The sequence below is a fragment of the Nyctereutes procyonoides genome, unplaced genomic scaffold, assembly GCF_905146905.1.
Source record: "Nyctereutes procyonoides isolate TBG_1078 unplaced genomic scaffold, NYPRO_anot_genome, whole genome shotgun sequence".
In the NCBI taxonomy this organism is placed as follows: domain Eukaryota; kingdom Metazoa; phylum Chordata; class Mammalia; order Carnivora; family Canidae; genus Nyctereutes; species Nyctereutes procyonoides.
The window spans coordinates 50,502,209-50,646,387 of NW_026575135.1; the positions used below are offsets into that span (position 1 = coordinate 50,502,209).

The 144,179-nt window shown below is 46.9% G+C and overlaps 2 protein-coding genes across 6 annotated transcripts; one reads left to right on the top strand and one right to left on the bottom strand.

Moving 5' to 3' along the window:
* Positions 1-14,164: 14,164 nt before the first annotated feature.
* On the top strand, positions 14,165-17,368 carry IL9 (interleukin 9). Its single transcript, XM_055301519.1, has 3 exons — positions 14,165-14,278; positions 15,921-16,049; positions 17,261-17,368. Exons 1-3 carry the CDS (start codon positions 14,165-14,167, stop codon positions 17,366-17,368), a joined length of 351 nt encoding a protein of 116 aa, XP_055157494.1.
* An 8,594-nt stretch (positions 17,369-25,962) lies between these two features.
* SLC25A48 (solute carrier family 25 member 48) lies at positions 25,963-66,827 on the bottom strand. 5 transcript variants are annotated; one of them, XM_055302640.1, is made up of 9 exons: positions 66,659-66,787; positions 64,153-64,345; positions 62,343-62,386; positions 57,067-57,138; positions 54,731-54,989; positions 39,246-39,503; positions 36,693-36,826; positions 29,293-29,422; positions 25,963-28,341 (listed from the first exon to the last, which is right to left on the bottom strand). In XM_055302640.1, the coding sequence occupies exons 2-8, from the start codon at positions 64,184-64,186 to the stop codon at positions 29,300-29,302; spliced, it is 924 nt and encodes a 307-aa protein (XP_055158615.1). In that variant the 5' UTR covers positions 64,187-64,345; positions 66,659-66,787; the 3' UTR covers positions 25,963-28,341; positions 29,293-29,299. The 5 variants fall into 5 exon arrangements, with proteins under 5 accessions (XP_055158615.1, XP_055158614.1, XP_055158613.1 ...); XM_055302639.1 differs by lacking the exon at positions 64,153-64,345 and having other exon boundaries at positions 25,963-26,648; positions 66,659-66,827; XM_055302638.1 differs by lacking the exon at positions 64,153-64,345 and having other exon boundaries at positions 66,659-66,827.
* Positions 66,828-144,179: the final 77,352 nt, after the last annotated feature.

Below are 144,179 nucleotides of genomic sequence, written 5' to 3' on the forward strand. Positions count from 1 at the left end.
CAAACAGGATATAGAGAAATGATAGGAAAAAAAAAGTTTCAGAGTCAGAAAATAAGAGTATCATCTAAAGACTGTGTTTCTAAAAAAAAAAAAAAAAAAGACTGTGTTTCTCATGGCCTTGTAAAATTAATCCACCACTTTAAATCTTTCTTGCTCCTTCCTAGTTTTAAATTGAGTAATGGAAGGCAAAAGATTCCACAGCATCATAATCATGCAAGCTGAGAGGTATCTTTTATATCATGCTATCTTTAGCTGAAATTTAAACACTATGAAAACCAAAGGGGGAGATATTTCACTATCATCCTCACTGAATTAGCAAAATAGAATATTGTATGAATTATTTATTAAAATAAAATTTTCTTTAGGTAAGAAATGTTCAGTCTAATTTATATGGTAACCTTAGATGACTGAATCTCACGTATAAGGTGGTTTTATTGATCTTTCCATCAATAGTTTTCTATTCTATGCAGAGTAAATTATAGTAACTGTTTTTGGACTTTTGAAATGTTTGTAAAACTTAAGTATGAATTTTGTTAAGATTCTCTGATGGCACTGACATCAACGTTTGATGTCTTTTATTACTGGAAAACTTATAATGTGAGTGCATGATTTGCCATCCAGCAAACTCTTCACTGGCTTCCGGTGTTTGTTCTTCCACACTTATGTCTGTAGAGCCACAATACTGTCTCTTGGGAAAATACTCAAACCTTAGCTTTGCTGGTCAGCAATTTGCAGTCCTTTTATGAGATGCCTACAATAGCACCACATGCAATTTTCACCACCGATTCTTTAATTCAAGGGTTTATTCAACCAAGATGTGCCATTCACTGTTTGAGACTCTGAAAGCAGAGTTGTACCAGACAGAGATGGTCCCTACTTTGGGAGCTTTTTTTCTTGTGAGAGAGAGGAGAGACAAGGAACACATGAATGAACACATGAAAAAGAAGATTTAGGGGTTCATAATTACTATCAAGAAAGTAACACATGTAATACAATCGAGGGCATGGGAGGATGGCAATATGCATAGGGTCACATGGGAAAATCCTTACTGTGGAGGTGCCAGCTGAGACCTTCCAGAGGAAGGGAGCACTCAGAGGAATCAAATGTTCCCTGGAGGTCAAGACTGAAATGGGATCCTAACTGGCACTCCAATCCTGACCCTGACCCTGCCACAAACCCTCAACTCTTCCTTCGAAGGATAATGAAGACAATAAATTTTAAAAAATAATACCTTATCTAAAAGGGCCCATGGTAACAAAACTTCATAAAATTATGTCACCATTCTTAATTAAGATGACACTCTATTCAGAGAATGCTGTGCTCTTTGAGCCAAACTGAAACCCCATTGGGATGATTGAATTAATGAACAGTGGTGATTGGAGATCCCCCATTATTACTGAGAACTTTTAGAGGTACTCAACAGGATCCTTTGGTCTGCTTCTTATGAAACATCATGAGAAGTGGAGCAATGTTTCTTTCTTTTCTTTGCTTATCTTTTTTCTGAAATCAACTTGGAAAACACATTCTTTCAAACCAAAGCACATGGGTCTGTGGGTGGGGCCTCTGCTGGGAGCTCTGCCTGGTGTTCCCAGGTGCTCTGGAGACAGCACACCTGTAACCAGAGCTGGAGCCTGCTTTTCCACCAAATGGACTGTGAAATAAACCCTTGAGGTGGGCATGATGCCCACATCCTTCTGCATCTACCCACCATTGTTCTGAATTCCTGGGGCCCACCTTCCCTACCCTGACCCTCACTTTGAGTCATCACTATGGCCATAGTAGGAATTTTGTTCACTTTCTCTATTCCATTTTACCTATTAACCAAACTGGATTATCTAGATGATGGAAATAGCATTTGAGTGTAGAGTTTTAACTATTTAATGGTCGGCCTCTGAGGCAGAATAATAATGCAAAGAGAATGTGTTGAATTCCTCACTAGCTGAATGATCTTGGAGGTCTAAGTAAAATGGCAGGTTTGGGAATGGGTGGTGAGAAGCCTGGCCTCTCTAACTTGGGCTGGGTTTCTAGAACCTGTCACTAGCCATGGATGGGGAGCACAGCTTGTCATGATGGTGGGGAGAAAGACTGAATCAGGAACTAAAAAGAGAGTTATTTTGAATAATTCCATCCAAGGGAGCAGAATACAGAGGTAGAAACTGAGACAGAAGCCAATAGTTTGCATTTAGGGCCAACTCAATAGTTCACCAGGCTAGGGGCTACACAGGAAGTAGATCCACTGTAGTCCCAAAGTGCTGCTATGTAGAGTATATAGAGGCCTGTCTCCTTTGAGATGGAGACCAGAGAGTGGCTCTGTGCTGGCTGATGGCCAACTTCCAAGACAAGGAGATCTGGCTCCTGAGATAAGGTGAAATTCCACCCAAGTAGCTCTCGGCACTGCTGCCTGCACTCACTATCCCTGTCCTCAACAAACTACTCAATCTCAGCTGCTAAAGAAAAAATATACATCTAAATTTGTCATCTATTTTTGTTAAGGACAGAAAGAAATTGCCCTGGCTTACAAAGGTTCCATTGGAACCCATCACAGTTCAGATTATCTTTCTGAACAACTGTTCATATGTATCAGCAGAGCAAAATATTACCAGATAGGTAAAAATATTCAGCGGTTTAAATAGAACATTCAGAATGAATAACCCTGAGTAAAAAGACAAAAGATCTTCTCCCTCCCCTGTCTCCTCTGTATACCTTTTTAAAAATAATTCTTATTCTTTCATTGCATTGATAAAATGAGAGCAGACTATTATGGCAAGGAAGCATAACAATTCTTGAAGATAAAAAATATAATTGCAAAACTGAAAAGAAAAATAGAATCCTAGTAGCGGTATGTGCAATTAGCTTCTGTCTTGCTTTCTAATCCCATACTCCCGTAAAAGGAATCAGTATTCTTTGGAGAAATGGCTGATTCCAGGACTGGCACACAAAAGAGACAACAGGGACCTGGAACATCCTGTAATGCCAGAAAGTAATATGCTCACAAAACAAAAACAGAAAAGCCACAGTAATGGGGTCAAAGGGACACAGGAGACAAATGAAACAGCTCCCAATGGCCAAAGCTGGAACATTCTGAGCAACCAAATAAATAAACAGTAATGGATTGCAACCCAAAATGTAAAATAAATACCCACAAGTCCATACTGATATAAATAAATAATTGAATAGATAAATAAATGGGAGACAGGTATGCCACGCAGAATAATCCCAAATAATTTATGCAGATACTCAGCCCACAAGGAAGTGGAACATAACTCCCCACTCTGTATGTGTGGACTGTCTATAGGGCTTTCTTCCAAAGAGTACAGTATAGAAAGGGGAAAAGAGGAATCTACAGTGGAGAAATCTGACAAACTCTGTCTCCGCCAGATGATCAAGGTCAACATTGACAGGGATAAGTCATGTTGATGGATATTATTTTTGATATGATGTCATGAAAATGAAACTTGATTTCTGTGGTCTTCCTCCCTAACCTCAGTTTAAGCATGAGAAAAACACCAAGCAAATCCTAATGGAGGGACATTCTACAAAATGCCTAACCAGTACTCAAAACTGTCAAGGTCATCAAAAACAAATAAAGTCTGAGAAACTCATAGCTACAAGGGTCCTAGAAATGACTAAATGTAATGAGGTGTTCTGGATGGGATCTTGGAACAGAAAAAGAACATAAAGTAAGAACTAAGAAAATCTGAATAAGGCATGGGCTTTTGTTAGAAATAAAGTGTCGATATTGATTCACTAATTGTAACAAATATTTGTATATTTGTAACAAATGTAAGCAGTTAACAAGAGGGAAAACTAGATGTGGGGTATATGAAAACTCTCTATAGTACATTCACAGTTGTCTTGTAAATCTTAAACTGTTCTAATAGAAAAACTTTATTAATGGGATGCATTGATGGCTCAGCGGTGAAGCTCTGCTTTCATGATCAGGGCGTAATCCTGGAGTTCAAGGATCGAGTCCCACATCGGGCTCCCCATATGGAGCCTGTTTCTCTCTCTGCCTGTGTCTCTGCCTCCCTCTCTCTGTGTCTCTCATGGATAAATAAATAAAACCTTTTAAAAAACCAAAAAAGAAGACAGAAAGACACTGGTAAAGTATGATAGAGGGTAGTCTGTTTTTAGGGTCTGGCAGTGGGTGTCAGATTTTGAAGAAAGAGGAGCTGGATGGCTGTATCCAGGGTAGAAAAACTTCAGAAGAAGTGGAAGTTTCAGTGGAATTTTTAATTAATTTAGTCTTAGTGGAAAACGTAAAGGCCATTTTATGTGTCTTTGTAATTTGTATGTATCGCCTTTCTTCCTCATTTTTATAAAAAAAAAAAAAAAAAGGTGCGGGCAGCCCCAGTGGCTCAGTGGTTTAGTGCCGCCTTTGGCCCAGGGTGTGATCCTGAGGACCCGGGATTGAGTCCCACGTCGAGCTTCCTGCATGGAGCCTGCTTCTCCTTCTGCCTTTGTCTCTGCCTCTCTCTCTCTCTCTCTCTTCTCTCTCTCTCTCTCTCTCTCTCTGTCTCTCATTAATAAATAAATAAAATCTTAAAAAAAAAGGTGCCAAGTGGGCTTATTGCATATTTTGGAATGTATATTAAAATATTAATTGATGGAAAAAAAATCCTCAATACAGGTTTTGAACAACAGATTGGGTTCCAGTAAGAAGGAAGGCAAGTACATAAAATGCTAATTTGGAAAGATAAGAAAAACCATACACAGAACTGATAAATAAAAGCCTAATTTGAATATCCGAAGATAATAAATATACAAATTACTTACAAATTTTTTCAAAGAGAATACATGGGTAAAATGTACAATCTCACTACTCTGTTAGCATAAATCTGGGATCCTTTTCTAGGAACATGCACATAAAAAATTAAGAAGTAGAAGAGATAAAAGAGCACTAAAATGAGAAAAACCAGAAAATTCCAAAAAGTTAATGTCCAAAAGCCATCAGATCCAGATTTTCCAGACAGGTTTATCAGAACTTAATTCATTCAACAATTTTAATTCCATTTTCTGCTTAAGAGTCTGGAAAAACAGGGGTGCCTGAGGGGGCTCAGTTGGTTGTGCCTAGGAGCCTTGCTTTCTGTTTAAGGGCATGGTCTCAGGGTTGTGAGACCAAGCCCTAGGTGGGGCTCTGCGCTGAGCATGGAGCCTGCTCAGGATTTTCTCTCTCTTTCTCTCTCTCTCTCTTTCTCCCTCTCTCTGTCCCTCCCTCCATGCTCCCATGGGTGTTCTCTCTCTCTCTCTCCTGTTCTCTTTCTCAAATAAATAAATAAATAAAAACTTAAAAAAAAATCTGGAAAAATGGTCTAAGACCCCTGGCTGGTTGTTCCTATCCGTAAGCAGCGGTCCAGTCCTCAGTGGGGGTGGAGGGCCGCAGTTTTCTGCAGGCCCAGGCTGAGTAGGCACGGAGGCCGCCACTCCCTCCAGACAAGCCTGCTGGATTGGCAGGAATAGTAGTAAATTTGGTAGCTGGAGCAGTCTGTGTACCCTGAGGTTTCTCCAGATCAGATCAGCCCCTTTCAGCAGCAGCCTGCTCTTCCTTGTCAACCATCTCCTAGAAGCAGAAGTTGGGCATGACCCCGCCACCAGACCACTTGGGCAGTGGGGCTGCACAGGCACAGAACTGCCCTCGCCAGCACCCACCCCAGCACACTTGCTGAGAGAGTGCCCTCGTCGCTGCAGGAGATGGCAGTGTCCGGAAATAGCACAGGAGAGTGTTACACAGAGGGATGGTAGGCAGATTAGCTAAGAGACTTCCATGAGAGGCTGGTGGTCAGCCCTAGGGCCAGTAAGCACCAGGAGGTTCCAGGACTAAGTGGCCAGCAACAGGTGTGGCTCCAGTGGCAGCAGCAAACTTCAGCATAGCCCACCAGTCAGTATTTCTAGAGGATAGGACACCAACATAAACCAGGTTTCCTTTTTTTTTTTCTTTTTATGATAGTCACAGAGAGAGAGAGAGAGAGAGAGAGAGAGAGAGGCAGAGACATAGGCAGAGGGAGAAGCAGGCTCCATGCACCGGGAGTCTGATGTGGGATTCCAGGATCGCGCCCTGGGCCAAAGGCAGGGGCCAAACTGCTGCGCCACCCAGGGATCCCAAGCCAGGTTTCCAATGGCAACAATGGCATGAGCTGCCAGCAGAAACTTCTCCCGGGCTCTCTTCAGATTTATGACATAGATGCTTACTTTTCATTTTGCAAATGGATTGTTCCATTTGGAAGTCAAGGTTGGTGCCACCTAAGTGGGTTCCTGCTGCAAGGAATTTGAGGACTTCCTCCTCCTTCATCTGCAAGACATCAAGAGCTTCAGACGTTGTGAAAGTTTCCCTTTAAGTTATGATGGGTACTCTGAACAGTGCTGTATGGAGCCCTTTCTGGGTACCACAAAAAGGCTGGGAAATATTCCAATTGCTGTTCTTATTGCTGTGTCCTGGGCACTGTTTTATCACTGAAAAATCCTTTGCTCTCCATGGAGGAGTAGGGAACAACAACAACAAAATTATCATACTATTTATACTCTTCCAGAGTAAAGAAAAAGATGGAAAGCTTCCTGATTTACACTAGAAGAGTAGGGTAACCCTGGCCAAAACCCTAACACAAATAAGGGGAAATTAAGAATGAACTCACTTACAAATGTAGATGGTATAGGTAATGTGTTAACCATTTCCCCTTCTGAAAGAGAATTTGGCCTTACCAACAATTTTTTTTAGCCTTTGTTCCCCTGAAAACCAAAGGAAGGTAAAACATCAACTAGGCCTGATTGGCAAAATGTATCTAGACTAGCAGGAGTCAAAATGATCTAAAAATTCCTCATGGGGACACCACAGCCTTGGGCTTCTGAATACAGGGGTCTTGGAAGCTACAACTATGGAGCTCTTTCAAGGGATATTGGCAACTTTGAGGCACAAGGCTTTTAAGCCAAGATCATGCCCATTCCCTCCAAATGAGAGTGTGCTTCACATCTGAGCCATCTCATCTAGAGAGCTCAATGAATAGGTCCTGGGTGACTGTAAGGACCACTCCCACTGAGAGGAGGAACTAATGCTATTGTCTTGGCAAGTAATGTTCCATCTACTCTTCAGGGGACATACAGACAAAGTGTAACGTATAATGGTCTTATGAGTCTAAAGGCTTAGATGAGCCTGTGGTTTTTTTTGTTTTTTTTTTTTGAGTGTTTGAGTCTAAGAAGACCTCTCAGTGGGCAATAAAGATAAAAATCCTAAAGAATGGGATAGCAAATTGAATGCAGCTGCATTTTTTTAATAAAGATTTTATTTATCTATTCATGAGAGACACACAGAGAGAGAGAGGCAGAGACACGGAGAGGGAGAAGCAGGCTCCATACAGGGAGCCCGACGTGGGACTCGATCCCAGGTCTCCAGGATCACAACCTAGGCCGAAGGCAGCACTAAACCGCTGAGCCACCCGGGCTGCCCTGCATTTTTTTTTTTAATGGCGATATAGTATGACCTTACATTCCAGGAATGTAAGGATGGCTTGACATTTGGAAATCCATTAAAATTATATGAATTACTGAAAAGATAAAATTCATGACCCTGATGGAACTGAAAAGATATTTGATAAAATTCAGCTATCATTTCTAATAACTCAGTAAACTGGAAGTTCAAAACTCTTCCCTAATATAAAATCAATAACAAGCATGATATTTAAACAGAAAGCACTGAAAGCATTCCCATTAAAATGAAGAAAATGGCAGCGATGCTTGCTACTACAAAAAGAAAAGAAGGAAAGAAAGAAAAAATTAAAAAAAGAAACAAGATACTTAAAAAAAAAGAAAAAAGACACAGTAGTCTAAAGGAATTGATTATAGCATCAGGGATCAGCAAACTTGGACTGGCTGCCTATTTTTTCTTTGTTTGTTGCCTGTTTTTCTTTTAAGTAAAATTTTATTGGGACAGAGCCATACTCACTGATTTACATTATCTTTATAGCTACTTTCCTGCTACCACAAAAGAGTTCAATAGTTGCAACAGAGACCACATGGCCTACAAAGTTCCAAATATTTACTATTTGGATAAGAAAAAGTTTAAAGAGGATCATTATTTTCAAATGAAAACATCCACTAAGAAAAATCCAAAGAGAATCAGCTGAAAATGATTAGAATTAATAAGAGGTTTCAGTAGTTGGTGGGTATAAAATAAAGATATAAACGTTAATAAATCTGTTGTGTCAGATCGCATCATTTGGCCCTAATTACTCAGTCCTCACCATGGCCAGTTCTTTGCCATGTGACTAATAGTTCAGTGTGCCCTCATCATGGGCAAGGTGACCTGCTTTGCTCACTGATCAGTTCTATGGCTTGCTTTGGCAGTGAGGTGTCGGCAGAAGTAATATAAACAGAGGCTTGAGATGGAAATGAGCATTAGCCTTACTTCTGTTATTCTTCCTCCACTACCATGAGCATAATGTTTCTGGATTATCTCACTCGTCTTGTGTATGTGGGAGCTGAGATCCTCCAACCAATACAGCTGATATCTAGGGTCTATGTTCAGGCCTAAAACCATAGGTTGATAGACTGACTGCATTAAGTGAACTTAAAATCTAGTCTATATAGTTGGGTCGGTGGAAAGAAAGATTGTTATATGGCATAGCTGACAAAAGCACGGGCTCTGGGATCAGATATCCAGTTCAGGTTGCTAGGTGTGTAGTTAAGGCAACCCTCTTCACCTCCCTGAGGTTCAATTTCCTGAGCTTCAACATCTGTGAACTGGGGCTAATAAAGACTGCAGAAGGCTGAGGGACATAATATATATGAAGTGTTTAGTATATTACTTTGCATATAGTCAGTGTTCAGCAAACTCTAGTACTTTCCCCAATGTGACCCTAAAAGGAATTCTCATCCTTTCTCAATTAGATGTTTGCCAATAAGCTATCCACTGCAAGAAGGGCAGGGTGGTGGGGGGAGGATTCCCCCACAGTCTCTACGAAACACAGGGGCATGTTTCAGCTAATAATAGGTTGTGTCAGTAGGAAAATGTAAAACTTGCATTTACAGGGATGACCTGGATTATTATTCACTGACGGTGAGGAGGAGCAGAAGTGGAAAAGAGAGGAATGGAACCCAGATCTTGGAGCTCTGGAAATCGCATGGAAGCTAAGCTCGGAGCAGTAGACTGCAGGTCCATGGGACCCAGAATTTGTGTAGGAGGAATGTGACAGGAAAGGTCCAGAGCACCCACCTAGAAATCACCCCGCCTGAGCAAGAAGCCCCTATAGGGATAACAGTGCACCCAGTGGGGCCTGCCCCTTACAGTTGGTTGGGAAATAATAGCTTAGAAATAACTATTTAAGAAATTAGTGCTTTAGGATTCTCATAACTAGTTATCTCTTGGTTCTTTAGAGGAAAAGGCAGAATAGGTTTTACTTAGAAATTTAGTGTCTTTTTTTTTTTTTTTGCCTGTCATTTCATGCTGTGGCTTCCTAGAACAAACAACCTTTTTTGTTTTATTCCTAGAGAAATAATACATGACACATGGGTGTTTAATCACAAAATAAAAATGTCAAACTTTATCTTTGAAACAAAATAAATGGCTGAGTATTGTCTTTTCTCATTTATTGTAAAATATGCTATCTACACTAAATCTTGGTAAGCATCCCACTCTCCAATCTTCTTGATATTTAAAACAGGTGAGTAATTAATTTCAGAGCTCGGTGCGTTTCCTCTGTAAGAAATCATTTGCTTACTCACAATATATCCTAGAACCTAAACCTCAAAAGCTGTAGACTTTGCTAGATAAATATCTGCTGTTGTAATGGTGTTTTAAACGCCAGAGCTGCATTTAAATATTCTTAATTCTTTTCATTTTTATAACTGAGTGGCTGAAAAGATAGAAAAGAATTGTAAAGAATATAATCATCGCACAACTCTCTCACCCTGTTTCTTCCTTTACAGAGTCGCAGTTCCCACACCTGACATGCTTTCTTTGTGTAGTGACTGTGAGAACCAGAAAGGAGAAGAAATTAAAAAGTCCTCCAAAGTTCTGAAGGGACTGCCCTGCAGGAGGGTGTATTTTGTTGATTTAATATATATTAAATACATTTTTACAAAAGTACTTATTCATTCACTTAACCAGCAATTTCTGAGCACTTAGTATATAGACCATGCCCTGGGAATACAATAATAAACCAGAGTCCAACATCATATCATTCTCACGATACTCAAGCCCACCTGGAGGAATAGACACAAAACAGGATCATGCAGATTGCCATGACTACTATAGTCAGCAAGAGCCTCATGGAGGAAGTGGCATTTGAGTTGAAGCTTGAAGGATAAGAACAGAACACACATGGTAGAGCTGAGGAAGAATATTCCAGGCAGAGCTTAGCAAGAACAAAGGCCTGGAGGCTGGAAATAGAAAGCAACCAATGTGACTGTAGGGTGGGTGGTAAGAGGGAGAGCAGAATATGAGCATAGTCTGGACCAGACCAGACTACATTTCCAAATGGAAACATGGTTCACATTTGAGGAAGCATCCCAAATTGAATTCCTCTATCCTTCTATGAGGTAAGGCTGAGTAATCTACCCCAGATTCCTGTGTGGGTGACTGTTAGTGGTCCTTGGATGCTTGGAAAGTCTAGGTAATCTGCCCAAGGAGCATCGGTGTCCATTGATAGCATTTCTCTGCAACCATACTTGGAGATGGATACAAGGGTAGGTGACTCAAGATCAGCAGGTTGGGCCGGGATTTGAGGCAGAGAGAAGGGAATGTTAGTTCATCTGCTTTTCTCCAGACTTCAATATGTGGGGCTCTTCCAATAAACCACCAGGACCTACTTGAGATACCTTGAATGGTAGGTACCTAGCTTTGCCAAGAGAAGACCTTTGGCTCATGGGGCAAGGAAGCTCACTCTATAGCCAGCTGCAGAAGATGATGGGCTTCTAGCACTTCAGAGAACCTGGCAGCTGATGATTCCAGGGCTTCCTCTGCTCTCCCCTCTGTAGAGAGGTCTGAGCTGAATAACTGGAAGAACAATTGGAAAAGAGACACTCAGACCACCAACTCCTAGCTTGACATTTCCCAAGAGGGGAAGATCATAGAGGAGATCTACTGAAAATGTGGAATGTGCTGTGTGAAGTATGCCAGGGGCAGGCCTCTCTCTGTAAAGGGCCAGACCATAAATATTTTAGGCTTTTCTCTGTTTTTCTTTATTAATTATTTTTAAATCAACCCTTTAAAAGGTTAAAAAGAATTTTTGGTTTGTAGGCCTTACAGTGGATCTGGCTAAGTGGGTTATAGTGGGTTGACATCTACACTGGGCTATATTGTCCCATCAAACATCAAACTTAAGCTCTGAGTAAGAATTTCTTTCAACCTTTACAAGAATCTTCTGAGGTAGGGCTTACATGACAACCCCAATCCTATCCCCATCCTTATCTTACAGTTAGGAGGCCAAGCAACTTGCCCAAGTCCATATAGGCAGAAAGTGATAGAAGATTGGAACCTAGCTGGTCTGACTTCAAGGTCACTGGTGTTAACCACTACACTCTCCTATCCCCCACTGGTAACTGAACATATGGCTTTGCACAAGCCCACTTTTTCTGGGTACAGCCTCCATCCATCTGTACACCAAGAGGGACAGCGTAGTGTTTTCCTTAGTGTGAGTGGTACACTTGAGGCTATGGGAAATAATTTCCACACCTCACACGCACGGCATTAAATAGTATTGTTCTCCACAAAGAGCAGGTGATTGCTTTTTCAAGTCTCTTTTAGGTCTTCCAATTATATTAGAGAGAAAGGTTCATTTTGATGCTGGCACATCTTTGAAGTTTCTCTAGCATGTGCCAATTTCCATTTTTAGAAGAGATTTCCATTTTTACGGAGCTTCAAGATGCAGGGTCCTCAGGAGGCAGTGATAACTAGAATTTAGTACCGTCATTGTATCCTCATTGTTACCTTCTATTTTTGCTCTCATTATTTTATTTTTCTTGCCTTTCATGATTATCTCTATTTATGTAAAATGTTAGTGTTGCTATTGCTGCAATTCTCTTGTCCATTCCTGCATAGTTACAAGATGGCCTCAGAAGCTCTTGCCATCACACCCACCCTCAAATTGCAATAAGAGGGTAAGGGCAGATCTCAGTTACTTTTGCCTCCTGTTACCAGAAAAGAAAATGAATTCTACAGGTATTGCATTGATCAGAACACATTGTGCGGCGACCTGTGGCAGTGCAGCAGAGAGAATGACGAAGTGGGTGTTTGGCTGGGTACATCACCGCCCTGAACTAACCAGGGTTCTATCAGCAAGAAAAGGGCATCACTACCAGACTCTGTAATAAAAGTCTTGCCATCAGCTGGCAGGCCTCTGTGACTTCTCCTTAGTACGTGCTGAGGACAGGTATGGAACTACAGAAAGATTTTGGGAAGTTGGCAGAAAGCCAATTTCATCTTATTTTGCTTGCTACCAAGATACCTCTCTTTCCCACAGTCTGCCACAACTCTGAAGGAACGACACACAACGAGAATGGCAATATTAGCAACGCGCTCCTACGGCACGGTGAGAAAATCTTGAGTTTGTCCCACTGGTTAGTATGGCTCAAAGTGATAAACAACAGAATCCCCACTTTTCCAATCTCTAGTATGTAGACGATAAATTTTCTTAAGCACACACACCTCAGATACATGCCCCAGAAACCAGATTGGAAACCTTACAAAATCAGAGTTTTCCTTCTATTTCAAAAACCGCTTTCCACATTAATGTTTTGATTCGACAAGCATTTAGCAAAAGCTCACTGTTCCTCAGGCACCTGCCCATGTGCTGAGGATATAAAGGGGGGACTGGCCCATAGGGGGTGTATATCCTGGTGGGAGAGGCAAACAAAAAACACAAAGGGAAGGACAGCAGATTATGAGCTGAACCTGGGAGCCAGACTTCTGGGCTTTAAAATGAATTTTGTTGCTTCCTGGCTGTGTGGCCTTAGGCAAATTACTTGCATCTCTGTGCCTCAGCTTCCCCATCTATAACATAATGAGGGTCAATCAGAGTACCTGTCTCATAGGACTATAGTGAGACAATTTTCTGGCTCATCAAATGGCCAGGAAGCTAAGATACAGACAGTGTCTTAAAAATAAAAAATGGGTTCAGGTCATGATCTCAGGGTCCTGAGACTGAGCCCCACTTCAGGCTCCAGCAGGGAATCTGCTGGAGATTCTCTTACCCTCTGCTCTTCTCCTGCTCTCTCTAGGGCATGTTACCACTCTCTCAAATAAATAAATAAATAAATAAATAAATAAATAAATAAATAAATAAATAAATCCTTAAAAATAAAATATAAAAAATGAGGATGACATATTAGTATCTGGCTGTATGTACTGCATGGCTTAATTCCCAGCAAGTGCTTAAAATGGTGAGTGGTACGCAGTAAGCGCTCAATAAATGTTAGCTGCTACCCTATTTCAAGCCCTGAGTTTTGGCTGGATGCTGTGCAGTGCTACATAATTTCCCTAAAGACACTAAGGAATCCTCCAGGCCAATTTTAATGGACACTGTTGCCACATTCTTTCTCCTTCAGACACCTGTTTAAAGAAATATTTGCACAAAGATGCATTTGTATGGGGTGGAGAATCTGGCCCCAGGCATGAAAAACACTGCTAAGATTTGGGAATGAAATATAGTAGGATGAAGGTTGCAATGCTTCACGGAGCTCAAACCCTGAAGTGTGCAAAAAGCCAGAGAGTGCAGCTCCCTGGCATGATATTTCTTTCTTCCGCCCCCTCCTGGCCCATTCATTAGAATACCTGTGATTGGCTATTTTATCAGCATTTCCAATAAAGTAAAAAGGGGGAAAATACAGATCTGAGCTTTCATGGAAAGTATTCTAACTCTCACAACTAGAATATCTGCCTTAAAAAAATATGGTTTTAAGATCTTTAACTTTTCCTTCGGTCCCTCAGTACCCAACTGTTTGAAAAGCATCTTTTCTGGGGAATGACATTTCCTAGCACAATGTAACATATTAGTCTGTGCCGAGTGACTCAGTTTGATGTATATGTATTTTTTTTATGTCAAGTGACCCAAACTTACGTGGAACAAGTGGGCACCTGGTATCAGTTTGATGTCAGGGTTTTTCCAGGTTTGCAAGGGACCTTTAAATACGGTGTGAATTCAAGTCATCTGCAAGCCAACTTTCAGCTCCTGTCAAGATGCTCCTGTCCACAGTCCTTGCCTCTGTTCTGCTCCTCTGCTCTGTGGCCAGCCAGGAGTGTTTTAGCTTTATGGGGATCAGTGATGTCAGGTACCTCATTGACAAAGTGCAGGTAAGCTGCAGAGTCGGGCACCAGATGGGAAGGCAGCTAATGGAAATTTAGGTGAACTCACTTAAGGATGAAAAACTCACCACCCATGATGGGTTCTTGTCTTTCTACGTCCTTTAGAAACATCCCCCTTCAAGCTGCAGTTGCAGCACCAATGTGAGTAAATGCTCTTTTGAGAACTTTCCAAACTTATTTTCATGTTTGCATCTGGCATCTTTACTATGGAATTCTTCTTTTGCAGGTGACCGACTGTTTGTGTCTGCCCATTTCTTCTGTAAGTAGAACAAAACAATATACTCTTGACATCATATTCCTTCAAAGTTTTCAAGTAAAAATAAATAGCTCCATTTGGCAATTTTAAGTAAGAAAATGTACCTTGATTGAATTTTTACCCCTCAATATGTCCTTATAATATCAGGCTCTTGAAATTCTATCCTCTATACCTCGCTTTATGCCTTCAGAAGTTTGCACACTATTCAATGTTTTATTTTTTTATTTTTTATTTTTTTAACAATCTGATTTTTTTTTATTTTTTATTTTTTATTTTTATTAATTTTTATTTATTTATGATAGTCACAGAGAGAGAGAGGCAGAGACACAGGCAGAGGGAGAAGCAGGCTCCATGCACTGGGAGCCCGACGTGGGATTCGATCCCGGGTCCCCAGGATCACGCCCTGGGCCAAAGGCAGGCGCCAAACCGCTGCGCCACCCAGGGATCCCTATTCAATGTTTTAAAAAGAATCACGGATGCCTTTCTGGATTAGTGGCCATGTGCACAATTAAATCAAACTGGAGCTGAGAATATAAGAATGTAGCGTGTATTGTATTGCTTACTGATTTCCTAAAATTCTAGGATTGCAAAATGAGTAAGTAAAATTAATGCTTTTTTCCTCTTGCATAAACTATCCCTGTGCTATACCTTTTCCCTTCTTCCCTCCCTTCCAATCTGGTTTTTTTTTTTTTTTTTTTTTTTTTAGTTGATTTAGGGTGGCTGTTGCACAGTTTGAATGCTCGGAGGTTAGGGTGTCTCAGGTAGAAGGAAAGTGCAAAGGGCTTCCAGAGGGTCATTCCTCACATAGGCAAAGAGGAAGTATGGAAGAAATTCTCTGGTTTCCTACCCTAGCAGGGGTCAGATATATCACACCCCATCGGGGCACATCCACTAGATGAGACAAGTGTGAGGCACCTGCCGAGGAAGAACCAAGCATCCTGTAGCCCAGGCCAGCCCTTCAGTTTATGGTCTATGATTTTAGCTACTGCTGAGACAGTGGCTCTATCCAATTGGCACATCCCATCAGACTGGTGGGAATTCCTTTCTCTCTACTTTGGAACTTACTTTTACAAGACATGGAACAGAACATTAGGTGTAAAGGAGACTAGAATTAGTTGTTTTCCAGCATCCACAGGCTTTGTGTTCCTTGGATGGAGCATACTGGAAATCTCCAAGGAGTGTCACTGCTGAAAAATGTCCTTGCCTTGAAATGCTGAAGGTCATTTCCTAGACCAACAAGGGACTTGTCTAAAAATAATACCAGTTTAGGCTACATTGGTTAAATGAAAATAGTGCCTGAAAGTGTTCTCTTTGTAATTCTTCTCAAAGTGGCCCTCAGAGTGTTTCTTTCAATAAATTCTTTTTATTTACCAGGACAACTGCACCACACCATGCTTCCAAGAGGGTCTGTCCCAGTTGATCAACTCCACAGTGGGAGCAAAATACCTTCTGATTTTCAATCGAGTAAAAAGAACAGTCCAAGGCCTAAAGAACAAGTGCAAGGTGAATTTGTTTTTATCTGTGATATGCTCTACTTAGTTATTTTTATGTGAAGGTCAATGACAACTCTATCTAAATGAAGAAGGATGATAAAGTTGGAACTGGTAGTTCAAGGTCAATAAGAGTTCCCTAAGAAATTTACTCAGAATGACAAAAAGTGAGATCCACCCCGCTAGCCCATTATTCCCTCTAGTTTTAAAAAATACTCATACCCATGTTGCCATTTACTTCTTTCCACTTTATTGAATAATGAAAGAATCTGTCCTGATTGTAATAAGAAGTTTCAATCTAGAGGATCAGAGCTGTGCCTCAAAAGTTATTAAGTTATGCTAGAAATTCAATTCACTAACAGGGTGTTTGTTGTGGCCTATAAAAAGATTTTTTTTTTTGATTGGCTAAGAAGGTGCAAACACTCAGATACAGAGGGAGGCTTGCCATTTGCCTTAAGCACCTACTGGCAAGTTCTCTTCTTCCGCATATGCCCTTGTCCCTGGAGGGAAAGGGGAGGATGACTCTTTGAGAATTAGCATCTCCACGTGTGTCCACAGAAGGCAGAGAGCTCTTCACTCAGCTACTTAACTGAGCTACTTACCATCAACAGCATGTAGTCTAAATGCTTAATATTTACTGTTTCATCACAATAACATTCCTTTTTTTTTTACAATAACATTTCAATAACAAGTGTTTCAATGATCATTTGTCACCCTCACTTTATTAGAGGAGGAAAGCAATGCTCAGTGAGGTTAACCCATTTGCCCAAAGCTAGATACTAATAAGTGGCAGAGTTGAGATTGGAACTCTGGTCCATCTGACCCCAATGACTCTCTTAGCCAAAGTGCTACTCAATGACCTTGGAAGGATGACCAAACAGGATAATAAAACATTGGGACTCAAAGAATCCTGAGAAAAGTTCTCTTCTAGTGAAGAGATTTAGGACCATTTGATAGGTATCTGTGTGTATGTGTGTGTGTGCGTGTGTGTGTCTCACCCCTGAGATGGTAGCACAAAGTCCGCCACCTACACTGGCTATACAACATGCTAGCCCTGGACGTCTCCATGCATTTGCTCTGTCTCAAGCCCCTGCTGTCTGTACAACCTACCCCACCCCACCTTGCCCCACTGCACCCCCACTCCACCTCTCGCAGGGCTGCAAGTAGGGTGGTTCCTGGTCCCTACTATTTAATCACTGTCTTTGTTAACTCTTCTCCCCACAGTATTTCTCCTGTGAACAGCCATGTAACCAAACCACAACAGGCAACACGCTGATGTTTCTGAGGAGTCTCCAGGAAATTTTCCAGAAAAAAAAGGGAGTCACAGTATGAAGATGAATTATTTATGCTATTTATTGAATTAAAAAGCCTCTTCTTTAAGTTGGAGCAGTTAAAAAATCAGGTGAAACCATGCTAAATCAAAATCAGTGGTAATAAAAAAAAATCAGTGGTAATAATTTGTTTAAAATAATGTATTTTGTAATAAATATAGATGAAGAAAAAGAACACAATTTGGTCTCTTGGTGCTTATTCGCTCCTTGCTGCTCAGAAAAAAAGAAAGTTACAAACTCTTGGGGGGACTGAATGGATCATAGACTCCTATAATAACAAGATTCCTTATTCAGAACAGACTGGAAGTGCTGCTAGTCATGGCTAGGGACGTAGAGGGCACAGTTAGGAAGGGTGTGTGGACAGAGCCACAGGATTGCTGTCAGGGAGGCTCAGGGCATGCCTGATGCACCCTATGTGTGGGTGCTGGGGGCACTACTGAGGAGTTCAGGGTCCTGAGAAACCACCTGTGCACCTGAAATGGGAGAAGGCAGTGTGGTAAGCCTAGGAGGTGGGAGCCCACCCAGGAATGTAGGCGCCTGCACATAGAAGACAGCAGAGTACCTGAAGCTGAGCCAGGGCAAGACCAATGGAGCAGACCCTCTGAGTTAGAGCACAAAGCAGAGCAACCTTAGGATCAGTAGTCACCTATTTGCACCAGAGACCATCAGCTAGTATCCCCCACATGCTGGACAGGTTGCCCAGCTGGGGTTCAGAGCCTGATGGGGGCTATACTGAAGGGATCCTTGAACTAGCTAGTCAGCCTGGCAGAGCGTGGCTGTCTCTGATGGTAAATTAAATGTCACCTTGACCAGGCCACAGGGTGCCCAGATATTTAACCAAACATTGCTTCTGGGTGTGTCAGTGAGGGTGTTTCTGGATGAGATTAGCATTTGAATTGGTAGGCTGAGAAGCTGTGCCCCTTGTGCGTGGGCCTCATGCAAATCCAATGAAGGCCTCATGCAAATCCAATGAAAAGGCGAGGAAGAACTGGCTCTGTCTGACAGCTTGAGCTGGGACATTCTTCTACACGTGGACTGGAACTTACACCATCAGCTCCCAGGCTCTCATGCCTTTGGACTGGTATGATTGCCACACCAGCTGCTTCCTGGGCCTCAACATTGCAGACAGCAGTTTATGGGATTTCCCAGCCTCCTTAAATCACATGAGCGAATTCCTTATTACCTATCTGTATGTCTATCTATCCAGCCTATTGGTTCTATTTCTCTGGAGAACTCTGATTAATAAACTAACCATCTTACCTTAATACTTAACCTGCCACTTACCCCAGGACTCAGATTCTGTCTTCTATTCTGCAATGCTTATACCTTCCAAGATACTCTAGAATTTCTTACTTGACCATGTTTACTGTCTGTCTCTTCACTCAAATGCTAGCTCCCTGAAGGCAGAGAGCTTTGTTAACTCACTGGTGTATACCAGATGCCCATCCTGAGCCTGTCCTACTCCTATACCAGAGTAGGCACTCCATAAATACTAATGGAATAAAAGACATTGAAGATGCAAAAACAGAGTATGAACTGGTCTGTAGGTCAGGAATGTGCTCACCTAGAGAAGAGATGGCTCCCAGAACCACTACATGTGCTCAGAAAGGTGAGGTCCCAGGCACCTGGGTGGCTCAGTGTTTGTCTGCCTTTGGCTCAGGGTATGATCCCGGGGTCTCCCTCTGTCTATGTCTCTGCCTCTCTCTCTCTCTCTCTCTCTCATGAATAAATAAATAAAATCTTTATTTAAAAAAAGGCGAGGTCCCTTCACAGAGCTCCAGGCTGGCCCCAAGTGTGGGGTTCACCTGACCTGGCCACTTGGGGGGACCGCCTGCCAGTAACTTCCTGCATGGCCTGCCACTCTGTGTGATGGGCAGGGTGAAGGCAGGGTTAAGGTGAGGGTCTTGGGGTTGGGATGGTCTGACAATCACAATCACCCTTGCTCCTACTACTTGAAGGGTTAGAGGCTTGGGAAGAGCTTACAGGAATCTACCATGGGGAGTATTTTTCCAGGTACTGTCAAAATTAGGATGACTTTCCCTCTCTATTGAGCTAGACCATCCTTGGGTATTTTTGATACCCAATACCACAGAAAGTTCGGAGCATCAAGAGTTCTTCAGTGAGCTTTGCTCAGCTTTTTTTTTTTTTTTTTTTTTTATGATAGTCACAGAGAGAGAGAGAGAGAGAGGCAGAGACACAGGCAGAGGGAGAAGCAGGCTCCATGCACCAGGAGCCCGATGTGGGATTCGATCCCGGGTCTCCAGGATCGCGCCCCGGGCCAAAGGCAGGCGCCAAACCGCTGCGCCACCCAGGGATCCCTCAGCTTTTTTTTTTTTTTTTATCAGTTACAATGTCAAGCAATATGAGAAGTGACTTGTATTTTATTGTATTTTTTAAAAAGATTTATTTATTTATTTGAGAGAGAGAGAGAGAGAGAGAGCATGGCAGGGGGCAAGGACAGAGGAAGAGGGAGAGGGACTCTCAGGCAGACTCCATGCTGGGAATGGAGCCAGACACAGAGCCTGATATGGAGCCCGGCACAGAGCTCGATCTCACAACCCTGAGATCACAACCTGAGCCAAAACCAAGAGCTGAACGCTTAACCAACTGCAACACCCACACAGCCCAGAGGTGACCAGCATTTTAAGCAGTCCTCAGCCAAAGGTAAGATTCTCTGATACTCTAAGTAGCCCTGGTCCTCTGGAGTTGTACAGACCCTTTAGTGAGGGGGTGGGCACAAATTCAGTGCTGCACCTGCAGCCAAGCCCCTTCTGCCTGGGGGAGAGGGAGAAGGAATTTTAGCGAGCTGCACCGAGGTCAGAGGAGCCTGGGCTATCTTCTGGAGTGTAGAAATTTTGAGTCCATGGGGAAGCCAATCATCATTGTTTTAGTCTTAGCTTGCATGGAAAGGAACAAATTTCTCAATGATTTATTTACAGTGACATGTATATGAAAGGGCAAAAGTCAGATTTTCTGTCAAGAGGCTTTCAGAAGGGGACCAATGGCCTAGCCTTTGTCCTCTCTCAATGCCAAAGGCCATAAGCATTTTGTAGTGAACATAGACCTTAAGACAAATAGACAGTCATCACAGCCTGTTGCCCCACTTGCTTCCCAAGAGAAGTGAGAAGCATCATGGAGCAGAGGTGGGGGCGGGGGGGGGCCTGGGGCATAGGCTCTGACAAGGAGTTCTGAGCATCTCCCGTAAGAGTGGATACAAGACATCGTGTTCCACTATTACTGTTTATAGTAGTTTATCCCAGCGTCTCCCACATGACTTCTTCCCCAAGACCAGAAATTCCGAGCACTAACTGTCTTTAGCACTGTCCTGAAGACAGTGACTGTCCTGCCTAGCTCTCTAACTGGTCTGAGGATCCCAGGGCACAAAGCACTGAGGAAAAAGCTCTATCTGGCCAGTACATACATTATAATGTATTCAAATTAAGCATGTGATTACTAAGCACTTACTCTGTATATACTTAGCATGCACTATCTCATTTAATCCCATAATAACCACAAGAGTTAAGGATTATTATTTCTGTTTTGTAAGTAAGGAAATTGAGGCTCTAAATGATTAAAGACCTTCCCAAAGTCCTACAAGCTGGTGAGACCTAGAGCAGGACCCTTGCTCATCCCAAATCTATCGTTCTCTCCACTCTATTCTTTTCCTATTTCATGTATATCAGGGTGTGTTGCTTCGGACTACAGTCTGAGGGTAAAGCAGATTCATAATTATATGGGTCCATACTCCCTTAGTCCAAAACTTGAGGACCAGATAGCTTTCAGAATTGAAACTATTTGGCCTTCTAAAAAGGGAACACATTGCTCATTCGCCATATGTTACATAATACCCAGAGCAGGGTGTGAGACAGGATTCTGTAATTAAGTATATTAATATTCTCCAAAAAAAATAATACATGAGCAGTCACACAAAGTAGTCAGGTTTTGCAGCCAAATGAGTCTCAGCAAATCTTGGGCTTTCAGAACCTTTGGACTTCAGAATTGTGTAATTCCCTAGCTCTGGCCCCACTTAACAGAAGTAGGGCACTCTCTCCCAAGGGCTTATCTGGGGCCAGCTGGCCTCTCAGGGAGGGACACAGGCTTCTGTAGCATCCTGGGTCTTGGCCACAGCCCCTTCTCTCGTCTCCTCCCCTTGGGTTTTCTGAATGGCACCAGATATGTTCCCCAGTGTGGTTCACCACCCACAGCACTGGGAGCTGCCACCTCAGCAGTACTCACTCCATGTGGGGATCACAGCGAGGACAGATGCTAGTTGTTGGTGATGATTTCAGAACACAGCTTGGGGCCACCGTCGGCTGCCAGAGAAGATGGGGTGAGAGATGAGCTGCGATCCACTGTCATAGATGAGTCAACAGTGTGGCCTGGTGGTTTCCCTCAGTTGTTCTGCAAAAAGTCACATAACCCACAGGATATACCCCTGCAGGCAAGCTCAGCCCAGAGTTCTCAGGGCCTGTGATGAGGTGCACTGTAATTACTCTCCTACCCATGTCAGAAGAGTTGAGATTTATCTAAAAAGTAGCTTGGAGAAAGGAGAATGAATGAACATGCATTGAGTGTTCACTGTGTACCAAGCAATCTGCTTGTCCAGTTGGATCTTTCCAAGAACCTCATGAGGTAGATATGTAAATTTGTTAATCCCAGTGCATAGATGGGGCAACTGAGGCCCAGAGAAGTTAGTATAACTTGCCCCAAGCACACTGCTCTAAGTGAAGCCAAGGTTCCAACTCAGGTAACTGGCCCTAGAGCCATATCTTACACCTAACCAACAGGAGCGTGGAAGCTCTCAACACAGCCTCTGCCTTGTCCAGACTGCCCAGTCCCAGGCAGAGTTGTCTCCAGAAGATTCCAGTCCAGGGCACAGTGACACTGACCAAAGCCAAGCCCAGAGGTTACTGGCTGTAATCAGTCCCCACTGGTCTATCTGCCCATCCATCCAATTTGAAGCAGGTAGATATTGCAAAGGTTCAACTCTGACATTCCTTTCCTAGCCTGCTCCCCTCACCTACTCTAGACCAAGACCTCTCTTCCTCTGCAAAGGGAGCCCTCAACAGAAATGTAAAGAACAGCCACCCACTTAAAGTGTACAGGTCAGTGGTTTTCAGTGTCAGTCACTATGGAGCCATGCAGATCATCACTACCATCTAAATTCCAGAACACCTTCTTTACCTCCAAAAGAAATCCTGTGCTCATTAGCAGCCATTCCCTATTCTCCTTAATCAACTAATAATCTACTTTCTTCTCTATAAATTTGCCTTTTCTGGATTTTTCCTATAAATGGAATCATACAATATGTGTTTTTCTGTAACTGGCTTCTTTGACTTAGTACGATGCTTTCATTCATGTTGTAGCATACAGCCATACTTTGTCTCCTTATTGCTAAATAATATTCTGTTGTGTGGATATATTGCATTTTGTTTATCCATCTGTTGATAGACATTTGGGTTGATTCCACTTTTCAGCCATAATGAATAATGCTGCTACAAACATTCATGTGAAGGTTTTTGTGAGACATATGCTGTCATTTCTCTTGAGTATATACCTAGGAGTAGAGCCGCCAGGTCATAGGTATTCATTTTTTTTTAGAGAAAGAGAGAAAGGGGAGAAGGAGAGAGAGAATCTTAAGCAGGTTCCTTGCCCAGGGAAGAGCCCGAGGCGGGGCTCCATATTACCACTCTGAGATCATGACCTGAGCCAAAATCAAGAGATGCTTAACTGAGCCACCCAGATGCCCCTAGGTCATATGGTAACTCTATTTAATTTTTGAGGAACTGCCAAACTGTTTTTTTTTTAAAGATTTATTTATTTATTTATTCAGAGAGAGAGAGAGAGAGAGTCAGAGAGTCAGAGACACAGGCAGAGGAAGAAACAGGCTCCATGCAGAAAGCCCGACATGGGACTCGATCCCACGTCTCCAGGATCACAGCCCAGGCTGCAGGTGGCGCTAAACCGCTGCACCACCAGGGCTGCCCTGCCAAACTGTTTTCTAAAGGGGCTGCACCAGTTTCCATTCCCATCATTTCTCCACATTCTTATCAGTAATTGATGTTTTCAGTCTTTTCAATTATAGCCATCCCAGCGGGTTTCTGGCAGTATCTCATTGTGGCTTTGTGTTTCCCTAATAACTACTGATGCATCTCTTCATGTGCTCATTGGTCACTTGCATATCTTCTTTGGAGAAATGTCTGTTCAAATGCTTTGCCCATTTTTTTTTAATTGGGCTACTTGTCTTTTTATTGTTAAACTGCAAGAGTTCTTTTTTTTTTTGAAGAGTTCTTTATATATTCTCGATAGGAGTCCCTTATCTGATATAAGATTCGCAAATATTTTCTCAGTTTGCAGGTTGTCATTTTATCGATGGGATCCGTTTGCAGCATGAAAGTTTTTAATTGTAATCCCAATTGTCTATATTTTGTCACAGGTGTTTTTTTTTTTGTTGTTGTTTTTGTTTTGTCAGCTGCACTTTTGGTATTCTAAGAAACCGCTGTCCAATACAAGTTCATGCAGATTTACTCCTATATTGCCTTCTGTGTATTTTATAGCTTTACTTCTTACATCTCACTCCATGACCCATCTTGAGTTAATTTTCATATACTGTGTGTAATAAGATCCTGACTTTTGGTATGTGGATGTATAGTTGTACCAATACTACTTGTTAGAAAGACTATTCTTTCTGCTTTGAATTGTCTTGGCACCATTGACAAAATCAATTGACCATAAATGTAAGGGTTTATTTCTGGACTCTCACTTGTATCCCATTGATCTATATATCAGATCTAATGCCAGCATGACACTGTCTTGATTAACATAGCCTTGTAGTAGGGAAGTGTGGGTCTTCCAATTTTATTCTTTATCAAGATCATTTCAGCAGTTCTGAGTCCTTTGCATTTCCATATGAATTTTAGGATTAGCTTGTCAATTTCTGCACCCACTCCCAAGAAAAAGCCAGCTAGGATTTTGAAAGGAGTTGCATTAAATCTATACATCCATTTGGGAAATATTGCCACCTTACTTAACAATATTTGAACACTATTTAGTCTTGTGACCCATGACATAGAATACTTTTCCATTTATTTAGATATTTAAAAGTCTCTTTCAACAAACCTTTGTAGTTTTCAGCATATCAGTTTAGCACATCTCCTGTTAAGATATGCCTACTTTTCAAATGGTATTGTAAATGGAATTGCCTTCTTACTTTCATTTTTTGGAATGTTCATTGCTAGGGTATAGAAATGTAGTTGATTTCTGTTGCTGATCTTGTATCCTGAAATCTTGCTGAACGTGCTAGTTGGTTCTAATATTTTTTCAATGCATTCTTTAGGATTTTCTGTGTATAAGATCATATCACCTGCACATGAAGCAGTTCCATTTTTCTTTCCAATTTGGATGCATTTTATTTCATTTCATTGCCTAAGGGCCCTGGCTAGCACCTCCATACAATGTGCAATGAAAGTGGTGAGAGCAGCCCTTCTTGTCTTGTTTGTTCCTAACCTTAGTGGGAAAGCATCTAGCCTTTCACCACTGAATGTGATGTTGGCTGTGGACTTTTCACAGATGCCCTATGCAAAGGATGTGCATTGGAGGTCCATTTGGAGGTCCAAAAGCCTGGAGGCCAGGCACCTGTAGTTCTTGGGGTTTCACCTGTAGAGATAGGTCCAAGGAACACTACTGCAAGCACCCTGCATTGCAAACAATTCAGACTCAGAGAGAGGAAGGGAGGTCAAAATAAGAAACTAGAAAAATCACATAAGTGATGCTCTCCTTGCGTTCCCCAACTCCTGTGTTTTTTTTTAACTTTATAGTTTATGAAACCATGTTTGCATTTGATTCTTACCAAAACCCTAGTAGGTAAATAATGGAGACCCACTGTTAAATCCTCCATTTTACAGATAAGAAAACTGAGGCCCAGAGGGGACAAAAGTTTCCCAAGGTCACAAAAGTAGCTGATGATAGTCCAGACCTGGAACACAAGGTGGAATTCTCTCTAGTCTGAGGTTCTTTCCACTACAGAGAAGTAAAGGACAACAACGAGGTAGACAGTGAGATCTAGAAAACAGGAAGAGAAGAGTCCTGAGGCTCAGATGCTCTACCACTGAGGACCCTGGTCATAAGGTACCAGAAGCTGATATCTGTGGATGGTTTTGTTGATCTCTGCTGCCACCAAGTGGTGATTCTGGAGTTTATCAGCCAAGAGAGCCTTTGGGTGACTTGTTTTTGTGGTGCAGCAGGAGAGAAAAAAAAAATCGAGGGAGACACTTTCAAAAGGCAAAGGAAAGGAATCTAAGGAGATTTTCCCCACTGGGATCTAAAATACAAATGGCAATTAATGTGCATGCCAGTTCTGCTGGCTGGTGGTGGCTGCCCAGGGCCCAATGCTGAAGATTCTGAAGTAGCATTTAGCTCATCAGGAAAAGACTCTATGACTCATCTGGGGCACCAGTGCAGGCACAGAAGTGAGAGTGGCGTTGTGGACACATGCCATGGGGCAGCAGAAGAGCAGTAGCCTTTCCACGTGGTGATTTTAGTGAGGGAGAAAATTTAGAATAATGAAACCATTTTGGAAACCAGACTGTGGGCAAAGTATTTTATTGTGTTTTGTTCTCCCCGTGAAGACAAAGCTGCAAGAATGTCGGGCCCAGCACGCTCAGCGCCACCACCTCCCAAGTGCCTTTTTGGCATGTGCTGCTGCTCAGGCAGGGAGGCTCTCCCAAGGCTTGCCTCTACAGGTGGCTGACCTCGGCACAGCCTGTAGCAAAATGAGGCTGTGGTCAGGGCACAACATATCCGGCCAGGTGACACTGGCCCTTGGGAAAAAGGATGAAAAATAAGGCTTTCATCTAACCGGGATTATCAGTCAGCAAGACCCAAGGGTCAACAAATCATTGAGAAAATCATTTCTGTGAAGCAACAGTTGGCAGAGTATCACCCCTGAGAACAGATGTGAAGGGCCATGAGGTTGTCCGTGGCAATTCGTAAATGTCCAACAAAGGTATTATAGGAAGAATGCATCTTCATTCCTTGAAAATGGATTTTCCAGGAACTGAAAGCAGATCAATGAGGTCTGGAGCAAGAACGTCACAGCAAGAAGCAGACCTGCATTATTCCAACAAGTTTCTGGGACAGTGGATCCTGGCCTGTGGGTAGGGATGGCTCTGCTGGATTCATGGGCTTCCAACAGGCTGAAGAACTGACTGCTGACCAGGGTTGGGACCCCACTTCTACCAACAAGGGGCATATTTCTCGTGGTGTCTGAGTCGGGTATCTCCCTGTGAACAGATAAAACTATCCACATTCCAAACAACCACCTCATGTGACATTCACTGTTTCACATGGCCCTTGGGTCATTCACAGGTGTGGCTTTGTGGGAGAAATAACTGAGAGGATGAATGAAAAGTAAGCATTATTCCTTCATGGGAGCTGGTGGGAGATAAAAGAGAACTCTGCCTCTGCTAGATGGAAGGAGGCTGCACAAGCCAAGGGTTGGACTCTGCTCCCCACAGACACTGGACACAATTCCATGCCATCCCACCACCTATACTCAGGGACTCAAGATAGTTACCCTCCTGCCCCTTCTCAGGGACTGTCGGGCTCTGCAGTTCTCCAATACCCACCATGTCTCACTCCACCCCCAGCCTAGACTAGGAGGAAGGCACTGGTTTCCATGTCTTCAAAGACTGGATGCTACTGCTTCCTAGAGCATGACCTGCCCATGAATTCAGAGCTACTTGGTAAATTCAAATCCAGGACTTGATAAAGAGCCTCGGAAGTTGTAACTCTTTAGGTGAAACTTGTTCAAGATGAGGCCCAGAAAAGTCACTGGGAACCTTCCCCTTCCACTGGAGGGCCACAGCCTCCTCTCCTACTCCAGCAGAGGCAAAGCCAGCACCCATGTGTGCCTCTTGTACCGTGAGAGTATTTTCAGAAAGAAGAGCTTCCAAATGGGGTGGTCACTGCTCTGAAAGGCCAAATCCAGGACGATCAGAATTTGGCTTGTTAGAAACTTCTTCCTTCCTCCTGAAGTAGCCATCACCAGGGTGGTGACAAGTGACCAAGTGTTAGCAAGCATCCAGCTGCTCTGGGTTTGGCAAGGTCTTGGCACTAAAGCCACCTTGCTGCTGAATATTTAATCACATAAGAAAAAATGGTCTGACCTATTAAACGATAAGAACAAGTTAAAAAAATTGCATAAAATAGGTATTTTTTTGTTCTTTCTGCTTATTCATATTTTCTGTCTTTTTCTATAATAAAGAGGCACTGATTTTATTATAGGATTTTTTGGAAAGCCACTTTCATCTGTTCACGGTGGGAAGTGGCCAATATCTGAGCACAGCTTTAAGAACAAGATCATTCCTCTGTCTGGCCCCGGACAAAACCCAAAGACAGTAGCGCTTCACTCAAGATGTTTAAGTATGCAAAATGTGTTACTACTCTTTTCCTTTTATGAGAGAGGGCAAAAAGCCAGGAGAGCCGTGAATGTGGGTGCTTTAGTAAAAAGCTCAAGCATTTGATTTACGTTCTAGGGCTTGTCCTGGGCTCAGTCTTGTGGGTTTGATCCATCATGCCCTTCCCCTGGATCTAGGGCCAGGCCCCATCAACACATGCTAGTAGGCGTCTGCTGCCCCAGGGGAGGCAGCAAGAGGTTTGCTAGACCTTTTTGATGAAGGCCATCCTTCTGGAGAGAATTCGCAGTCACCAAGGCTGAAGCAAAATGGTTTCCTGTTGACTAGAAAAATCAGTGACTCATCCCATTTTGTCTTCTCAGCTCTCCAGGTTCCCAGTTTGGAGCTAGAGAAGGAGAAACTGAGGAAAAGAAGAGAAGGAGCTGAAGGGATATTGGAAATTGATTGTCCATCTTCTCAATGATGTTTCTGAGTGGCCACCTCTGTCAGGCTCTGTGTGAGGCACCAGCAATAGAGAAGTGAAGAAAAAGTTGCAGCTGTCCCAGGGCTTTCATGCTGGCTGGGGAGTGGAAAAAGTCATCAGGCAGTTATGATGCAAGGGGATGTGGTAGGGGCTGAGCAGGGGCTGTGGGAAGAACCTACAGCAAGCACAACTCATCTTGGCTGAGGTATAAGGGCAGGCTTCCTGGAGGAAGAGACTTCTAGACTAAAGCCTGGATGACAAAGAAGAGTTGGTGAAGCCAAGGACAAGGGAATGGGGGCAGTGATAAGAGAGTGTCAGGTGGGCACAGCATATGTAAAGATCCAGAGGCAAGAGTAAGAATGTTATTTTCAGGATGCTGGTGATGACAGGGTTGATGACTAAAGCTTTACCTAAAGGGCAATGGGGAGCCACTGAGGGCATCTGACTAAGGGAGTCACTTGCTCAGATTTCTTTTCTTAGATCCCTTGGGCCACAGTGATCTTTTGCAATGAGAGAGAGAGAGAGAGAGAGAGAGAGAGAGAGAGAGAGGAAAGGGTGTGGGAGGTGGGAATGAGGGCAAAGGCTGTCCTCCCGGGCTTTGGGAGCCCATTGTGGGCTCTCGGACTCATGCTCTGAGTTCAGTAGGGAGGTGGGGAGATGGTGCCCTGTAACAGAGGGTGGGTGGTCTGGTTTAAGTCCTCACTTCTGGGCCTGGGCCATTGAATTTGTACAGTACAGTGAAATACACCTCTACTCCTTTCCAAGGGCTTTTGAACCTGCTGGATGGGAAAACAAATCAGTGAGCTCAGTACAAACAGGCAAATTCTGTGTCGATCTCAGTTACTAAGCACCTAGCTCACCTCTAGTCACATGTGGGGACTTCAGAAGGGCTTTCTGGCGATAAGAAGGGTGGCCACTGAAGCCCCATAACACAGATTAGATAGGAAACGAATGACAGGGACGTTTCAGAAAGTCACAATGAATTCATTGCAAAGAAGAGTGCCAAGCTCCAGGAGGTACAGCTGGCTAGGAAGGAAGCACACTGACCTGGTGCTCAGGCGTTGGTCACCGTGTGGTCCCCGCGGATTGCCTGCAGTGAGAGCTCATACCCAAGGAACATGGCAGCGCTCATGGGGAAGCCACGCACAGCGTTCACCGTGATGCCTCTGAAAAATACCTTTGGCAGGAGGCAGCGTTATCTCAGAGGACTGACCCAGACCCTCTACAGAGCCACCCAGTGAGGTGCAGAGAAAGGGCTGGGGATGTTGCCCACTTGTCCTAGCTTGGACTCCACAGAGCCCAAAGGACCCTTGCAAGCCCAAACCACCCAGGATGCCCGAGTCATGCCCCTGCCACGCCCCTGCCACAACCCACACCACCTGTGCTTGGGCTTTTCCTCCCAGGCCTGGTACATAAACACTAAATACTGTGGGCAAACTGTTGATTGTGAACACCCATATACACTTTCTTAACTGCTACTCTTTCTTATGTATATACTTAACACACACATGTACACACACACACACACACACACACGCATGCACAAAATCCTCTGAAACCTGAAAGTCCGAGCTCTCCACTCCACTCACTTCGCAATGGAAGACAGAGCAGCCAAACATGACCAACCATTTTGACAGGTGCTTCTCAGGATGTCCCCCAAGTGGCAGAGTGGGAAAGAACGCAGGCCATACTTTAATGATGGTAGACAGGACGTTGAGACACAGCTTTGCCATTGAATTGCTGTGTTACTTGGGAAGTGGCAAAGTCTCTAGAACTCAACTTACCAACTATGAAATGGGGGTAACAATACTACTGACCTGACAGGCTGTTGAATAAACGAGATGATGCCTTCAAAAGCTCTTGCACCGTGCTCGCCATGCAGCCAGCACTCATGAACTGCCGGCTATCCCATCACCCTCGTTATTATCAGTAACCATCTTTACACAGAGTGGGACTCAACCTTAGGTCATCAGCATGAGTGCTCAGTAGTAGTGTCTTGTATTGATGAACTGCTTAACTCAGCCATTTGTACAAGAACCCTGTATTTGTCTTCTATCCCTTGCATCCCTAGGGCCTATGATAAGATGCTTCACTTCCTCTGGATCTTGCTGCCCAGTGCTGCATAGAAATCAATCAATGTAATGTGGTTCCAGTCCTTGCTGTTTAAAACCAACTAGGGGGAGATAAGTCCCATTTGGGAATAACTACAATACAATCTAGAATGTGATGAGAACAGATAAGGACTTTGATGAGGGGTGACATGGGGAGGTAAGGAGGACTTGTCCTAAATGTCTTTTCTGGGAAGAGACAACTTCCCAGAAACTGAAGGAAACTCTACCCAAGCACAAATGACCCAAGAACTGTCAGGAATGGATATAAACCCATTTATCTGACTCCTGTATATTTACTAAGTGTAATAAAGAGAACTGGTACTTTTAAGGAAGTAGAAATCCAGCCCTTCTACATTTCCTCAGTTTTCTCGGTTGTCGGGCACTGTGGTGTCAGGGTAGGTACAGGCCACTGTCGTGGGCCAGGATGTCAGGATGTCTTCTTTTGGGAGAGGCATCTGTACCTTGGCACTTCTGCAAGATGGCAGTCTGTAAGATGTAGCTTGGTTGCGAAGGGGAGAGAATGGCCTCTGTGGATTTGGGGGAAGCCTTGACCCTCTCCGGGAATGGAACTGATGGTCAAAGATCCCCAGAGGTGAGCAAGTGGCTCAGCAAGCCCTGGAGTGATTCAGAGATGGGGCACACAGGACACTTGGAACATCAGGGCTACTCTCTCATGTCTAACCTTTCTGGAATTGCCCAGGCTCACCCAGAGTGACTGAATAACAGCAGGGAAGTGGCTCCAGCTCTGAAAGGAAAATTCTATGCTGGGTGCCCATGGACACTCCCCTGTGAGTCTGGGCCTGGCTCTGCTCTGAGGCCGAGCCAGCAGGGCCCAGCTTGGAGTGTGGACCTCCTCCCCCACAGCGCTGGGCCCTGCAGGAACCATGAAACACTTCAGACATACAGACATGAACTCCTTCCAGCAGCCATGGCCTGCTCTGCTGTGAAGCCTGAAGATGGCAAAGTACAGACCTGCTGGCCTTTACCCTGAGCTTTCAGAACACAAAACCACCAGACCTAGTCTCTCCTCCTGAAGCCTCAATGGCTCTCCACTGCCCATGGAAGTCTACACACTTCCCTGGCCTGCCAAGATTCTTATACTCAGGCCCTGCACTTTCTCTGGGCAGCCTCTTACATCTGACATTCTGGGCAGGTTTACAGCTTGTCACTCCTCCAAGGAGCCTGCTTTCTCCTACCACTGGGTCTCTTCTGCTCTGTCTGCCAGGATGTTCCCCAGGCCTGGCTGTACCCTCGAGCAGTCTTCCCATGGTCACCTCAAGCTGAACTGTGGCCCGTTGTCTTCTGTGCACTCCATGGCTCTGCCATCTTAGCACTTCTCACACTGTCTCTAAGCACCCTTCATTTGTCTGTGTACCCATTAATAATCTCAGTCAGGGTAGTGACAGCAGGGCTGTGTGTAGTTTACCTTGGAACCTCCAGCATCTACACTTCTGAACCCCCAGCATCTAATGCTTTTCTTGGCCCAGAGGGCCCTTTATAAATCTTACTAAATGAATCAGTAGATGGATGAATGGATGGATGGAAGGAACAAATTCCTTGTGAAAAGGGAACAGTCTCTGAGCTGAAAGAATCCTGTGGGTGGTAGTGGTAGTGGGGGATTCCTAGAGGGGAGGGAGGGCTCCAGTCCCTAGATGGCAGAACCAAAAGGCAACCAACCTTGCTGTCTCAGGAAACTGCTCTTCCTACAAATGTTCCTTTCCACCTCCCCTTAGAATCATCCAATCTCGATCCACTGTCACAAACTGCCTCACAACATCCACCTCTGCGCACCTAAAGGATACCAAGTCGCTCCTCCAGCCTCCTGATCTCAGATGGTAACTCTTTAAGTTGCAAGATGGCCCAAGTGACCCATGACAAATGTCACAGCAGGCAGAGAATGGACTCACAGCAGGCAGAGAAGGGACTTCTTTTTTGACTTGGGAATGCCCCCAAAGTCCTAGACTTCTAATTCCTTTTATCAAAAAGGCTGCATGGATGCCTGGGTGGCTCAGTCGGTTAAGTGTTTGCTCAGGTCATGATCCTGGAGTCTGGGGATCAAGCCCTGCATCAGGCTTCTTGCTCTGTTTCTCCTTCTGCTCCTTCCCACTGCTTTTGTTCTCTCTCTCTCTCTCTCTCTCTCAAATAAATAAGATTTTTTTTAAAAGGCTGCTTTCACAGTAATCATTAAGTGAGTTACAAAGATCTGTCAAACTTGGGTACTATTACCATTATTCTACTTCTTCGCAATTCTTTATTCTCACTGAGTTCTTCTTCCATAGTGAAGTGGGGACAGGTTGGCTTACCCTGCTTCAGTAAGCCACAGTAAAAATTGCAGGAATGGATGCTCCATCGAGCCAGCACCACAGCCAGCTGTGACTGGAGCCATCCATTAGTCCCCAAGAATAAACTACTTCTCCTGCTGCTGGGAAGGACTATGAGACAAGCCATCTGTCCAGGGCTATATGGGATGTTTTCTTCATGTTACTACTTATGTTTACATGCAAACACATATACAAACATACCTAAATCTACCTACCGACATACATGCTTACATAGGCTGTGAATATTTTTGGAATATTAAGAAACTCCTAACAGTGACTGCTTTTGAGAGAAGACTGAAGATCAAGGAGGGACAATTAGACAGTATATCTTCTAACACCTTTTGAAACTTTCTATGTTCATATATTATCTATTTTCAAAACCAACTAATAAAAAATTAAAAAAATGATTTTCAGTTAATGAGGGGCTAATCAAGTTGAATACTGCTACCTCTATTTAAAACCTGTCTCTGGGATGCCTGGGTGGTTCAGTGGTTAAGCATCTGCCTTCTGCTCAGGGCATGATCCTGGGTCTGGGGATCAAGTCCCACATCGGGCTCCCTGCATGGAGCCTACTTCTCCCTCTCCCTGTGTCTCTACATCTCTCTCTCTCTCTGTCTCTCATGAATAAATAAATAAAATAGTTAAAAATAAATAAATAAATAAATAAAACTGTCTCTGAATATGAATTATGGATCAATGCTACTGAGATTAAGAAATCAATCATCTGACCTCAGCTGCCTTCTAGGACTTTGTTTTTAACAGAGCACAGTAATTTTTGGATGAAATAATAGCAGCAATGTACTTATCCTCTATAGACTTTATGGAACTGGGATACAATATTTTGAAACACTAATTTGAATAATATGATACATTAGTATTTTAATTAATAGTAGACAAAAACATCTCAAATAAAACAGTACCCTGTTTGAATCTCTCTGATGTGTCCCTCTGTACTTGTTGGTTGAATCACAAACTGTGCTTCTGCTAAAATAATACAAAAGATAAGTGAAGTGAGGATTCTAGGAAGGTGGCAGAACAAGAAATGCCAGCAATCTGCTTCCTTACCTAGATAAGAGTTGCATTGGTAGAAACTGTCTGATGTAACTATTTTGGAAATCAGGGGTTTATTGAATGCTTACAACTTCCAGGAGAAGGTTTGGACAGTAAATCTGGTTAATTTCAGTCCATTTTAGCTCTTAGCAAGGGAAGAGCTGCCCATCCTCCACCCCCAGGCCTGTGGCAGACAGCTGTACACACGTGCTGGGAGCAACCTGCACACACAGCTTCTGGAAACCAGAGTGGGCAATAAGGACCCTGTCTTCCAAATATTGGACATCTTCTTTTTGATCAGTGATTGGGATTTCTGATCACAGAGGTACAAAGAGGAAGGTGACCACTGCTGTTTCCTCTCCTCTCACTGATGCAAGTCCTTCCTCCTGTGGCTGGTGCCCCATTCCCCCTTCATTTCTCTTTTTTTCCCCTTTTGGGGGCTAGATGTTAAAGACTAGGACATTCAAAAGCTACTGCATGTATGGGGAAAATTGGAAAGTAACTGTGCATGCCCCGAGAAAGGCTCAGAGAGGAACTGAAAAGACCTTAAGTTTACAGTTCCAGCTGGTCTTCAGCAGACAGACAGGCTAAAACGATAAAAAAGTGAAACAATAAATAAAAACAATAATAAAAGACAGTAGACACTGGGACAGGAAGAGAGAAATCTGATTTCCAGAGTTACCACATAATTAAATTCAAAAGTCTAGTTTTTAATAAAAACATAACCAGGCATAAAAAGAAACAAGAAAGTATGTCCATTCAAAGAAAAAATAAATCAAGAGAAACTGTACCTGAAAAAGACCTGGTAGCAGATCTACCTAAAAAAGACTCTAGAATTATCTGAATGATGCTTGAAGAACTAAAGGAAGATATGGAGAAAGTCAAGAAAATGATACATGAGCAAAATGAAAACATCACTATGAAGTAGAAAACACAAAAAGAAACCAAATAAAAATTCTGCAGCCAAAAATCACAACAACTGGAATGAAAATTTTACCACAAAGATTCAAAGGTATATTTGAGCAGGTAGAAAAAAGAATCAGCAAACTTAAAAATAAGACAATGGAAACCACTGTGTTTAAGGAAAAGAAAGAAAAAAGATTGAAAAGAGCCTAGAGATCTGTGGAAAAATATTAAGTAAATTAATATATGCATTGTGGGAGTCCCAGAAGGAGAAGAGAGATAGCAGCGGAGAAATAATGACTAATAACTTCCTAAATTTGGTGAAAGACATGACTATAAGCATCAACAAAACTTAATGAACTCCAACTAAAATAAACTCAAAGAGACCCACATCAAAACATATTATAATCAAACTTGTGAAAGTAGCAAGATAGAAAGAACACACTACAAAGAACCCTCAGTAAGTTTAACAATAGATTACTTATCAGAAACTTTAGAGACCAGAAGGTAATAGGCCAACATATTCAAAGTACTAAAAGAAGAAAAAAAAAGTCAATCAAGAATCCTGTATCCAGGAAAACTATCCTTCAAGAGTGATCGAGAAATCAAGACATTCCCAGATAAACGAAAGCTGAGGGAGTTCGTTACCACTAGACTTACCCTGCAAGGAATGTTCAAAGGAGTCCTGGAGGGTGAAATGAAATGGCACTAGAAAGTAACTTGAATCTGTATGAAGAAATAAAGATCTCAAAAAAAGGAAATACATGAAGAGCATGACAACAGCATCATGGCAGTACAAAATGTCCCTATCTTGTCTTCACCTCAACAACAAGAGTTGGGCATCCATCCACAACACAGGTACCTCTGTGGGAGTTGTGGGATCCAGCACCATCTGCCAGGGACTCAAGAGTCCTGTCCGCCTGTGTATCAGGTACTAGGCCAAAAGACCTCAGTACTGGCAGTGGAAGCTGCAGCAGCCTATGAACAGGCTCTGGTGCCTCTCAGCTGCAGTCTGGGATTGCCTGGTGAACAAGGATTGACCAGTCACTTACAGACAAGAGAGCCTTTGTGGAAGTCCAGGTTTCCAAAGAAGTCCCAGCATTCCATTGAGGCAAAAAAGAAAGAAAATTAGTCTGGATGCACTGGTGTGGGTAATTAGCAAAGATTGGAGGGCTGGGGATGAGGCAGCCATGTGAGGAAAGGTCCAGTGTTCAGTGGTAACGTTAACACTAGTAAAACTACTAATACTAATACTAAAGCCAATGACAACTGGCTCTAATTTAAATATACTGTGTTATGCATGAAATCAAGCACTTTTTATATGGCTAATTTAATTTCACTAACAAATATCCCTGTTGTTCATGGTAGGGATGATTATCCTTGGAGAGACTGAAGCCCAGAGTTGAAATAACTTGCTTGGATTTCCCCCAGCTCATGAGTAACCAGGCTGGCTTTAACTCAAGTCTGCTGACTCAAAGGAGAAAGCCAAGAAAACTAGTGGCCAAATGGAAGCAGAGCATGCATAACTGTTTCTCTGGAGAGTATCAGGGGTATCACAGGAGGCAACATAGACAGGGATGAATTTCTTTATAATCTCGGATGCCAAACTTGGAATTTGGTTGTCATCCTAGGACAGTTTAGAGATAGGAAGGGGCTTGGATTTTGATGAGCCCTTTGGATGCAGGGAGGAGGAAACAGAAGGGAAACAAGGCCAGGCTGGAGGATGCCTCATACAAGACCAGAGATGATGGGGTGTGAACTCAAGTGGAGTCAGACAGTAGAAGATAGACCGGGGGACTGAATGTTGATATGACTGCCATGCATGGCTGTGTGACCTCAGGGAAGTTACCCATCCTCTCTGAGCCTATCTCTTCCACCAGCCTGGGGCATGGATTAGATGAGATCTAATAGGATCTAAGGATCTAAGTAGTGCTGTATATGGTGACCGCTGGTACTTTGGTTTCTTGACTTCCCCCTCTGTAATCTCATATCCCCCCAAATGACTGGCCAGCCCACCTTCCAGGGACTGACACTGACCCCGCATGACTGCTGAGGGGCTTACTTTAAGACCTTCCTTCTGGTAACTCTGGGAGATACAATCCAGGACACCTTTGTATTTGTTTAAATAAACGCCATCAGCTTGGAGTCGACTTTTCACAACATCCATAGGAGTTGCTGTCCCCCAAGAAATTGCACCTGTAAAGAGACAATCAGGTATCAGGGACTGGCTGGTTGGGGTCTGGAGGGGACATGGTTCCCTGCCTATTTCTACCATTGACAGGTTAACAAGCTGCTGGGGAAGTGGCAAGAGCTCAGTCAAGACCTGTGAAGGCCATCCCTGAAGGCCATTCCCTCACCACTCGCTCTGGGCTTTACAGAAGTCTCCTCCTCTAGGCCTTGGGTTTGCCATCTGTAAAGTGGGGTAATAGTACCTATCTTCATGAGGTTACTGTTAGGACAAATAAATGGATGCACGTGAAAGCATTCAGCACAGTGCCAGAACCACAGCCAGTCCCTTATAAGTAGATGCCTTTATTAGCAGCTTTTATTGACGAAACAGGAACATACCCCACCAATACTTTGCAGTGCCTTTCTGAGGCACCACAGGTGAGAACACAGAGTGAAGCCTGAGGTGGAAAGCTTGCAGTTCCCCCAGAGACAGAACCTACTCTGAATACAGAGAAGCTAAGGCAAACACTTGCAGGTAGGCTGCTTGCCAACAAAGAGCCAGGATAGGGACTAAAAGAGTAGGGGCAGGTCTTTACAAATCTTGTAACTTTTCCAGATATCTGAAATAGATGCCTTGGGACAATATAACACTGGGTCATCCTCATTGGAGAAGCTCAGGTGCCCTAGTTTGAGCATTTCTGTGACTTTAAGGGACTCTAGGAAAACAGTGCCAGGTTACTGTATAAACACTGAAACTGGCACATTCTAGACAGGAAGAGAAAAACACACGGATGCCAAAGTCCAAGGCATCTGGTTTACAAGGTTTAATAATTGCTGCCCAGGGACTCCCAAAAGAGACCTTAGCCTGCCTTGGACCCTCTGACCATCCTAGCCTCCAGCCCCTCGGCTTCCTGCCCATGGTCCTCTGGGAACCCTATCCCAATCTCTTGCCTCCTGCCAGGATAATGGGGCTGCTTCCCCTGGAGTCTGTCCAGGGACTGCCCTGGCATACTCCCCTGTTCCTCAGCCCACGGGCAAGGCTATTACAAAATGAGGTCTGCCTACCAGGCCACTCATACCTGCTTTCACCAGAAGTGAGAATGGATGGGGCCTTGTCTGTCATCTCTTACTGAGCACTTAGAGGGAGCTGGCACAGGCCTCAGACACACGGGGGCAGAGGGCAGGGCAGACACAGGTGTTTGGTGGCTAAGACATAAGCTTCATTATGTGTTTGCTGAGCCTAGAGCACAGGTAAGGAGGAGGAGGGAGGAGGGGAGGAGGAGGAGGAGGAGGAGGAGGAGGAGGAGGAGGAGGAAAGGAGGAAGTGGGGGGAAGAATGACAATTTGCTTCTCTCCAGAAGATCTTGCCCATCAGCATCACACGTGCCATGTTATCAGCCTTCTTGAAAAGCAACCCTCTCTTGCCTTCCCTACCCTGCCCTGGCTATAGCTGCACACCTCTCTTCCCCAACACAGCACAGTCAAACCCCTCAGAAGTGTCATGTATACTTGGACTGTCTGATTTCTTTAATCCCATTATCTCTAGATCCCATTTCAATTGGGTGTCCACACTCTTCTCTTGACCAAAATTGGTCTTGTTATGGTCTCTGATGACCTACATATTGCTAAATCCAGGAGTAGGAATAGCAAGTTCAAAGACCTCGTGGTGCGGAGAAGCCAGGCATGGTCAGGTTGCAGCAAGGAGACTGATGTGGCTGGAGCAGAGTGAGCCAAAGTGTAGGAGTAGAAAAGGAATGCAGAAGGTTGATAGGCAGCTGGATCAGAAGGGGACTGAAAATCACTGCAAGAACACTGATTTTGACCCTAGATGAAGTGGAGGTGTTGTGTGATTTCTGAGTAGTGAGGCTAAGTAACCAACTCATGGTCACCCAGTGAATAAGTGTGGATTTGAACTGGGATCTTGCTGACTGCTAAGTCCCTGCTATACTGTCTTCACTAGCTGTGTGTCCTGAGGTTGGTCACTTAATGTCTCTGAGCCTTGGCTTTCTCATCTGAAAAATGGGGAGACTGATTCCTCCCTTATGGAGTTAATTAAATTCTCACATTAGAAAGGTTTGCTGTGTCAACATTCAAAACAGGTGAACCCCAATAACAGATTTCCTTTTCAAAGCTCAGCAATACCTGACACAGAATAAATGGTCAGAATACATCTTCTAACTGAAAGTTCAAAAATCTGGCATAGGGACCTGCCATTCCCACAGGTCCAGAGGGAAGGAGAGGCAAAAAGAGGGAGACCATTTCCCATCCCCAGCCTTTTTCTCTGTCTGGCTAGGTCTGGCACATAGAGGGTGCTGAACAAAGAACTGTTGGATGAGTAACTAGATTAATTGTGCAGTTCCCTGGGCTGAGAATGGCATGATAGGTTCCCCAGGCATCTCACTACAGGGATCAGCATGGGGACGGGGATCAGTATGGTTGCCCTTACCTGCCATGCCACCGGCCAGCCACACGGCACAGGGGTTGGGGCCTGTGCAGGCCTCAGGTGTGATCCAGTCATTCAGGAACACATAGGGAATGAAGTAGAGGCAGTAGCCTGGGACATCCCTCAGCAGCATGGCACCAACACCCCGGTACATCCCTGCCAGGCCCTCGGTCCGCACGATGGTTGCGATGCAATGCACAGGCCCCTGGTAGATGGGCTGCTTCCCAAGAGCCACTGCCTGGGGTTTCAAAGCAAGGTTGGCTGCAAAGACAGGGAGGAGAAGATGGCAAGTGACCCAGGAGGCAAATGACTGACCAATCTCCAGCCCTGGAGCCAGCCCAGCCCATTGACAATTTCCACTTATGCGGCCTGTTTTTCCCAAAGTTTTTACTAACACTTATGACCTTAGCAGGTCAAACCAAGATTCTGAAGTCCCAACAGAAAGCCGAGGTATGCAGCTTGATATGCAGCCAGACTGGAGATAATACGTGCTGAGTGATAAGGCACCAGTTGCCTGGATGGTTTCTGGTCAACCATCACTATGTGTTTGTAAGCAGCAGTGACTGCAGAATGCCCAAGATCAATATGAACAAGCTGTACCAAGCTCTTTCCTGAAGCAGAGGTTGCAAAATCCAATATACTGTGTATGGGGGGTGGGTGGGTGTGGGTGTGTGTGCGTGAGGGAGGCTTGTGTGTACTTGTGCACAGTGTGGTAAAAAAGCATATGCGATCTGGACCCAGATTGCTCTGGTTCCAAATTCTTTTTTTTTTTTTTTTTTTAAATTTTTTATTTATTTATGATAGTCACACAGAGAGGGAGAGAGAGGCAGAGACACAGGCAGAGGGAGAAGCAGGCTCCATGCACCGGGAGCCCGACGTGGGACTCGATCCCGGGTCTCCAGGATCGCGCCCTGGGCCAAAGGCAGGCACCAAACCGCTGCGCCACCCAGGGATCCCCTGGTTCCAAATTCTAAACCCACTACTTAAAAACTTTTCAACCTTGGTAGGCCACCTTTTTTTGGCCCTTAGTTGCCTATCTTTAAAAAAGAGAACAGGCCACTATTTATTGTATACAAAGTCGCTAAGAAAGTAGATCTTAAAAGTTCTACACATACACACACACACACACACACACACACATGAATAGTAACTGTAGGATATGATGAATGTGTTAACTAAACTTACCTTGGTAACCACTTCATAATACACTTGCATATTAAATAATTGAGCTGTATACCTTGAACTTACACAATGTTACATGTCAGTTATATCTTAATAAAGCTGAAAAAAATTTTAAAGGAAAAGAAGAGAACAGGTGAGTATACATAAGGTAATACCTATAAAGTATTCAGCAGGGTACTAGGAACACTGTTGGGATAGAATAAGTTATCAACAGATTATTACTGAGATGGAGGTAATTGGCATGAATTGGAAGCAGCCTGTCTACCAGGGGCCTGTGCATTGCATTGCAACCATCGTGCGGACCGAGGGCCTGGCAGGGATGTACCAGGGTGTTGGTGCCATGCTGCTGAGGGATACATGGTACATGGGCTGGAGGGCCAGACATGCTGTCACTCCAGGCTTGACCAGGCCACACCCTGAAGCAGCTGTAGGACAGCCCTGATGCCACTGGCCCAAGTCCGGGGGCATGGGGCTGCTGTCTCCCTGTCTACCTCCAGGGTCTCTGCTGGCAGATCATGGAATATGACGTCCTGTAGCTTCTTCTAGGTGTGTGTGTAGCCAGCATGAAGTGGATCTGTCTCTTCTTTTTAATCCTTCCACCTGGCTCCCCTGGCTCCTTCTCTGACGCTCATCTCCGCCATCTATGGACCCTTTAGCTCAGCTCTGACTCATGGCCAGAGAGGCCTCCTGGTCCTAGAGCAGATAAAGTAGACTCTTATTCTCAAAATTCTGTTCCTGAAGAACTAACATGGAACGAACAGAAAAGAAACAGAATGAAGCTTGCCTGTGACACACACCTATTTGCTGCCTGGGTTTAGTTCCCTGTATGTGGCATCTCAATTTAGTTTTGAACATGCTGACAAAGAGGCAGTAACTTTCACTATTGAACAGTTGAATTTCCAAGTTCCCCAAACAGTTCCATCTTTATCAGATGAAAGGTGAGGAGAAAATCTTCAGCTTCATGAATCTGTAGTCCAAACTGAAGATTTGAAGTCAACAGCAACCTGTCCTTTCACTCATTCCAGAAGGAGGTAAGATAAAGGGAGAGCTTTTTATTTGCCTGGGAAGTGTGTTTGAACCAATGAGTCCTATATTTTCTTTTTGTGTGTAGGGAAGAGACTAATCACTGCAACGTGCGTTCAGCCAACTACAGTGTGGGCAGGAGACTAAGTCCCATTCGTTTTCACAGCAGACCCCCCAGGAAGGGAGCAAGAGTGGTGGCCACTCCTGGGGGAAAAGCACCCTCTGAGTTTAGAGCAGGATCAGACACTGTGGTCTTTGAAAGCCTACCGAGAGACCACGGCACACCCCTTCCTTTCCCAAATCCACAAGGATGCTGCCTGGATCATTCTGGGAAATTCTGGGATGAGATCAAATAGATACAGTTGTCCTACCATATAAACTACCTGGGTCATGCTCATGTCCAAGCAACTGTGACCTGACCCAGGAGTCAAGGTTTCCCTGAATCAATTATAGGTATGATGTGGCTCTCAGAAGTTACTGATTGAAGGAGGGTGTCCTGATAATGTTTTGCTTGTGTAGAGGTATAGATGTTGAAAAAAAATACTTGCCCAACCTCCAACATGCCTTGTCAACAAAAAAACCTGTAATTTTTCCCCCCTTTTCTTCTCAGGATAAGCAATAAGGAAACACTCTCATGTTGCCCCAGGTTTGTAACATGAGCAATCTTGTTTTTATTGCCTGAGAATTGTCTATTTATGGCTATTAACCCAATGTAATTGTCATGGAGACTGCCATAACCTGGAATATGGATATGAATCTGAACTGGTAGCCAGTGCCTTCTGGACACAACTCAATGCTGCAAAGCCTCTAGAACTCCTTCTAGCTCCTTCATCCCCAGTGTTAAAGCATGCACACACACGTGCACTTATTTGGATATAATCTCAAATTTGCAAAAAAGGGCAAAATAACAATCATACAAAGAACACTCTTATATATCCTTTACCCAGATTCACCTATTGACATTTTACCTCATTTTACCTTATTTGTTTTGTGGCTTGTGTACACTCTTTCTCTTGCCCCTCCCTTCTTACTGAACAGATGCCCCTGCCCCAATCCATAAACTTTGCCTGGGCTGTGTTCATCACCTGACCTGGAATCAAGGGTTGTATGCATCAGCTAAGGATATGATGTGACTTTTCAGGAGTCACTGATAGAAGCGTGTCTGATAAAAATCTTCCTTGTTTGGAGGTGCCAAAGTTGGAAAAACATCTGACAAACTTTGAACCAACCATGTCAACAAGACCCAAACTTGTACTTTTTTTTAATCCCTTTTCTCAAGGTAAGCAATAAGGAAATTTTTCTGTATACATATGCATACATACATGATACTTTCTCTGAACCATTTCAGGGTTAGATACTAAATGGCCCTTTACCCCTAAATGCTACAATATGTGTTTCCTAAGAATAGGGATACTGCCTTACATGCAACAGTAGTTATCAGTTTCATAATCTATATTGACAATACCTTTACCTAATGTACTGTCTATACTCAAATTATCGCTTGATCTCATACTGACCCTGCATGGCATCCCTCCCCTCCCTAGTGTAGGATTTTAGTCTAATCAGGCAGTGAATTTAGTTATGATTCTTAACCTTTAATTTTATTCTTAGTAAGCTCTACACCCAACATGGGGTTCAAACTAAGGACCCCCCCAAGATCAAGAGTTGCACACTCCACCGACTGAGCTAGCCAGGTGCCCCTAGCTTTCTTTAATCTGGAGCATTTCTACAGCTTTTCTTTGTTTTTAATGATACTGACATGTTTTTAGTATGTTGCCTCCCTTCTTATGAATAGAAACTTCCTCATTTGGGATTTGTTTGCTGTTTTCTTGTTACCACATTGAGATGATGCATTCTTGGCTGGATTTCCTCTCCTCCCATTAGAGGACTAATGACTCTTAGGAGCCACTGGTTTTCTCCTTCTCTGGCCTTCTATCTTTGTTTTTATTAGTTTCCTTTTTAATTTAGATATAATTTACATTCAATAAGAGGTGTAGCTCGTAGGTGTACAGTTGATGAGTTTTGACAACTGCAGGCACCTGCGGCACCACACCCTACTGAGAAAATGACGTCTTATGCTTGAAACAACCTGTATTTGGTCACAGCCCACTAAGACCCAGTGAAGATTCAAAGCCTACCTACTCTCTCCTGCTTGCTTTTCAAGGTCTAAGAGCTCTGTGACATCAATGATGTGTTACTCAACAAGAAGCAAATCTTTCAACTAGTCGATAGTTGTTATGGGCCTATCTGTAGTAGCAATAGTGACATGGACGATTCATACGGGACCACAATGCAGAAAACAGCAGCAACTCTTATCAGTTGCTCCACGAGAGGCTGAGGCTGGGCTTGGAGAGGCGTGGCTTGGGAGGCGTGGCCCGGGGGTGGCACTGGTTAGGGGGCGTGGCCCGGGGGTGGCACTGGTTAGGGGGCGTGGCCCGAGAGGAGGGCTTAGGGCTTGGGAGACCCGACCCAGGGATGTGTGGCATGAGGGGAGGCATGGCTTAGGAGGCGGAGTTTGGGAGACAGGGCCTGGGAAGGCGTGGCTTGGCCGCTCCTCTTAGTAAAGCGCTGAATCAGAGTTCTTGGTAACTCTAGCTGTTTAAAACAAACTTTGTTGACCTTTAAAAATGGATTTGGGAGGTTGCCGGCAAGCAGCTCTTGGAAATAGGCACAACTGAAATCCGTGGATCAGCTTGTTTGTGGACGAGGAAGGGGGTGAGGTGCTAGGTGAGTACTCTGCTCACACTGAACCACCAGCTTTTTGCCTGTTGTTCTTGAACCTTCAGGGCTTGGCTTGGAGGCATATGCATGCATGTGAAGGGATTCACATAGGGCATATTTTTTCTGGGACAAAATATATTTAGTTTCTCTAATTAGAATTTTTTGTTCTACAATGGGGATAAAATCATGAATCAAATTTTGATCATTTTTTTCTGTACTCTAAATGAAGACTCTATTACCTTTTACTATGATATGTATGGATTAAAAACCTGCAATGCTCAGGATGCCTGTGGTTTTGTTTTCCCAAATTCACTTAGGATCAATTCAAACCCCCTATCCAGGCAAGATGCCAAAAGTCCATGAAATTGGCCCCTACCCAGCTCCTAATCTTCATCCAGGAGCAGAAGAGAGCCTATACAAGTTTAAAAATTCCCTCTCCTCCAAGCTCCCTCACCTCATCCCTAGCATCATTCCTTAGACTACATGGTGTAGATGATGTCTGACGTCACTGCTCTGCACCAGTGCAAGGTGTCTTGCTTACTGACCCTTGCCTGGGCCAGGAGGTCCCTCTGAAGGCAGGTGCTTCTGCAGGGAGTAGGGGTTTCCAGGTTTGGCCAGTCCTAACAGGTACCCATGCAGCCACCTCTTGGGGGTTCTCCCACTTTAGAGGGGCTGAGCCAGCCCAGATGCACAACCTAGATTTGTCTCTCAGAAGCCAGGAAGGGAAAGAGCCACAAGACTTCTGTGTGTGCAATCAGTGGTGGGATAAAAACACTATATTATTTCTCAACAGGTCACTTTCTACAGAAAATTTATAATAACTAAGCCATCCACAGATGAAGTCCTGCTGGTCCCCAGTCAGTGATGTGCAGGGTTACATTTTCTGTGCTCAAATACTTCTAGGCCAGTGGACTCTCAAATGGAAATTGGGAACATGGACTTATTTCAAGGGACCCACAAATTGGTAAGTATTATAGATTCACAGGACTCCTAAAATATCTCACATACATGTGTGATCATTTTTCTCATATGTGTAGGTGCTATTGTGGGGAAACACAAAATCTACTTAAACACAAAAATTTACTTAAATATAATAATTATCCATAGTAACTTCTTACTGTATGTGGTTTCTTAATCCACAGACACTTAATGAACAGTGCTATGCTATGGGTTGGACCCCATTTAATATACTTAAAAAGTATTCTTAGGAAAAGATGGGACACCCTCCCCCCACACACATACTAGCCCATGCCAGAGGCTCTACCCCCTATTTTAAGGTCTGTTCTGGATGCTGCTACTTCTGAGCATGTTGTTTTAGCCCATGCGATGAGTTTCCTGATGACATGAAAAGCACACTGTGGCTTTTCCCAGAGCACTAGGACCCTGTGCCTGACATCCTGTCCCATATATGCCTCAACATCCATTCAATAAACACTTGAGCATCTAACCAGGCAGCTCTCAGGACCCTCCCAAAGTTTCCCTCCCATGCCTGGCATTCACCCAAGCCTGGGCCTATCTGATCCTTGTGGCCACAGGCTGCAGATACTAAAAGCAACTCCTACATCATGGTCTCAGCTACCATGCTCTTCCAAAATGCCATGGAAGCATGTGGTGATGTGGATATGCATCCTCCAGCGACAGGCTGGGTAGAACTTCTGTGATTTGGGTTTAAGCAGGCTGGTCAAACAGCTCGGTCCATTTCCTCAGAATATTACCAACTGGGATGCTCTTGCCCAGTTCCTGTTTCCAAAGAGTCCAGTAGTTTCCTTATGATATCAAGACTCTGAGAATAGGCAGATGGTTTAGCAGAAAGAGCCCTGGATTAGAAGCAGTTGGGATTTTCTTTGCTACTCGATTGCTATTTACTGTAGGACCTGGTGCAAGAGACTTAACCACAATGGCCCTCAGTTTCCTCCACCACCTACAAAAGGAGAAGAATAAACAGCCTGCCCATCTCTTTTGGCTTTTGTGAAAATTGAGCAAGAATGTTGGCAAATGCACTTTACTTGAGGCAAACTGTCATTCCTGTTTTTATTACCCCTATCCTGATATGACTCCAGATTCCAGAAGTGCTAGAACTGCCAAACTCAGGCAGCTGTGGTCTGCAGCCAAACCTACTGTGGGAGACTGGGGATGCTCATGCAGGGCCAAAACTACCACTACTACTAGCATGGAGTCCTGAAATCAGAACAATACGTGATCTCATCAATTGATTTGAAGACCAAATGGATGTGTTACCCAAGCACGTAACCTCACACCAGTGTGTTGCATTGTATGCACTGTCATTCATCTCTGGTAGCTATGTGGGACCATGGTTTGTAGATGATTCAGCCAAACCATCCAGAATTCAACAATTCCTCTTGGACTACGTGGCTAAATGCCTGGCCTCTTCATAAATTTCCTCCCTTCACTTTTGGGCTGCAGTTGCTCCAGCCCTCACTTCCTATTGGCAGCCCACAGTCTACTGGAGAAGAAGGCTCAGGCTATATGGTCCAGGCTTGTCTTCAGTCCCTTTTCATGCTCCAAGGGTTCCTGTCCTCCCACATAGGCTCTCTTCTTTAGGAAATAAATGGAGCAACATTCAGGGAGCTTAGCTTCAGTAATTCTTGTCCTGCAATGGGAATGTCTTGAAAACTCTACTGTTATCAGAAGGCTGCTCCTCCCCAAGGCCAACCTGCCTGGAGAAGAGTGTTTTTCTTGGAAGCCACACATCTTTATGGTGTGGCCAAAGAGACGAAATGACGTAGTCAGGGCCTGCAAGGCACAGTTGGAGACCTTCCCAACCAGATATTTCTGAAAATTCAGAAAAATCAGAGAAATGGTTTCACCACAGTTTGTCACCATGTAGCTCCTTGGGCTCAGATAGGCTTGTGTTCTGGTGTGTGGTTTTGATCTCATCCACCCAGGTCCACCCCTCAGGCAGCCATCTCTGATATGACCATTCCAGCCCTATTTATCTCACCTAGGCATGCTCAGAAATTAGGACCTTCTCCTCCTCAAGTACTGGCCACGCTCCACCCCATTCATTCTGTTAGGGTCATTTTAAACACGGTAGAGCCAGGCCTTATGATGAGGACTCCCTCAACCTCCTTCCTCTTGCCCTCAAAATTCTCTTTGAATTATCTATTTTGTTCTCCTCTCCCACCTGCAAATGAAAGGCTTTTTCCTTCCTCACCCCTAGGTCTCTGTCCCTAGCGTCCGCCCACCCCCCACCCAAATTCAGCAAGTCTCCCCTCTTGATTCCTTTTGGCCTATTCTGGTAATAGGAGTTTCTCAGGACTGTGTCTCCAGAGGCAGTGGAGGTGGATGGCCCCGGGGCCATACCCTGTCTGCAGTATGTTACACCTGAGGGAGCACAGACACAGCACACAACCTGAACCTCAGTGTCCCTATCTGTTAGGATAAAGAATGATGGTACCTCTTTTACACAGTTGCTGTGATGATTCAATTGTAGGTGTGTGTTAGCACAGCACACATGGTATGGGCTCAGTAACTGCTGAACATAGATACCAGTGTTGCTGGGGCTCCTCCCTGAGTTCTTCTACTGAATCTTTCCCTTCATCTCCAGCCTCTTCCTTTCAGGAGTTCACCTTGGCAACTGCATCAAATTCATGGCCTCAGCTGTCACTTCTCTGTCAGAGCCCTGACTCTTCCTTTCACCTGCTGTACCTCACGCACGAAGCCAGCCAAACTCAGCATGCTCTCACTCAAGCCTGCCCTCCTGCCAGTCTCCAAAACAGCAGCAAGTGACAGGAAGCATGTATGGATCAGCTGCCCCCCACCAAGGGCTGCCTCATGTACTTCCCATGCCACTTCATTCCCTGGGGTGGGTGGGGGTGGCTCCTCCCTCACAGTCACCCAACTGTGACGTCCTGGGTCATTTTAGACACTTCCCTCTCTCCTGCTTAGCCCACTGATTCTCCATCACAGATGCATCCAATCTGCCACTTCCCTCCATTACCAAAGCCCAAGGCCCTGGGCTCCCTGCTTCTGTCTCTTCTCTGGTCTGTGGTATCAGCTCCCAAATCAACCCACCCACTTTACTTTCCCCATCCCTTCAACCTTTCCTGAAGGCTGGATCCACCTTCCTGCCACACAGCTCTGCTCAGGTCTTCTGGTATCCAGGATACCTCACAGCCTGCAGAATGACATCTTAGCCTACCCTCAGCTAAGAAATCCAAGCTCTTCACAACTCACCCTGTGCCATCTCCCCCCCACATTGTAGTCTGCTTTAACCAAATAGTTCACTCTGAGGTTCCAGAGCCTTCCACAGGCCCTTCTCATTCTGCTCTACACATCTGATTCCTCACCAGACTGTGTGCTCCCTGAAGGCAGGGGCTGGGTATCTGCTACCTCTGATTTATCTACTCTGCTTGGCTCAGAGAAAGAGCTCAGGAAATGCTGGCAGATGAAGGAGCCAGAGAGTGAGTTCTAAGAAGTGTCACGCTTAGCCTTCTACCTCCAGCTAGGCCTGGTTAAATTATAGGATGGTCAGCACAGAGTTAATGCTGAGTCCCCCTCCAGTCCCCAAACTCTGCCCTCCTAGGGCATTAAGGCTTTTGTGATTTGCACATTAATTAGGCTCTTAATGAAAACATAGACCTCAAAACTCCCAGACTGGAGAGAAATGAGTGTCACTGGCCATTGGACCTCCCTCCAGGATGTGACTTGGCCCTGGCAGCAGAGGGACTGCTGGCCTCCGGAATCACAGCCCTGAAATCCAGTTCAGGCCCAGCAGGGCACCTAGGGAGGCTCATGCCCACACAAAGGGTAATGATGACTTCCAGAGGGAGGGTTTCTTCACCGGTGCCTTACAGTCCAGGTCACAGCCAGCTGAACTCAGGCCAGCCTCTCCCTGCCTGCCAAGTGGCAGGGGCAGCAGGAGAAAACCTCCATGAAGTTGCAACAGTTTTCATGAGGGCTAACTGCTGTTTAGTATGCAACCACAGTCAGTGCCAAATGGAGCTTCCCTCTCAACTTCAGCAACTTCTGAATTTGGTAAAACCCTTCTGTATAACAATTTCATAATATGTGCCAAGATTCTTAAGAATGGCCAGACCTTTTGACTCATTCATGAATCAAAGAGCCCACATATTTAGAGAAATAACCCTACACGAAAGCAACTCCATACAGACAGATTTCCTGACCACATCACCATGCTTAAAAGAGGACAAACCATCAACATCATAAACATCCATCACCAGGAAGATGGTGACATAAGTGTAATAGTACACCTACATTTATTTCAGGTGTTTGGTGTGCCAGGCATGGTGCTGAGTTCTTCACGTTCAATCCATCATCCCATTACATCCCAGTTATGAAGTAGCCACTATAGCTGTGTCCAGTGACATTAGTGGAGATATCTAGAGCTCCCAGGTTCTAGGGAAGGGAGGACTAGAAGTGGGTGGTCTCACTCCAGGAACTGAATTTTTGCCACACTGTATCATCGTTCTCCATACGTGTGTCCACATAAGCACAGTGATGGAATATTGCACATCTATTTTAAATATTAGTCCTCCATTGTAAATAATTTTAAATGCCATTTTCATTACATGGAAAATGTTGTCAAATTGAGTTAAAAACAGGATATGAAACTGTATGAGTATAACCTCTTAACATATTTAATCCATATATTGAGAAAAGGAAACACATTAATGTATTAACAGTGACTGTATCTGGGGGGATGAGCATTTTCTCCCTCCACATTTAATGTCCCCCCTTGTGTACATTTTCAACACAAGGTCACCACTAACAGATAATCAGGATGAGCCCATTGGCTTTCTAATTGCAAGCCTTCAGGTAAGCTGACCTCTAACCCCGATGTGACCTCCATGCTACCTTCACAAGTCCCAAAGGTGGGATGCCAGAGGCCTCCAGCACCTGGGTTCAGAATACAGATACAGTTCCTCACGGCCCATTGTCTCCAACCGAGAAGTGGTCAAGCATTTCTGGGGTAAAGCTACAAACCATAGACAATCTGACAAGCCTGGCCTGAGGCTGCCTGGAAATGCCCATCTCAGCACGGTCACCATGCAGAGCAGGCCTGACTCAGGGCCCAGACTGCAAGCTTGCAGCCAGCACTAGCTCCACACTATCCCAGGCCACGTCAACGCATTGGACTTCATGATACTGTGTTTGCAGCAGGTTTTGTTTTTAATGAAATTGCCTGACAATTTCCAATCTAAGCCATGTGGCCACCATGACCTGGGATGAAGTTGTAGCCACCCACTTTGGACACAATGCGGGCTTGGCTTATAACAGTCCCCACTACTCCCTACTATCTCCCTGGCACTGGAGCTGACACGTGCTGCAGCTTGCTCATTTTGTAATAGCAGAGTGATAGGGAAAGTGAAACATGTTCTGTGTACATGTTTCGATCAAGAGGAAAAAGGAAACATGGGTTAGGAGAGCTATGGGTGTCAAGAAAAACAGAACAGGGTACATTTTCCAGGTACCTCTGCTCACTTATGCTACCTCCATGGTTCAAGTGAGTCTCTGAGCTCTCCATGTCGGGCCTAGAGGGTCTCTGAGGAACAAGTAAACTGCATCCTTCCTCCCTTCCTAGAGAGATTCCTGGCAGAAAGTACTGCCTGGTGACGCACTCCCTGCCTGCCCCTGCTCCAGTCCCAGGGGTGATCCTGCCCAGCTTCCCCAAGAAGCTTGCCTAGAAGGTGAAGGCACAATGGGCCAGGCAGAGAGGGGCTGCCCAAAGCCACAGAATCCAGACCCATTCTTGGGAATCTGTGAGCTGTGTCTGTTACTTGAACAATGTCAGTTTGGAGATGTGCCCTCCAGCCCACTTACCCCCTCAATTTTGAAGCTGGATTTGTGAGGAATGTGTGTGCAAAGGTCCAGGTGTTAATCAAAGCTGCCCTAGTCTCAGTTTCTATAAAATCCCAGGGCAGGAAACAGAAGCAGCATCAGTGGGCCCTAGTCAGAATGCCTGAGGTTTCATCTCAGCTCCACCTCCCACTAGGGAGTGACCCCAGGCCGGGCAGGAAGCTACCGATGCCTGGGGATCCCCTTTGTTAATGTCTAGGAATTGGGTTTCTGGAAAGATTAAACACCTGCAGAGCTCTCATCATAGTGCTTGGCACAGGATAAGGGCTCAGTAAATACTAGCTGTCCTGGCCCCGCTGCTGTGACCTGGCTTAGCCGGGATCAGAGGCTGGAGGACATCCTCCGATCTTGGGTTCTACCCTCCCTGTACTTGCTCAGGTGAACTGTCTTTGTTTTGTCCTGCTAGCTAAGCCCCTGGGGCCCAGATGCTAGTGACTTAGAACTCTGCAGGGTTAAGAAATCTTGGCCTGCAGGAACCTTCCCTGGCTTCTTAAGAACCTTTCCTGAGTTCACAAAAGACCACTCTCCCGGCACACGGAAAAGGATGTAATAAACATGTTCATTTTCCACTGCTGCTGCAAGGGATTGACTCAACAGAACAAGTTTCCTTCTGGCACTATAGTGAGCTGACAAGCTAAAGCCACGGACACTGTCCTACACATACAGGAGCAGGGCCAGGACACCACCTGCCTCAGACATTTTTTAGAGCTTCCTGTGGTGGAAAGGCCAGGGAAAGCCTATGGGTCTCCATGTTCTCAGCGCTCAGAGAACTTATCCAGGAGACAAGGCCCCAGAAGAGTCTGCACGTCCCAGGTGGGCAGTTCTGGAGAACCCTTGCCTGGGAGAGCAACAGCTCAGGCTGTCACGGCCCTGGATAGCAGGCATGGGTAACCCTCAGACTGCCCTGACCAGGTACACAGCCCTGATCTCCAGCTACTCCTCCATCCTCCTACTTCCTGCCCCCATGCCCTTCCTGACTCCCAGCCTGTCCTGTTCCCTCCCCCCTACCCCACCACAGGTGGAGTGGCCCAATTCCTGTCTGCTGGACAGAGCCTGAGAGGAGGGGTATGATGGAGACTTCTGTTCACCACTGAGTCCTAGCACCTAGCTCTGTGCCTGGCATACAGCAGGCACATACACAACATGTTGGGTAAATGAACAGGGCCAGCAGCCATATGGACCTTAGGGTGTGGTAGTGGGTGTTAAGTGAATGACGCACACAGGATGTCTGGCATACGGTGAGTTGCTTGGCAGCTTTTGCAGCTGCTGATGGCAGCTGCTCAGGTCCCTAAAACTGGCTGTTGCAGCATACCCAGCTTTGGGATCCTTCTTGGGTCTGCCCATTCCTTGACCACCTCCTATCCTTCCTCCAAACTTCTAGCCTGACCTCAGGATCCCTTAGAGCTCAGGCCTTAGCCCACCAAGTTAGTTACCATTCTAGCACCCTATGTAGGGAAGGCAGGGGTGGAGGACAGGATAGAGGATGGAATCAATTAATTTGCCTCCAAACATCCCGAGCTTTTCTAAGAAAGGCATTTCTCCAGAAACACCTCCTCTGGTGTCCAGGCTGGCTGTGTCTCACCTCCCCAAAAATATAAATGCATGCTTAGCCCTTTGCCTCCTCCTCTAGGGTCAAAGTACCCAGGCTGTAAAGGAGGCAGGTCTAAAGGAGACTCATCACTGCTAATTCTTTCACGATCTGGACCCAAAGAGTTTTAAGACTTACGGAGAGATTTCCTCTGCACCTGAAATGGACACAGGCTTTTCTGAGGGAGGGATAGAGCCAAAGGCCAGGCTGGGGCCCATGCTTCCTGGTTCTCCATCTGCTCATGATGCCCTTCATTCCTCAACAGATTTGCTTTTGCCTCTGTGACAGGACCAGACCAGCAAGCTTCAGATATTTCTGTGAGGTGCAACCCTATGATTAAACTAAACTGCACCAAAACATGGCTCAGTATGTCAAGTAGATGGAGGTGGACTCACCTCACCCTGTGTACCTCTGAGTGGCCCCAATGAGGGTATGCAGTAACCCTCAGGATGAGCCAACATGCTGAAAGTAACTATGGGCCTTGGGGCACTGAGTGTCCCCCAGGGATGACCCAACTATTAAGGGCAGCCAGTTCCCAACCTCTCCATGGACCCCAGTGGGGATGTCACAATCATGCTCAGGGGATGTACAGTCTTGTCCTGGATGCCTCTTGGGCTGGGCAAGAGGTGCAGGCTGAATCAAGGCACCTGGGCTGGGAGCAAGAGAGTTGCTGGACTGGAGTGGTTCTGAGTACACTATTGGGACTTCAGCTGAGCAACACAGCTGAGCCCAGCCTCTGTGGGCATAGATGTCACATGTAGACCATTCAGAAGGCTGCCAGGGAGTGGGGTCTTATCCATAACAGCTGTCACCCCAGATCAGATAGCTGAGGTGTCAGTAAGGACCACAGATCCAGCCCTTCCATTATGCAGAGAGGGAACGGTGGCCCAGGCAGGGGCAGTATCTCACCTGAGGAGACAGATTGAAACCAGAGCCAAGAACCAAACCTGGAGATACTGAAATCTGTTGGGGCACCTGGGTGGCTCAGTGGTTGAGCATCTGCCTTCAGTTTATGGCATGATCCTGGGGTCTGGGGGTGAGTCCCACATTGGGCTCCCCACAGGGAGACTGCCTGTGTCTCCTTCTGCTTGTGTCTCTGCCTCTCTCTCTGTGTCCCTCATGAATAAATAAATAAAATCTTTTTTAAAAAAAGAAAAGAAAGAAAAAATCTAAGACCCCTGGCTCATCTTTCCTCAGCAGAGCTGGCACTTTCTACTCTGCACAGCACATGCTTTCCATTCTTTCCATCCTCCTTTGTCAAAAGCACAGGAAAGACCTAGAAGCTCCTTTTTCAGAAGGGAGGAAGTAACAGACCTGGCATGTGGTACAGGAGAGCTGTGTCACTTACCAAGAAATGAAGCTCAAACCAGAATGTCAAGGAGGGGAAGAAGAGCGACCCTTCACCCCCTGCAGCTGGCAGTCCAGAGCTGAGGCTCCTGGCTCCACACCCTGGTGTTAGGGACAGGTGTGGCTTTGAAACCTGTGAGCCCTCAGGACCCCCTGCCTGATTTAGTGTTCTGGGCTGCTCTTCTAAAACCCTTTACAGTTTTTTTTTAAGGTTTTATTTATTTATTCATGAGAGACAGAGACAGAGAGAGAGGCAGAGACACAGGCAGAGGGAGAAGCGGGCTCCATGCAGGGAACCCGACGTGGGACGTGGGACTCGATCCTGGGTCTCCAGGATCATACCCTGGGCCGAAGGTGGCTCCTAACTGCTGAGCCACCTGGGCTGCCCCCCTTTACAATTTTTGAACAAGGAATTCCCCATTTTCCTTCTGCACTGGACACTGCAAACAATGCAGCTGGTCCTCACCTACCCATCATTAAATGCGTGGCCCTATGTGAGCGTCTTCACCTCTGGGAGCCTCAGCCTCCTCTGTAAGATGGAAATGCTAATAGCGCCTGCCTTCCAGAATTGTTATGAAGACCAAAAAACATGCCCAAAGCTCTAAGCAGGTTCCTGGCACAGAATAAACGATAGCTACTACTACAAATAAAAATAACAATTGCAGACTCTTATGTGACAACACAGACACTGCTCAATGAAAAAGACGTGAGCAACCACATCCCAGGTCTGGCAAAGCAGAAAAGGGGCAGAGGTGCCCAGATGCCAGGCCCCCTGCTCTACTCTTACCTTCCCGAAATGGCTGTGTTTGCATCTGCAGCCGGATCTTGATGAGGTCCACGGGCGCTCCCAGCCCGACAGAGACCACACCAGCCACCATGCTGGCCAGGAGAAGGTCAGACAGGGTACGGGACCCGCTGGCCTCGGGCTCCCTGCAGTGGTGCTGGCTGAGGAACCTCTGCGTGTTACTGAAGACCCCAAACACCACCGAGTTGTAGACAGCGATGCTGGCGAGGGGAAAGGACATGCCCTTGAAGAAGCCAAACACCTGGGGGAAAACCAGGGGGCAGGGACATGAGGGCCTGGGCTGTCTGCAGGCCAGGTGCCAAGCCCCCCCCCACCATGCTGCCCTTGGCAAAGAGCCTGCCCTCTTAGAGCCCACAGGCTGGTGAGGAGACACCACAGGAAAGATCAATCATGTGAGTGACAAGAATAAAAAAGGATGATGTGATGGAGCGACCAGGTGGCAGAGGGGTTGCTCTCCGTTCGTGGGCAGAGCATCCTAGCCAGGTGGGGGTGGAGGGGGGTGGGTATCCACTTCTGTAAGCACTTTTGTTTTCTGGGTCAGGGTGCCCTAGGCCTGGAACCCATATTTGCCACCAGAATGGCAGTGTTCTTAGGTTGGAAAGACACATACCCTCCTCATGTGCCACTCAACCAAAAGCATTCTCTAAGGCACTTGCCAGGCCCTGGGGGACAACTGTCAGGAAGAAATACTCACTGCCCTCACTGAGTGCACACTCTGGGGACAGGGACAGCCAAATGGACAGGTTATTAAAACTCAATGCACTAAGTGTGTAGTGGGGGTCTAAGGGGAGAGGAGCCCCCAGAGAGACAGCACTGGGAGGCTTCTGCACACATGTAGTGACCACAGGAGCAGGTGCTGGAGGCTGGGAAAGAGGGTCCTTTCTACACTGCACTCTTGGGGGATATCACAGACTCTTCTCTGGAATATTCCACAGGCCCTTGGAGGAGTCAGGGCAGCACATATTTTGAGCCCCGTGCCAAAAGTGAAAAAGTACCAGGAAGCTGTATAAAATCCAAGCCACACACAAACCTGCTAATCCTGACCTGGGTGTGTGCACCCTATTTTCCAGAAGCAGGATCTCTCTCTCTCTCTCTCTCTCTCTCTCTCTCTCTCTCTCTCTCACACACACACACACACACACACACACACACACACACACATCCCACCTCAGGTTCTTCTTCCAAAACAAGCTCCCTCAGATAAAGTGTGACATCACTTAGCCCTGAGGTGCCGTGTCTCCAAGGAACGGCCACAGTCCCCACAAAATCCCTTGGAGTTCAGACAGTGGCTGGCAGGTCCCGAGGGGAGTGTGTGCCAGAAAGGAGATTTAACGGCCACTTCTCAGGGAACTGGAGAACCCCGAACAGCTAGAGCTAGGTTGGCAGTCCACTGCAAAGCAGCTCATAGAGAGAGTTCAAGCAACACTCAACACAAAACACACCCGTGAGGAAAAAGTCTGGGTGTGGGAATGAGGCTCCAGAGCCCAATGGCACTTCCTAGGACGGACCCCACAGAGATAGTGGTCAACAATGGGGCCATGTTTCCAAGGCCTCAAGGCTTAGGGCTGCTGTGGGGCCATACCTGACGATATCTTTAAACGGTCAAGTCATTTCATCGTTAATTAGAAAATGTGTTTTAAATGCCCCCAAAGAAGTGTCTCAGAGGGCTGCCTGGGTGGATCAGCAGTTGAGCCTCTGCCTTCAGCTCAAGGCATGACCCCAGGGCCTGGGATCCCACGTCGGGCTCCCTGCATGGAGCCTGCTTCTCCCTCTGCCTGTGTCTCTGCCTCTCTCTCTCTCTGTCTCTCAGGAATAAACAAACAAAATCTTGAGGGAAAAAAAAAAGTGTCTTAGCCTTCTGAAAGCACATGCTAATGCTCAAGACAGGCACCTGGTATATCTTCCACAAAATACCAGTCAGGTTTTCCTCTTTGAAAAGGAAAAGCCTCACGTCCCCTGGTCTCAAGCAACCTGAGGTAAAGCGGGCTCAGGGCACCTGGAATCACAAGTGCCTGGCTCCCGCCACACCTGGAAGAAGGGAAGCCTGTGAGCACAGTTTACCCGCCTCTCATGGGCTGTGAAAACTGACAGGCCACCTCATTTCTGCAGGCATTTTCCACTCTGTGATTCTAAATTCCTCAGAATCTCTCCAGAGAGGTTATGCAGAATCAAGAACGAATGCCCCCCCCACCCCCCGCCGCCACCTGATGGCTGGTGTCAGGGCTAGGGCCGTGGTGCCTGGGCCCGGGCAGCTTCAGGCTTTTGGTGGGGGTCCCTGAGGGGTACTGCTCCTGCCCCTGCCCCAGGGGAGCACTTACACTCTCCCTCCTGTACACGGTGCGGATGCAGCTGAGGGTGTTCCCATAGTTGACGCCGGCCTGCAGGCGAGTCTGCGGAGACAGGCAAGGGTGTGAGGGCCCAGGCCCAGAGGATTCACATCCCCACCACCCCAGAGGTGCTAGGGTTAGGAGCACTGAGGCCCAGCGAGGGGGAGGGTGGGTTTCTGTCCTCTGCTGCCAGGCCAGTGCTCTGTCCTCTGCCCACAGAGCGCCTTCCACATCCCATTCAGGCATCACTGAATGCAGAAGTCCTCTTGGTCTGAGAGAAGAACAAAAGTCCATTTGTTGTTCAAGAGTGATGCTTGTTTGGGGACACGTGATCCCTGCCTCTTTTTTTTTTTAAGATTTTATTTATTTATTCATGAGAGAGAGAGAGAGAGAGAGAGAGAAGGCACAGACACAGGCAGAGGGAGAAGCAGGCTCTGTGCAGGGAGCCCGACATGGGACTCGATCCCGGGTCCCCAGGATCAGGCCCCGGACCCAAGGCGGCACTAAACTGCTGAGCCACCCGGGCTGCCCCGTGATCCCTGCCTCTTGAGGACAAAAACGAATCTGTGGCTCTGCCTCATCTGCTGCCCATCACTCTGCCATCCTAAGTATTCCCCGAGTGACCTGCCCCTTGTGGGTCCAGAGCCCCTTCATCTCTCACCTATATGATGGGCTGGTTTGCCCACTGGCCTCCTGCTGCCCTCTCAGTTCAGGCCTGTGTCTATACAACAGTAACACCGCCTTTTCTGACAACAGCGAATTGCATCACTGCTATTTACAGCTCACTGATGGCTTCTCATCAGACTTGAAGTGAACCTCACACTCTCTACCAGTGTCAAAGAGGCCTGGGTAGATCCCAAGCCTGCCTCCCACCCCTGCACATTCTTTCATCTTTGCCCTTGCCTTCTGGGCCCAACCACGTGGCATATTCCCAAGTCCTTGGCATCACTTTCCCCCTCCCTCAGCCTGCCTGAACTTTCCACTGGCTCTTCCTTCCCCCAGAAGGCTCTTCCTCCAGCTCCTGCTTATCTTTGGGGTCTGAGCTTAAGAGATGCAATGATGTCATCTGTCTGTTTACTTAGGATTTATTTGGGGTTCCTTACTAAGGCAGAACCATCTCGTATGTCCCTCTTGTCCCCAAGCTGAGCACAGTCCTGACATGTGTCCCCTTTGCACTGGCTAAATGAGGGGCTGGAGAGGAAGACAGAGTGTCCTCTAATGGAGGCTGGCTCTGGTGACCAGGGGCAACAGTGGGAAGCCACAGAGGGTCTGAGCAAGCCCATAAAAGTGCCAGTGGAATCCTTGAGCCTGGTAAGAAGGAGCCCTGAGAACCATAGGAGTGATCCGGACCCTATCCCCCAGAACCCAGGGCCTTATGAAGACTAAGGCCCAGTGTGCAGACCAACACTTCACACGAACAGTCTGTGCTTAGTACGTAGACAAGCAGTAAAGACTCTGGCAGCACATCATAAACGTGACAGTCTCTGAGGTGAAAATCACAGGCGATGTTTTTCTGCACTGAAATGTGCTTCATATCCAACTTTCCTACGATAGACAGGGGTTACTTTCATTCTTTTTACTCACATAATATAAAAATAATTTTAAGGACACAACTAATATGGGAATATATCTTCTTAACAAAAAAAAAAAAAAATTCAACATTCTCCCTCCTTGATCCCCCTCCCTGAGCTAACAAGCCTGGCTAATCTCATGACTAAGAGATTGATAGGCACTCATCTCAACAGGGTCAGAAACCCAGATGGCCATGGGAAATCTGCGGCACTCTCACAGGCATGATGCGTAAATGGTATCGTATGTTTTATAAGTGATACTTTAATAATCAAAGACATGTAATGGTTGACTCATCAACCAGTGTGATTAAATGACTGTTTTCCCAACAGCTACTGTTCCACTCTCAGGAGATTCAGCAGTAGGGGAAATAAACTTCCATGCCTCATGGAACTTAGAACCAAGTGGGGATGGAAACAAGAGTCAGCAAAAGGTCACTTCCAAGCAAATATACATGTCTGATGATGACAAGCACCATGGGGGAAACAGACCTGGGGTCAGAAGTGAAGGCTGGTTGAAAGAAAATGCAGTATTTAACTGGTAGAGGCAAAGACACGGAGGAAGGGGCAGTGAGAGGAGAAGCAGCCTTTCATGGTCAAGCAGACCCATAGAGCTCTACCTCAGGGTAGGGTATGCTTAACCAGGGCAAGAATGTAGGCAAGGGGAGGTGGGCACAGACCTCCCTCTCTTCCCCCAGCTAAGGCTGGTGTGGAGGCGAATCTCTGTGGCCCCCGGTACCTACGGGACTGCCTCTGGGGACTGAATCCACAGTCTGAGTCCCCAAGAAGAATCAAGTTCCTCTGAAAAACTCGAGCGCCTGAGTCACTCAAGCAAACCATACATGAGGAAGTCAATCCCAGATCACAGAATAGAGCAATGATCTCCCAGTCATGCTGGGGACTTGGGGAGGCTGTCATGGAGACCAGCAGCACAGCATATGCCTCTAGGGCTTCCGTTATAATAGGGGCTGGAATTTTGTGTGTGACAACTGTGTACCTGGGGGAGATACTGGGGCTCTTACAGAACTTATCTCACAGAATCCCACAAACACTACGTGGCATGGATCCTGTCCCCATTTCACAGATGGAGAAAGCTGCATTCCTGTCTTAGTGTCCCATCACTATGTAACAAATCACGACAAATTTAGCAGCTTACCACAATCACAATGCATATCTATTCTCTTAGGGTTCACTAGCTGGTCTAAAGGCAGCTGAGTCCTGATCAGGAAACCCTGGTCACACTGCATTGGTGCCAAAAGCCAGGGGAGAATCTGTATCCCAGCTTCACAGCCACCAAGTAGCCAGAGGCTGGCTCTCTCACCAGTGATGACAAAGCAGGGAAGGAGTCTCTGACCTGGGTTAGCAGCCCAGGTCCTTTTAGGTCAGCTCTTCTGAAGGCAAGCCCTAGGACCTTGGACAAGTCACAACTCACTCATGACATAGGAGCATGCATGCTCATCAGGATAGGAAGGGCTCACTCATTACTCTAGCCTCAGGGCCACAGGGTTAGGATCTTCACAACAGTTCCATGAGGGGTGCTCTTTGCCCATTTTTCAGATGAGGAAAGCAAGGCTGGGGGAGGTTAGGTGCTGGTCCCTGGTCACAGGAGAGTAGGTGAGGAGTCAGAGACTGAGGTCCAGATTATTCAGACTCTAAAGCTCTTGCCTGGACCTTTCTCAGACAGGGACTCCAAAGAAAATGTCATCCAGAAGGAAGGAAGGAACGAGCGTGTTCTGGGGAGTAACAAGGGCCCTGGGCCACAACCCTGGCATCAGCAGGCTGGCCCCCTGAGTAATCAGCAGGCTGGCCCCCTGAGTAAGAAGGTTCTCAGGCTACGTAGAGACCGGATCTGATATATCAGGAAGGGTTCCCTCAGAGGTTCAAGTGACAGACTAGAGAGAAGGAAGACCACCCCAGCCTTTTAACATGGCCAGACTTGCCTGTGTGGAGAGGGGGAGACTCCAACAAGCTTCACCAGCCCCTGAGCAAGCTGCAGGTAAGGGACGGATGCTCTACCAGGGGGACACCGAGGTTACCTGTGCCAGGAATGCAGCTGGAAGGCCCACAGGAGCAGGGATTGGATTTGCTTTGTCTACTACTGATGCCCCCCATACTGCCTGCACGCAGAGGGCATCCAGTATGCATTTGATGTCGGAGCAAAAGGCAGGGCCCATATGGGGGACACAAAGAGCGAGGAAGTATCTCCCACTATTTAAGACAAATAGGCTAAATCTCCATCAAGAAGAAAGCAGGCAGGGCAGCCTGGGTGGCTCAGCGGTTTAGTACCACCTTTGGCCCAGGGCATGATCCTGGAGACCTGGGATCAAGTCCCACGTAGGGCTCCCTGCATGCAGCCTGCTTCTCCCTCTGCTGTGTCTCCACCTCTCTCTCTCTCTCTCTCTCTCTCTGATGAATAAATAAAATCTTAAAAAAAAAAGAAAAAGAAGAAGGAAGAAGAAGAAGAAAGAAGAAGAAGAAAGCAGACCTGGCTGTGACCCAGCAGGGACCCACTGTCATACAGGGAAGACACCAGCAGGGAAAAGTGATTGTAGCAGCCATCTGGGAAGAGCCTGAGTGGTTTCTCTCAGAGCACAATCCAGGCAAAGCTTGAGATATGAATGTGCAAGTCAGGGGTGAGACAGCACTCTTTGTGACCATGCTCTCAGGGCCTGTCTATAGCTCTATAGTCCTGCTCACCACTAGGGACAGGTAGTAGGGATGGGGGTGGAGTCAAAGAACATCCCTTTGTAGAGCACCTCATTCCCTGACTCCTGGATGCTTTACCTCCTAGGATGACCTCAGGCAAGCCCTTTCCCCTTTCTGAGCATTTCTCCATCTAAAGAACAAGAAGGTCTGGATGATCCCAACACCCGATGGCCCTGTTGAATCCTCAAACCTTATACACTTCCTTGAGTTACAATGGCTTCCCATCCCCAGCCCAGGTCCACAGTCCTTTTTTTTTTTTTTTAAATATTTTATTTATTCACGACAGAGAGAAAGGCAGAGGGAGAAAGACACAGGCAGAGGGAGGAGCAGGCTCCATGCAGGGACCCCAACATGGAACTCGATTCTGGGTCTCTAGGATCATGCCCTGGGCTGAAAGTGGCTCTAAACTGCTGAGCTACCCGGCTGCCCCAGGTCCACAGTCCTAATCTGACAGCGAAGGTCTCCCAAGATTGAGCAATGACCACCTTTCCTGGATTCTGATCTATAGCAGCTTTCAGAAGTCTGATGCATCACCAAACCAGCCACGCTGGCTTTCCCCAAGCATTGGCCCCCCACACAGTGTCCCCATCTCACTGCTTAGCTCTTGCTACTGAGCCAGGAACATCTTTTCTAATCACCTGAAACCCAACCTTAAATCTTGGACTCAGATGCCACTTTGCACCTGAAGCCCCTCCTGGATCCTTAGTTCCACAGAGACCAATAGGGTTACTTACCCTCTCCTTGCCCCCCCCCCACAGCCCACAAGCACCTGGGGGCAGAAATGGGGCTTCACAAAAACACAATCACTGCCAAGTCATGAGAGGAGAGTGATGATTCCAAACCAGGCCTCTTGGCACCCCACCCCTGGCTTGGCATATAGAATCTGCCCTGGGCTGGAGACTGTCTTGGGAAAAGAAAGAGCAGACACATTCCTGGAGGCAGACTCACTCCAGGCCACTTTCCAAGAAGTAATGACAAACACGGCTGCAGTACCTTGACTGTGTCTAGAGGGTGGCCGATGATGACACTGGCTGCACCTGTGAATCAAAGAAGAGGACCTGGTCACTCAGCCCCTGAACTCTTCACCAGGTACCCAGCTCACTCATGCCATCAATACCCAGCTGCCGGGGGGACCCTTGTAATGTCATAGGCACCAGCCCAGGTGCTGAGGAAGGCAGAGACCATGAAGTAAAATCTGGGCTCTGCTTCAAGGAACCAGCACCCCAAAAAAGGCAGTGAAGGTGCTGGGGCAACTGGGTATCCACATGCCCATGAGTGAAGTCAGAGCCCTACTTTATGCCATATACAAAAATGAACTCAAAACAGACCAAAGACCTTAAAACCCAGAGGGAAATCTTCCTGACGTTAGATTGGCAAGAGATTCTTCAATACGATGCCAAAAGCACAAGTCACAAAAGAAAAAATAAATTGTGTGTCATACAAATTAAACACTTATGTGCAGCAAAGGACACTATCGAGAAAATGAAAATAATCTAAGAATCGGGAGAAATATCTGCAAATCATATATGTATAAGGGTCTAGGATCCAGAATTTATTAAAAAAATACTTAAAACTAAAAAGATTTTTTTTCAAGTAAGCTCCATGCCCGACACAGGGCTTGAACTCCCAACTCTGAGATCAAGACCTGATATCAAGAGTCAGATGTTCCACCAATTGAGCCACCCAGATGCCCTACCCCCCAATTTTTTTTAATGAGCAAAGGACTTGAAGAGACATTTCTTCAAAGAAAATAAACACATGGTCACTGTGTATAGTGGTTGTTAGGGCTTAGGGGGAGGGGAAATGGAAGTGATTGCCTGATGGATCCAGGGGCTTTTTTGGGCACAAGGAAAATTTGTAAGTAGACAGAGGAGACAGTTGCACAACAGTGTGAATGCATCAAATGCCACTGAATTGGATGCTTGAAAATGGTTATTTCTAGGTTATGTGATTTTTGCCTCCCAAAAAAGGGGGTGTGTGTGAAGAGAAAACCCAGAAACTTTTCAGTTACCTATAGGTAACTTCACTTTTTCTATACTTGACTTTTAGCATCTGTAGGTAGAAGTAATATTAACATCTACCTCACAGTTGCATTGTAAGAATGAAATGAGGTCATGAATGTCAAGCACGAGCAGAGTCCTAGCTCTTCTAGGCTCTTCAAAGAGAGATGCTGTCACTATCAAGTTTTAGTGTGTGTGTGTGTGTGTGTGTGTGTGTTTTAAAGAGGGCCTCTCTGAAACGGTGAGAAATATTCTGGACTTTTCTTCTCACAGAAAAATGTCCAGCCATACACATAGTCTCAAGGCCTAAACAGCATCGATGGGAAGCAAGGCTGCCCTGAGGCCATGTAGATGAAGAGGTCCTTGTTGCAGAAGTTGTCGACTCTGCAGTTGAAACCAATCCTCTATGACAAATTCCCTACAACGCTGATGAAGAAGGAAGAGTCCTTGCTAGCTGGGGTGATTTAACCAGATAAGGCAGTCCTGGAATATGTGACACGTAGAGATGTAGAGGAACCAGTGAAGCCCAGAACAGACAATTGTTTGGTTTAGAACCTCCAGACCCCTCTCAGATCCTCCTTCCCACAGAAGTAGGCAGAGGGAAGGTTGAGTATTCAATCTACTGGAACCCATCCCAGCATAAGAAGAAAGGACTTCTGGTCCTCAGACTCTAGATGCTTCTCCCTAGTGAGTGAGAAGCCCAGGGAAGCAGCCCTGGAGCTCACCTTGGATGTGTATCTCCTTGGTCACTCATTAACCCACCCATCTGAAAGCAGGGAATGCAAGATAAGAAATGGGCCAACCTGGGGCACCTGGGTGGTTCAATCGGTTAAGCATCTGCCTTCAGTTCAGGTCATGATCCCAGGGTCCTGGGATCCAGCACCACAACAGGCTCCCTGCTCATTGGGGAGTCTGCTTCTCCCTCTGTCCCTCTGCCCAGCTCATGTTTTCTCTCTGGCTCTTTCTCGCTCTCTGTCTGAAATAAATAAATAAAACCTTAAAAAGAAAAGAAATGGTACAATCAGGTCAGTGGTTTCCAGACCTGAAGATCTAACAGATCAGTGAAACTTCAAACAAAATGTAAAGGATGTCATGGTAAAATTTTATCATGCAAGTTCATTAAGAGAGAAAACACCTAGAGATTAGTACAGGGGTTAAGATGGCCCTGGTACCAGACTGTCCAGGTTGGGATCCCAGGGCTCATGCTACATGCATGGCCTTGGGCAAGTCAGTGAATGTCTCTGTGTACCCATTTCCTCATCTGTTACATGAGGATGTAATAATTATAGCTACCTCATTGGGGCTATAAAGAAATATACATCAACAGACATGAGACCACATAGTGTGTGATACAATTTATATAAAATGCCAAGGAAAGGCTAATTTATAGAACCAGAAAGTAGATTCATGGATTGCCCAGAGGGAGAGGGAGGGAAAGGAGTTTAACCGTAAATAAGCGTGAATAAAGTGTGCTACTGGGGAAGAAAATGTGCTAAATTGAATTTATGGTAATGGCTGCACCACTGGTAAATTTGCTTGAAAATCACTGAATTCTATACTTGAAATGGGTGTGTCTTATGCAAATTAACCTCAGTGAAGTTGTTATAAAAATACTTGTGGCGGGATGCCTGGTTGGCTCAGTGGTTGAGTGTCTGGCTTTCGCTCAAGTTTTGACCCCCGGGGTCCTGGGATGGAGTCCTGCATTGGGCTCCCCGCAGGGAGTCTGCTTCTCCCTCTGCCTATGTCTCTGCCTCTCTGTCTCTCATGAATAAATAAATAAAATCTTAAAAAAAAAATACATGTGGCACTTCAACACCACCTGCTGCCGACTTAAGTATTCAGTGATGACATGTATCCTCACTTTATGGAAGCAAGAAAACCGCCAAGCTAAAAACAACAAAATGTTACCATCAACAAAGTAAGGACAATGGCAGAATAAAAGACCTACTGAAGTTGGTCTGGCTACATAAGGGGACAGCCTGAAATAGGGAAGGCTCTACTGAGGCTTGTCAGAATGGCTGAGGGTTGTCCAAAGAGGGCCTGAATAAGGCCAGTGGGCTTCTGGGTACAGCACCCCCCCACCCCACTACAGTAGAGTTAGGAGAGGAAAGTCTCAATGCAACTCAAGAAAGCCTGCACAAAAGAACTGCTTATGGTGGAAAGGACAACCTCTGTTCTTGACAGCAAGAAGCATGGGCCCTGCAGCCACCTGTTAGGAGACAGGGGAGCAGGCACCAGAAAGGGATCCTGGGATGCTATCTGATCTGTTGCTCTTTTTGTTTCATTTTCATTTTCCTACAAATCTTCTGGTCTTCTCCATTTCCAGAACTGGTGTGTTTGTGAGGTACAAACACACTAATTATAGCCTCTGTCTCAGCATCTCAGGTTTTCAGTTTTGTTTTTGACTTTGGGCAGGGGCTGCTGCATTTGCCAACATCCCTTTTCTGATGATTCTCTTACACAGGGCAAAAGAAAGAGTATTTTACAATAAGTGACAGTCCTCCCCAGACCTGGCCAGGAGCAGACAACGATGGAGAAGGAAGCCTGCTGTGAAGAGAAGATCAAAGAAGCATGGAAATGGATGCGACTCTTGCCCAAGCCAACCCATTCCCAGGGCCCAGCAGACAGCGGCTCCAGGAGCGGCTCCAAGGAGAAGCAGGTCCAAGAGTGACAGGAGGAGAAACCTAACAGTCGATAAAGGCCGAAAACATGATGGGTTCCTCCGATCTGGCAATGCGCTCCGCATGCCCTGCACCCCCCAGTCTGGGCGCCACCACCACCACCACCACCCCGCCAGGGCCAGCCTGATCGCGAAGCCGGGCTCCCCATCCCGCGCACGGGGCAGTCAGTCGCACCCTCACCCACAAGTTCTTGCAGCCCTGTCCCCAAACTCTGGCGCACACCGGGTGGCCGGAGGGTGTGTGCGCGCCTGGGCGCTCCATTGGCTGTTGGCTTCCACGGCCGGTTTAATAGTTACCGGAGCCACTTCGGAGGGTCCTCTCTGGGAGGCAAAGCCGCAGGTCAGGGGAGAATGTGCGAGGCTGGGGGGGCTCGGCCCCAGCAGCAGCCGCGGGGGCGGCGGGGCGGCGGGGTGGGAGCTCCGCACCCCTGCACCTCCACCCCGCGCGCGCCGTGTGCGCCGTGTGGGCCGTGTGCGCGCGCGGGGTGGAGGTGCAGGGCTGCGGAGCTCCCACCGCCCAGCACGGTCTGTGCGCCCGGTCGGGTCTCCCTTTCTCTCCCTGGCCCCGGGCGTCCACCGCAAGCACACGCACCTCCGCGGGGCTCCCTCCCATCCCGGGCTGGGCTCACCTCCGATCCAGCCCGCCGCGAAGTCTTCCAGCTGGAAGCTGCCCATGGCCGAGCCGCGCCGGTGCCAGTCAAAGTCCGCGGCGCATGGCCCGCCGGCCCGCGTGTCGGGGGAGGAGGTGGAGGAGGTCGGTCCCGCCGCAGCCCAGTCCCCCGAGTCGGAGCCGCCCGCACCGCCGGGGAGCCGCCGCGCTCACCTCTCGGAGCGCCCGCGGCTGCGGCTAGCACGCCCCCAGCGGCCCTTAAAGGCGCCGCCGCCGGCCGCTCGCGGACGCCTGGGCCCCCGCGCGCGCGCCGCCTTCCCTCCGCCCGCCCTTGGCCCGCGCCAGCGCCCGCGCCCGCGCCCGCGCCCACGCCCGGCCGCTTCACACCCTCCACACCTCGGGCCCGAAGATGCCCGCCCTGCATCGTTCACATTTCCTCTGAGACACTGGCGATTGATGTCAGGGGCAGTTTCGCAAAATGCGTCACAGGAGGCAGAAAGGGAGGCTGAGAACCCCTGGCCGGGGAAGAATTTGGCTTCCAACCCCACCATCTCTCCGTGGGTTTACATAAAGCAGCACCGAGGGTCTTCCAACCGGATGAGCAGCTACAATCAGCTCAGCCGCGAGTCCTTAGTTCTCTGAAAGCCCTTAGAGATGGTTTCACTCTAAAATACCCAGGACACACAGTTTTGCAGGACCTCTGTAGAGGTTAGGGACTCTCTCTCTCTGGGCCACATGCTCCACACCTCTCTGGCTAGCCCCGGGCTGCAGAACCTCCTCTATTCAAGAATAACTGACACATTGAGGGGAAAGCACGTAGCCCAAGGGGAGGCTCCAAGAGAACTCTAAATAAATACGAGCTATGAGGATGTCTTCAGGCCAGAGTCTATGCCCAGGGCTTTGTGCACAGTCCCGCTTCCTTCTCACAGCACCTGTGCGCAGGCATATCAGCCCCTGAGGGTCAGTTTTAGGAGTCCATGTGGCCAGGCGACAGTACCCAGGGATTCCATCAAACACTAATCCAGGTGTTGCTGTGAAGGTATTTTTATAGATACAGTTAACATCTAAAACCAGCTGACTTAAAGTATGGGAGTTTATCCTTGATAATCTGAGTGAGTCCCACCTAATCAATGGAAAGGCCTTAAGAGCAAAATGGAGAGACACCTGCCTGGCTCAGTGGGAAGAGCATGTGACTCTTCATCTAGGGTGGGGAGTTCCAGACCCATGTTGAGTGTAGAGATTAAAGATAAAGGAAAATAAAAATAAAAGAGCAAAATGGAGGCTTCCCTGAGGAAGCCTAGACTCCACAACTACCTAATACGTGTATGTCCCCTACTGATTGTTTCTCCGGTGGAACCCTGTGTCCACCTGACACAACCCTGACATCACTGATTCCAATCACCTGTGGGTTTCTCTTTGGTCTCCCAGCCCGGGGAGGTGATGCTTACCACCATTCCAGCCATGTCCCACTCAGCACCCACGCAAGCACCTGGGGATTCAGGTTCATGTCTACTTTTCAGGTACAGCTCTCCAGGGGCCCAGCTCAAGTCCAGGCTCAGCCTACACTCTCCACTCTGGGCCACCCAGGAAGGCAGAGGGATAGTCCTCTCTGGCCCTCAAATATGCTCTCTGTAGGTTCTGTAGCCAGGATCCAGCTGGAGGTCCATGCTCACTGGAGGACGTGGCCTGGCTGTGTGAGGTGCTTTCAGTACAATGGAGTTCTCTGACCTCCTTCCAAGAAGGAGGGTGATTTGATGCTAATTTCCAGCAGGAAACCAGCCTTGGCACCCAAAATGGTGACGGTATCATCCAAAATAAGGGGCCTCTGCTGGGCCTGCTCTTTTCCTACTGGCACATCCATGTCATATTATCTAGGCCATAATGCAGCAACCACCCAGGCCTCCTTTTTCCAAAGCAAGACAAAGTCTGACCACTGAGTCTTGATCCTAAGGGCCAAGAAACTTGCTGAGGAGTCAGGGCTCACCATCAGCACGGACCCCCAAACTATGCCCTACATACCAGGCCTGGGATATGTGCTGGGACAGTTCGAAGACATAAAAGCTCTCCTAAGAGCAGGGCTTTTGTGAGTTCATCACTGAGCAAGTCAACAGGTAGAAAGGCCCACCGTCTTGGAGGACCACCTCACGGGTGCCAGGCTACATGGTCATTCCTCAGTCCTGTGTCAGCACTAATTAGAAGGTCCTGAGTTGTCAGGCAGTGGCCCTGGCCGCCCTGGGACAGACTCCTGAGCTCTGAAGGCTACTGCTTAAACTGCTAATGAGCACAGCAGAATGGAAGGAGTGGGCTCCTCTCCAGAATAAACCCCTGTGCTCCACTCCCAACTGTGTGCCACAAGTCTGCCTACGAGGCACAGCACCCAACAGGCAGAGGGAGGACTCAGGTCTAGTGGCAGTCAAGGGCCAGGCCTGGAGGACTAGGCTGGGGGACCCGGCAGGATGCTCATTCTGGGGAGGGGGCTGGCCTGTGGCTTAGCCCTGGCTTCCCTGCTCTGGGGTGTTTATAATGCTGCCATGCACCTTTGTATTCTAGCCTGGGGAGAGGGCGAGTACTGAAACTGAGGCACAGACAGATGAGCTCCATGAGTGGCTAGGGCCAGAAAAATCCCCATTCCCTTCCTCCCTCTTCCTGAGAGGTACCCTCCCAGAGCATTTCCTGCTGCCGAATGTGGGATATGTGTATAGGAATGTGCTAACATCTGACAATTAGGGGCCCACTTCCCATCTCTCATTTGCCTTTTCAGATGACGACATTCCTGGGCACCTAGTTTGTGCCAGTCTCCATTCTTGGGAGCTGTCACAGAGGGGGCAGTTTGAGTTGCCCACAAGGAAGCAACTGTGAGAGCACTGGGGAGGGGGTTGTGTGCCCAGCAGCCATCAGAGAAGACCCTCAGGCCCCCAATCTCTTGACTGCACTGAGTCTCTCCAGCCTCAGGGCTCCACCTCCTCCATGCTCTCAGCCAAGCCCTCCCTCCCCACCTGCTGCCTGAGCAGCACAGTCTTGGGCCAGGTGTTCCCACCTGATGGCCTGTGGCTGAGGCCCTGCCTCCTGCTCTTCTGCCTTCTGGAAGCCCCCTCCCACTCAGTCTTTCTCCCCTCCTCCACTGGACTGCTCACCCTCCTTGGTGCTTCCTCCCTATGGGCCCTCGTTGCCACCCTGTCCCAATCACACCCACATCTCTCCACTCACAAGCCCCACATCTCATCTCCCACTCAGACCTCACTTCTGAACCCAGACGTCTTTCTTTACTCAACATCTCCACTCGGGTGGCCCCACGTCATCTCTAATGTGACACGTCCCTTGATGACCTCTTTGACTCGCAAAGTATTCCTCTTTGCATGTCCCCCCACAGCCAGTCACCCAAGCCAGACCCTGGATTCCTCTCTCTGCCCCAGGCCTCATCTCATCAGCCAAGTCCTCAGGGTCTCTCCCCTCCATGGCCCTGATATCCACCCTTTCTAACATCCCCCTAGGTGGCTGAGCCCAGGCCTATACCACCACCTGCCTGGATCATGGTGACAGAGGCTCTCTGCCCTGCTCCCTGTCTAGCCTCCAGCTGCTGCCACAGTGAACTTCCAAAAGCTTGCATATGCCCTGGCCCTCCTCTGTTGAGGGAACTCCAATGATTTCCCATGGCCTTATGCATAATTCCAACTCCCCAGCTTGGCACTCAAGGGTCTGTGGGCTAAGGTCCAATTGCCTTTCTACTTCTGACTTCCTACCACCTCCCTTCAGGCTGGAGCCCCAACTGGGCAGTGTGTCCTCCAAGCCCCACCTGCTTTCCACGTGCAACTTTGCATGTGTGTTCCTTTACTGCAAATGCACTCTCCCCTGCTTCTCTGATTAACCCCTATACCTGACTCCTCTGAGACTCAGCTGCCACTTTCTCCTGACCTGCCTTCCATGAAGCACTCACCACCCCACTCCACATTGGATCTGCTGTCTCTCAAGTGTGTTTCCAGAATATCTCAGGCATATCCATATCACAGCTGCCAACCCTCCAAAGTTTAAGGGGCCTTATTTTCCTCTAAACCTGCAGTGTCTGGCACAGGCCTGGTGGACAGTCATTGCTCAGCATGCCTCAAATGGGGAAGGCTGTGGAGCAGAAGTCTGAAGGGCCTGCTGACTGCCGGCAGCCAAAGAGGGGGTCCAGATACAAGGTAGAGCAGAAGAGGCCCTGGGCCTTTCTTGGCAGATCACAGAAGCCTGGCTCCTTTCAGGATCTCAAAGCCACCAGACATTTTTATACTTCAAGACCTTTGCACTAACCACTCCTGCTCATAGCTCCCTCCTCTTGCCTCTGGAGGAAGCTTCTACTTCCTTTAGACCTAAGGTGAAACATACTCTTCATAGAGGCCTTCCCAGACCCCTGGGCCAAGGTCAAGCCCTTTTTGCCTCTCTTGAAGCATCCCTATTTCTCATTCCATCCCTTACCATGTTGGTCAGTCCTTGTGCAATGCCCTGGAGGCCTGGGAGCATAGGGCTCTTGTGACTCATACGCCACTGCTGCATCCTAAGCCTCAGCCACGGAGTAGGTGAGCAGGAAATCCTGATTGTTGAAAGCAAATGCATGACGTGGGAGCACACATGCATGCTGTCTTTTTCCTTGAGCATTTGTACCTGCTGCGTCCATCCTGTACTGGCCACAGACAGCAGGAGCTCTCTGGTTCCTTCCCTGTCTCTGATGGAGAGGAAAGAGCATAGAGTGATTTCCAAGGTGCTGTTCAAGCTTCTCATTTGGGGCACCATTCCCTCCTTTACTGACAGTTCTTTGAGAAAGTCTATTCAGAGTATGTTCAGGCTGTATTTGGTCCAGCGTCGATTCGATTTTGACTCCAAGTCAAGAAATAGAGGTGCAAGGCTGTGAAGGGGGACAAAGCAGCCACTGGGAGGCTGGGAAGCCTGGTCTCTGCTTCTGGTGCTTCTGCTGCCTCATTGGGTCCTGTGGGTGAGTACAGGCCTCAGTTTTCCCTTCTGTCTTTTGGAGAGTGCAGAATGACTTTTGTCTTAGGCAGTATCCAAAAAGTATGAAATTCGGGCCACAGCATCATCTATGGGTGTCTTGTCAGGATGTGCCACCAGAGAGCGCTGCTGCCCAGCATTTGGGACTCCCAGGAGAGAAAAACCAGCTAGGCAGCCCAGCGTTTCCGCCCAGATTCCTCTGCCCTGGGCTGGCGGAGCTTACACTTGGACAGTGAAAGAGGCACGGACCCGGGGGGCTCAGAGGAGTCTGAAGGTGCCAGGGAAGGCTTCTGAGTGGATCAAGGAGGACTCACCTGAGGCTTTCCGGAGCTCACTCTACTTGAAGGGAGAATGCCCCAGTAAAGAGCGATCAAGATCTCAAATGTACCGAGGTCTCTCTCTCTTTTTTAAACCAGGGCTCCAAGCCCTGGCCCAATAATCTATGTTTCACCTATACCATCTCATTGTACTCTGTGAAGAAATTTCCCATTTTATTAGATGAGATGAATAAGGCTCAGGGAGGTTAAGCGATTTCCCCAAAGTCAGTGGATGGAGGATTACACATCTGCTATATGACTCCAGGGCCCAGCTCTTAACCAAGGTGCTGCCTCTTGGCCAATATTCAGAAAGTGGGGGTGACTTTCTCCAAAGTCCCTGTGCCCCTATCCCTGCCCTGGGCCACCTGCATAAATGTCCTAACTTCTGTCCTTCCTTTTCTCTACCATCAATAAGAAGGTATAAACATTTGCCAATGACACTCAGTATTCTTAGGGCTTCTGGAGCAGATGCCCCGGGATGCCCTCTGTCTTTCCTCCCTGATAGACCCCCATGGCCGAGCTGGTTCTGAGCACATCTGAGAGCTAGGAAAGCCTGTCCCTCCTTGGTCTTTTCTTCTCAACTGATAGACATCAGTGGGCCGGTGATGAGGACACATGGAGGCCACGCAGGTCAGGGGACCACACAGATTGATGGGTTTCTGTAGGAAGATAGGGGCATGGAAGGAGGGGCAGAAGGATCCAGTATAGTGCAGTTGAGATCACATCCCAAAGTCCCTGCCGAGCACCTATTGTGGACCAACCTGCCAGGGATGCAGAGGGCTTGAGATGCTGGCAGCAAGAAGAAGTCTGCCCGGCCCTGCCATGTGGTGGGTCTTCCTTATCATGCGTTCTTCAAACATCAGCTCAGGGCCCTAGTGGGAGGCCAGGAAACCCCATACTCCGGATTACCTGAAAGAAAGGACAGAAGAAAGTTTTGAGGGCAAACTCAGAAGCCTCAGAAAGGAGATTACGTTTGGGCTGGTCTTAAAGAGAGCATGGGTTCTGATCCATGAAGGCAGTTGAGAAGGGCAGGTGGGCAGAAGGGAAGAGCCTGAACAAAGCCAGCCAGGGAAGGCAGGAGATGCTAAAGACGCTCTCTGCTATGGGAGGGGAGGCTGCATGTGTGGGGTCTGATGGCAGAGGACCTTGGCCAGCAAAGTGACTGTCAGTGGACCTCAGGCTTCTTGCTGTTCCCATGAGTGGACTGAAGACCTGTCTTGCAGCCATCTGCATCTCACCTCAACAAACCTCCCTGTCCCACGCTGAGGTGGGCGTAGGCTCCTTGTAAACAAGCTTTGGGGCTCAGCAAGGATCTGCTCCCCTTGTCTCAGGAAAGTTGAGGCCTGTGCTGGTCAAAGCCACTCAGAAGGGCTATGGTCTCCCCACACCTGCCTGGGCAGTTGACCACCACCCCCAGCACATGCACACCCAAATGCCCTCTGCATGAGGGTGGTGGCCAGGACTGGAGACTTGGGGCCGGGGGACAGGCAGGCAGGAGTTCAAGCCATCAGTACCTTCCATGCCCAGGGACAGCATAGGTCTTCCCACTTGCTGTATGTCACTTTAAGACACAGGGTGTGATAAAACCCCCAGCTCTGAACCCACCCATATTCCACTCTTCTCTGCTTCAGGATCCCTGTGAATGTGGCAAAGAGCAAACTTCCCGTTGTTAAGAGAGGAGAGATTTTTAAAGGACTCCAAAGACATCTCAATTTGGTAAGAAGGAAATGGATTAGATTATGGATTAGACTTTCTCAAAAATGGATTAGATTTTCTCAAATGGATTATATGGATTAGATTTTCTCAAAAATAGAGATTTGCTAAGTGACAAAAGCTGTGGCAAGGGGAGATGGCTCAGGAGAGCCAGCCTTAAATGAGGGTCAAGCCCACTTGGGACAGGGCCAGAGGGGAAGCCACCCACTGCCCCAAGCCTGCACAGTTCTGCTGCAGCTGGGTCTGCTGTGACATCAGCCGGCTGCCTCTACCACAGAGTAACTGCCTGCCACAGCCACACCTTCTCCCTCCTGCGTGCCAGCCTTGGTGAGCAAGCTCTCAGCCCCTGGATCACCAGAACTCTGTACCTTGTATCATAGCATTAGGGTAGCCAGTCCAAGAGGTAGGCAGCCTCTTGGACTGCCAGTCCAAGAGGACTCCCAGTACTTACCATTCATGCCCTTGTGAGGTCCCTTTCCATGCTGAGTGACTGCTAATCTCTGTGACCAACAGAGTACGGCAGGTGATAATGTGGGGCTCTTGAAGCTAAGCTGTAGTAGACATTGCAGCTCTGTCTCGGTTTCTGGGATCATGTGCTCTGAAGGAAGCCAGTCACCATGCTTGGAGGCCAGGCCTCAGCCCTGTGGTGAGGCCCACAAGGTGAAGGACAGAAGCTCTTCCCCAAACCACCAGCCTTGGGAGTGTGCAAGCAGAGCCTTCAGCCCCCATCAAGCCCTTGGATGACTGCGGCCCTGGCCAATACTCTGACTGCAACTTCACAAGAAACCCCAAGCCAGAACCACCCAGCCAAGTTGCTGCCAGGTTCCCGACCCTTACAACAGAGAGAAAATAAATGTAGGTTGTTATTTTAGGTCACTAAGCTCTGAGATAACTTATTACACAGATTTAGAGATCTGATAAAAGTAGCATAAGCATAATTTTAATGTTTATTATGATCTAAGCATGACGGTCAAGAGCATGCGGTCTAGATGGGAATATATTCAGAGTCTGGTTCGACTGCTCTCTGGCTCTGTCTTCACTTGGCCATTTAATCAACTGTGCCTAGACGTTCTTATCTGTGAAATGGGAGTGCCAGTTGTACCTAAATGAAGTCATTCTCAACTCAAAGCCAGTGTGTGTACTCAGCCCTGTGGCTGGCACAGGGTAAACAACAGAAATTAGCTCTTACCACCGCCACGGCCCCTGTATCCTGACCTGTGTTTGTGCATGTCTGTCAGCACAGAACAACTCCTAGCTGATGCCAGCTGGACCAATGAGTAGCAAGCACACTGCTCTTCCAGATAAGCCCATTCCCTTACCCAGGACCTCTTTGGCCCCACACTTCTTGCAAACTGCTCACTCCAGAAAACTCTGTCTTGAAAATCTGGAGGTTCTCTTTGGTGTGCGAGCCAGTCAGGTTTGTCCAGCTCCCTCAGGAGGGCTGGCAGGTGGCCACAGGGCTCCCAGCCCTGCTGATGCTTGGGAGGCCCCCTCACATGGGAAGAGGGAGCCACATGGCCCACCCAGGGATACCAGCTGGCCAGACCCAGGCCTATTGAGCATAACAGGGGAAAGACCAACCCATCATCCCCTCCAAATATAAGATCAAGGAGTCTTCCAGCAAGGATACCTAAATTTCTTCACCATACTGTTAACCCAGCCCACACAGAAGTCATACGAGTACCTCAGAAATACAAAAAAAAAAAAAAAAAAGTGCATTTTTAAAAAGAAATTCTTGAACACAACCGAAGCAAGGCCAACTGATTTCTCTCAAGCGTCCTCTCAACTTTGCCATCCTCAGGAAGACTGCAGCTGAGGGTGTCCTCCTGGGTGAACAAACAGGATCCAGCCATTAGGCATTGTCTGGGTCAGAGGGGAGGAGACATGAACCCAAGGTCACGGGGAAGAGTGGTTATGAACATTGGTACCAAGAGACTGGGGCAGAAGCCACGGTTCACAGCCCCAGGAGTGGGTGGGGTGGGTGAGCATGTGCTGTTATCATGACCATGGGCGTTAGCCTCAGGGCCATCCACCATGGGTCAGGCAGAAGCACCAGGAAATGTTATCCCCAGAGGTCAGGAAGGCAGGTCTTCCTGTAGATGTGTGTTAGGTTTCTTTCCTCTGTCTGCCTCTCCAAAGCTCAGTGAGCTGGAGAAGGAAAGGGAGCAAGGAGGAAAGGCAAGGTGGGGCAGCCCCTGGGGGGCTTGATGGGTGGCAGCAGGCTCTTTCCTTGCAGTGTGAAGACTCATGGAGGAGCGGTTTTATATACTTAGGCCCCAAGGACAGACAGACCTGGGTATGAATCCCAGCTCCACTGTTTGCAGGCTGCGTGAGCCCAGGCAAGCAATTTACCTCTCAGCCTGTTTCTTCATCTGGAGAATGGAGCTGACACAAGTATCTATCCCTAAGGATTACAAAGATGGCCCAACACCTAGCAAATGCTCAATAAATGGAAGCTGCCCATATTTCTCCAAAGAACCCCATTAGTGCATCAATTCCAACCCTCGTAGTGAAGTTATTTATTTATTTATTTATTTATTTATTTATTTATTTATTTAGTCAGTCTCTGGTCTGTATCCCTTGGTTGTTGGGTGACCATGCTCCCTCCCTCTGACCTTGGGACATGCTGTAGCAGAACCAGGACCTTAGGGAGGCCTGAGGGCTGGGCCAGGAAGACATCCCCTTTCTGGAGCTGTTCTGGGGCTGCTGCTTGCCATTTGTCATCTGGCAGTTTTTCTAGCTAGGAGGGCCAGGAGAGCACCCGGGGCTGCAGGGTCACTTCCCGAGGCTGCATGGGGGCACAGGCTGAGCATCTCCCCTCTACTCCCCCAGGGTGTGAGGCTGCACACTGTCAGGGCACAGGGCCCCCTTGTTTGGGGCCCCCACCCAAGGAGACTTAGAGGAGGTTGGAAGGGTCTGCCAGTGTTTGGGCTCCTCCTGACACCTGTGTGGGTCACAGGTACTGACACACAGGATCCCAGGCCAGTTCAGGGAGCCTCACCCCCAGCCACCTTCACCTCTTGCTCGTAAGTAAGTACTAGGCTCCATTCTTCGGTGGCTCTTGCTGCTCACAGCAGCTCCTGCTCCCTCACACTATGGCTGCACCAGGCCTGGGCAGCTCCCCTGTGGGTCCCCTGCTCCCCGATGGAGAGGTGGGAGGCCCAGGGCTGGTGTGTAGCTCCTCCTCTGGGGTTCTGTAGTAAGGCACGAATCCCGAGGCACAAAGGGCTTGGCTCCTGAAGGCAGCATCACTGGAGAGGGGGACAGTCGGGCTGCTGTCACGGGAGCACCCTGCCGAGAGCAGCAGGATGGGGCAGCAGGGTGGTGAATGTAAGGACCCGGGGACAACATCTGGGCTTGCCAGGACAGCCTGTGTGGGAAGGAGACAAGATGGTCAGCCAGGCTCACAGGCTCAGTTGGAAATCCAGAACTAGCCCTGTGTCTGCAACTCCAGGACGGTGGGGGCAGCAGGCAGGCCACATGCCTATGCAGACTGGGGAGCAGTAAACAGTGTTGTTCACCCCTCTGCACCTCCCAGCAGGAAGGAGTGCATCTGGGACTGGAACCCACTCATCCTGCCTGCTCCATCTTTGCAGTCATGACATGGCACCAGCTTTGTGACGTGACAGGGCACAGGCTAGGGGTCAGATCCCAGGCGTGCACTTGCTAGCGACATCTCTGGCCAGTCATTTAACATCTCTGAGGCTCATTTTTCTCATCCATAAAATGGGAATAACACTTACTGGGACAAGTGAGGTGATGCACATGGAGTATCTGTCTGGGTGCCTAGCGAGACATGAGGACTAAGCAGATGTTTCTATCTGGGAACAGAGGCTAAGCCTGGCATGTGACCACAGTACTGGACATCACCCTCACAGTGGTTCTAAGAGCAGCTCTACCGTTGCCTCTCTTCTGCAGGAAATTGCAGCTCAAGGGCCTTGAACACATTCCCCAGGCCACCCCCACCAAGTACGGGGACTAAGCGGGCTGGTCTGCCTACAGCCTCTGTACCCACTGTTCCAGGAGCCCCCATGGACCTCCGTAGGGGTCCTGCCTGGCTTACTGGGTGGGGACCTGAGGCGGAGGCCTGCAGGGGGTCCAGGGGCCCCAGGGCTGCTCTCCTACTTACGAGAGCACCTGCAGCTGCCTGTCAACCTGCAGAAACAGCCAACCAGTGCCTCCTTCGTGAGGCGTGGGTCTTGTGAGCCCTGAAAGGATCCACCAGGAAGGCCCAGGCAGGGGAAACTCTCCTCCTTGGAGCGGTAGTGAGGGAAGAACCCACTGGGTGGTTCCAGGTCCTCAGGCGTGTTCTGGTCTCCACCTCGGTCCCTGCACACCTGGGGCCGTGAGGCCGGTTCCTCCACAGCCAGGAGCTTCCCATAGGTGCGGAAGAAGGGCAGATACTCCCAGGCCACCAGGGACCCATGGGAGAGGCCAAGGATACTGAGAGGCCTGCTGTTGCTTGAGTGGCTGGCCTGTAGGTGCTGGGGCCAGGGCTCTGAGCCATCGTCCTCCAGGTGGCTCTGGGAGACTGATACCCTGGGCTCAGACTCACTGCTCTTCTGGGATGACTGGGAAGAGAAAGGTGTTCCACCAGTCATGGTGGCCCAGCTCCCCAATCCTGAGCCTCCTCTCCATTCCTGCCAATACTGGAAGCCAGAGGGATCCTTCCTTCCAAAGCCTAAATCTGAGTGCAAGTCTCCTTCATTAGAATCCAGCAGAGGCTTACCCAGAGCCCTGGAGGACCTGGCCCTGCCACCACCTGCACCCTGCCTACCTGCTCACTCCATTCTGTACACACCTGTCTCCTTGTCCTTCCTCGGTCATGCCAAGCTTGGCCCAGCTGTAGAGCCTATGCCCAGGTCTGCCTTCCTCCTCTCAGTTCAGAGGAGCCTTTCCAACCCTCGCCTCCCTCCACCTCTCATACCTCCCACACTGGAATGTTCTTGCTCTGTGGCCAGCCTGTTCTGGGGTATGGTGGTCTTGTCTGTCTGGTGCTTCTGGCTCATTGCAGGCCTGTAATTGATACTTTTCCAATGAATGACTGGGCTAATCTGCTGACTCTCAGGTCATCTCACGTTCCTTTCATTGTCCTGTCCAGCCACACAGACCTCTTGGTCCTTCTCACTTGCCAAGCAGCCTCCTGCCACAGGGCCTTTGCACATGCTAATACTCTTGCCTAGAATTTCTTCCTTTGCCTTTTCCCTGGTTGACAACTTCGACCCTGGGCTCCAGGCCACATCCTGTACTCCCCTGGTTTAGCTGCATCACTCTGTTGCTGACTCCCACTACCCCAATGCCCCTCATCCAGAGTACCCCCTCCTCTGCTATGAAACATTCATTGTCATGGTTACTTGATTAATGTCTCTCATCTCACTAGTTACAAATTCCACTGAGGCAAGGCCCATCTGTCTTCTGTATTCTCAGAGCTTGGAACAGCCCTGGTATATGGCAGGTACCAAACAGAGGAATAAAGGAATAGAAGGTGGGAGGGAAAGGAGGAGGAAGAGAATATTAAACCGGGCTTGGCTAGAAACAAAGTCCTTGCCAGACTCCATGTTGACAGGAAGGGGAAGATATGTCTTACAGGGCAGTTGGACAGGGGAGTGAGGAATTCCTTCCCAGGCCCAGAGGGGACTGAGATGCCCAGGACACCTGTCAGCATCCTCCACCTTTGACTGTCAGGGTCAGACCCAGAGCCCATGGGTACATGTGAGGCCTAAGGGTACTCTGTGGACTCTCAGTCCTACAGGAAGGGCCTATGGTCTGGCTCTGGCTTTCTTGATCCTTGCTGGGGCCTCTGGGCCTTAAGGTTCCCTCCCCAACCCCATGCCATGTGGTCATGTATGTGACCTAGTTCCTCGTGTGCAGCTTAACCACCGTTGTCCCCACTGCAAGTCCTAACCCTGGTAAGAGCCCAGGGTCCCACAGACCGAGAGTTCCTGAAGAGCAGGGACCAGGGCCCCTCTCCGAGTCCTGGTGCCCAGCTCAGGGCCACCTGTGCTAAGTTTCTGCCACTACCCAGACACCCCACAGGACCTCTGCAGCCCTCTCTTTTGGGCAGTCTACAGGAGCCTGGTTCCAGCTTTGCTGGGCACAGGAAACAAGACAGGCTAGATGTGGTGCCAGGGTGTGAGGCTGACTGTGCCCTACTCCAAAGCCTCTTTTCACCATGACCTATGTGGTATTGTGGTCTGAACTGTGCACCCCATAAGATAAGTACCCATGGTCCCTGTGAATGCAACCTTATTTAGAAATTGACTCTTTGCAGATACAATCAAGTTGAGATAGAGGCCATACTGGATTCGGGTGGCCCTAAATCTAATGACTGCTGTCCTTACGAGGGAAATTTGGACACAGACACAGGGGGAGCATCATATGACACTGGGAGCAGAGACTGAAGTGGCGTTGCCACAAGCCAAGAGAGGCCAAGGATCGCAGGAGCCACCAGAAACGAGAGGCAGGGAACACATTGTCCTTGACTCCCCAAGAAGGAACCTGCCTTCAGAACAGTGCAAGAATACATTTGTGTTATATTAAGCCACCTAGTTTGTGGTGATTCATTCCCTGCTCCAGGACACTAAGACATACAGGTGGGTCAGATGGCAGGTTGTGCAGGTGAAGGGATTGGCCACAACAACAAAGGTTCTCCTGGCACTTCCTCGTGAGCAGCTTATGCAGAGAAGCCCATCACTATGACTGCGGTGTCCCTGCAGAGGCTGGGTTCCCCAAGGCCTTACCCTTCCTGCCATCCAGTGGTGCTGGCTCAGCAGCTCACCTGAGTCTTCCCCGCCTGGGTCCTGGCTCCACCTCACCTGTGGGTCCTGGGCTGACGGAGGCCAGTCATGCACCCACCTGCTCTCCAGAGAGGCTAGGCAAAGTGGCACAAGCCCAAGGCCACTTAGACTACGCCCTCATCACTTCCTCCAGCACCCATTCTGGAGCCAGCAGGAGCCCCCAGCTGTGACGTGATCAAGGCTAATCTTCAAACTCTGGCTGAAAAGACAAAGCTGCCTTTGGCAGGTCCCTTCCTCCTGGCCCGCTTTTCACCCTGGCAAGTCCCCCTCTACCTGTCAGAGAAGATTCTACTGTGAAGTCACAAGGCCTGGTGCCAGGCAAGAAAGCCAGATGGAGATGGTTACCATGGAGACTCCTGCCCAAGCGCCCAACACCTGTGATCATCACCTGCCTCTAATTCGGCTTAATCCAGATCTCCCCAGAGACTTGGGGGAGACAAAGAGGAGGCAAACATCTTCCGGAATCAGATCGGCTCTCCGTGACAAGGCCAGTGAGCTGGCTCAGGGACTTGTGCCCAGAGACTCAGAGAGGGTCCCAGCACCTCCCATGGAAGGTGAGGAGGGGCCCCAAGGATCCATGCTGTTGCCCAGGGCTGCCTGGCCCCCTGTTTACCTGGGTGCCTCAGTCCCCTTGGGTCTCTGCTCTCGACACTTGATTTCGGCCCCCTCTCCTCTGTAAGTCTTCCCCAGGGAGCAAGAGGTGAGAGGGTGGAAGACTTGCTTAGGCTGAATGCCCGCTTTCCCCCACAGAGCCATCATCCTCGGCTTCTGTCCAAGGCCCGACGCTCCTGCTCAGAGGGAAGAGACTAGCATTTGTTGTCAGCTACCAAGCTGGGTGTTCCCCACATGCAGTGCCCCCTCCAGCCCTAAGTCATGAACAGTTACCACTGTTGTGCCATGTTACAGGCTGGGGAGTCAAGTCTCAGTGCCGGGATGGCCTTTTGCCCTAGGGCAAGAATAGGAGAGCCTTGACACACCAATACACCACCGAGGGCTCGTATGGCCAGGACCTCAGGCACCCCAGTGCTGGATTCCAAGCACAGTGGGACCCAGCCACATTCCCTGGGCCCAAGTGACACCAACCTCATCCCCACCCTGGGCCATTAAAGCTTGCTTTTCTTGTTTTATAGACTTAACTCTTAAATCCACATGGAATTTCTGTAAGTGGTAATAGAGGAGGCTCTAATTCTATTTTATATTTTCAGTTATGTATGTTGATCCAACATCATTTATGAATAATTTATTTCTTCACCCACCTAATTTGAAATACCAGAGTAACCACTTTCGAAATTCTTAACTATTATAAACTCAAGTTAGTTTCTCAGATTTATTTATTGTTCTGTCCCTCTCTGTCTCTCTTGGTACCAACACCATATTGTCTTGAGCTCTTTAGTTTTATAATTCTAATTCATTAAACAGTCAATTATTTATTTATTGTAAAGAGAGAGAGAAAGCAAGCAAGCAGGGGGGGAGAGGGACTCTCAAGGTCAGAGCCCGACACAGGGTTCAATCCCATGACCCCAAGACCACAACCCAAGCAGAAACCAAGAGTTGGACACTTGGCACCTCAGGCCACTGAGGCGCCCCTATTATACATTCATATTTTCAAAAATCAGCTTTATTGAGGTCTAGTTTACAGACATCATGTGTATCATTCACAACTTAAAAATCCATGTAACCCCAAAATTAAGATACAGAAATGTCTCTCTTCATGTAGTCTCTCATTCAGGCCTCCCAGCCTCAAGCAACAAGTTATCTATCTGCATTTGGATACCATAGATCCATTTTGCCCATTCTAGAATAAATGGAATCACAATCTGTGGTTTTGTGTGTGGCTTCTTTGATTCAACATTTTGGTTTTAAGATTCATCCATGTGGTGGAATTTGTTTGTGCCTTTCTACTGATGAGCACGATACCACTGTATGGTATAACATGACTGGTTTACCCACTCATCGGTGTACAGACAGTCCAGTTGTTTCCATCATCAATAAAGATGCTATGAATATTGATGTCGAAGACTTTGCATAGGCATAGTTTTTGTTTCTCTTTGGTAGATACCTACAATTTGAAGAGCATGATTGTACAGTATGTTTATGTTTAAGAAACTGACAAACTGATTCCAAAGCAAGGTTGCATCACTTTACATTCCCAGAAGCAAAGTGTGAAAGACCTAGTTGCTTCTCATTCTTGCCATCACTTTAAATTTTTGCCATTCTAGAAGGTGTGTACTGGCATATCATTATGGTTGTGATTTGCATCAATGACTAATGATGTTGAGCATCTTTTCCTGTGCATATTGTCAATTTATACACCTTTGTTAGGTTTTGGAATCTTTTGCCCATTTTAACAACTTTATCGTTATAATTAAAGTACAACAAACCACATATTTTCAAAGTATGCTGTTTGTCCAGTTTTCACATATGTACATATTCAAGAAACGATCACCACAATAAGGAAAACAAGCATTTCCATCAGCCACCAAAATTTCCTCATACAATTTTGTAATCTCTTTATTTCATTTCAGGCATCCACTGATCTGTTCTCTGTCACTATAAATTATTCTTTTCTACAATTTTACATAGATTCATACACTATATACTTTGTCTTCTTTTATGCAGCATGATACTTGTGAAATTCCTCTATGTTTTTTGCATGTACCAGTAGTTTATTCCTTTTTAAAAATTTTTTATTTATTTATTCATGAGAGACACAGAGAGAAGCAGACTCCCTGTGGGGAGCCTGATGTGGGACTCGATCCCAGGATCCTGGGATCATGACCTGAACCAAAGGCAAATGCTCAACCACTGAGCCACCCAGGCATCCCAGTTTGTTCCTTTCTTATGACTAAGTGCTGTTTTATTGTATAGATGGACCACAATCATTATTCCACTATATGTAGTGTGTCATTTTTTTCTAGCTATTTTTATCTTTCATTTTCAGCCATTTATAGTGTGTCTAGGCATGAGTTCCAATGATGTATCTAATCCTTTTGAGGGTTTGTAGAACCTCTAGAATATGTCAATTTATGTCTTTCACCAAATCGTGGAAGACTTTCTTAAAATATTTTTTTTTCTCGGCTGGTTTTTCCTCACCTTCTGGAACTCCAGTGACACCTCTGAGGGGCTTCCTAGCCCCTGTTTCTGGGTTTCCACCCTGAGGGACATGAGCTCACATGGGGGCTAGTCAGACATTATTTGGATGAGGTAGGGGCTGGGCACGGGAACCCAGCTGCAACGGCAGTGGGGGTTCTTGGAGATTCTCTTGAACTGGGAGTTCTTTCTGCCCTGTCTTGCTCTCCTTCCTGTAGCTCTTGCCCCTTCCCAATGTTTGTGACCCTGGGCAACCATCTGCCCCTCTCCAAGCTACAGCTCCCCACCTGAGGTCACATGGCGCTGTGGGTCGGGGATCCTTGGGCTCTCCCCTCCCTGGAGTGGCTCCAGGACCTCCCATGTAGGATCAGATCTTGATCTTCCTTCCCTTCCTGACCTGCCTGTGCCTAGTCCCCCCAGGATTGCCCCCTTCCTGCTCCATGTCATCTCCATGATACCTTCTCTACAGAATTAAAAAAAAATAACAAATTTTTTAAAATTTAAATATCTTTTCCCATAGATTCCTGGGGCTCTGTTCATTTTTTCTAATTTTCTTCTCTGTTATTCACAGTGTGCCATTTCCATTGATCTATCTTGAAGTTTAGAGGATTTTTTTCCCCTCTCATCATCACCAAGCTGTTTTTGAAATCAGTAAACTTTTAAATTTCCGATTTTGTATTTTTCAGTCTTAACATTTCCATCTGGTTCATTTTTATAGGTCTTCTGTCTCTGCTGAGAACTTCTACCCCTTTATTCATTCCAAATGTGTTTTTCTTGACCTAATAGAACGTAGTTATACTAGCTTCTTTGAAGTCTTTGATAATTCCAATGCATGGGCCACCTTGGGGTTGGCATTGTCTTTTCCCTGGAGAACTGGCCGTATTTTCCTGGTTCTTTATACACTGGGTAATTTTGATTTGTCCCAGACATTGTGAATGTTATATTGTGTAGACTTTGGGTCCTGTACAAAATCCTCTGGAGAAGTCTATGCATTTGTTTTAGCATGCAATCAACTGGGTTAGGTTCAAACTACATGTTCCGTCTTGCCTTCTTTTTTTTTTTTTTTTATGATAGTCACAGAGAGAGAGAGAGAGAGAGGCAGAGACACAGGCAGAGGGAGAAGCAGGCTCCATGCACCGGGAGCCCGACACGGGACTCGATCCCGGGTCTCCAGGATCGCGCCCTGGGCCAAAGGCAGGCGCCAAACCGCTGTGCCACCCAGGGATCCCTCCGTCTTGCCTTCTATATGTAGCAATTCAAATCTAAGTTCAGTTCTCTAAGCCTATGCTGTATTGGTTTGGCTCTGTCCCTGAGTATACATTATTTAGTGATTAGGCTAAAAAGAGGCGTGCACATGGTTTGCAGCTCAGTTTGGTTTTCAAAGCTTTGCTATGCTGGTTTGGGTCTGTCCCACTTATGCATAGTTCAGAGGTGAGGCTGAGATTTGTGTGCACTGCCATCGCAGAATAAAGGGACTACTCTCCTGGCTCTCTCTCCTGGATTCCTCTGACACTCTCCGCCCAAGCCCCTTATTCTGCTACTGTTGCATGGCTGCTATACAAGGGGAGCCCACCCTCTGGGCAAAGCAGAGAGACTGCAAGAAACAGAGACAATGAAAATGAACCTGGGAAATTCTCTTCCTACAGTGGATCACTTGTCTAAGTGTGGCATCTCCACAATCTGTTTTTGTTTACTTTTTAGAGTTCTCCGGTAGTTGGCTTTTTATTTGGCTCAAAGTTTTTAGTTTTAATCAGAGGGAGGAGTTGACTGAGTTTATGCTACCATCCTAGGACTGGAACCTCCTTTCCCCATTTTTAATAAGGTTTTTTTTGTCTTCTTACTGTTATGTTGTATGAGCTCTTTAAATCTACTGGATGCAACTCCTTTGTCAGAAATATGTATTGTGAATGTTTTCTACTGAGCTGTGCCTTGACTTGGCATCTTCTTAGCAATGTCTTTCTAGGAAATTTTTTTCATTTTGAGGAAATCCCATTTGTTTTTTTTTTTTTCATTTGTGCTTTTGGTAGCCTAAGAAACATGTGCCTACCCTAAAATTGTGATGATTTCTTTGTGTTTTCTTGTAGATATTCTATAGCTTTAACTTTTATACTAAGCTTCCTAGGATTCTTTTGGAGTTGTGATATGATTTGAGGTGGGGATCAGGGTCTATTTTTTCATTTGGATATCCACTATGTTAATAGGTTCAAAAGACTTTTCCTCATTCTCATTGAAATATCTTGGTACTGTGGTCAAAAATTAGTACAATATGGTGGCGCCTGTGTGGCCTAGTTGGTTATGCCTCCAGCTCATGGTTTTGGCTCAGGTCATGATCTTAGGATTATGAGATCAAGCCTAAGCACAGAGTCTGCTTGAGATTGGGCTCTACTAAGCACAGAGTCTGCTTGAGATTCTCTCTCCCTCTCCTTCTGCCCCTTCTCCCACTTGGATCTCTCCCCACTCTTTCTCTTAAATAAATAAATAAATCTTTAAAAGAAATCAGTACTATATACATGGGCCCATATATCCCAGACTCTCTGCTATGTCCCATCGACTGATACTGCACTGCTTTGATTGCGATCATCAGAGTTTCTCAATCTTGGCACTATTGACATTTTAAGCCAGATTACTCTTTGTTGTGGGAGCCGTCTTGCTCACTATAGGATCTTCAATAGCATCCCTGGCCTCTACTCACTAGATGCCAGTAGCACCCTCCCCCAAATTGTAACCAAAAATGTCACCAGACATTGCCAAATGTCCCTGGAGTTTAATCACTCTCAGCTGAGAACCACTACTGCAAATTTACTGTATGCCTTGAAATCAGCTAGGGTAGTTGGCCAGTTTTTTTTTTTCAAAATATACTTTAACATTTAAGAAATACAAATATTTTTTAAAACCTATGTCTACATTTTCATAGAAATGTATACTAAATCTATCTCTAAATTTCAAGGTTTTTTGCATTTCTTTTTTAGTTAGTAAAATCTATCCTTTTGAGTATACAGATCTATGAATTTTAACCAATGCATCCCATCAAGTAACCATCACTTTAGTCAAGATAGAAAACAGTTCAATTATCTCCCCATATTTCCCCTTGCCCCTTGGTATACTGGTAAGCCAGATCTCAAAAACATCAGGACTAAACCTTGATTGTTTGCTAATTTCCCTGGTATAAATACTCCTGCCCTGGCATCACTAAATGTGCAACTGGGAAGAGATGTGCAGACTGGGCTCTCGTGAGCTGTTACAAGCTGCCTCTAGGGTACTACATATGGTACCCTTTGGTTGAAAACCCTCCTCACCCTCACTGAAACACCAATCTGTTTTCTGTCCCTATGGTTTTGCCTTTCCCCAAAACTTTTATAAATAGAGTCATATGCAAGTTCTAGTTACTCATCCTCCTTGAACAGATCTCTGCTTTCCTGACTCCCAGAGACTATGGGGCTCTGCATGAGTGTCCTTTCCCTGCTGGATTCTAAATTCTGCAGAAAGCTGAGGGAGGATTTTAGGGCTCACATTACTTGTTTCCCTTCTCTCCTAAGTCACTGTCCTGCACTTCCTGTTTTCCACTGTCTTAAAATAGTGGTTTCCTATTTTATCCAGTTTTCTAGTCGTTCACGGCAAGAGAACAAATCTAGTACCAGCTATATTAACATGACTAGAAGCAGAGGTCTCTATAACCAGTTTTTAATAGTCACATTTATTTCAGTGGTTATGCTGGGAACCATGCTAATCAGCTGTCATTGATTATGTCCTCTTAATAATCCCACTAGGGAGGTACCACTATTACCTTTATGTAAAGATAAGGAAATGAGGTTTAAAGAGGGTAATAAAAGGCCAGTAGTAAACAGCAGAGCTGGATTTCAAATGTAGGCAGCTTGGCTCGGAGTCCAAAGTATTTGATCACTTTGCCATTGAAAATTATTTTAGGTGATATACGTAAACAGTTTTTATTTTTATTTTTTATTTATTTTATTTATTTTATTTATTTATGATAGTCACACAGAGAGAGAGTGAGAGAGAGGCAGAGACATAGGCAGAGAGAGAAGCAGGCTCCATGCACCGGGAGCCCGACGTGAGACTCAACCCCCGGTCTCCAGGACCGCACCCCTGGGCCAAAGGCAGGCGCCAAACCACTGCGCCACCCAGGGATCCCCGTAAACAGTTTTTAACAGTGAATATATATAATTTACTGTATATTATTTAGAAAAAAAATGTAATTGTCACATTAAAGCCATGATTTTTCAGATCTTTCTGTCCAAGACAAGAGTTAAGTAGTTTTCTCCCATCTCCAATAAAATGCTGAATCTCTACTTACATATAGGATGAGAACACACAGGTGATGTGAGAACACCTGAGCTCCAGGCCACATCCACGACACTTCACCCCTTCCAGGTTGGCCCCTGGGTCCATGTGCATCTGTAGATGAGGATGACTGTAACTCATATGACATCAAAGCGCATCACGATGAGCTTTCTTCATTTCACAACTTGTGCTGGACTTAGCTCTTCCCCTTAAATATAGTTAAAGGCAGCCCCTCAGGCCTTTTTGTGGGATTGATGTTCCTCTTCACTGCAAGAAGTTCCCAGTGACTTTTAGAAAGCCATCTCCTCATGGCTGCTGTGCAAGACCAGGGTTCCAGGGTTTCTATAGCAAGCCCTGAGTTATCCTAGCTAATAGACAGCCCTGGAGAAAATTTATTTCTACTTTGCTATACAAGTGCTTAGTCAAACTGTAGTTCAAGCTTTTGGCTCAACAGAGCCTCTCCCACTGCGGGCTCATCCCCCAGGGGCCTACTGTGGTCTCACTGTATCCTCCCTAAATCCTCACATGTATGGACCAGTAAATATGATGGGGCCTAGAGATGGGGACTGACTTGTCCAGAGTCACAGAATATGGAACCAGGACTAGGCACCAGGCAGCTGTGCCAAGGAAGCACTTGAAACAAATTCTCACGCGTAACCCTCACAATCCCTGGGGGCAAGGATTTGAATCCCCATCCTGGAGATGCAGCACTCAAGGCCAGTGTGGGTAAGGGTCTTGTCCCAGGTCCCTCTGGCCCTCAAGCCTGTGCTTTTAGCCCCTGCTCTATAGGGAGTACGCTCACTGCCTAGATGGTCCAACCGTATGCCTCATAGTTCATCTGTGTCTTTCATAGGGACCTATCCATCCTGGCAGGAGCAAAGACCACACTGGCAGGATGTCTGAAATTTTGACTATTCCAGACTTGCAGGGCCATGTACCCCCTGCAATGAGCACAGGTGGAACCCAGAGAAAGCAGAGATTTGAGAAGGTGTAGGTGGTCAGAAGAGGCTACCTGCAGGAGGCACAAGGGCCCAGACTACAGGCAAAGTGACTCTACCCCACCAGGGAACGTATGTGAGGGACGAATGCCCTTGCAAAAGCAGCCACGGACACAAAGCATGGACAAGGCCCAGGGTGCAGAGGCCACGTGGGGACCCCACGTTGAGTGAGAAGTCAGACTCAAATGTGGAGCTCACCCACTCTGCAGATTGTTTTAACTATAAACATAGTTTTCTTTGTCGGAAAAAAAAAATATCTACTCCATGTGTGCCTTGGGTGGTCAAAATGGCCCTTTGTGTTTTCCTCCTACTGCCACGATGACACATTTACCACCTGGAGCCTGCTCCCAGGATCTGCTGCTCTGTTGGGAGAAACAGATGCCTTTGGTCATGAGTCACCCACATGGAGTCCATCAGGAAGCCGAAACCTGCCTCCCACCCCAATAACTCTCCCATCTCCCCCAAGCTCCTGGTGTCCTTTACCTTCCCTGCCTCTGGATTTTCTCATCTTCTTTTGTTTCCCAGGGAAAAGTTCAGTAAAGTTGATATTCTACACCATCTGAGGCAGAAGCATGCCAAGTCCCCTATGGCATTTTAAGGATGTAAAAATCATGCAGTACCTTTTATACCATTTATTCATTCCCAAAAGGATTGATGATGGGTGTGTTTAATTTTCCCTTTCTGCCACGTGAGCTCACCCCCTCTCTTCTGATTCAGATAAGAAGTTTACGGTGTCAGAAGGACAAACTTTCACTAACAAGGACTGTCTGTTTTCCAACACTGGCAAACCAAAGATGCATTTTTATAAATAGCAGTCTCAGGAATAGTAGCCCTTAGGGTTTTGTAGCTCTTGCCTGAGTGCCCTGCTCTCTCTGAACCTCACCTCCCTACCCGCTCTGGTCCTGACATCTCTTGCCTCTCAGAGAGCATCATCTGAAATCCCCTGCTCAGGACCTCTATGTCACCCACTTGCTATTCCTTCTTCAGGATCTACATCTGAGCCTGTCCCCCAGTCATGCTCATTCTGACCCTTAAAACTCTGATCCTGGACATCTGCAGATTCTTCCAGCTGGCCCCTACCATCAGATACACCCCCCACCAACCCAACCTGCTGCTAGATATCTCCTCCTAAAATTCAGATATTATCCTATCACTTCCTTGCTCAAAAACCTTTGGTAGCTCCCTCTTGCTTAGGAAAGCAAATCCAAACTGTAGGATCTGGTATCCCAGGTGTTTTACAATCTAGTTGCCTCTCTACTACGCAAAGCAAGTTTCCCCTTGCGCACCTTGCCCTAACAGACCTGGTACATCCCCACACTGTGCTTTCACACTGGAATGCCACTCCCACCTGAGCAAGCCTGACGCCTTCCTCTAAGATGCAGCCAAGGTTGGCCACAGGTGCTCTGTGACACAATACCCCAGACCAGGGGACTTAAGGACACTGATATTTTTCTTCTCACAATTCTGGAGGTTGGAAGTCTGAGATGAAGGTGCCAGCAGGGCTGGTTTCTTTGGAGGCCTCTCTTGCTGGCCTGCAGATAGATGATGGCCTTCTCCCCGTCTGCACATCGTCTTCCCTCTGTGTATGTGTATATGTGTGTCCTCAACTCCTTCTCTTAGAAGCACACTGGTTATATTAGAATAGAATAAGTGACCTCATTTTATCTTGATTACCTCGTTAAAGAAAACTGATCTCCAAATAGGGTTAATATTTGGAGGTGCTGGTGGTTAGGGCTCCAACACATGAATTTTAGGGGACATGATTTAGCCCATAAAATTATGAGTTGGACTTTAGATATTCTAGATCCTCTTCATCCTCAGACTTAGTCTCTTGCTTCCTCTCAGCCAAGGGTTAGAGGAGTTTTCACTTTGCTTTGCTTGATGTGTGTGTTTGAGATGTGGGGTGCTCAGACCTCTGCTGCCCGCATCCCTCAGGTGAGGTTACAGACAGAAGGGCCATGATCTCCCGGGGGCAGGAACCAGGCCTCTTTCTTCACCAACACCCAGGGCTACTCTGGTGCTATGCCAGTACCCAGAAGGGAGTTTGCCTCATGTCCTCTTTTAGGTGCATCCAGACACAGGCTTTTATATGCCAGCTCTGCCACTTAGCAGTGTCACTTTGGAGAGAATAACCCAATTCCTCAGCTGTAAAATTGGGACAATTACAACCTAAGCTTCCTATGAGAATTCATTAGAGAGTAAAGTTAAGAATAGTGCCTGACATACAGTAACCTCTTCCCAAACAGCAGTGATCATTATCACCACCTCTCCTGTGAGTCCCCAAAGCTCTTGCCCAAACCTCCCAGTTTACAAGATGCAGCTAGGGACATTAAGAATGACTTACCTGATGTGGTTGCCAGTACTCTGGGGATGTGGGGCAGGAAACTCTAAAAGGTTAAACATATGTATATCTTAAAACATTCAATTATATATAACAATATGTATGTCTCACATTACCCTTTGTACTTTTTTTCTATGTCTTGTTTTAAAATACTATAAATCCAATCAGCTACTACAGAGGCATTTTATGACTTTAGCACAAACTTTAGATAAAATGTACTCACAATTACTTAAAATGAGATGAGAAACATCATCTACTCTATAGTTCTCTCAAGACTCTTAACATTTAACTTTTAGAAGGGAAAAGAGGCACTTTCCCAGTCATCCACAAGGGGGAAGGCTGATTCCATTTCTTCTGAAAAGTACCATCAGGTCATCATTAAAGATCACTTAAAACTGGTTATTTCTGGGGCATGTGTGTGTGTGTGTGTGTGTGTGTGTGAGAGAGAGAGAGAGAGAGAGAGAGAGAGAGAGAGAGAGAGAGACAATTTCCCTCAAAGAAACAAAATTTCCCCATGCAAGGAAGATGCCATTTTTTTTTTAAACTGACAACTTACAGATGGCCATTGGTTTAAAAACATATTTCAAAGTCATTTACACACACAATCTCCCTGCAGTCAATCATGGAGGATTCAAACAAATACTACATCCAGAATGTAAGAACGCTGTGGTTATTCTACCAGAAAGTCAAGCAAATTATTTAAATTCACAGGGATGGAAAAAAAAATCATCTTTTTTCAACATCAAACAGAAAACATTCTCTCTTTGAACATGTAAATCCCTTAAATGTATTCAAGAATTTGAATAATCATCCAGGAAGACTATCCTATTACTCTTTGAAGCCCTTAAAGAATTTTTCTCGAAATAGTAACATGCTACTCAGGGTGGGGGAGAGAGGCTTTTAAATGACAAAGGGGGTGGAAGGGCCCCATGAGTCCCCATGCATCTTTTCCCAGAAAGGAAGAACAGCCTAGAGAATCACTAGGCAAACATAAGGGTGTGGGGGAAATCTTCTAAGAGTAAGGCACAGGAGCTGCTTCCCATCTGTTTTACATCTGGGGTTAGAAATAGGACTTGGAGCTCTCAACTACAGGGAGAGCCTCAAAGACAGTTAAGAACAGAGAGCTGAGTAGAACTTGGATCCCACATTTGCAAAAGCCATCCACCAGAGTTTGATCTAGGTATGGGCATGGGCATTCCAAGCCAAAGTGATAGGCAAGCCAGAGGTAGAAAGTGCGATGCCCAATCCTTTTTTGAGCTAATAACCACACACAAGCTTCAGTTCAAAGAACTGTAACTCCATCTGCAAAGAGAAAAATGAAGAATTAAGATGATACCAGCTATTTGACTCACAGAAGTTTTTTCTAAGGAAATAATTGAAGATATTTACAGAGATGTGGCTTTAAGATAGTTATCATTGTGGTGTTTCTAAAAATAAAAAGTAAACAAAAAAATATTTTGAGGAAAACCCCTAAATATCCAACAATGAGAGATTGCTCAGATAAATGATGCTGTATCCACACAAGTAAATATTATGAAACAATTAAAAATGATAACATAGTGTGGGACCCAGGAAATTTAACAAAAATCCCCTACCCCTGGATAAGCAGAGCAGGACCAACTCCATTTTGTGCTACACCAGCCACCTCCTGTATGACCCCCACATGACCTGCTTATTGCTTAAGGCGCTGCCCCACCCTAGTCAAGCTGCTGGGCACATCCTAATCGGAAATCGGCTCATAACAATGTAACTCTGCCTTGTGCCGGCCAAAACTGCACGCCAATTCTGACCAAAGTAATAGGCCAGTTCAAATGGATACTATAGGGTAAAATGTAATTCAATTGGCCACCTGCATGTGGACCAACATGACTGTGCAACTATCTGCATATCCCATGGGCCACTGGCCCCTATAAAGCTGCTACACCTCTTAGTCTCGGGGTCCAAGTCCCTGCTCCGCTGTGTCGGGTATACTTGGACCCAAGCTCGAGCTTGTAATAAACCCTTGTGTGTTTGCATCAGTGTCGGCTCCTTGGTGGTTTCTCAGATTCGCAATTTTGGGCACAATAGAAATGCATTTGTTCCCATGGAAAGAGTCAATATACTAAGTAAAAGACAGCTGGTTATGAAACTGTCTATACAAGATATATATATTTTGTGGTAGATGTGCAGATGTTCTCAGTTCTCTTAATTATTTCACCCTATTAAAAATACTGTACAAAATACACACTAACTATGGAAAAATTACATAAAAAAAGACAGAACCCCAAATTCCTATCAAAATCCCCGCAAGATATTGTGTAGATATAGGTAAGATTATCCTGAAATATATATATATGGAAAGACAAAGGAACTAGAATAGCTAGGATAATTTTTGAAAAAGAATAGAAGGGAAAGAATCATTCTACCTGATTTCAAGATTTACTATGTATCTAGAGCAATCAAGACGGTGTAGTATCAGTGGAGATGTATCCAGATATCCAGAAAAAGACCCACACAAATATGCCTGATTTGACAAAAGTTTAACAGCAGGGGTGTCTGGGTGGCTCAGTCAGTTAAGCATCCAACTCCTGATTTCAGCTCAGATCATGATCTCAGGGTCGTGGGATCATGCCTCATGTCAGGCTCCATGCTGGGCCTGGAGCATGCTTAGGATTCTTTCTCTCTCTCCCTCTGCTCCTTCCCCCCATCCCCCCCCCCAAAAAAAAAGATCCTCAACCTAAGTCCCATGCCTTATATGAAAATTAACTCAGAATGGATAACTATACTATAAAACTACACTATAAATAGTAATACTATAAAACTTTTAGAAAAAAAAATAGGAGGAACTCTTCAGGGCCAGAAAAGATTTCTCAGATTTAAGATCTAAAGCATAATTCACAAAAGGAAAAACCGATAAATTGGGCTTCATTAAAAATAAAAACTTTTACTCTGAAAAAGACCCTACAAGAGAATGAAACACAAATGGTAGTTTCAAACTACATATAGGACAAAAGACTAGTATCTGGACCACATAACTTAAAAAACCAAATAGTAAAAAAAGCAGAGTCCAACTAGCACACAGACAAAAGACAAAAGCCATTTCACCAAACAGGATCTACAGGTGACCAATAAGCACATGAAAAGATGTTATTAGCCATCACAGAAATGTAACTTAAATCACAATGAGATATCCTATACATCCATCAGAATAGCGAAAACAAAAATTAGTGACACCACCAAATGCTGAGGAATATACATAGAAACCGGATCACTTACACACTGCTGGTGACAATGTCAAATAGGACATTCACTTCTGAAAACTGTTGCCTCAAAAATGAAACCTGCAACTACCACAGAAGCCAGCAGTGGCACTCCTGTGCATTTATCCCAGAGAAATGGAGGCTTATACCTACACCCAAATCCACACAGGAGTGTACAGCAGTTACATTCAGAGCAGCCCCAAACTGGAAACAATAGGGATGTCCTTCGGTGGGTGAAAAGTTAGACAGTGGTATATCCGTACCTCAGAACACTACTCAACAGGAAAAAGAAAAGAATCACCAATGCAACAATCTGGACAACGCTCCAGGGAATTATTATGCCGAGTGTAAAAACTCAATCACCAAAGGTGATATTTTATGATTATATTCTGTAATTCCATGGTTCCTTCACTAGTCCATTCTCAAAATGACAAAATTATAGAAATGAAGAACAGGTTCCTGGTTGCGGGTGGTTAAGGAGGGGTAGAGGCAAGAGGGAATGAGCATAACTAAAAAGGGAAAACATGGGGAATTCCCTGGAAATGTCAATATCCTGGTTGTGATCTTGTACTACAGTTTTGCAAAATGTTACCGCTGGAAGAAGCTGGGTAAAGAGTATGCAGCATCCCTCTGCGTTATTTCTTACAATTGTGTGAATCTACAATGATCTCCAAATTAAAAGTTCCATTAGAATAAAAAGGGCAGAGATGAGACAGTCCCCAGAAAATGGGCAGACATGGGCCTGTGTGCTGTGCTACTCAGGGCTGCATCGAAGGCCTTGCATCCAGCAGGGAGCCCAGATCACTCAGCATCCAAGTGACACCAGGGTGGCAAGAGTGGGCCATGGGGGGAGGGTCCCCAACAGCCTGCCAGACTCCTCTGAGCCCCTCAGGGCACAGCCTCCTGCTGTCCTGTTGGCAGCCCTCAGGGGAAGGGAAGGGAAGGAACCAGCATGGCAGGGGCTCTCCCTAGTCAGCTCTGGGCCACTGGGCAGAGCCAGCCCGGCACCAATGTCCAGGCAGGGCCAGATCCCAGCAGCACACCTCAGTGCAAAGTACATCTGGATCAACCTGGCCCATGGGCAGGATGAAACAGTGACACTGCCTCTTCCCAGGTGGGATCAGGAGTCCATCAGCAAGCAGCAAATGAGGAGGCGTGGCTTGTTCAGGGCTGTCCTTCCTAGAGCTAATGGCCTGTTTAACTCAGAATCCATAACAAGAGCAGCTTTCTCCAATTAAATAACCACAGGCAGGGGGTTTTGTTATTTATTTATTTATTTTTATTTTTTATTTTTTGCAAACCCTAGCACTATGCCTAGTAACAAAAAGTAAACATAGCATGATTTATTGCTTTAGGAGGTCCAAGACATGCCATGTTAATTGCCTCTAATGAGGATATAGTTATCAGACGTCAACAAACCATCTGATTGAGCTTACTGAGTGATTGGAGGGAGCATAGCCTTTAGAAGAGCTACTGTTTACATGAGAACACCAGCCACACAGGGCTCCCTGTAGCATGGAAACACAGGCGTTGATGAGGGAAAAACAGTAATGACTTACAGAGACAAAGAGTACAGTCCAAGTGGATGTTCTGTATTGAGGAAGGCCAACAATCCCAGTGGGCTGGCTCTCTCTTTGCTCTAAACAGCAGCAACGCTAAACCTATAAATAAAACTCTTCCCATTAGTCTTCTGTTCCTGCAACTCACTCAACTGCCTACCTCAGGGCACCTGCACTTGCTGTTTCCCCTGCCTGAGTGCTCTGCCCCCAGATCTGGGAAGATTCCCGGGTATCTGCTGGGTCTCAACACACATCTCTCCTCCTGGGAAGGGCCTTCGCTGACAGCTCCCTCCACATTGGCTTCCTGCCCCCACTTCCAGCCACAATCCCTACCCCTCTCCCCACTTGCGTCCTTCATGGCACTTACCTCCAGGAACTGTCCTGTTTACTAGAGTATTATCCTCACCAAAGCGATAGCCCCACAGAGATCGGAAGCTCATCCATCTTCTTCCCATTACCTGATGCAGAAAGTTCCAATAAATACCCATCAAAAAAAAAAAAATCAGTAAAACTACCCCCATTCCTGTAGCAGCTTTAATCCTTGGTCACTTCTGCTCAGGAGAGGTTGTAGCCACAATAAAGGCCCCGTTTTTTTTTTTTTTGGGGGGGGGGGGTTGCTGCCCATGGGAGGCTCAAAAGAGTAAAGAGCCTCTACCTTTTTAGAAATCCCTTTGGTAGGAGCTTCTGTGGTAAGTCTGATAAGTTGAATTGGCAGACTGAGGTCGGGCTCAGGACCCCCAAGCTGTATTTCTTAGATTTCTAAGTCTACTCTGTTTGCCCTCCATCTCTGCCCACCACGCTGGGCTTGCTCACTGTCTCCTCTCTGGTCTTCCCTCCTGCCCTATGCTATCTTTGTGACAGCACCAGCATTTTCTAAGAAGACCTGAGTAATTCTAAAGCCTCTCCTTTAGCTTCAGGTGCGGTCTGTTGAAATTACTTCTAAGTCAGAAGCACAGGGCTCTGCTCACAAGTCAGAAGACCCAGATGCTAGCCTGCCTGTGCCAGTCACTCTCCTGGGGAGAGACCCATCCCATCCCTGGAGTCTCTGGAAAGGACACATGACCTTGCAGCTGCCACCTTGGCCAGGCATGCTCCATCCTGCCCAGGATTCTTGTGGGGTTGGGGGAGGCCTCCTTTCTCCCATGGAGAGAAAGAGCCATTGTGGTAAATGTTTTGGACTGAATATTTGCAACTCCTGTGCTGCTCCTCCCAGCTCCCATGCTGAAACCTAATCCCTAAGGTGATGGTAATAGGAAGTGGAGCTTTTGGGAGGTGACTAGATCAAATGAGTAGAGCCCTCATGAACGGGGATTAGTATCATAAAAGAGACCCCAGGGAGCTCCCTTGCCCCTTCTACCTTGAGAGGATACAGCAAAGCAGATCCTGACCAGACACCAACTCTGCCAATACCTTGACCACGGACTTCCCAACCTTAAGAAGTGTGAGCAATAAATTTCTGTCATTTGTAAGCCACTCAGTCTGTGGTATTTTGTTAAAGCAGCCTGTTGGGACTAAGGCAGTAAACCTCCTTAGGCCCAGCGGCCATCCCAGAGACTTTAGATCAAACTTTGCCAAAGGTCCTTCCATGAGGAGTTAGAGGGTATAAAGATCTTCCCCACCTGGAGGCAGGCAACCCTTGAGAGCTATTAGAGTTCCAACAGCTACTCAGCATCCCAGGCCTCAGTTTCCCTATGTGTAACTGAGGATGACAACAGCAGCACCACCCCATGGGACTGAATAAAGCCATGATACAAGACTACAGTGCCTGGCACAGGGTAAGCACTCAATAAATGGCAGTCCTGAGTAAGATGGTGAGGATGATGATGATGATGGAGAAATCAAAGGAGATTAATCCACACTGAAGAAAAGCAGCAGTAGGAATGATCTCTGGTTTGTACTGTTGAGAGACAAAAATATGTGTGCAAGGAGTCTGGGCCCGAGTCTCCTTCAAAAACTAAGGCATTTATTTACACATGAAGCATGGAGAAGAGCTCCCATCCTGGGATAGTCGTGTGATGCCCCAAGAAAGCCTTTTTTTCTGCCAGATACTTCTAGAGTTAGTAACACTGAGAGGTTGCACAAGTGACCTCCATGCTTATTTCCCAGCTAATGTGATGTGATGGTCATTCAGGGGAATGGTCAGTAAATTCCAGAAGCCACAAATGAGCCATTAAAACTGATACCTATAACAACTGCGTGGCAATGGGAAGCAAGAGTTAGGAAATAAGGGGAAAGACAAAATACAGAATTGTGTTGCAATAACAGCTGCCTAGAAGCATGTCTGCTCACAGGCAGGCTAGAGAAGCAACGATCAACAAGAGTTGATTTGCCTGAGTCACAGGATCGGGAGTGATTAAAGCAACATTTCTGCTCTGGTGGTTACAATACGGTCTCTGACATTTTTTGAGTAAAAGGAGTGAGGGCGGATCTCACGGAGTGTATGTACGCGGGGTTCCCTGGCACTGATGCCTCCTTCATTCATTCTCCCTCTCTGGTACTATTTGCTACCCCATTTGCTACCGTTCAAAATGGCTCCAGCCAACATGACCTGTTGAAGTGGGATTTTTGCAGACTTACAGTAGCTCAAAAAATAGCAAATTAACAAGCCGAAGAGAAAAACATTGTCAGGCTTTGTTACTAAGGTTTGCAGCACAGAGTTCATAGAGTTTAAGGGCAAGGGAAGCAAGAGATGAAAACGTGTTTGCAAGTAGCCTTGTGAATGAAAGAAAGCCCCGAGGCCTCAGGTAAAGCTCACTGGGCCCAGCTACTTCATGAGCCAGAGGACATCTAGCCAGGTAAGCCTCCCTGAAGAGCAGATGCTGTGGAGTGAGCAAAGCGGCCTCTTGGGGACCTGTGCTCTGGCTCTCAGGCGCAGCCAAGGTGAAGACATGTAGTACCTGTAAATAATCGCTCCTATTGGAGATAATAGCAGTGGCCCCCACCGTTGTCCTGATGATCACGGGGTCTTAGAGGATGATGTCCTGGAATGGGAGCCTTGCTCTCCCATCTTCCCATCTGGAGCCCAGCCAGGCTGCCCCTCAGCTCAGCTGGGATGGGGTAAGGCTCTCCCTTCCTTTGGCCTCTCCCAGGCAGAGTCCATCAACAGTAATGCTGCATCTCTCCAGGTGAGGAAACTGAGTCTTCAAAGACACAAATAACTTACTCAAACTCAAAGCCACGCATCCCTGTAAGTGACTGGGTGTGATTGAAACCTACATCCTGTTCCTCTTTGCCATAACAAAAAAACATGGAGGGGCAGCCAAGGGCCTGCAAAGAGGAAGGAAAGAGAAGTCGTAGGCAAAACTCCCTCTGCACTCACACATCCACCCCAGGTTCACACAACCACCCAGAAGGTACCAGCTACGGCTAACGGCATGAGAAGCTTGGGGACAGAAGCACAGAACTTCTGGTGGATGGACCAGCAGACAGATCCAGATAGCCAGACCCAGTGCTGGTTTCATGAAGGGCAAATAGGAAGGAGCAATGTTAAGAAAGGTAGAAGAGAACATCGAAATCCTGATCTCTGGCTGTTCAATCAACAGTTTGCACACAGACTCAGAAGAAGATATTTGACTATAAACTTTGCTCTGCCCTGGGCTTCTGAAATTGTTGACCACAAAGGCAAAACAACAAGGCACCATTTCCCATGAGCATAGGGTCCAGAGCCTTGGGGACCGAACCCCCTCTCAGCTTACAGAAGCCCCACATACCTGGGCTGAATGGCCTCTCTGCTGCTCACTCTGGTTTTCAGCAGCATGTTGTCACCACAGCACATCTAATAATAATTGAAGAGCAATTCCAGGGCATCACAACCGCATCTCCCTTGGGCTGCATCCAGGTTAATGTTCCCAGAGCTTTGGTGTCATCCCTGTCAGTGAGCAAGGCTGTCAGCGGCCTGCGGAGGACACATCGTTCTTGTTGGCATCCTTCTCTCCCTCTCTCTGGCCCACACCGTTAGGAATCTCCCCCTCCTGCAGGAACTATCCCCCGACTGCCTCCCTCTCACCTCCTACACTTGGTTTCTGGAGAGCAGAGATTTGCTCAGACCATCTATCTGGGGCCTTGCAATCAGCTTCAGCTGTGGAATCTTTTCGATGAGCAACTTTAGGTGGCCCCCAACGTGCAATCACATGGACGTGGAACGATATTGGTTAAAATGGGGATGCTGGTGCAGAGCCCCCTAGCCTGGTTCCACTCTGCTCCCAGCTCCTCAGAACACCCCTTCCTATGAGCAGCATCTTCATGTGCGTATGTCAAGAATGCCAGGATAATGCAGCGGGTCAGTGCCAGGGGGAGGGCCAGAACCCAGGCTTTGTGACACCAGCCAGAGGCTTCCACCACATCCACCTGCCAAAATAGTCTCCCTTCCCTATACCACCCTGCTTCACTCTCCATTTGGTTAGTGTGAGTCCAGCAGCTTCTAGGCTTGGAATGTTTTCCTCTTTTTTCGATCCTGGCATCTCTCTGCCATGAATTGTGGGAGACAATCAGGTGACCAGGATCTTCCAGGATTGTGTGGGGGCTAGGCTGAGCATGCTCTTTGAGGCTTCTGGAACTGTCTTGGGGCATCAAACCTTTCTGAGGAACCCACTGTCATTTAGTCCCAGCAACAGCAAATATTGGGCTCACATGGACCACTGATTCCCATGAAGAGCCACTTTACTTTTCCATCAATGTATTCTTAGCCACAGAAGGCTCCCGGGTCATAGGAGGGGTTGTGCAGTTTACACAAGGATGCAGAAGTGGGTGTCGGGGGGGGTTGACTTGCTGCCAGCTTTGGGTGTCTCTGGACATGTCACTCTCTTTAGGATCCAAGCACCCATCTCTCAAGGAGATCATATCCCCACCTTCCTTGCCTCTTAGAGGTACACACTGGTGTGTGAAAGGCCCTGTGTGACACGTGAACAGATGGCAGTGATCTTGTGTGGAGCTCAGCAGGGGAGTCAGCACTGAGTTGAGTGTGAACATGGCAGCTGTGGGATCTCGGGCAAGTACCCTCCTCTCAGTGGGCCTGGCATGTAGTAGGAGACCAGAAGCCCATGTCGAGGCCAGGGGTAGCTGTGTAAGCTCTGCATGTGGCCTTCATCACTCAACCCATATCCTCCTTTCACGAAGGGCCAGACCCAGTCAACACTTCCAGGCCAACAGAAACTTTCAGGCTCACTTTCAAAGCCTGGTAGCCCAGCCCTGGGAACAGAACGAGGAACAAGCCATGTAGATCCTTTCCCTGGGCCCAGGCAGCCGACCACTTCAGCCCACTGGGACCCAAGAAATGAGGCCTGTCTGTAAGGCCCTGGGGATAGGTCTGCATCATGTGACCCAACTCCAGGTCAGGGAGGGTCAGGGCCGGGGGGAAGTGCCCCCATCCCATATGAAGGAGCTCAGCTGCTAAAATGAGAACCCACAGCGCCCCTTCTCAGCCCTCCTCAGTGAGAGAGGTGATGCCCCCAGCCTTGGGCCAGGCCCAGCAGTGGAAGCCACTGACTGTGCTCTCCCTCTTTCGTCCCCAGCCCTGCTCCCCACCCCTTGCACACCCCTGCCACATTCCTGAGCAGGTCCAGGCATTCCCCTCACAGAAGCTTCTTCATGTTCTCCCATCCATCTTCATGCAGCAGCCTGAGCAGCTTCCTTTCCAACCCCTGCTGCTGCTTTGAAGGGGCATCCCTGGGGGGAACGTGGGGAGCATCCTTTCCTGTCCCCCACTGCCTCTCCCCATCCTTCCCCTTGGGGCTCCACAGGGAGGGAGAGCAGCCAGGTCTGCATTCCTCCTGCCTTTCCTGCATGCCTGCTCGGCACCCCGTGCCCCCAGCCCACCCCCTAGGACACTGGGATATGCCTATACTTGCTGCCTCTGCTACACAGTGGGCTCATTTATCTGTCTTTTAAGTCAGTTTGACTGAAACTGATGAAGAGACAATGGGTCCCAAGAAAATCTCAAAGGGCGTAATAAATCCCAGACCTATAAAGTGAAAACACAGTCTCTTTAATTTGTTTACATTTCTATTTTCAAAGTTAGCTATTTTTAAATTTTTTAAGTTAGCTATTTTTTAGATGAGCTAACTTAAAAAATTACAATTATCTCAAAATATAACATTGTTAGATTCACATGTGGTTTTAAGCATTATAGAGAGGTCCTGTGTGCCCTTTGCCCAGCTTCTTCCCTCAAAGGTAACACTCTGTGAAACAATAGTACGATATCAGGACACTGACAGTGATGTAATTTGCTGAGCCTCTTCAGACATCCCTCATTTTACTTGAACTCAGCTGTGAATTTAGTTCAATGCAGTTTTATCACATGTGAGGATTTATGTGTCCACTACCACAATCAAGATAAATGTTCCAAAGCCACCAGATCTCTCTTGACGCCCCACCCCCTTTTTAAAGATTTTATTTACTTATTTGACAGAGAGAGAAGAACACAAGCAGGGGGAGGGGCAGACTCCCCACCACTGAGCAGGGAGCCCGACATGGTGCTCCATCCCAGGACTCCAGATCATGACCTGAGCTGAAGGCAGACACTGAATTGAATGAGCCACTCTGGCGCCCCTCTTGATACACTTTTGTAACCACACTCACTTCCCTTCAGCCCCACATCTCTGGCAACTCTTCTCCATTTCTGACACTTCATTATTTCAAAATGTTACCTAAATAGAATCGTACAGCATGTAACCTTTTGGGATTGGCTTTTTTCAAGTGGCATAATTATCTGGAGATTCATTCAAGTCATATGTCTATCAATAGTCTGTTCCTTTCTTGCTAAATACTATTCCAAGGCTACCCCGAGAAGGAGGCAGATAGTGAGTTCCCTAGTACAAGGATGACATCCAAGCAGAAGCTTGCTAGCTATTCCTCAGGGATGCGGCATAAAGCGAGCTTTCTCAATGAGAGTGATATACACCTAACAGGACAAAACTTGGTTCTTGGGAAGCTGTTATGGTGGCTGTGGCCTGCCAAACGGCTATAGGACATAAACAGATATATGGTACTTCTGTGGTACTGAAATTTCATGGTTGGAAAATGTCTAAATAGGCGGAGAGACTATAGTATTGAGGGAATTCTTTGCTGGCAGGAGCTTGGGCTAAATGGTCTCAAAGGCCTCTCAAAGGCTAGGTCTACCTAGCCCACAGCTTTCGACAACCCAAATCTCATGTTTGTAATTTAAGGTTTCAGATCCACAAACTGTCCCTTATTAACTTTTTACATAGGATCGGGAACTGCCTTTCTATCACAGTATCAGGAAAGACTCATCAGACAAGGACAGGATTCCTCTCACAGATGCCTGGAAGCTCTTGAAGAAGAAATAAAACCAATCATCTACCATGAAAGAAGCTTACTATGCACATACTCTTGAGGAAGTGGCAGACTCGCGCATAAATGAAAACCAATGGATCAGGGATGCCTGGGTGGCTCAATGGTTGAGCATCTGCCTTTGGCTCAGGGCGTGATCCCCAAGTCCCTGGATCTAGTCCCACATCGGGCTCCTTGCATGGAGCCTACTTCTCTCTCTTCCTGTGTCTCTGCCTCTCTATGTCTCTCATGAATAAATAAATAAAATATTAAAAAAAAAGAAAGAAAACCAATGGATCAGAGAATAGTCCTTCTGAGGAGTTTTATCTCCCCTCTGTGGCAGCACAGGAGATTCTGGGGGACCTTAGGTCAGAAATAGGCTCATCTCCTCAAACCCACTATCTATACACTGGCCCATATAAAGGTGCTCATGAAAAATCCAAATGTCTCTGCCAATATACCATCCATGCACATGGTAGAAAGGTGACAGGTCTGAGCAGCTCTCATCCAGTTTTCTCAGTGATGCAGTCAGTCCTGCTTCTCTCCCTGATGAAGGTCCTGATGAATGTCCTGGAGCTAGGGACTGGGTAAGATTGAGGCTCACTTTTCCCTGTAGGTAAGCATTCTCTTCCAAGGTGGAAACCTACCACCAGGTGACATGGGGGCCAAGCTACATGCACCAAAAAACCTTGGAAGCGACTCTTGGAAACCATGTGTCAGGGTAACTGCCATAGTTATCAGTGCTAGGAATCAAAGAGTCGAACTCAACAAGAATCACTTGCTCCAAGTAAAAGGTCACAGATACAAAGCAGGAGCCTCATGGCCCAGGGAAACAGGACTACACCATAGCAAGGGCACAAGAACCTGAATTTAGTCCCAGAAAGCCATGAATGCCCTGGTCAAGCTGGATCTTCCAGCTTTGCAATCTAAGGCTGAAGCTTTAATGAGACACAGCTTCCTAATTACAGGTACAAGTGGTTCCCAGAGAGAAGAGGCTGTTAGCCAACTTGAAAGTTTTCTTTCAGGAGGCATTAGCACAGAATGGATGGATTAGTAATTTAAGAAATTTGTTTTTTCCTACAAGTGCACTTCTATGCCAAGGCTCCTAGGTCCAAACCTTTCATCTACTCCCTGGGGCTTTGGAGAGAGTCCTGAGAGGTGAAGTCACCTCTGGCCAGTCTCAGCCTCCCAACACCCACCTGGGCAGCAGCCCACCCAGCAGCTACAGCATCCATAACAGCCCATGAAGAGACAATGGCTTAGGCCATGCTGGGGTGACAAAAAAGTGTTTTAAAAGGCTATTGGAGTCAATGGAGCCGCCGCAAGGCACATCTGCCACCTCTCTGGGTTCTCAGGAAGAGCTGTGATACCCCAGCTGGAATAGGGGCAACGTAGGTCAAACTTTGGGAATTTGAACACAACCCTGACCCTCTTCTTCTCTGCCATGATGACTCACAGGCTTCACACAGAAAAGTGCCCATTCTGGACAGGAAACCTCAACCTAGAAGAGGAGCCACTGTAAACACTGGAGCAGTGGCCACATTCTAGCGGCTGCTGTTTCTTTCAGATGTGGCCCATCTGCTCAGCCCTCACCTCCTATCTGCCCTGCACTGACACATGCAGCCTCCAGGCCTCCTATCTCTTGCCTCTCCAACTGGGCCCCTCCTGGGATGCCACCTCTTACCTTCCTGAACCATGCATCAGATTTCAACTCCTCTTCAGTGACTCCCTTTGTCCACAAGGTGAAGCTCAGACTCCTTAGCCTGCCCCTCATTGTCACAGCTCCCCACCACACCAGGCCTGAGCCCAGGGCACTGTGTGGTTTACATATCACCTTTGCACAGATCTACCCACTGCACTGTGCAGGGTCCATCATTCAAGCCGCCTGTCTTCCCCTAGCACATGAAACCCAAGAGGCAGTTAAAAGGGTTCTTGCCATCAACAGTGTGTGACATGGAGCAACCACATGGTCATTTGGTGTTCCTTTTGTTTCATCCATACAATGGGAATAATCATATTGCCTAGCCTCGGGTGAGGAGCAAAGGATTGAATGCTGGTCTAGAAACATGCCTGGTGTGGGAAATGCACATAGCACCAGCCATCACTAGTGGTATCACCTCTGCCCAATGTGTTTTTTTGTAGCCAGGGCACCTAAACCAAACCGTGCAGGGGATGCCCAACCCCACTGGGCTTGGCCTCCACTGCAGGCTGGAGATAGTGGGCAGACTTCCAGTCTGCTGACAAGCTGATCAACTGCAACAAAGCACGAAGTGATGGGCCTGCCAACTGAAAATGGCAGAGAGAGACATTTGCCCCTCTGGCTCCTTCTTGGCCCAGGAAGCTTTTTGCAAAGCTCAGGATAGAGCCTGGATGAATGTGTGGAACAGCAAAGGCCTCATCTGCTTCTGTCCTTTCCAGTGGTCTGCTTGGTACATTCCTATGGTCCGGGCTTCCACACTCAGATCCCCCTGTTCCCCTGATTACTTACCCTGCCTCTGGTCTCATCACAGGTCCAGTGAGCATTTCTGTGAATAAGCACCTCTCTGCCCTTGGGTAGATGGCCAGAATCCAGCACCCCTGGGGAAGAGGCTCCCAAGTAAATGGCTCCAAGTTAACAAGTTTCACAATGGGAAACTATTCTCAATAAGCTTCCTCAGCACTCCTGCCCTTCCCTTCCTCCCATCTCCACTCAGTCCTGGGGGGGTGGGCTGTGGTGAGCAGCAGGTGTTCCCAACCCCCGGAACAGCTCCCTGCAGAGTTTCCTACCACCAGCCACAGGGGTGCCAAAGGGGGACGCCCCCATGGCCAGAGGCCTATGATAGTGTGCCAGGATGGAGACTTGGGTGGGCCATGCAGGGTGCCTCCACCCAGAGCAGGTCATTCCACACAGAGCTTTGTTTTAGAACTTGTGAGCTACCTCCATAACCACAATAGGGGGACCACACAAATCTCCTGCAACGAAGCATGAAAAACAGCCTGCGGTCACCCGGAGATGAGAGGTCGATGCAATTTCAGTTCTGACACTTAGGAAATAACTGGAACAAGTTTCAACCTATTTGAACCTTAGTTGCCTCACGTGCAAAATGGAAATAATGTCTGCTGTCCTGTCTCCTTCAGGGGCCTCTATGTTTATTCATTTGTTCAGCTAATTAAACTGCAGCCAAATGCCAGGCATGAGCAGGGGCTGTCAGAGGAAGCCTGCTGGTCCTGGGGGCCTCTAGAACCCAGTCTAGCTGCTCTGATAACCATACAAGGCCGTAAATGTGAAAAACAGTTTGGTGAAAGCGTGAAATGCCAAACGACTAGCATCATTAACATGGAATGTGTTGCATTAAATGTAATTATCTGCTGAAAAATGCTTATTACGTTAGTGCTCTTCAGACTTTAATGTGTACTAGAAGCACTTGGGTTTTTTTGTTTGTCAAAATGTTGACTCTGATTCAGTAGTCTGGGATGGGCCTGAGACTCTGCATTTTCATAAGCTCTTAAGCTACTGGGCTGTGGACCACATTGTAAAGATCAAGGTGTTAGGTTAATGTTGAGTGGTTATAATTCATTAAGCATAAGATATAACTTGGCTTATCAGATCAGCTAATTGTATGATTTGGCAGGAGGGGAACATCAGATGGATAAGTTTTGATAGGAGTGCCTGACACTGAGCAAGTTCTACAATGCAGGGGCTTCCTGAGTGGAGGCCACTGAGAATGCTCTATGCATCCATAGGGCAGAGGGAGATGCAGGGACAGTGAGGGTGGTGAGGTCTGAAGGAAAAGACCAGTGAGCACACTTCATAGGCTCTTCAGGGGTGTCCAGAATGCTCTGCAGAATGACAGGGGGCCCCAGGTGTAAGAGGTTTGGGCACAGGTCTTGGGCAACTTCTTCTGGGGCATCTTCTTCTCCCTACAAGTGTTCAAGGGGATGAGCCTGGTCTTTTGGTGGGTCTCAGTTAAGACTGGATTCTGGGGACTACCTGACTTAAGCTACAAAATATCTTCAGTGCAAAGTATTATTAGCTCATGGAGTCTGCGCCAGGAAATGCTGTCAGACCTCAGGAGGAGCCGGATGAGGACTGGCCTCTTGTTCAGATTCTCTCTCGTGTCTTTATTCCTCTCTGTGTTCCTCAAGGTGTCTACTGTAGGGCTGCACAAAGGGCCCAAGGAAGCCAACAGAAAGAGAAGGGGGAATAAGTACTGGGGTCATAAATTTGACCTTGCAAGTGAGTCACCCACTCAGACACATATGCTTTACAATAAGAATGGAGTTGGGGCACCTGGAAAATTCTATTCTCCACTTGATGAACTCTTTCCTCCAAAAATAAAGCCCATAAACTTGTTCATCAGCTGGAATATTCCCTCTGAAGAGAGTACCTCGTCTGGCAGTTGACTTAAGCAGTTATTTGCAGCCTATAATTTTCACAAAAACAGTAGGGTGTGCCTGGCGGGAGATGTTTTCTACAATCCCATGGAAAGAAAACAATGAGAAAACTTTGGAACAAAGGATGCTTCTGATTCCATCCGAAAATCATCGACAATTCAGGGGCCAGGCCAACAAAGACGTGGAAAGTTTTGGAGCCTACTTGCAAGGAGTCAGAAGTGCTGTGTTTAATGGGGGTGATGGGGAACGGCCTGCAGGATCCCTGGTGGGATGAGGTGGCAGGGGATGCTAGAGACAGGGGCACCAGGAGGGGATGACAAAGCTTGAGGCCCACAGAGGTGGCAGCCATGGAAGCTGGTAAGAGGGATCCAGGTAGGAATCTGCACACAGAGAACCAACAGGGCTGAGCAGTGAATAAAGAGTACAGGAGGGGGGCCTGAGAGACAGTGGCAGTCTTGAGGTACTAACTCCAAGCAACCAAAGAATACAGTCCAGGCAATGAGGGGAGGGCACAAAGAACAGACAGACCTGAACATGCTAGGAAGAGTTTTGTGCAATCCATAGCAAAGTGGAAGTACTTTGCCTGTTTTTCGTGTCCAGGCAGCTCCTCTATGCTCCTGGTCCCACAGGAAGGGAGAGAATGAAGCAAATCTAGTGGACTGGTGAGAGAAAGGAAATGGTGGGGACTCTGCTTCTTAGGGACACTCCTTGAGGCCTTAGCACTCAAGTTTTCCTTCCTTCCTCCAAAACAGCATGAAAACAGCAGCTCACAGAGCCTTCCTGAGAACCAATCACATAGTCTGTCCACGCCCACACATGAAGCCAAAAGTCACTGGAGAGGCAGGGTCCTGGGGAGAGAGGGCTGCAATCCTCCCACAGACTGGCAACACAGTATCCACACAGAGCTGAGGATTGTCAAGGGTAGGCAAGCCTCATCTCTACCACCTTGGTTCTCCCTGGAGGGAAGGGTAGGAGGGGACACAGGACAATGAAAAGACCTTGACATGACATAGAGCTGTCATTGGATCTGCAATGCAGAACTTGTGCCCTGTGCCTTTCAAGTTGAGATTCATAGTTGACTCTCGTCTGTCTGGAGCTTCTCACTGCTGCTCCGTGTCTGAAATGACAGCAGTGACACTGGAGCTCTCCTGTGTCTCAGAGTCACTGCTCTGGACTAGACCTGATCACCTCTTTGAGTGGTCCCCAGGCTTCTCAAAGTGTTTGCTTAATAGGACTGTATTAGTCAGGGTTGGCTAATGCTAGGTGCTATAACAGCTTAAAACTCAATGGCTTAACGCAAAGAAGGTTCATTTCTCACCCACAGAAAGTGCACAGTGGTCTCCTGGTCAGCCAACAATCCTCCAGCAGGAACATAAGCATTCAGGCTCCTTCCATTGTGTGGTTCCACCATCTCTGAGCCTGTCATACTTTATGACCAAGCCTCTTAGTGGCATGTAGCCACTTACATTTTAAATCAAAGCATTCCAAAGATTCCTCCAAACTTGGCCAAAAAAAAAAAAATCCATCTAACTTCTTTCTCATGCTGGAATTATAGGAAAGAACTTAATATTTCTTAATTACTAAGAATAATAACTCTGGATGAAGAACAGTATCAGAAACATCATGCGGCCCTATCCTGGGCATACGATGTGTGTTATGTCTGTGTCTCACCACATTGTGTGACTTAGCCATAAATATGCCCACTTGACAGAGGAGCAAACTGCGCACCAGGGAAGCCAAGCTAACTTGTGTCAAGGTCACACAATTGTCATAAAGCAGTCCTAGGATATGATTCCAGTCTGGCCCCCAGACCCGTACTCATTCCTCAGCATAAGCCTGCCCTTCTCAGTGATCCACACAAGATAAAAGCAGAACCAGCAAGGAGACAATAGTGACTTCAGATGCCTCACACCCTTTCATGCAGTCCATGGCAAATGGTAAATATTCGCCTGTTGGAGCCATCTCTGCACTTTGATAATTTCTTCTCTAGATTCCCAATGCTGGTAATTTGAGGCTAGGATTCCCATTTCCTGCATTAGCTAGGAGTATGCATGGATAGCAAAACTGTGCAAAACCCAGCTGCCCCTTGCAGCAGAAGGTAGCAATTACATTGGACTCTGCCCACAGCCCTCTGCATTTATCAGCTCCAGCTGAGGCAAACACATACTCCGGATCTCACAGCAAACTAGGACTTTCTGCTGGTGCGCTGGAGCTGGCTCATAGCAGCACAGCCTGGCCAGTTGTGCACATCTCTCCTGAGCTCCATGCTCATTGTCATCACCTTAGAAGATTTCAGTTGGCCATGTGGGAGTATTTACACCACAGAAATTGGTAAATGCCTCAAATCAGGACTTTTTTAAAAAGCAGAGATCCAGCTGAGACTGTTGTTGGAAACAATGTGTGTTGAGGGAAGGAGCAGATGTGCAGATGAGGAACGGTGGGAAATAGCAATAATAGTAGCAGCCAGCACAAACCAGGCACTTACAATGTGCCTGGCACTGGGCCGCGCTCCAGAGATTCTCGTTTACATAACCCACAGGAAACATATTAAGTATGTGTTATCATCACCTTTGCTTAAACCACCCTTTGACCACCTCGCTATATCTCTCAGCATAGTGGTGCCTCTGAAATATGGTCCGGGGCCCCCTGCTTCAGAAGCACCCTGGCTGGTTCATTAAAATGCAGATTCCAGGGCACTGTTCCTTCTGTGCTAAATCATGATTTTGGGGGAGGGGAGCCAGGACTCTGGATTTGTATCAAGCTCTCTGGCAATTCCTCTCTCACTAAAAGTTGTAAACAAGGACTTAGGGGTTAAAAATTGAACTCCACCTGGGGTCTTCTCATACGTCCCACAAAATTTACTGGGAAATCTGCCCAGAGAGTTGGTGTAGGACTCGGGTGGGGTTTGAGGCACTGGCTCCAGAGCCCATGGCTGGGGAATCCAGACTCTGATTCCATCCCCTTCCCCAGAAGCCAGTGAGTTCCCCAGCTCAGCAGGCTCAGTGGGTCCCAGGGGCTGGGGCACTTGGAGCACATGGTGGGGACATTTCTTTTACTGTCATGAAGAGCTGTTGGTTGAGATCTCAATTTTATAACAATTTTCAGTATGTGGAGCAAAATCTGTTTTGCATTATTTTCTTCTCAAAATAGACTTTCCCATATTTTATAATAATAAAATCACCTTGGCAGGACAGTCATGCAACCTAAATGAAAACACTCTCCAACGAAATGGCACTTGACCAACTTGAAACAACGCCAATGTCATATTTAAATGGGAAGGGAAGGGGGTTGGTGCACGGGCTCACCTGGCCACAGCTGTTACCAGGGCCAGCCCAGTTCTCAGCAAGTCTTGCCTACCCCACCCCACTGGCCTTCAGAGCCTGCAGGTGCGCTCTCTCTCTCTCTCTCTCTCTCTCTCTCTCAGAAGTGCTTTTCCACCAGAAGTCATTAGGAATGATTCCAGAGGCACTTGGGCTCTCCCCGGCTGCAGCTCAAGTCTGGATCAGCTCACAGCAAACATCCCTTCTGTTGACTGTAGCCACTCTCTATAGGGCACCAATCTGGAAGAACAAAAGTGGCAGTACCACAGGCTCTAAACCAGCTGTGGCCACACTGTCCTGGGACGGCATGGCCATCTCAGCCTGGCTAAGGCAGGGCCTGACACCCACCATTACAGTGCAGAATCTAGATGAAAGCATCCTCAGGACTAAGCAAATCTCAGTCACTGACACCTCTATGGGACTAGATTTAGCAGATCTCTGCTGAGAGCTAATTCTGACCAGGGAGAGATAGCAGGAGGACTCAGGATTCCTGGGTGAGGGAGACAAGGAAAACACTTGCCAGGAAGTATTTCTAAGCTCTCTACACAAAAGGAGAACCCATGGATTTGCCTCAGAATAACCCTTGTGGCGGGGGGGGGGGGGGGGGGGTGCATGCATAGAATACATGCAACAAGATGGGCCAGGGGTTGATTGCTGTTGCAGCTGGGTGATGTGTGATGGGTATGGATTATACTCTTCTCTTGATTTTTTCAGATGTTTGGAGGTTCTGTAATAAAAAATAAAAACAGGGATCCTTGGATATAATCTATACTCCTTTGTATAGCTCCTGCTGCCTAGGAGGCTAGAGGGTTCGTGTCCCATTGGCACAGAGCCAACAGGAAAAGGATGTCACAGCTGCAGAGTCCCAACTCCCAGGGCCCATCTTCTTTCCTCATTTTCAGCTCAAGGCAAAGAGGCCTCAACTGACTGCATCCATCTACCGTCACTCAATGTATTTGTCATCCTCTTACCAGGAAGCCTGTTCCATGCCAGTCACCAGCACCCAGCAATCAACACAACGGACATAGACATGGTGCCTGCCTTCATGAGCTCACACACTACCTGGGGGAGACAGACAATAAATGTGAAAAACACCTGAGGCCATTTCAGACTGATATGAGCTTTCAGACAAGAAACCAGGATGTTAGGAAAGAGAGGCTGCTTTAGCTATGGGGGTTAGGGAGGCCTCTCTGAAAAGATGACACTGAAGTAGAGTGAAGGGAAGCAGTGAACCATGAGGGCTTCTCAAGAAATTACTCCAGCAGTGGGAACAGCAAGTGCAAAGACCCTGAGGCAGGGCATGCTTGGGAGTATTTGAAAAACCATAAGGAGACCACAATGGCTAAAGTGCAGCAAGCAGGAGAGAAGGGCAGGCACTGCAGTTAAGGGATGGGTCAGATGGACGGGGGATACTACATAAGTCCTCGAAGGCCTTGTGGGAGAAATAGAGTAATGTCACCAACACTCTGGTTTGCAGTGAGAAGAGACAGAGGGAGCCAGGGGGTTGACCAGGGGATCAGATCATAGGCTGTAGCTGCTTCAGAATCCATCACACTTACTACTTCTCCCATGAAACCTCTCCTGATCTTTGAAACCAAAAGAGGCTGCTGCCCTTGCCCACCCCCTGCACTATAATGTCCCCTCAGCTCCTTCATGACACTTGTCATGCCTGCCTGTCCTATACGGGGAGGTGAGACATGGTCACACATCAGCAGCTTTAGGGAAGGGACTGAGCCCCTTACAGATTTCATCCTCCTAGGAGCTCCTCCTCCTCCAAGTCTCATTGTAATGGCACCTTCTGGATGTTCAGTGCCCTCCTCTAGTGCTCCTGCTCCCTCCAGCACTTGCTTCTCCTGGAGCACTGGTCTTGTACCCTGAGATAGTCTGTGCACTTGTCCAACTCCTTCCAAATCAGAAGCCTCTCCAAGAGAAGAGCAATGCACTGATAATGGCTGATCAATCCTGCATATTTGTTATGTGCCTGGCCTTATGCTAAGTGCATCTTATGTTCCCACTAATCCTTTGAGGTGGGTAATATTGTTAACCAGACTCACAGGTGGGCAAACTGAGGCTAGGAGAACATGAGTGCCTCGTTCAACCTCACACACTAGTGTGTAGCAGAGCCATGGTGGTTTGTCTGAGGACAGAGGTCGTGCTCTTGGTCTACTGCAGTTCCCAATTCCCAAGCCCAGGAGGTCTGTGACACACACCACTCTCCTGAATGCCCAGCAGAGGGCCAGGCCCTGCCCTGGGGAAGCAGCCAGCAGAAAGGCCCTATTTACTCAGGTGCCAGGTGTACTGGGTGAGGGGTGGGGGGGGTTCTGGCTTCAGAGGCAGAGCACCTTCTCACAGACACGAGGAACTTTTTGAAAATAAAGGGCTGGACTGGTGGCCAGATGGGCAGCCAGGAAGTAAAGGCTGAGTTCAAAGAAAGTGGTTACAGGCTGAGTGACTCCTGAGAACAAAGGTGGGATGCAGTGGCCACACACACCCGTCTGTGCTCCAGACAGGCCAGCTGCCCCTTGGTGCAGCTGGGACCTGAGACTTGGCTGAGGGGCCAGCTTACCTCAGGAGCTGCTGCCATCCCAGTGCCCTGGGAAGGCCTAGCCCCATCTCCTGGGGATGAAGACTCAGCCCTTCTACTGTAGGCAAGCAGCAGGAGGATGCACTCAGAGGAGCCAAGTAGGTTACTCAAACTCACACAGTGTGTAGGCACCAGAGCCCACATACAAACTAGAAGGATGACCCCAGCATGCCTTTACATCTAGGCAGTTTTGCTGTGTCCTGTTTTAAGCACTAATAATAATAATGTGAGTACATGGCCTAGCTTGGGCTGGGATCTGCTGGGTACACAGCCCATGCTTTGTCATTGTTGCCATCATCATCATCACCATCATCATCATCATCATCGTTCTATCTTCAAAGCTAACAGATGTGGAATATGTACCGTGTGCTGACTGCCTTGCATATATTACCTGATTCCTCACAATGACTCACAAGATAAACATTAACATTCCCACTTTATGGATGAAGAAACCAAAGCTCTCAGAAGCTACAGAACACGGCCAAGGCCTCTGTGAGTAGATGGTAGAGCCAGCCTGAGAAGTGAGCAACAGCAGCAATGTGGTGGCCCTCAGAAAGGCAGTGACTCACCCTGCCTCCTGCTCTCCGCTGTTGGGGGCTGCTGCTCTCTGAGTCAAATCCAGAAAATGCAGGTCCTAACCTGAATATGGGGGCTCTGCATGGGGGGGGGGGGTTCTGATCACAGACCTGCAGGGAGGACTGTGGCCTTATCAACAGGAAGGGATTCCAGAGCCTGGCTGGGGCAGTCAGAGCCCACAAGACACTGGCTAGTCCCTCCCAGACCCAGGTCAAGTTCCCTCAGACAAGAGTGTTCCTGTCGCACCCTCCCCCACCAACTCCTCTTCAGCCACCCTAGCCATGCCCACCCACATCAAAGCCTACGCTCAGTCATCCTCCTAGGCCCCAACACCTGAGTGTCAGTCAGGAACAGTACTGGGTTTGCATCATCAACCCAAACCTCACACTGCAGTCTGCCTGACACCAGGGAACAACCTAGGTATGTGGAAGTTTCCAGAAAACTCAGTTACGATCATAGCTTTGGCATCGTACAGTACTTATTTGAATCCTGAGTCTGCCATTTATTAGCCACATCTCTGTCCCTCAGTTTCCTTATCTATAAAATGAGACTAATAGTAATACCTGCCCAAAAGGGTTCATTAAGGGATTACATGACATAACATACATAAAGCTCTTCATATACCTCCCAGAACTTAGTAAATAAACAGAGAAATGAAAAGTAGCTAATTTTATCCAACCTGACCCTTATATGTGTCCCTTAAAGTAAATGGCCAAATAGTACTGACCTGAAAGCCAGAAGTCCTGAGTCTCAAGTTAGCCAAATAACTACACATCTCTGGGTCTGTTTTCTCTTTTTAAAATGAAGATATTGGGATCCCTGGGTGGCGCAGCGGTTTAGTGCCTGCCTTTGGCCCAGGGCGCGATCCTGGAGACCCGGGATCAAATCCCACGTCGGGCTCCCGGTGCATGGAGCCTGCTTCTTCCTCTGCCTGTGTCTCTGCCTCTCTCTCTCTCTGTGTGTGTGACTATCATAAATAAATAAAAATTTAAAAAAAAATAAATAAAATGAAGATATTGCCCACATCCTACTCAATATTTGACAAAAGAATCTGTGTTGCTCCTGCATAAGGATCTTTGGAAAGCCTGAAGCCTGAAGGAAGATGAGTTAGAAGTTGCCTGTCCTCAGGATGCCTGGGTAGCTCAGTCAGTTAGGTGTCTGCCTTCCACTCAGGTCATAATCCTGGGGTCCTGGGATTGAGCCCCACATTGAGCCCCTCTTCTCCCTCTCCCTCTGCTGCTCCCCTGCTTGTACTTGCTCTCTGCCAAATAAATAAATAAATAAATAAAATCTTAAAAAAAAAAAAAGAAGTTGGGATCCCTGGGTGGCGCAGCAGTTTGGCACCTGCCTTTGGCCCAGGGCACGATCCTGGAGACCTGGGATCAAATCCCACGTTGGGCTCCCGGTGCATGGAGCCTGCTTCTCCCTCTGCCTGTGTCTCTGCCTCTCTCTCTCTCTCTCTCTCTCTCTCTGACTATCATAAATAAATAAAAATTAAAAAAAAAAAAGAAGTTGTCTGTCCTCTAAATAGCTAACTCAGAACCAGCCAGCTCTAATTAAGGGCAGGCTTGAAGCTGGGGCTCTGATGTCACTGTGAAGCTGAGTGGGTTAAGGAAACAACATTTTTCTCCCACCTGATTTGCCACCAACATACACATTCAGAGGATGAGTTCTGCAGCAATCCCCTGCCCCCCCACCGCAGCGATCCCTGCCCCCACCCACCCACCCACTGCTGGACCACTGTCTCTTCAGCAGAGGCTGCTCTCCCTCCTGAACCTCCCCAGCCCAAAGCCATAAACAAGCCCACCACTGGGACCACTGCCTTCTTCAGGACTTTGAGCCATGTCCTTTTGGACAGGACAACTGTAACATTAACTGAACGCTACAAACTGATACAGGTATTTGCCACATTTCAGGATGGGAATCTTCCCAGGAGCGTGAGCCTGCCGTAACTGCCAAAATGCTGAGTCTGGCATTCCATGCTGATCACCAGATAGGCGCTCTCGGACACTGGTGATGGTGCAGCCATTTCCTGCCTAGTTTAGAGAGGTGGCACATGGAGAAAGGATGCTCATAGCCTTGGCAGTGGGGATTGAGGAGGCACACAGGGAAAAGCAGAGACGGTCATTCAGCTAGGTTCTGGGCACCCACTTGGGCCAGACAGTGGGCCAGGTGCTGGGGACACAGTGGTGAATGTGACCATTCTGTCCACATAGAGCCCTACGGTCTGGCAGAGACAGAAACTGAGTGTGTCATAGTGTGGTGTCAGTGCCTCAAAGCAGGACATCCAAGGTGCTTAGGAAGAGTGAAGCAAGGGGACACAGCTGGCCGGAAAGTCAGGGATGGCTTTCTGGAGGAAGAGACTTTTCTTCTGAGAAGTTAGCCAGGCAGGGATGGGTGGTGTGAAAGACTGTGGGCAGCAGAATGTCAGGTACATTACCTGACCCTGCTTTAAAAATGCTCACCTTGTTAAAACACAGTGGGCCTGGGGGTGGAAACAGCTTCTCACAGAGTAAGCAAGTGTGTGGCTCATCTGTCCCCCAGCCTTGGTATCTGCAGCTGCAGAGGGTGAGAAACTGCTGCTCCTCACCATTTGGGAACCACAGGGGAGGGGGTGGCTGGGCTGCCTTGTGTGGTTATCTCTGAAACATTCTTGGCTCAGAGGCAAAGGCATGCCAAAGCATCCCTGAGTAGTGATTGAAGTTTCTAGGTTTGCCTTTGGGGAAATTCTTCTGCAAAAGCTCATGTATGGTTCCCACAGAGCTGCTCCAGATTTCAGACTTGGTGTCTTATCACACTTCAGAAGAAACAGCACAAGCCTACACATCTGCCTCTGCTATTTTTTGCCTATGGGTCCCTGTCTGATATAAAATATTGCCATCTTGCTTACTGCTGTGAATGGCATTTTCATAGCCCTTTCTACAATAATTAATTTCTTTTTTTTAAATAAATTAATTTTTATTGGTGTTCAATTTACCAACATACAGAATAACACCCAGTGCTCATCCCGTCAAGTGTCCCCCTCAGTGCCCGTCACCCACTCATCCCCACCCCCCGCCCTCCTCCCCTTCCACCACCCCTAGTTCGTTTCCCAGAGTTAGGAGTCTTTATGTTCTGTGTCCCTTTCTGATATTTCCCACACATTTCTTCTCCCTTCCCTTATATTCCCTTTCACTATTATTCATATTCCCCAAATGAATGAGAACATACACTGTTTCTTGATGTCTTTTTTCTCTCCCCAGTGCTGATGAGAGGAGGATGGAAATCCTCAGGTAGTTCACCCAAGAAGGCGATTTCCTGAAAAGGGCCATGCATGTGGCTGTTTCCAGTCCTGGGTTATCCAGCGAGGATGCCTGTTTGGTGATTAACAGCATTTCTCCAAGTGTGCTCCTTGGAGCCTTGGCTTCACACCATGCCAAAAGGTGTTTTATGAGAAAGGGGTCCCGAGGTCATTTGTTTGGGAAATACTTGATTAAGAAATGTTGAATACATTTCCTGGGTTTGGGACTTCTCAGAACCTTTCATATGTGAATGGGCACTGGAAATTTCCAGAAGGAGAATACAGCACCCAGAGTGGCCCAGACTCTCCCCATTGCAAGAGTAAGATAGTAAGTATCTTGTTTTCCTAGGGCTGCATAATTGGGTGGCTTAAGACAAAAAAAGTTTGTTTTCTCTCAGTTCAGGAGGCTAGAAGTTCAAAATCAAGGTATTGGCAGGGCCACACTCCCTCCAAAGATTCTAGGGGAAGAATCCTTTCTTGTGTCTTCCTAGCTACTGGTGGTTGCCAGCAACCCTTGGCATTCCTTGGGTTATAGACAAATCACTCCAATCTCTGTCTCCATCATCACATGGTGTTCTCTCCCTGCATGTCTCTGTGTCTTCACGTGCCTTTTTATGAAGATTTAGTCATGGGATTTAGGGCCCAAGCTACCCAGTTTGACTCATCTTACCTTGGTTGCCTCTACAAAGACCCTATTTCCAAATAAGATCACATTCACAGCTACCATGGGTTAGGATTGGGGCATATCTCTTGGGGGATACTGACCCACTATAGATGGGCTAGAGAGAAAAAAAATTTAAAGCCACAGGCTCTGAAGCCAGATCTAGCATTAAATTCCAACCAGCAATCGAAGCAAGTCAGTAATTGTGGCACCTCCAGACTCATTCTTCTCATCTAATCATCTCATAGGCCTGTTGTGAAGATCAAAGAGATAAATACATAAAGCATGGAGCCCAGTGCCCAGTACACAATGGAGCTATAAGCAGCAAAGTAACAGGGTCAGATGAGTTTTTTGAAAGAAACCAAACCCCCTGGTTTCTGGGTGGGAGGATGAGTTGGCAATACCCAACTTCTGTCTTGATCTCGTTAGGCCTTTTCCTCGGTGCATCTGAGGAAACACTCCCTATAGCCTATCTGGCCACAGTAAAATATAGTGTGAAGGATGCCCAGATCTGAACCATATGAGGCTCTGCTCAGGGAACATGGGCTCAGGGCTGCCTATCTGTCCCACTGTCTGTCAACTTAGACATCATCATGAGACATGGGTCAAGCCATCAAAAGTTTTGGAATCTGTTTCCTCCTCTAAATGTGAGAATAACAGTCTCTTGCAGGTATCTCTTATAGGGTGACATGAGGATTGAATGGCAAAATGCATAGTAAAGAGCTTTGTAATATGCAAGTGAGTGCTCAAGATGTATGTATGTGTGGTGGTGGTGGTGATAGGGACCAATGCCCCTCAAAATACTGCTCCTAGCAGGTCATCCAATGCCCCTATCAGACAGTCTGGCTTACTCTGATCCTAAGGCAGGTAAGAACAGGGCAAAGGCAATTATTAGGAAGAAGTCTTCTAAGATACGAAGGTATTGAATCTCAGCCAAAGCTATCCTCAGCCATGCCACTGAGGTCTTTGATTGCCAGGAACCAGAGATGTACAGGGAAAGCAAAATGATGCAGAGCCTAGGCTGAGTGGGCCAGGGCAGGCAACAAGGGTCTGTTACTTGTATCTTAATGAGATGCCCAGTGGCCCAAACTCAGAGGTAGGTGGGCATGACTCTGCATACTGCAGCTGGGGTTGGGGCTAGGGCTGGGGGCTGGGAATATGGAGCCCTGAGGGTCTCTAAGAGACTCTGTTCAGATGATAGGGAGGATGCCCATCACTAGATCTGCAGGTGGGACAGGGCCCAGAAGAGCTGCATCTTATGATTCAAATGCAGGAAAGCAAACTCCTTAAGGCCCTGTGATTTATGGGGGGCCATGATGTCTCAACCTCCACCAAACCTGTCTTTAGAAGCTGGCCCCTGGGTCTCAGCACATGCACAAGCAGCATCCACTGTGTTGCTGCTGGCAGGAGCATCCTACAGAGCCCGGGAGATGGGGAGTGCATGCAGAGGTCCAGATGTGCACTCAGAGCCCAGGGGGACTTCAGAATTCTCTCCTTGACAAGGGGCCTGTGCCTTGACCTGCTTTTGGAACCAGCACCTGTGAAGATAAAAGGGCACCCTCACCATCAAAGGATACACTCCTAAGCCATGCCCCCTCTGGAACCAGGCTGGAGCCTTGGAAGACATCAGAAAATGAAACCTAAGAAGGCTTAGAGACCACCAGGGAGCAACACAGGGGCAGCAAACACCAGAGAGACCAGATGTCTGCCTGCAAGGACCTCTTCGGATTGTGGGTTCTTGGGGTAGCACCCCTCTTGTTCACTGCTTCTCCTTAGCCCCAGCACAGTGCCTGATATACGGCACACACTCATCTAATAGTGGACAATGCCTGGAATTCCCACTGCCAGTCCAATACCATTTTGCTAAGTACCTGCAAGGCCACCTGATAAATGCTAATGGGAAATGGAAATAACAAGATAAGAACCAGAGATACAATTAGAGTGTGTAAGGCCTCGAGCTGCAGAATTTAGGTCCTGTCTCCCCCCCCCCCCCTAAAGGGCCCCGCAACCCCTCAGATTAAAAAGTGGTCATGATGGGTCCTACCCCTCCAAGAGGGTGGTTGTGAGTATTGCTGAGGCCACTGATAGGTGGTTGGTCACAGAGCTGCACAGAGTGTGTTCAGTAAATACTGGCTGTTGATATTATTTTTCTAATTAAAGCATAAAACATATGAAATATTATATGAAACAATGCATAGAACTTAAATGTCCAGGGCAGCCCCGGTGGCCCCACAGTTTAGTGCCGCCTTCAGCCTGGGGTGTGATCCTGGAGACCCTGGATAGAGTCCCACATCGGGCTCCCTGCACGGAGCCTGTTTCTCCCTTTGCCTGTGTCTCTGCCTCTCTCTCTCTCTCTCTCTCTCTCTCTCTCTCTCTCTGTGTCTCTCATGAATAAATAAAGTCTTTAAAAAAAATGCGTGAGTCTTTAAAAAAAAAAAACTTAAATGTCCCATCTGAAGAGTTTTGGCAACTGTATGCACCTGTGTAATCATCATCTCAAGACATAAATATTTCAACATTTCCAAGCACCCCAGTTCCCTCACAGGCCTTTCTGGTCAATCTCTGCCTCCCTGCTTCCAGAGGCAACCATTTCTGATTTCCCTGATCATAGATGAGCTTGCTCATTCTAGAACGTCACACAAATAGCCTCATAAATATATTCCCCGGTCCCATTCTTCTGTCTGGCTTTCTTTTTTGCTCAGCATAATGTTTTTTAGGTTCATCCATGGTGTTGCAGGTGTTAGCAGTTTGTTATTTTTTTGTTAGTGCATAGTATTCAATTGTATGAGTATATCACTTTAAAAGAAAAAGGCCTGTTCTGTTGATGAACATTTGGTTTGTTTTAGAGTATGGAGCTATTTTAAATAAGTCTGTTGTAGACACTCTTGTACAAATCTCTGTGTGAACATATGCTTTCATTTCTCTTGGGTAAATAATCGTGAATGGAATCACTGGGTCACAGAATATACACATTTGTAAGAAACTGCTAACCCATTTCCAAATGCTCGTGCCACTTTGCCTTCTCATCAGGAATGTATGAGAGGTCCAGGTGTTCAGTATCCTCACCAGCACCTGCTATTAGGCGTCCTTTTCACTTCAGCCACACTACTGGACAAGAAAGCATACCTCACTTTGGTTTTAATTTGCATTTCCCTGAAGACTAATGACGTTGAGGAACTTTTCATGTGTTTATTGGCCATACGTGTATCTTCTTTTGGGCAATCTCCATTCTCATTTTTTTAGTTGGCTTGTCATTTTGTTTTGTTCTGTTGAAGTTATTTATATATTCTGAATACAGTTCCTTCATCAGATATATGCATTTCATATACTTTCCTTCTGTGGCTTGCCCAGTCATTTTCTTAATGGAGTCTTCAGAGGATAAAAAGCATCTTTTTTTTTTTTAATCACATTTGACAAGCAATTCATTATTCTTTCTATTCATGGCTTATGCTTTTTGTATCCCGTCTAAGAAATTTTTGCTTACCCCAAAGCTGTGAAGAAATCCTCCAATGTTTTTTCTGGAAGCTTTTTGATTCTAGGTTTTACATTTAGATTTATGATCCAACTCAAATTATGATTTTTTTAAATTATAATAGTTTATTAGAGCCATAAGTACTAAGGAAACACTGAAATCTTTTTAAAAGATCAGACTTTACCTAAGCCTCAGGCTGAAGAGGTAATATCAGTTCAAAGAAAGGGCCTTTGTTAGTGTCATGGCTGACTGACCACAGGCCACAAATGGTTGGTATAAGAACTACCAGTCAAAGAAAAAGCTATGTTGACTTCCCCAATTACTTCCAATTACTAACTCAGACAACCATAGCATGACCTTACAATGGCCCTGGGAACCATAGCAGGTCCCAGAGGATGGCCCTAGGATGATCACCAGGAGATGACACTCAGGATGCAGGTAAGTCCTGCCCCATGGAGGCCCAGCCAACCATCAGAGGCATCCTTGCACTGACAAGTTGGAAGATGACATGACTTTAGGCAGCTCCTTGTGGCTGGATGCAGCCCATCCTAAAGGTGGAAAGGCCTGCTTGCAGCAGACATCAGAGCCTTCCACCTGGCCCAGAGACAGCCTGGACAGTTAAGACAGTAGGTCTAGAGGTCTAGTGATATGGGAACCAGGGTGAGAGGCATGAGGAGATGTGGCAAGGAGAAGAGGCAAAGGTTGTGATCTTAGCAACAAAGGCTTGCAGCCAGCCTTTGAAAGCCTGATCTATAAGCTCACCTGGCAGCTAGGGCCTGTGAGATGTGTTCTTATCTCAAGGATACACTAAGGATGTCCTTCTCTTGGGCCCTGGGAGAAGGCCACTGGCGTGTTCTGTTTGTCCTGGAGACCCTGCCACAAACTAAGTGCCTTGCTGGCTCTGCCAGCAACCCATCATACATCTTGTCTACCCTCTTATTACGTTGGGCCTGGCTCTTCTTATCATCGCACTGGTTAATATGATTTCTGGCTAAAACTAATATAAACTGTGTTACATTGCTTTGCTCTCTTTCTCTGTACTTTCAAAGATGAATAGGACTGTTAGGACTTACAGAAGAGCAGGTCCAGGCTCTGGCAAAGGAAGCTTTCCAGCTGCCCACACTCCACTGGTCCAACTTCTCCAGAGAAAGGAAGAGATGTGCCAAAGTCACACAGCTCATGAGTGATGGCATAGGGATTTGAGTCTGGGCAGTCTGACTCTAGAGTCATATCCTATCCCAAGGAAATGAATGGATCAGTGGTTTCTGATTGCTCCTTGGTTGCCTGAGTGGGCTGGCGCAGGACAAAACAGAGACTGCAGGTCTCTTGGTGCACTGTTTATGGGGAGCCCCTGAAAATCACCACCCACCAAGACCAACAAGCCTAAATCTTGGAGGCCAAGTCGAGCTGGTCCTCCAGAGGGGGCAATGTCTGCATCATTTCCTTCACTGGGAGGGAAGCATCACGTGAGGTGGCCTGTGACACTGTAGGTTAATCCAGAACTTGGAGTTTTTAAAAAACAAAGTTCTTTGCCTCTGATTCTCTTACAAGAGATTCATTCCAGCATCATTTCTAACTCAAATAATTTTGAATGTCAATTGTGTGTCTTTAATGAGCCTAGAAATTTTCATAATTACCCTTTTTTTTCAAAGCCATAATTATAGGTTTGAGTATACGCTACAGACAAGAAATTTAAATAGCACTTTTTACACACTTAGGCATTCTATTTCTTTTTCCTTTTAATAAATAAATAAATAAAGCTTCCAATTATCCTTCTATTATCTTTCTTTTCTCCTTGAGGTAAACTCTAAGATATGAGACTCTAATTGGTGCCTCATCACCAGGTCATGTGTCCCACCCAGCCCCATCTCCCTGCCCTTTCAGGGCACCTTTGTTTCCCTGGCACTGGTTCAGAGGGGAGGTCACCATGAACTGGGACAGGCTTCCCATCTCCAAGCACAATGAATGGCAGGGGGTGAGAAGGGTTGGCTGGAGCTGATCTCCAGCATTGAAGGCCCAGGCTAGCCCTGAGCATACCCAGAGACCTCCCACAGGTGTGCAGGGAGCCACAGCCCCAGGGGGTATTGCACTGGGAACAGAGCCTCCCAGATCAGCCTCTTCCTGTGTAAAAATCTGCTCCTGGTGCTACTCCAGAACCTCCCTTAGTTCCTTGGCACATATTTGAATTTGCATGCAGGTGGATGGGCAGGGTGGGGACAGGACAGGGGCCAGGAAGACCACAACTCTTGATTCACTCATTCATTTATTCACTTACTCATTCTTCACTGAGCATCAGTGTCCTGGAATTCACGGCCAAACAAATCTCTCTCCTCATTCACACTTACTGTATGCCTGGCACAGAATTTGGCACAAAGAATCCAAAAAAGGGTGAAACTCAGATCCTTCTCACTCAGAGCCCCTCTGTCTCCTGGCAAGTACCACGAAGTTTGGCATGACTCATGGCCCCACCGCATCCTCAGGGAGGAGGGCTCTGCTTCACCCCACTTTGGCTCATCCCCTCTGAGCCAAGTCAGTCTGGTCCCTACCTAGTGGTCTTGCTGTTCTGTGGTCCCTGAATACTTCCTGGCATTCCTGGGTATCTCCTCATTGAGCTCATGCTGGGCACTTTCCATGCACGGCTTGCGTTCTACTCTTCAAAACTGCCCATGGGTATAGATGTTATTGCCTTTTCTGGTGAAGAAACTGAGGCTCAGAGAGATCATATTCCCTGGACTTGCTTTGTCAAGGCAGGCTAGAAAACGAAAATGTTTCTTCTTGGGTTATGATAGGCTGTTCGGGCTAGGAAGAGGCAGAGATCCTGCTCTTGGTGAGACTTTAGTGTTTTCTCTCTTTCCAAACAACAAAAATCAACCTCCCTCACATCCCACTGCTGCTGGGAATTTATCTACTTCTGAGCCCAAAAGCCTATGTCCTAGGAAAGTTGTGGCAGGAACAAAAACATGTGGCCAGCATCAGAGGAGACTCCCAAGAGTGTCTGTCCTGCACCAGGCTCCAAGAGGAAAACAGCTGCCTCCAGGACAGGAGGCAGGAGGAAGGTGCCTGTACAGCTGCCCTGAGGTAGGAGGCCAGCCAGAGAGAGGCCCCTATGGGTGGAAGGCAGCTCTTTGTCAGTGAGAAGAGGCTGAGGGAAAAGGGGTCGCCCAGGCCTATGTGTGCATCGTTTTGGCATACCAGCCCCAGGAGGGTTGGGCTGCTTCCATCCTAGCTCACCATCCTGCAAAAGCCAGCTGGAAAAACAAAGAAAAAAAAAAAACAATCCTATAGTCCTAGGAGACTTAGCAAGTTAAGTTCATTGTCAAACACTTACTGAGCACATAGTCTGTGCTGGGTGCTAGGTCTTACTCTCAGAGATCTTATATTCTCATAAGGGGAGACTGACAAGAAGCAAGAAAAAACAGTAAACAGGACAATTTCTGAGAGTGATGAACTCTGTGAAGAGAATGACTCCTGAAGAGAAAGGTGACAGCTTTGGATTGGGTGCTCAGAGAAGGCCCCACTGTGGAAGGAACCACTGAGTTGATCCACAGGTAATAGGAAGCAGCCAGCAAGAACTGGAAAAGAGTGGTCCAGGCAGAGGGACTAGCTAGCACCACTGCTCCAGGGCCCAGGCAGGCCTGTGCTTTGGAGGAGCAGGAAATTGCGAATGGAGAAGCTGGAGAAGCTGAAGGGCATGAGGAGAGCAAGAGGTGATGGGGCTTGAGAGGTCAGTTCATTCTGGCTGCCAGGCAGACAGTGAACTTCTGGAGAGTGAAAGTCAAAGCAGGCAGATGGGAGCTGATAGAATTCTGATTTTAGAATTCAGCCATTTCCCAGAAGAATTTCCATACCTAAATATCTAAGCAGTGTCATGCTTAGAGGGAGACTGGCTTCATCTTTATATTCCTCAAAGTGCAGACTGCTCAGAGTGTTTGACTGTCTGCAGCTCTCTCTCCATGGAGCCCATGGCCAGGGCTGGGCCTTGGGAAGCCTGTGTGGGCGGGACACATCCGTGCAGCCGGTGGCTCAATAAAAATAGTAAATGCAGCACACCAGGCCACCCAGGGGACCAGCGCATTTCATCCAGAAGCCAAGAGCCTCCTTCACAGTCTGTCCCTGTCTCCATATAGGCCTGCTGTGGTCCTGCCCACTGTCGTGGCTGCCTGGTTTCCTGTGTGTGAACAGACCTCTACTAGGGCTGCAAAGGTGAGCAGTGACCTGGAGTTCACCACCCACGCTCTCCTCATTGCCTTTCAAGCATGTCCTCTAAAAGCATTTGATAAGGAAATGGCTCTTTCTCCAGAATATTCCTACCTTCTGGACCTGGAAGGCTGCAGGACAGAAGGCCCAGCAGGCTTCTCTGGACCTGGGAAGGTCGTCTTCTCATATGCACTCCACATACTGCAAGTCAGAGCAGAACCCAGGGTGCAGGAAAGGGGATCATAGGGTTCTTATTCAGGCTGTGAATGGCACTGTACTGTAACAGCCCTTCTTCCTTTCCTCTCCTCTCAGACCTGGCCTGCCTCATATGGCAGGTGCTTGGACAGCAGGCCCTGAAATGGGGATGGTGGCGGCTGTGCTTCATCTGAATCTCCACTCTATTCAACTGGCAGTGGCTGCTTTGAGAAAGGTGTTAACAAGACTTCATATCATGCATTGGTTCATGAGGAAAGAATGAAGTGATAGATTAGTGATGTCTGCCCTGATCGTGGGAGAAGACTGTAGGCATATGTGCCTTTATTTGCCAATCCTGTCACAGGCTGACAAGTCTGGAGACATCAGCTGGAGAATTGGCATCCAACTCTATCTTCCTCTGTGTAGCTGCCCACCTGGAAGGCTGCTGTGTGGCTTGGCAGAACCAGTTCCCAAATTCCAACCTGCTCAGGTCCCTGTGAGGCTCCCAGCGCAGGCCATACCAAAGAGAACTTCCCAGCACTACCCAGGCCTGACCCAGTCCTTTCCTCAACTCAAAATTCCGTAATCATATGGGCACTAAAGCAGGTTTCTAACCCAGAACTTTCTTGGGCAGGGATCCTCCACAGAAGACTAAGCAGCTTCAGATCCCTGCTAATAGACCAAGCTAAGTGGTAGGAGTTTTAATTAAATAAAATGTAAAGAAAGTTTAACATTAATAAAGTCTCAACAAGTTATTAAAAGTCTGCTCACAAATCGAATGAGGAAAACCATGTTGAAAACACACTGCAAAGACAAACACTTTTGAACTTTGAGATGAATTAAGTTTGAGCTTTTGATTCAATCTTAGCGGCTAATAAGGTCCATTAAAAAAATAATAAATTCAAAGGTATAGAGGCACTTTCTACTCCAAATCTTCAGTACTCAGCTTCAGCTGGAGACAGGCTGATAAAACCCAGCTCCACTTGAAAACAAATACACATCTCTAGTTGAGTGGCAGGCTTAACAAGCAGTCACATTCCATTTTAATTGCTAGATTATTAGCAAAGACAGCATCTCCACAGATGACTGCAGTGCATATAAATTGGGAGTGAGATACTCAGCTATGTAACTTTTTCCAAAGAAATGCACACACGTAGACAGGGCCAGCTCATCTCAGCTCTCAGGGGTGGTGGCAGTTGTTCTTTGCCCATGGCTCCTCTTCTGGGGCACTTTTTAATAGCAAATAACCCTCTGAAAGGATCAAGTGAGGTAGAATTCTGTAACACTAAAAAGCCTCAACAAAATCATCCCAGATTATCTATTTCTTCACCTGCATGAATGATTATTCAAAACAGGTTTAATCAGCAAACAAGATAAAGCCATTCTCAGGGCAGCACATTTAGCCCTCCTGGCTGGCTCTTGAAATGGGGCCCACTTTCAGATAAAGAACTAATATGAGCTATTGTCCGTCTCTTTTCTGAAGATATTTGAGCTTGAACAACATAATCCTCGTAGCCCCCTTGGGTAGGACTCAGGACTTCTCTGAGCCCTCTGGGCTGCTGCAAATAAAGTGGAAGAGCCCCCTAAAGCAGCCACATAGAGCAAGGGGCAGATGATAAATGGGTGGCACTTCCAGACAGGGACCCTGTCTGGGCTCCTGCCCACTGCCTGGCACTCAGCTACCTACTTTCACCCAATCCTCATGCTGCCCTAGGCAGTGGAACAGCTCTAGACATGGAAGCACCAAGGCCACATCCAACACCTTTGGTTTTAAACATTCTGCAGAAATTGCTAGACAGGAAATAAGGACTCCCCAAAATATCAGGGTCCTTTATAGGGTGACCACACTGGTCACCAAGTTTACCTGGGCTTTTTCTAGTTTTAGAGCTGACCCAAGTCCTGCATCCCAGGTTGCCCATCAGTGTCCAGGATGGTTGCTCATTTAGCCTATTTCTAAATGTCCAAGGAGCACATGCCAGATGCCTTGAACAGTGCCTTCCACTTCCAGGGAAGCGACTGGAGAACCATGGAGCCTCCCTGGAATCCCTAGCTTGCTCCCACCACCCACTAGCTCTGCCTGCCATGGGACAGAGTACCAGACCACGGTTTCCCAGGATAGGCCAGCACCAGCTGCCATCCTGGCCTTTGATGGCCTGGCCCTGGGTGAGGAGCCTTCCCCACATACAGAGCTCTGAGTAACAGGCATATCTGTGAGTAAAATTTATGATTCGTGTTTCCACTGGAGTTAACCTTTTAACCCTGGGAGTGCTTAATTGCCTTTTCCAGGTTTTGCTGTAATAACCAGCTTGACTCTTGCCAATTTTGGCTGAACTGAGAAATACTGAATGTGTGACTGGAAACGGAAAGCTCATTACTTGATACTTGATACAGCTTCTGCCAAATCTTTAATTCATTAAATTCACTCATTGTGGCATCTTTTCCTAACGACAGTCAGAAATTTCCTTCATATGCAAACTTCCCAACTCAGGGGGTATCTTCAAAGCTAATTTTTTATAAAAATGCCTTCCCCTAACACATTTAGGGGAAACTCCTGGCTATAAATTACAGGACAGCTTTGGAATTCTTGGTCTCCTGGTCTCTCCCAGAGGAGATCCGTCTTTCTATTGGGGCCTCCCGGGCCCCACACTCCACCTTCCAAAGTAAGCACAGAGTAAGGTGCAGACATCTGGTTCCTGTTTCTGGATTCAAAATTGATCTGCTGGGTGATTCTTGGCAAGTCACTTAACCTCTCTGAGCTTAAGTTTACCTAATCCTGGCTCACTAGACACCTCTCATGGGGAGGGGGCGGGTGGCCAATTAATGAGCAGGTGTTTTAGAGAAGGGGGACTCGGCCTATGGCACAGCAGAAGCAAATCCCAAGGAAAAGAGTGGACAGGCTGGGGTGGGAGATAGAGGCAACTGAGAATCACAGCAGATCAGTAGCTAAATCCTGCAGAACTTAAGTGGCTTGAAGCAGGAAGAAGTTATTTCTAGAGCCACTCATTTTATTCCAAGACAATCAAATCTCCTTGCATAATTTGGGACCAAGTGTCAATGCTCTTTAAAGCAAAGCTCTCTGGAGCAAATTCCCTCCACAGAGTATTCCCCAGTTCACTTTGGTTATGCTGGCTGCGTCCTTTCCTGAATGGTTCCACAGCTCCATGTGAATCTTGACCCTTTCTGAATGTCTTACGGCATTCATACACTGAAGATCCCACATGCCACATGCTTTACAAATCTAATCACCTTCTGCCCTCTCTTACATCAACTTTAAGGGTTTGGTGTTACTGCCTCCATTTTGTAGGTAAGAACACTGAGGCACCAAGGAGATTTAGCAACTTTTGGGTGAGCAAGTCATCCTGGTTTGTCCAGGTCTTACCTGGATTTATCACTAACGTCTCTCATCCTGGAAAACCCCTCAGTCCCAGGCAAACTAAGTCACCCTAGTTTGAACCAAATGCCTGGTTGGCCCAAACCAGGGCTCTTTCTCCAGTGCTCCTTGCTCCTTCCCCAATCCACAGTCCCAGGTCCCCAAGAAGACATAGACTCCCTGAGGACAGCGGCTAGGTCTTCAAACTTTGTTGTTTAAGAGGACCCGAAATAGAGCGGGACTGGGTTAATATTGGCCAATTTGACTCCTGTTGACGTCCGTCCACCCCCACTGAGGGCTCAGCCAGGCTGAGGTAGGGGTGGCAGGTGGTGAGCATATCCATTCACAGTACCACTTACTGCTCGTTTCGTTACACAAGTGACAGAGACCATTGCTTCTCAGTGAACTCACACGGCCCACAGAGGCAGACAACTTTCACGAGTCCTGTTGGAGGGGACGAGTGTTTGCTCCTCATGCAGAGTGCTGGTACTTCAGCCTTTGCTTCTGGCACGTTTACAATAAATCTGAATGTCAGAATCAATATTCCCTGGATAACAATCTCCACCTTCCCTCATGGAATCAGTTCTTGAGCAATTTCTTTCCATTGGTGTTTATTTTTGGGGTGTAGGTTGTTTTTTTTTTTTTTCCAAGTTGCAACATACTGTTCCATGATAGGTACCTTCACAGACATCCCTGCAACCCTAACTAATGGCTAGAATACTGGTTGCTCAGGCATAATCTCCTGTAGGGACGTCTCTATGATCTAGAGACCAGGCCCCCAGTAAGGTCAACCTCTCAGCTATGCCCACAAAGGCTGTATCAAAAAGCCACAGAGAAGTGAGTAGCTCTCAGGAAGCCCCTGCACCACAAGAGACGCACTCAGGACAATGGCAGACACAAGAAGGGAAAGGTAACAAAGTGGAGAAGAACTTTTGGTAGCAGGCATGGCAGTTAGAGGCCACTTCCTGCAGAGCCAAACAGCCTTGCTTACTGCAGGAGCCCCAGAAAACATTCCTAAATATAAGAACTCAGGAAAATAATGCCTATTTACAAAGACAAGCCTGAGTCTTTGTGAAATGGTGACTTGTGTCTGAGATACTCTATTTGCTAAGCAGGGAAGGGAACATATTGTTGTAAAAACAGTAACAGAAAAAAATAAGACTTGTCCGAAGTTGATTTGAAGGAAATTGCAAAAGAAAGATTTCAAAAATGCTTCGAAGTAACCGTAGTGGAAAGATAAAATGAGGACTTAAATACCCAGCCTCAGTTTCATAGAAATCTCACTCATCTGAACACCATGTTACTCAACTTGGCAGTGAATGAAGCATTTTCCATGTATACACATCACAATTCTAAGTGCAACCATGAAATCTGAGGATTAATCTTTTGATAGATTATGACTTTTATAGAAAAACACACCTAATGATTTTCAAATAGGTGGTAAAGTGCTCACCTTCTCACTCAGTCTGCAGGTAAATTTTCTGAAGAGTAAGTGAGATTCTTTAATGTCGGCTTTCTTCCTAAATTCCCTGAGGGCTTGCTACTGACAGGTAAGGACACTGAGACTCAGCCTCACAGGTATGGAGAGCCTGGATGAGCCAAGCCAGTCAGTCATGCTTTCTTAGCACATTTAAGAAAAAGTTATCATGGCATGGGTTCTGCTGAGAAGTTGTTCTTGTCAGGTTTCTACTGCTTTGTAGAAAGCATTTTCTTTCTTTCTAAGTCAGAGCCTTCAGAAATAAATGAAGCCCCTCCCAGAGTTATCACGTGTGACCCCCAGGCAGCTCATCTATCCACCCACCTACCCACCCACACACTTCACCCATCCACCCATCTATCCATCCATTCTTCCATTCAGCTGTCCATCTAACTATCCTAACTATCCATCTGTCCTCCAGCACACCTTTACTGCATGCCTCCTGGGTAAACATGAGTCCAGGGGAGAGATCCAGTGGTCCTGCCCTCATAGTACTCTCGGTCTAATGAGAGACACTCATGGAAGGAAAGGAGAAGCCTAAAATGTGCTGTAATACAGCATGCCAGGGCTGACCCTGGAAGGAGCAACAGACTCATACAAGAGAGCCAGAGAAGGCTGTTTCTTTCTCTGAGGAGACTACTCTGAGACTTTACAGGGTAAATGGGCATTAGCCTGAGCGTGGGTCTCCAAGGAAGTGAAGGAGGCTTAGTGTGGCTGGAGTGGGAGCAGCAAGAGGGAGAGTGCCAGGGAGAGGGAAGGGCGGAGGGGTAAAAGAGAGACATATCAAGTAGTTTAGACAGTGCATTTAATCCTCTCAGCAACCCACAGAGATCTCTATTATTTTTGTTAAGATTTTATTTCTTTGAGAGAGCATAAGCAGGGGGAGCAGCAGAAGGAGTGGCAGAGGGAGGGAGAAGCAGACTCCCCTCTGAGCAGGGAGCCAGATGTGGGGCTCGATCCTAGGACCCCAGAATCATGACCTGAGCTGAAAGCAGATGCTTAACCAACTGAGTCACCCAGGTGCCCTGAGATCTCTCTTATTTTCCCCCATCGTACATATAAAGAATTATACCTCAGAGACTAATAACAAGATGACATAGTTGTAAAATGACAAAGAGAAGACTTAAACCCAGGTCTGTCCAATTCCAGTGCCTCTGAAAATGAAGAGTATGCTCCACAAGAAGCTCTACCCAAATTCAGGGTGTTATAGCTCCCGGGACAGTCACCTGAGAGACAGAAAGATAAGAAATAGGTAGATCACACTAAACCAAGCCTAGGTAGAAAAGTTCCAGAGAAACTGCAGGTCTCACTGCCTTCTCAAAAGGTCCATAAATATACAACAGTTTCTGTGTCTACCTAGGTTAAAGGGTGAACTTGTCAATTTATATCACAAAGTTCTGATTTTCATCCTATGAAAGAGTTTCTACCAATCAATAAGAATGGCCAACTAAGGAGAAATCAAATAAAGGCTGTAATTAAAATGTTTGCAGAAAAGGTGATGCAAATTGCATTTAAACTTAACAAAAAGACACTCTCATTCATAAAAAGAGAAATGCAAACTGAAACTACCACGACAAACTATTTTCAACCCTTCAGACTGGGAAAAATAGTTTAATAACATAGTATTGGCAACAGTAGGGGAAACAGACAAGCTCATAGATTGCTGATGGGAGTGTAAACTGATATAGCCTCAGTGGATGGCACTGGATAGTATCTTCCAAAATAAAATGTGCATATTCTTGGATCATGCAATTTGTCTATAGGATATACTTGCACATGTGTGAAAAGACAAATCCATACAGAAGTGGATGTACTTCTGAAAGAACGCTAATACACTAAAATGTCCATCAAAGGAGAACTTAAATTATGCTATACCCACACAATGGACACTCTTCAGCCATAAAAAATGGAGTATAGAAGCTATTTATGCACTGATGTAAAACAATCAAAATCTACTATAAGGTAGAAAAAAGTCATGTAAGAGCAATGTGCATAATATGCTGGTAATACGTGGGTGCTGGGGTGGGCCCATCCAGATTTGACAGCTGCTGGTAGTGTTGGAGGGACCCCAAGTTCCTCTCCAGGGGATTGCCCAATGCTGAAGAGAGAAGCCTCACAAAAGATTATGCCTATTTGCAATGACTGATCAAAGGCCTGCCCCCTCATATCCCAAACTGGGACAACTCAGAGGGCCATTCTGGCTCCAGAGCTCCCTGCGGGGCTGAGCCCGTTATGATAGCATTGCACTTAGAATTTCTCCTTCTGGTAACCCTGCTGCCCACTCTTCCTCACAGGTGTTTGCTCTTGCCTGCCAATCTCTACCTTAGAGTCTGTTTCCATAGAACCAACTGTTATGGCTACCACTTGGGGGACGGAGGGGAGGAGGAAAGGGAGTAGGGGTAGAAAGATTATTCATTTACATGCCTGCCTAACTGTTCAAAAAATACTTCTAGAAGCATATGCAAGAATGTGCAATATGGATTAACTCTGGGGAGGGGACCCAGTGGTTGGGGCTGGGCTAAGAGTGAAGAAGACCCTTTTAGTTTTTTTGAAATTTGTATCATGAGCATATGTTACCTATTGACAAAATAAAGGAAGTAACAATGCCTTAAAGTGAAAGCAGAAGAGGTTTAAGAAAACCTAACCAGACTTCCAATCATTAGGTAATTGCCAGCATTCAGCAGGAAGTCTCCACCAGCCTGAAACCAGAGAGTCTGAGTTACTCCCTGGCCTGCTGATACTGCAGGGAGGACATTACTCGTTTTCCATTTCAAACCCCACAAAGACATCCTAAATCCAAGCCGGGCTGGAAAGGAGAAATGTTTCTGGTAGGGCATCTCTCCTTGGGCAATTGTCAGGGCTGCTTACAAAGTGCAGGCATCACCAAGGGAACTTGGGCCTTTGGCGCTAACCTGAATTACCGTTTAGAGGACTGGAAAGTACAGGGTAGTGTGTGTCTCTGGTCAGGAGCACTTTGATGATGATGGAGCTGACCTTCCCACCAGGCCCATTTCTGGGAAGACATCTGAATGCCTGGCCTTGCCCCGCCTTGGTGCTGCTGACCACCCAGCTCTTCAACACATATTTGGTGGTGTGCTTTTCCAGATGCTTCCTCCAAAGAGAACTTCTGCCTCCACAGTGAGCCAAGCCCTTGCTTTTAGAAGTTTCTTCCTCATCCCATTTATGAATATAGAACTGAAACATTCTAAGGGAGATCAGAGGAAAATTTCTCAGCAACTGCTAAGTCAGCAAGAATGCCAGTTGGCAGAAGGAGACTGGGAGTGGAGGCACTTCTCAGCTCTTGCAGATCCTGGGAGACTAGTAAATATCTGATGCCAACAATTCTGGTCCTAGCCACACCATAAAATGCCTTTATGAGGCCTGACTCTTCTCCATGTACTAGATCTCTCCTCATTCCCAGACCTTTCTGCACTCCTGCCCTCCCCCCATTCCTTGGCCAACGCTGATTAAACCCACGGTATTTTCTCCATTTACATTCTGTTGGCAGCAATGTGCATTATCTGGAGGCATCATCTGGGCAGTGGAGGGCTGTGATCAATGCTGGAAGCAGAAGTAGTGTTAACAGGGGAAAGTCATTCTGGCCGACCCCTCAGAGGCTTCCCCAGAGGGACTTCGGGTCTTAGAAACAGCCATAGTCCTCCAGTGCTGAGAATCCCTTCCTCCCTCTCCCATTTAGCCACAGCATGACTTCTTCTTCTTCTTCTTTTTTTTTTAAGATTTTATTTACTTATTCATGAGAGACACACAGAGAGAGCAAGAGAGGCAAAGACACAGGCAGAGGGAGAAGCAGGCTCCATGCAGGGAGCTCGACGTGGGACTTGATCCTGGGCCTCCAGGATGAGGCCCTGGGCGGAAGGCAGGAACTAAACCATTAAGCCACCCAGGGTTCCCCACAGCATGACTTCTAAGAAGCAGATTGGTTAGTGATGATTAGTTATAATCATAACAGTCCAGATATGCTATACCTCCCCGATGAAATCCTGGTGGTATAATAGTTTTAAATCTATAAAATAAAAAACTGCACAAGGGTATCATTTTTGCCCCCTTTGGATTATTTCCTACTGTTCATTTTTTTAAAAAAAATTTATCGGAGTTCAATCTGCCAACATATAGCATAACACCGAGTGCTCATCCTGCCAAGTGCCCCCCTCAGTGCCCATCACCCAGTCACCCCAACCCCCCGCCCACCTCCCTTTCCACCACCCCTTGTTCGTTCCCAGAGTTAGGTGTCTCTCATGTTTTGTCACTCTCACTGATATTTTCACTCATTTTCTCTCCTTTCCCTTTATTCCCTTTCACTAACTTTTATATTCTCCAAATGAGATCATATAATGACTGTCCTTCTCTGATTGACTTATTTCACTCAGCATAATACTCTCCAGTTCCATCCACATCGAAGCAAATGGTGGGTATCTGTCGTTTCTAATGGATGAATAATATTCCATTGTATACATAAACCACATCTTCTTTATCCATTCATCTTTCGATGGACACCGAGGCTCCTTCCACAGTTTGGCTATTGTGGACATGGCTGCTAGAAACATCGGGGTGCAGGTGTCCCGGTGTTTCATTGCATCTGAATCTTTGGGGTAAATCCCTAACAGTGCAATTGCTGGGTCATAGGGCAGGTCTATTTTTAACTATTTGAGGAATCTCCACACAGTTTTCCAGAGTGGCTGCACCAGTTCACCTACTGTTCATTTTTATAAAAAGTCTGGCTATTTGAGGCAGTTGGGTTGTCTGCAAACAGTCTCACCTCTTGTCCTTCAAGGAATGGTGATAGCTAGAAGCCCATCTCAGCACCCTTTCTTCCTCTTGGAGGAAATGTCCCAAATCCCCCCAAAGGATGTGATTGGTGTGCACCCCCATGAGAATGCCCTGCTCATAGGCAAAGTACCCCATGGATTAGCTGATTCCTTTAGTCCTTCACGTAAAGGCATGTATATGTGCATGTCTATATGCATATACGTATATATGGAAAGTGTGTAATTTGTACACTTTAAATATGTGCAATTTGTTTTGTATCAATTCTACTTCAGTAAAACTATAAATAATAATAACTTTTGTAAGAGCTATGGGAGGGGAAAAAAAAGGCTGGGGTTAAGTGTCCATTCCCAGAACACCTGGCCAGGCTGTGACTGCCCAACCGTCCTGCCCTGTGCACCTCCACTCTGGCCTGGTCTTAACGCTTAGCAGCTGAGCCTCAGCCTTGACACCTAAGAACCTGACACCTGAGATGAGCCCACAGGTTTGAACAGCAATGGTCAAAGTCCCAACACTCTGGCGGGGAGACTCTCTTCCTGCCATTTAACCTGCTCGGTGACGAACTAATGGTAAGAAATAAATACAAAGAAAGACTCGGGCAGGGGGGGGGGGTGCGGTGGGAGGGGGTCTCAGGCACCGATGACAGCTGCACAAAACCTGCTGTGGCTGTGAGCAGTTCAACATGGTCAGCTCCTCGCTGGCTCATTTTGGGCCCAAAGCCCACATTACCTCCTTTTATAAGCTTTAATATCCCTCGGAAACGCTCTCCCTTTACATTCTCCATCTCTTCTCTGGAACTTCTCCAGAGGGCTCTGTGATTGGGTTGCATACAAGTTTCTGAGCTCGTAACTTCCTTTTGGTCATAAATCACCTCTTACACACTCACTTTTTCCTTCTATTGTTCTTCAATATTAATAGCCCCAAATCCCAGGAGCATTTGAGAACCATTCCAATTTTGGTTAGAAAATCAATTTGGAAACTAGTAGTTGGCTTTGCTCAGACTTCCAATCCTTCTGAGAAGGTCAGTTCCTACAAATTGGCCAAACCAGGGGCGAGGGGGGGTGGGTGGGAAGGGGGCCAGCCTGGTAAACTTCCCCATTTTGAAAATCTCACCATTTTCTCATGAAATGCTAGATACCTTGGTGTCAGTGTTTTTCTTTTAAATCTGTCTCTAAAATTAAAATGTTAACTCTAGAGAGAGAGAGGGGAAAAAAAAACCTAATGCCTTCTGTTGTGTGATCTGATAATTTTTTTAAAAATCACTCATTTCAGGATAGATCGAATCTATGGTGAAAGCAGAGGAATAAATCTGAAATTTGGTTCTATTTGTTAAAAGGCTCTGATACTATTTTTAATTTTTTGGAAATACCTTTCTCCTAAATAAGTCCTGCTTCCTCCCCAGGCTGCTGATCTGCAGGGAAAGTGAGAAAGTGTCACATCTCATCTAATGCTGACAGGCCAGGGCTTCCCCCCAAGACAGGAGTAGGGATTATCTGCCAGCTGATGGGTCTGCCCTCCCCCCACCCAAGACAGCAGGAATATGCATTCCGGGATAAAGGAAACAGACCATTGGTTAGGTTTCCTTAGAAAGACAAAGGAGGAGCTCTTCACACATAGCACATTGACTTGAGTGGTCTACATACCACATCAGAGCGGGAAGTGGAATGAAGAATGCTCAGGCCTAGAGGCTGACACCTAGCCAAGTGACTCTCAGCCAAGGGCACCATGTTGGCAAGCAGGTCTCCCAGAGAGGGAAGACAAGGGCACAGTGTCCACCAGTTCCTTGGGGACCACCAGCCTCCCAACTCCTGAGCTGGGCTTGCCCAGCACCCTCTGGTCTAATGCAAGGCCTGCTAAGCACATCTCTGGGTTGCAAACTTGAACCCAGGCTTGAAATACATAACTTTCTTCAAATCCTTCAGCCCTTATCCTGTCCTCTATTATTAGAGTCAGATTCTTCATTTTTCACCATACAGCTGATTAGAGGCCAGTCCATGGGCACCCACTGCATGTGCCCCCTGAATGATCCCCAGGCAGTTCCAGTCCCACAGCCACAGGCTCTTGCCTCTCAGCCAAGGGTGGGGCTCAGGTATGGCAGGGATGAATGATTTATTTAGGAGTGGCTCCCTAAAGCTCTCTCTCTGAGACATCATCAACATTTCAAGAGGCTGATAAAGTCCCCTATATCTGGGGAGGGAGGCTATTAATCTATTCATTAGTGTGAAACAATGTCTCTTTTGAACCTGATATGTCTAATTGTGGAAGAGAACAAAGCCTGACAATTACAGCCGGAGACAGGCAAAGAGCATCTGCTCCCATGACACCAGGACTTCTTCCAGGCAGCTCACAAAGCGCTGGAGTGCTCCCTCCTGCCCGCACTCGAGGGGGATCCCTACTGGGGCAAAGTGATGATAACAAGTAGCTAACATTTACAGAGTTCTTGCTATGTACTGCACACTGTGCAAACCAGCATGTGTGCACTGGCTGACTTCATTCTCACAACAGCCCTGAAAAGTGAGTAGTTTTGTCTCTATTCTATAAATGAGGGAACTGAGGCTCAACATGACAAAATGCTTTGTCTTGAGCAACACAGCTGGTAAACTGCAGAGCAGGGCTCTGTCCCCACCCCTGGCTCCCAAACCCATGCCTCTTTCCACCACTCTGTGTCTGTCCCTGGACAAGACTGCAGTGCAGTGCCTGGGATCCAGCTCTGGGAGGCCTCCTGGCAGCAGCTCTATTCATGAGTAGAGAAGAGGGTCCACAACGAGTCATTTGCCCTGCGTTCCCCAGAGGACATACCAGATCTGCACTGGGTGAGACGAGATGCTGCAGGCTAGCCAGTCAGCAAGAACCTAGAGAGACTGGCCTGGCTAATAGCACCAAGCTGACACTCAAATCCAGGTCCACTGCCTTGAAATCCAGTATGGCTTAGAAAACTTGCCTCCAAGGGCTTCTACACCAGCTTACTAATTCAACTCCTGATCATTGATCTCTGAATTGCTGGGACATCATTCTGGTCATCGAAAGAAGGTTTGTAAAGTACTCATACTCATTTATGGGTAAGAAGTTTCTCTCTGCTGGGCTTGAACTTGCCCCGAAGGAGCCCAGAGACTTCTAATTCTGAAGAGGAGCTAGAGATGTGGGTCTTCAAGCTCAAGAAAACATGGTGCCACCCCAGTAGATGTGTGGGTGAGGACTTGCATTACCATCCTTCATCCCTGGGCCTCCGGAGGCCACAGCCAGAGACAGGCATAGAGCCATGCACTCACCTAGATTGCCCATGAGAATGTCAGCTCTTTACTACTGGAGAGTTAATGCTCCTGGAAACGGCCCTCAAATAATGATGGGTGGTGGCCTGGTGACAAATATCTCCAGCTTCTTCACCACTCAGCATAACTCTGAGGTGTGACATGCATCATCTTACTGCATGCCCCAGTGCAACTGACATTCAGTTGCCCACAGAAGGAACTCCTGGATTATGTACCTTGACTTGGTGTCCTTCCTTTCCCTTCTCTGCCTCACATCACTACTTCTACCAGCACTACTCCCAATAAACTACTTGTGCTCCAACCTTGTCCCGGGTCTGCTTCGGGGAGAACCCAATCCAGCCCCAATCCAGTGTGTCCTCTCCTACTCTAACCCCAGGGAATCTTCATGTCTCTCTTCTTAGGCTGGACAAGAAAAGCTGGGCAGAAAGGTTCCTTATATTCTGTCATCCTAGGCACAGAAGGTGACCTCCCATGGCCTCAGTATTCTCAAAGGTAAAGCACACTGACAATGTGTGGGTGTGATATGTGGGCATGACAAGAACTGAGTCCTGTGCCTTGTACATACTGAGTGCTCACCACAGGGTAGCTGCCAGTATTATTTCTTCTTCTTTCTTTTTTTTTTTTTTTTTAGAATAACACAAGCACTTTTCCCTTTGTAATCGAGCTGTGACTTTCTGAAGGTCACAGACCATGAGTATTTCCTCTCTACCTTCCCCCCTTCACAGGTGACACTCAATTACATATTTGTTACATTAAAGTGCTTTGCCTAGAGGTGTTTGAGTAGCTCAGTTGGTTAAGTGTCCCACTCTTGGGTTTTGGCTCAGGTGATGATCTCAGGGTTGTGAGATGGAGCCCAGCCTGCATTGGGCTCTGCACTCAACTGGGAGTCTGCTGGAGATTTTCTCTCCCTCTGCCCTGCCCTCACTCTCATGCATGTGCCCTCTCTATCTCTCTCTCACTCTCAAAAAATAAAATCAATAAATAAGTTGCTTTGCCTATTCTTTGCATTACCTGTTCCTAGATGAAAGCATGCTAATTACACTGTGTTTTTTCAGGCTTAGAGAACAGAACCCTAAAGCACTTCCTGTTTGTTGATGTCTTCAGCTCATGTGTGCTGCTCTGTGTGAGCCCACAGCCGGAGGAGGCAGCTGTGAGTTATCTCATGGGTTATGATTTCACTCTTCATACATTAGAATAGTTAGAGCACGTCTCACATGAGGTGTGCCTCAAGGACAGCACCTGTGTTGATCCGTGTCCATGCTCCTCTATGCCAGGCCCATAGTAGGTGCTCATTAAATGTTGGCTATTTGACTGAAATAACCTGATATGAACATGCCAAATAGCACCAGAGGGGCTGCTCTAATGACTCCCATCACTGACAGCTGGATGTAGCCAGAGCCTGACTAGGCTGATTTGTGAGAGAAAATCTCAAAAAATAGGAGGTGACAGATCGTCACTAACTTTGGTAACTTTGCCCTCCTAGATACATTTTATGGATGTCAGGTTACATTGAACTCTTCTGGGTATATAAATAGCTTATATTCCATTCTCAAGGCACAGGTCTTAGTTTAGAGACTCCTTCCTGAGTTTTGATGATCTGGCAATTATGATCAAATCTCTGGCCCCTTGTTAGCACCAACATTGGTTAGCTGAGATTTTAAACACTTGATTAGGAACTACCTCAACCATATCATGACTGCTTATGAGGTGCTCCAATATCTTGGAGAGTAGATGGGGCCATTTCTTGGCCTTGGGCCACTCTACTATTGGACTCTACAACTGCAGAGAGGCCAAGGTAGTGTATTCAACCTCCAGAGATTTAAAAATCAATTCTGTACTTGGGAAAGAGCTGTCACAAAGCACATGCACTTAATTCCACAAGTGAGACTAGGGCCATCCCCAAGCCTCTAACTGTCTGTAAACCAGTTCTAAACCCTGGATGCATGGAGGAATCATCTGGGAGTCTGGCACCTACTCTGATCAATTAGATGATTAGATTAGAGCATGGGATGCAGTATGGGGGTGGAAGGGATTCCCAGGTGCCTGTACTGTGCAGCTAGGCAGAATGGAAACTCAGTACTGTAAAGAAAGGATACAAATTCAACCAATTTCCTAGACAAGAGCAGATGAGAAAAAGCAGGTTAGAAGAGGGAAAGAGGATGGCATGAAAGAGGGGTACCCAGTATATCAAGAAGTAGCAGTGAGAAGAAGAGAGAGAAGAGAGCAAAATGGTGGAAAATCTGAAAGAAATTTAAAATGCCTCTCTATGCTCCATGTCATGCAGGACACACCTCAGCAGTACACTTGCCATACTGAATTGAGTTCATTTTCTTTATATTAACTTTAGATTAGGAACTCCTTGAGGGAAGGAACCAGATCTGATTTGTCTGTATGCCTCTGATGCTGGCATCATGTTGGGACAGAGGAAGAGGTAATGAATGTTGGCGAGTAAGTGAAACAACAAAGACTCCCCTCATGGATGCCCCAGGAAGACGTTTCTAAAGAGTCTATGTCAGCGCTCCGCGGACTGGACACAACTTGCAAACAGCAGGGGTTTTTATGACTGAGTCTTCATTCAAAGACATTTATTTGGCACTCACTATGTGTGCCAGATGCCATGCAGAATGCTTTTAGGAAAACAGAGTTGAAGATGCACAGCATACAGATGGCTGCCAAGGGTGCTGAGGCTCACACAGAAAAGCACGGGACATGTTTCAGAACGCATGAGACTAGCTAAAGCTCTGGTGCAAGGCATGGGCCGAAATACAGCAGAAGCAAATGCCTTTTCACATACTCCCTTTAAGAAGCCAGACAAGGTGTGACACCCATTAGAAACATTTCCTTCCCAGACGATTATACTTTTTCAAAATCTGCTCACAGGGCTGATATTGTTTTCTGGGAAACCCATTCATGGTAAATTCATTCCAGTAATTGTGGATGAGCAAGGCATTGTTACAACCACACTTCCCACCCAAACTCCTTCCTCCCTGCACTGGCGTCAATACCCTCTGTGCCCTTGCTCCTCCAAAATCAGCAAAGTGGGACTCAGAGAAGACAGTTTTCCTTCTCCTGATAAGCAGGACTTACAATCTCCAGGTCACTCACAACTCGCAGCTGGGCTCCTAAAGGAGGAAGGTTTTGCCCCCAAGAACTGTCCCTTCCTGATCTCTTCAACAACAGGCTTCTATGAGAAATCAGAATTTGCTAAAGCCCTCATGTCCTAGACTAAGGGCCCCAGATTTCAGTCATGGCTGTAAGTTGGTCCCTGCTTTAGATGTTCCCCACAACCACAGGGAAACATCTGAGGAACAGAGGGATCTAGGCCAGGAGTGATTGGAATTGGATTTCAATCCTCTCTTCCAACCTGCTGAGTTCTTCCTGAACATAAGCTCTTTATGTGAAAGATATCTAAAGACAGGTGATCACTGGGGTATTTTACTGAAAAACCACACCAATATTTCCTGGTCTAAAATGCACAGATTACTGAAAATAACCCTTGAATAAGTGGAGAAGTTTCCTCTCAGTGGTTCAGTTCACTTAAATAGAGTCTCGCCCCATCCCAGGTGTAGGGGCTGTTTCCTCTGTTTTATGGATGAGACACTAAGATAGGGGAGTTATGAGAGCTGGCTGTGGTCCCCAGTGAAATGGTGGCAAAGCAGGTCTACAATCTCCATGTCCTGGCTGTTGCATGGAAGGACCTTGTGTTAACCTGCAGTCCGCCTCTCTCGCCAGGTCATGACCCGTCATGAACATCAAGTATTCATGGAGCCCAGGCATATAGCTGGAGTTTCACCAAACAGTGATGGCACTCACAGTGGGTTTAAGGCATTTTGTCTTCAAGGAGTACACACAGTAGAGAGGAAGAAAAAAGTATCCAAGTAACTATACTACTGAGCAGAGCCCACTGAGTGTCCTGTGCAAGGGTTAAATTGCAGGACTATAAAAAAGCATGAGAGCCAACATTCCATCACATTCGGAGAGGAAAGATCAAGTGGATGGAAGCCCAGAAGTCTTAGAGGCAGGACTTGAAGGTAGATCAGATATTTTTATAAATATAATAACCAGAGTTTTTAAAACATAATAATGAGACTTGTATCAAAACAAGTCATTCATAATCCCACTTCCCCACTGCAGTGGAGTATCCATTCCAGATTGGTCCTTGCCCACCACCAGGATTCAGACACATTTGGGCATGCCTAGAGAGCTATGGGGCAGGCCACCAAGACCCTTTTGAGAGTGCATCAAGCATGACACTCCGGATCAATACCAAAGCCAAGGTGGTAAGAATGAGGAGTCTGTCATAGTGTCTGTCCCTTGGATTGAGTCCCAGCCAAGCCTTCCATAAACACCTATCTAAGCAGCAAAGAGCAGTTTCATTAAAATTACATATCCACAGCTTTATAGAGAATACAGAGACAGTGTCATCACTGAGTGTGCCTGGTCGAGGACCTCATTTTTCTCCAGCAGGGCAAGTGCTTTGTGTATGGGCATCTCCTAGCCTGACAGGTGTCTGAGGCTGGGGGGGATTCCATGGGAGAGGCAACTTGTCTGTCAAGGGATTCTTTTGGGGAGCTATGGGAGATTATTCATTTCCAGGAATTTCTGATGCCAGAATCCTATAGTAACAAGCAGAAGTGAGAGATACCTAAACGCTGGTTAGTTCTATAAAAAGTAGCCACATTTTTAACCCCCCACAAGAGTAGCCCAAGGAAACATAGCTTACATAACTATGTTCATCTTTGCATATTCTATTCCAGTCCTTATTCACTTGCATATATAACAATCACAGTGCATACTTTTCTATAATTTGCTTTTTCAAATGTATCACCAAATTACAAATTAGGGGTGGGGAGATATAGGAGAAGGCTTTCCACACAGATGAAACCATATGGCTCTTGATTAGTGGTCATCAACACAGGGAAATTTTGTCTTCCAGGGTAACATGAGGCATTAGGCAGTGACTGAAGACATTTTTCATTGTTATGACTGGGGAGGTGATGCTATGGGAAGAGGCCAGGGATGCTGCTAAACATTCTACTATACACAGGAGAGCTCCCCCACCACAAAGAATTATCTATCTCAAAACATAAAGAATGCTGAGGTTGAAAAACCCTGATTTCTAGGTGCAGAGATCAGAAAGTGCTTTGAAAGCTAGCTGAGTGGGGATACACTGAAGCCACCTCAGTGGGTGTTCCTGGGAGGAAGTGAACATATAGATAGGGACCTGGAGGACACCCAGACAAAGACCCTTCGAGGAAAGGGGAGAAGAATGGTTATAGAGACTAAGGAACAGCTAATAAAATCAGTGCCATAGAGGGCAACAGTGCCATGAGGCCTAAGGACAGGATGAGGCAGGTCCA

What these genes read in the sequence shown, in the direction of transcription:
- IL9 (XM_055301519.1), top strand. Translation starts at nt 14,165, where the DNA reads ATGCTCCTGTCCACAGTCCTTGCCTCTGTTCTGCTCCTCTGCTCTGTG. An exon ending in ACCTCATTGACAAAGTGCAG is followed by an intron (nt 14,279 to 15,920) that starts GTAAGCTGCAGA and finishes TTTATTTACCAG; the next exon opens with GACAACTGCACCACACCATG. An exon ending in GCCTAAAGAACAAGTGCAAG is followed by an intron (nt 16,050 to 17,260) that starts GTGAATTTGTTT and finishes TTCTCCCCACAG; the next exon opens with TATTTCTCCTGTGAACAGCC.
- SLC25A48 (XM_055302639.1), bottom strand. Translation starts at nt 66,704, where the DNA reads ATGGGCAGCTTCCAGCTGGAAGACTTCGCGGCGGGCTGGATCGGAG. An exon ending in AACACAGCCATTTCGGGAAG is followed by an intron (nt 39,504 to 54,730) that starts GTAAGAGTAGAG and finishes CTGTCTTTGCAG; the next exon opens with CCAACCTTGCTTTGAAACCC. An exon ending in GCTGGCCGGTGGCATGGCAG is followed by an intron (nt 36,827 to 39,245) that starts GTAAGGGCAACC and finishes GTCTCTTTACAG; the next exon opens with GTGCAATTTCTTGGGGGACA.